Source organism: Leiobunum rupestre, chromosome 1, assembly GCF_980474605.1.
Source record: "Leiobunum rupestre chromosome 1, qqLeiRupe1.1.hap1, whole genome shotgun sequence".
Taxonomy (NCBI): domain Eukaryota; kingdom Metazoa; phylum Arthropoda; class Arachnida; order Opiliones; family Sclerosomatidae; genus Leiobunum; species Leiobunum rupestre.
The window spans coordinates 36,413,279-36,528,980 of record NC_143384.1 but is presented as its reverse complement, the minus strand read 5'-3'; the positions used below and the strand labels follow the sequence as shown (position 1 = coordinate 36,528,980).

The 115,702-nt window shown below is 36.6% G+C and overlaps 9 protein-coding genes across 15 annotated transcripts; 4 read left to right on the top strand and 5 right to left on the bottom strand.

The window, feature by feature from the left end:
* Window positions 1-19,204: 19,204 nt before the first annotated feature.
* Window positions 19,205-40,594, bottom strand: LOC149962244 (monocarboxylate transporter 9-like). 2 transcript variants are annotated; one of them, XM_090167537.1, is made up of 7 exons: window positions 40,466-40,594; window positions 29,081-29,273; window positions 28,881-29,024; window positions 25,851-26,015; window positions 24,858-25,739; window positions 22,565-22,786; window positions 19,205-19,432 (listed from the first exon to the last, which is right to left on the bottom strand). In XM_090167537.1, the coding sequence occupies exons 2-7, from the start codon at window positions 29,271-29,273 to the stop codon at window positions 19,290-19,292; spliced, it is 1,749 nt and encodes a 582-aa protein (XP_090023663.1). In that variant the 5' UTR covers window positions 40,466-40,594; the 3' UTR covers window positions 19,205-19,289. The 2 variants fall into 2 exon arrangements, with proteins under 2 accessions (XP_090023663.1, XP_090023664.1); XM_090167538.1 differs by lacking the exon at window positions 40,466-40,594 and adding an exon at window positions 37,663-37,760.
* A 5,620-nt stretch (window positions 40,595-46,214) lies between these two features.
* Window positions 46,215-54,575, top strand: Ggamma30A (guanine nucleotide-binding protein subunit gamma-e). Its single transcript, XM_090167535.1, has 2 exons — window positions 46,215-46,641; window positions 53,403-54,575. Exons 1-2 carry the CDS (start codon window positions 46,553-46,555, stop codon window positions 53,506-53,508), a joined length of 195 nt encoding a protein of 64 aa, XP_090023661.1. The 5' UTR covers window positions 46,215-46,552; the 3' UTR covers window positions 53,509-54,575.
* Window positions 54,576-59,537: 4,962 nt separating this feature from the next.
* Window positions 59,538-71,296, bottom strand: Ttc30 (tetratricopeptide repeat domain 30). Of its 2 annotated transcripts, XM_090167528.1 has the most exons (11): window positions 71,213-71,296; window positions 71,083-71,148; window positions 70,624-71,026; window positions 70,318-70,551; window positions 70,038-70,240; window positions 69,910-69,975; window positions 69,431-69,838; window positions 69,292-69,363; window positions 66,997-67,100; window positions 62,532-62,740; window positions 59,538-59,712 (listed from the first exon to the last, which is right to left on the bottom strand). In XM_090167528.1, exons 1-11 carry the CDS (start codon window positions 71,273-71,275, stop codon window positions 59,585-59,587), a joined length of 1,956 nt encoding a protein of 651 aa, XP_090023654.1. In that variant the 5' UTR covers window positions 71,276-71,296; the 3' UTR covers window positions 59,538-59,584. The 2 variants fall into 2 exon arrangements, 1 of the variants encoding a protein (XP_090023654.1); XR_016479678.1 differs by lacking the exons at window positions 59,538-59,712; window positions 62,532-62,740 and adding an exon at window positions 66,815-66,853 and having other exon boundaries at window positions 66,931-67,100.
* Window positions 71,297-71,464: 168 nt separating this feature from the next.
* LOC149962241 (meiosis 1 arrest protein-like) lies at window positions 71,465-81,533 on the top strand. Of its 2 annotated transcripts, XM_090179201.1 has the most exons (8): window positions 71,465-71,564; window positions 71,625-71,947; window positions 72,014-72,148; window positions 72,209-72,418; window positions 74,224-74,463; window positions 77,235-77,486; window positions 80,914-81,380; window positions 81,446-81,533. In XM_090179201.1, exons 1-7 carry the CDS (start codon window positions 71,513-71,515, stop codon window positions 81,358-81,360), a joined length of 1,659 nt encoding a protein of 552 aa, XP_090035327.1. In that variant the 5' UTR covers window positions 71,465-71,512; the 3' UTR covers window positions 81,361-81,380; window positions 81,446-81,533. The 2 variants fall into 2 exon arrangements, with proteins under 2 accessions (XP_090035327.1, XP_090035320.1); XM_090179194.1 differs by having other exon boundaries at window positions 80,914-81,469.
* LOC149962240 (intraflagellar transport protein 27 homolog) lies at window positions 81,424-87,122 on the bottom strand. 2 transcript variants are annotated; one of them, XM_090179217.1, is made up of 7 exons: window positions 86,911-87,122; window positions 86,771-86,850; window positions 86,655-86,714; window positions 85,084-85,143; window positions 84,887-85,004; window positions 82,296-82,405; window positions 81,424-81,539 (listed from the first exon to the last, which is right to left on the bottom strand). In XM_090179217.1, exons 1-7 carry the CDS (start codon window positions 86,999-87,001, stop codon window positions 81,441-81,443), a joined length of 618 nt encoding a protein of 205 aa, XP_090035343.1. In that variant the 5' UTR covers window positions 87,002-87,122; the 3' UTR covers window positions 81,424-81,440. The 2 variants fall into 2 exon arrangements, with proteins under 2 accessions (XP_090035343.1, XP_090035348.1); XM_090179222.1 differs by lacking the exons at window positions 86,655-86,714; window positions 86,771-86,850; window positions 86,911-87,122 and adding an exon at window positions 86,196-86,461.
* A 41-nt stretch (window positions 87,123-87,163) lies between these two features.
* Window positions 87,164-96,361, top strand: CNPYb (FGF signaling regulator protein canopy b). Of its 2 annotated transcripts, XR_016481366.1 has the most exons (7): window positions 87,164-87,378; window positions 87,466-87,589; window positions 87,656-87,790; window positions 87,871-87,955; window positions 91,009-91,129; window positions 91,189-91,594; window positions 96,131-96,361. XR_016481366.1 is itself a non-coding variant. In XM_090179209.1 (6 exons), exons 1-6 carry the CDS (start codon window positions 87,192-87,194, stop codon window positions 91,290-91,292), a joined length of 756 nt encoding a protein of 251 aa, XP_090035335.1. In that variant the 5' UTR covers window positions 87,164-87,191; the 3' UTR covers window positions 91,293-92,122. The 2 variants fall into 2 exon arrangements, 1 of the variants encoding a protein (XP_090035335.1); XM_090179209.1 differs by lacking the exon at window positions 96,131-96,361 and having other exon boundaries at window positions 91,189-92,122.
* Window positions 94,060-98,355, bottom strand: LOC149962238 (protein singed wings 2-like). Of its 2 annotated transcripts, none has more exons than XM_090179180.1 (8): window positions 98,208-98,355; window positions 97,424-98,135; window positions 97,022-97,346; window positions 96,789-96,962; window positions 96,458-96,641; window positions 96,073-96,392; window positions 95,453-95,732; window positions 94,060-94,470 (listed from the first exon to the last, which is right to left on the bottom strand). In XM_090179180.1, exons 2-8 carry the CDS (start codon window positions 97,627-97,629, stop codon window positions 94,202-94,204), a joined length of 1,758 nt encoding a protein of 585 aa, XP_090035306.1. In that variant the 5' UTR covers window positions 97,630-98,135; window positions 98,208-98,355; the 3' UTR covers window positions 94,060-94,201. The 2 variants fall into 2 exon arrangements, with proteins under 2 accessions (XP_090035306.1, XP_090035313.1); XM_090179187.1 differs by having other exon boundaries at window positions 97,424-97,679.
* Window positions 98,356-98,811: 456 nt separating this feature from the next.
* Window positions 98,812-99,678, top strand: Rpp21 (ribonuclease P protein subunit Rpp21). Its single transcript, XM_090179230.1, has 4 exons — window positions 98,812-98,949; window positions 99,035-99,135; window positions 99,203-99,285; window positions 99,349-99,678. The coding sequence occupies exons 1-4, from the start codon at window positions 98,896-98,898 to the stop codon at window positions 99,513-99,515; spliced, it is 405 nt and encodes a 134-aa protein (XP_090035356.1). The 5' UTR covers window positions 98,812-98,895; the 3' UTR covers window positions 99,516-99,678.
* A 729-nt stretch (window positions 99,679-100,407) lies between these two features.
* LOC149962236 (methionine-R-sulfoxide reductase B1-like) lies at window positions 100,408-108,727 on the bottom strand. The gene is made up of 4 exons (XM_090167516.1): window positions 108,511-108,727; window positions 105,094-105,254; window positions 103,146-103,257; window positions 100,408-101,022 (listed from the first exon to the last, which is right to left on the bottom strand). The coding sequence occupies exons 1-3, from the start codon at window positions 108,560-108,562 to the stop codon at window positions 103,180-103,182; spliced, it is 291 nt and encodes a 96-aa protein (XP_090023642.1). The 5' UTR covers window positions 108,563-108,727; the 3' UTR covers window positions 100,408-101,022; window positions 103,146-103,179.
* Between the last annotated feature and the right edge of the window lie 6,975 nt (window positions 108,728-115,702).

Here is a 115,702-nt window from a genome sequence, read left to right as displayed (position 1 = left end):
TGCTTATAAGCTTTTCAGACGATGTTTATTTGGTATTACTCCGCCTGACGGCATGAAATGATGCTTATAAGCTTTTCAGACGATGTTTATTTGGTATTACTCCGCCTGACGATATGAAACGATGCTTATAAGCTTTTCAGACGATGTTTATTTGGTATTACTCCGCCTGACGGCATGAAATGATGCTTATAAGCTTTTCAGACGATGTTTATTTGGTATTACTCCGCCTGACGATTTGAAATGATGTTTATAAACTTTTCAGACGATGTTTATTTGGTTTTACTCCGCCTGACGATTTGAAATGATGCTTATAACCTTTTCAGACGATGTTTATTTGGTATTACTCCGCCTGACGATTTGAAATGATGTTTATAAACTTTTCAGACGATGTTTATTTGGTTTTACTCCGCCTGACGATTTGAAATGATGCTTATAACCTTTTCAGACGATGTTTATTTGGTATTACTCCGCCTGACGATTTGAAATGATGTTTATAAACTTTTCAGACGATGTTTATTTGGTATTACTCCGCCTGAAGATTTGAAATGATGCTTATAACTATTTCATACGGTGCTTATTAAAACCGGGTTTAGTAAACTAAAGTTTACCCAGTTTTTAAGCATCGTCTGAAAAGAGTATTAGGGATATTTAATCGTTTATGTGACGTATTTCGCCCTGAACTATTTATTCTTCCTAAAAAGTGTTTTGAAAAATCAGCGAGAACCTGCGAAGGCACATGTTTCGAGGAAAAACATTAGGTGGATACTTCTCATCATGAAGAATATCATATACTTATGGTTGCAGGAAAATGCGGAAATGTAGATGTTTACCGCACATGTTTACAATGTGTTTGGAGCAACGCGAAACGCTGAGTTGTAGGAGACTAAATACTGGTTTGATCTAGCCAAAAAGTGTACAGTTTCATGTGGATACTTTTCGGAACTTGTACATTTATTATTTTATTTGCATATTTTTCGTATCGTGTTTCTAGCATTTAACATTGAGTGGATTAGAAGTACTGTTGGTGGCGTTCTTCTAATCAAGACGTATTTTTTGACCTTCGTCAAGTCTCGTTTATCTCGCAAGGTTAAAATTAATAATTTTACTTTTCGCGGAAGTGAAAATTCTTTTTGACGCGTTCTTACGAACGTTGTTTAACCAGTATTTTGACTTTTACCAATATTTCTGAATAATTGCTTTGATTTTACCGAGTATAGGAATAGATTTAAATTCGTTATCTTTCAAACGTGATTTTCAACTAGTTTAAATAAAGTTTAAATAATTATGTTGTTTTGCCCCTGGGAAATGCGATCAAATATAATTAATCGGATTCCTATTAGATTTAACGCTTTGGGCCCATTCGACCGAAATCCCATTCGTTCGAAAACGATTTAACATTGAGTCCCAATCGATCGAAAATAGCCCAATTGTGCGGTTTACAGCCCAATTTTGCACCTAACCCAGTGGCGTAGCTGATGGTCCGCAGGGCCCGCGGTACGGGGGGGCCTCAAGCTTCAAGGGAGGCCTTGAGATTCGGGGGGGGGGGGGCGCTAACCATAAAAAAATTAAAAAGGGGGGCCTCATAGAGATTTTTGCGGGGGGGGGGGGGGGCCTCTGACCTAACCTAACCTAACCTAACCTAGCCTTTAACTACCTCCAAGTGACATCGTGGAACCCCAGGCAGAAGTAAAAAACCAAAATAAAAAGTCCCAATGAACCGAATCCGCTTTTTGGGATATATTTCGGAAACATATTGAATTCTGTCGAATGGGAATATACCGATTTAACAAAACGCTGTAATAAAAACAAATACTATTAAATATTCGTAAATATATGAACATTAAAATTATTAAGTTAATTTCAAAAGTAAATTAATTCGTCTTACCTAGTTTTAAATAAGCGAGTTTCAATAGGCTCTGTCGGTTTCAAACGAAAATGACACGCAGCGCCTCTCGTGGCGAGATCACCCATAACTTGGTTAAAAGTTTTTTCCCCGCCCCCATTGAAATTAATGTAAAGTTGGCGATAATTAAACGTTAATTAACTTACCAAAGGATATAAGAAATATTCCACTGACAGTTTTTCCCGTTTATATGAACTTAAATGTAATATTAAATCGTTTTGAATAATCGTTTATCGCTTTATAACAATCAAAAATAATATTTTTAACTCGCCATGTAGATAATCGAACAGCTGCTCGTCTAGGTAAAGTTTGCGTTGTCAACGCGCGTATTAGAAAGCAAAATGAGATTTTAGAAAGTAGGTTGTAATTCGGAACGATATTAATACTTTTCGCGAATTTTGTCGTCAGTGAATTATAAATATGACTTGAAATAAGTTTCAAGGTTTATTTAAAAGCTAGTTTCATAACTTTTCATCCATTGGTTCGTTCACAATGTATCTTTAAAGTAGACGAAAATTTTAAGGCGGTGAATCTTGCCCAGTCTTAAGCCTCGGTTTAATCTACCGCGTATTTTGAAACGGAAAAACCCGATTACTATCTTTAACTGATGGCGAACGCTAATTGTAATACAAACAAATAACAAAATACGTGGAATTTTTGGTGTTAAATGGACTTAGAACGTATTTCGTTATTTGTTTCTTATTACAGGGACCGTTCGGGTTTTTCCGTTTGAAAATACGCGGCACATTAAACCGAGGCTTAGTACTGGGCAAGATTCACTGCCTTAATACGCGCGTTGACAACGCAAACTTTACCTAGACGAGCAGATGTTCGATTCTCTACATGGCGCGGGAAAAATATTAATTTTGAATGTTATAAAGCGATAAACGATTTTTCAAGACGATTGTATATTGCATTTAAGTTCATATAAACGGGAAAAATTGTCAGTGGAATATTTCTTATATCATTTGGTAGGTTAATTAACGTTTAATTATCGCCAACTTTACATTAATTTCAATGGGAGTGGGTAAAAACTTTTAACCAAGTTACGCGTGAGCTCGCCCCTAGAGGCGCTGCACGTCAATCGCTCGTACTCTATAAGCGTGATCCATTTTTAGCCCGAGGCCCGAACGAGGTCCAGGGGGGCTATTCTCTAATTTATCTCGATCTCACTCTCGATGTCGACTCGAAGTCGATCTCGAAGGCGATCACTTCGATCGAGAAGTCATTTCTCGATAAACGCTATTCTATACTTCGAAGTGATACATCTCGACTCTCGACAAGCGAGTAGACCACGTGGGTTCTACATATTTCCGGTTGTAACGCTAATTGTAATACGAAACAAATAACGAAATACGTGGGATTTTTGGCGTTAAATGGACTTAGAAAATATTTTAGAGAATCTACGTATAGAAAAGGTCAAGCTCTTTTGGTATATTTAACGTTAGGGAAACAGTTAACGAACACAGCTCAATAGTTCAAGGGAAATTAATGTAAGTAATTTAATATTAAAAGTCATATAATTTCTATAATATATTACTCTAGGTTGTGCAAGATAGAAGTATTTAAATTCGCCCTCTCCGTTGATGTATATCAAGGCATACGCATGAACTTTGAGCCCGTCTATTTCGAAAATAAAACGATAAAATATATCTTAAAAGCTTTTTTGGGTTTATTTTTAATTCATTAATTATTGAAAAATTATAATCAAATATTGTTTCAAAAAACGATTTGTTTATTTACTTTAAATCATCGCTACATTTACATTAGCGTCAACTGGAATTGTTGTTTATTTTTAACCAAGTTACGCGCGAGCTCGCCCCTAGAGGCGCTGTGCGTCAATCGCTCGTACTCTATAGTATCTGACACACGCGCAGTCAGACGAAAAAGCAGACGAGGAATCGAGGATGGTACTTTGACGTCAGAGCTCAGCGTGACCTCGATGACCTATGACGTCAGTTCCGGCTTCTCTTTTATATGAAAAAGTACGATCCGAATAGTGTTTTTAAAGCCCACTTACTGTATTACGTCATTTGTGTAAATTTAAACGTTTTAAAAGTAAAAATGATATTTATTATAGAAAAAATGATTATTATTGAATTATTTTGATCCTATTTCTCGGCGTCAAACCAACTATTTCCTTGAACACGGTTGAAGAGGTAAAAAAAACCAACAACGTTAATATGTTAATTACTTTCTTGTTTTGTAACTTAATAATAATCAGTTTCACCCAGTGCCACAAACTGGGGCTGTTCACAAATTACGTAACGCAGAAAAACCACTTTTTAGACTCCCCCCCTCCCCCTCGTAACAAATGGAAAGACCCCTCTTCTTAAATTACGTAACAAATATCGACCCCCCCCCCTTATATTATTATAGTACGAAACAACTAATATGCTGGTAATAAAGTACAATAAGACCAGGTACTAAATTTTACTAATCGTTCTCGCACCTTTGTCCATCCCGAGCGTGGGAAAATAGGCGAAACTGTAGATCAAGGTCATTTGAAATTCTTTTAAACGTGGGTAAACCAATGCAAATGCTTATGTTTTTAACAATAGACCGATGATGAAAGTTGGAGGGCCGAAAATTAACATTTTTACCTGGCCATTCAGCTTTTGGGCGGACCATCCGTTTCCTTACTTCCGCCTGTATATTTCAATGGCGGTCACTGGGTTTAAAACGTCACAAACAGGATGTTCCGTCCAGAGGTCTCACTTAAGCCTCGTCTGCGGCCCCTCTTTTGTTATGGGCCTATTGCGACTTTTTCTGAAAGTGATGAAAATTTTACTCTACGATATGAAAAATAAGATGTGTTACGTAACATTTTAGTGAACCCTCCCTCCCCCCCACGTAACATTTTAGTGAACCCTCCCTCCCCCCCCACGTAACATTTTAGTGAACCCTCCCTCCCCCCCCACGTAACATTTTAGTGAACCCTCCCTCCCCCCCCACGTAACATTTTAGTTAACCCTCCCTCCCCCCCACGTAACATTTTAGTGAACCCTCCCTCCCCCCCACGTAACATTTTAGTGAACCCTCCCTCCCCCCCACGTAACATTTTAGTGAACTCTCCCTCCCCCCACGTAACATTTTAGTGAACCCTCCCTCCCCCCCCACGTAACATTTTAGTGAACCCTCCCTCCCCCCCACGTAACATTTTAGTGAACCCTCCCTCCCCCCACGTAACATTTTAGTTAACCCTCCCTCCCCCCCACGTAACATTTTAGTGAACCCTCCCTCCCCCCCACGTAACATTTTAGTGAACCCTCCCTCCCCCCCACGTAACATTTTAGTGAACCCTCCCTCCCCCCCACGTAACATTTTAGTGAACCCTCCCTCCCCCCACGTAACATTTTAGTGAACCCTCCCTCCCCCCCACGTAACATTTTAGTGAACCCTCCCTCCCCCCACGTAACATTTTAGTGAACCCTCCCTCCCCCCACGTAACATTTTAGTGAACCCTCCCTCCCCCCCACGTAACATTTTAGTGAACCCTCCCTCCCCCCACGTAACATTTTAGTTAACCCTCCCTCCCCCACGTAACATTTTAGTGAACCCTCCCTCCCCCCCACGTAACATTTTAGTGAACCCTCCCTCCCCCCACGTAACATTTTAGTTAACCCTCCCTCCCCCCCACGTAACATTTTAGTGAACCCTCCCTCCCCCCACGTAACATTTTAGTGAACCCTCCCTCCCCCCACGTAACATTTTAGTGAACCCTCCCTCCCCCCCACGTAACATTTTAGTGAACCCTCCCTCCCCCCCACGTAACATTTTAGTGAACCCTCCCTCCCCCCCCACGTAACATTTTAGTGAACCCTCCCTCCCCCCCACGTAACATTTTAGTGAACCCTCCCTCCCCCCCACGTAACATTTTAGTTAACCCTCCCTCCCCCCACGTAACATTTTAGTGAACCCTCCCTCCCCCCACGTAACATTTTAGTTAACCCTCCCTCCCCCCCACGTAACATTTTAGTGAACCCTCCCTCCCCCCCACGTAACATTTTAGTGAACCCTCCCTCCCCCCACGTAACATTTTAGTAAACCCTCCCTCCCCCCACGTAACATTTTAGTTAACCCTCCCTCCCCCCACGTAACATTTTAGTGAACCCTCCCTCCCCCCACGTAACATTTTAATGAGCCCTCCCTCCCCCCACGTAACATTTTAGTGAACCCTCCCTCCCCCCCACGTAACATTTTAGTGAACCCTCCCTCCCCCCACGTAACATTTTAGTTAACCCTCCCTCCCCCCCACGTAACATTTTAGTTAACCCTCCCTCCCCCCCACGTAACATTTTAGTTAACCCTCCCTCCCCCCCCCACGTAACATTTTAGTGAACCCTCCCTCCCCCCCACGTAACATTTTAGTTAACCCTCCCTCCCCCCCACGTAACATTTTAGTGAACCCTCCCTCCCCCCCACGTAACATTTTAGTGAACCCTCCCTCCCCCCCACGTAACATTTTAGTGAACCCTCCCTCCCCCCACGTAACATTTTAGTGAACCCTCCCTCCCCCCCCACGTAACATTTTAGTGAACCCTCCCTCCCCCACGTAACATTTTAGTTAACCCTCCCTCCCCCCCACGTAACATTTTAGTGAACCCTCCCTCCCCCCACGTAACATTTTAGTGAACCCTCCCTCCCCCACGTAACATTTTAGTTAACCCTCCCTCCCCCCACGTAACATTTTAGTGAACCCTCCCTCCCCCCCACGTAACATTTTAGTTAACCCTCCCCCCCCACGTAACATTTTAGTTAACCCTCCCTCCCCCCCACGTAACATTTTAGTTAACCCTCCCTCCCCCCCACGTAACATTTTAGTGAACCCTCCCTCCCCCCCACGTAACATTTTAGTGAACCCTCCCTCCCCCCACGTAACATTTTAGTGAACCCTCCCTCCCCCCACGTAACATTTTAGTGAACCCTCCCTCCCCCCACGTAACATTTTAGTGAACCCCCCCTCCCCCTCCCCACGTAACATTTTAGTGAACCCTCCCTCCCCCCCACGTTACATTTTAGTGAACCCTCCCTCCCCCCACGTAACATTTTAGTTAACCCTCCCTCCCCCCACGTAACATTTTAGTGAACCCTCCCTCCCCCCACGTAACATTTTAGTGAACCCTCCCTCCCCCCACGTAACATTTTAGTGAACCCTCCCTCCCCCCCACGTAACATTTTAGTGAACCCTCCCTCCCCCCCACGTAACATTTTAGTGAACCCTCCCTCCCCCCCACGTAACATTTTAGTGAACCCTCCCTCCCCCCACGTAACATTTTAGTGAACCCTCCCTCCCCCCACGTAACATTTTAATGAGCCCTCCCTCCCCCCACGTAACATTTTAGTGAACCCTCCCTCCCCCCACGTAACATTTTAGTGAACCCTCCCTCCCCCCCACGTAACATTTTAGTGAACCCTCCCTCCCCCCACGTAACATTTTAGTTAACCCTCCCTCCCCCCCACGTAACATTTTAGTTAACCCTCCCTCCCCCCACGTAACATTTTAGTTAACCCTCCCTCCCCCCACGTAACATTTTAGTGAACCCTCCCTCCCCCCCACGTAACATTTTAGTTAACCCTCCCTCCCCCCCACGTAACATTTTAGTGAACCCTCCCTCCCCCCCACGTAACATTTTAGTGAACCCTCCCTCCCCCCACGTAACATTTTAGTGAACCCTCCCTCCCCCCACGTAACATTTTAGTGAACCCTCCCTCCCCCCCACGTAACATTTTAGTGAACCCTCCCTCCCCCACGTAACATTTTAGTTAACCCTCCCTCCCCCCCACGTAACATTTTAGTGAACCCTCCCTCCCCCCCACGTAACATTTTAGTGAACCCTCCCTCCCCCACGTAACATTTTAGTTAACCCTCCCTCCCCCCACGTAACATTTTAGTGAACCCTCCCTCCCCCCCACGTAACATTTTAGTTAACCCTCCCTCCCCCCACGTAACATTTTAGTGAACCCTCCCTCCCCCCCACGTAACATTTTAGTTAACCCTCCCTCCCCCCACGTAACATTTTAGTGAACCCTCCCTCCCCCCCACGTAACATTTTAGTGAACCCTCCCTCCCCCCCACGTAACATTTTAGTGAACCCTCCCTCCCCCCACGTAACATTTTAGTGAACCCTCCCTCCCCCACGTAACATTTTAGTGAACCCTCCCTCCCCCCACGTAACATTTTAGTGAACCCTCCCTCCCCCCCACGTAACATTTTAGTGAACCCTCCCTCCCCCCCACGTAACATTTTAGTGAACCCTCCCTCCCCCCCACGTAACATTTTAGTGAACCCTCCCCCCCCACGTAACATTTTAGTGAACCCCCCCTCCCCCTCCCCACGTAACATTTTAGTGAACCCTCTCTCTCCCCCCCCCACGTAACATTTTAGTGAACCCTCCCTCCCCCCCACGTAACATTTTAGTGAACCCTCCCTCCCCCCCACGTAACATTTTAGTGAACCCTCCCTCCCCCCCCACGGAACATTTTAGTGAACCCTCCCTCCCCCCCCCCACGTAACATTTTAGTGAACCCTCCCTCCCCCCCACGTAACAATTCGTAACGCTTGCAGCAACCCCTCCTCCCCCCCTACCGCGTTACGTAATTTGTGAACAGCCCCTTATTTTAAAAACACTTATAATATTTTTTAAAACACATTGCGAGATTTCGGGCAGCAGCAAAGTGTTTTTAAAACTCCTTAAATCAGTGAGGAGAGAACTTGCAAACTCAACGTGGAAGGAGTTGTTATAAGTTTTCATACAGTGCCAAAAAGATAAAATAAAATTACTAACATGGAGGACAAAAGGGGTTCCTGGAGGGGAAAATATAATACCGAGAGCATAGGCGATAGGTACCCAAGCGCGGGACAGGGGGAAGGCAGGGGGCGGTAATTTTTGGTCGGACTTAGGACTTTAGTAGCATCTAGCGGTGGATAAATTTATTAAAAAATTCGAATTAGTTATCTGCACATTTGGTAGACGTTTTTAGATCACACAAGGCTTAGGAATGCCCAACGGTCTTTTAACGCGTTAGGTTAAATATTAATACTGTTACAATTAATTCATTTTTATGGGAAAGTACTATTGTTATATAGATTGTAGAAGTGATTCAAGATTTCACAAGTAAATAACTTTTTATCCAGTACCTAAACCCGGAAAGAGAAATGCTAAGTTAGAACTCACCCAAAAAGGGATTTCTAGTATTAACCGAAACTTCATTACTGCATTAATTTTAAAAAAAATCATTATGTTTGAAATTTGCAAAAGAAAAATAATAATATAGTTCCAAATTCCCCTCAATGGTGGCAGCATTTAACGAGAGTCCGACCAAAAAAAAACGTCCCGAGCAATGGTTTTCATATTTTCCCCTCTAGGAACCCCTTCTCTGCTCCAAGGTTGTAAAGTTTTTTTTATTTTAAATCAATAAAAACCATGGTAAATAAATTAAACATATACGATCATTAACGGAAGTCTTTCAGTGTCATACTTAAAATTATTATGTTACTTATGATCATAGCGTATAATGACAGTGTTTGTTTATCACTGACCACCAATGGCACTGTTGTGCTCCCTAGATTTATGATCATCCTGACCCTTTAATATTCTAATCAAGATGATTCAGTTCCAATTCGTAACCTCGTTTTCGGAAGATTATGCCCGATTTCATTCTTATTTTGAAGCGAAGTTGTCTTTCGTTCGAATTCAATCAACCTTTCTAGCTTACGCAGAGCTACGTAGCGGCCAACGAGAGAAGCTCACAAACAGCTGTATTTTCGTCTGCTAAGCGGACTCTTTGTATTTTATAATAATAAGTCGTCTTCTTAGCAGAAGAAAATCCAGCTGTGTGCGAGCTTCTCTCGTTGGCCGCTACGTGGTTCTGCTTAAACTGGAAAGGCTAATTGAGAAAACAAACTAAACGCAAATCGATTTCAATGAATATTTAAACGTGAAAACTAAATAAAATAAAAATATATTTCATTTTTACGTGCCAGTAATATGAGGTATATTATATACTTTTGATATTATTGATTTAAACATTAATTAATACATTAATTTGTTTATTTATAACTTTGGAACGTAGTTATTGGGATTAGTACAAAGTACAACCGTAATTCGGCCAAATTCGAAATTCCCAAAGATAGTTTACCGGAAATGAGTGATAAAAGGAAATTATATATCATAAGTAACAAAATAACGATAAGTATGCCAATTAGGAAAAATTATTAATGAACAGGGATTTGGCAGCATGACGTCACGTCGTAGCTTTGGCTATGGCCGCCATTCTGGTAGTCTATGTATTTAGATGGCCGTAAAAGATCAAATGAGGTAAGTGACCCTAGAAATATGAATAACCCGTATCCTGGAATGTAAAACTGTGTTGTTAGGCGCAAAGTTTTCCGGAAAATGACCAAGGCCTAATTTCCGTAAAAGTTTCAGTATTTTTCCGAAAAAAATAAAAAAAAGTATTCCATGATTAGTCTAATATTGTTTGCAAATTTAAATAAAGCGGCATTTTCGCCTCATTTCTTCAAATCTAAAAGTAAAACTAAACCTCTAGACTAGCTTTAAACTACTCACATTAGACATTTTATATCGATAAAAAGTTAAAAGAAATTAAAAACCCTTAAAAAGTTGTTTATGTTTAAATTTTTTATTTTTCCGATTTGCGGAACATTTTCTGGAAATTTTTCGGGAAAATTAACAACACTAGTATTCCCCCAATACCGGCCCCCCGTCGCACCTACGGTAACGTAGCTCGAGCTAAAACTTTAACTTGAGCTTGTAGCGCCATCTTACGGCAGGCAGTGTTACTAGATTAACGTATATGCGTGTACATATAATTTCGTCTGCCAAAACGTTCGAAATAAGAAGTAGTAATAGGTTTCTTTCTTGAGTTTAGTAGTGGAAACTGATTTTAATTAGTGGAGGAAGGTTTTAGTAACGAAATATTGTAAATATTAAACAATATATTTTTACCATTATTTGTCTATTTCTTATTTTTGTAAAAAACAGTATTTGTGTTCTTGGAAAATTAAATTTAACGATTTTCCTCGATTCATTGTGAAAACTATAAAAAACAAGTTGCGTGCCAACAACTAGCAGACGAAAATATTTTCTTAAGTTCAAACAATTTCCGCTAGATGTCTATATTGTATTAAGTTCAATGGTTTAACGTTGCCAAGCCCATGTGCCTACCCAGTCTACTCCATAATTTCCATCCTCCTAGAGTGACCTAGATCTTTTCGAGCCAAGGTTTAATCGTCGTCACGTGTAAACCACGCCCGTTTCTTTGATAATTATGTGGGCCATCACAATCATACTTACACGTTCCAAGTATATCCATATATAATTTCCTGGTGATGATAGGTTAAGCTAGCACCAAAAAACGTGTAGAGATAACTTGTGGGGGGTGCAAGCTGTACACGCAAAGATACATCTATACTCTTAAAAGTTCCTCGTTCACGTTTTCAATATAGTTCATCTTTCTGAACTGGAATGTATACCCTTCTAAGGTTGCAACCGACTATAGTAAAGATTATATCAAATGTCGCGGGGAAAGTTAAATGGACTGTTTTTTAAGTAGGCCTTGCTACGATTTACATACTTTCTAGACGAGTTGGATTACTAGGTCTGATAAAGATGTTCAAGCACAAATTATCTCCATTAATCGCAATTCCGTGGCTTTTTTTGGATATTATCTTGATATTATGTTATTTCCTATATAATTAAATAATTTAGCAATTTTGTTATTTCCTAAATAATTTCCCAGGTTTGTTATTTCCTTAATAATTTCGCAGTTTTGTTATTTCTTAAATAATTTCCTAATTTTTATTTCCTAAATAATTTCCCAATTTTGTTATTTCCTAAATAATATCCCAATTTTGTTATTTCCTAAATAATTTCCCAGGTTTGTTATTTCCTTAATAATTTCCCAGTTTTGTTATTTCCTAAATAATTTCCCAGGTTTGTTATTTACTAAATAATTTTTTAATTTTTTATTTCCTAAATAATTTCCTAATTTTGTTATTTCCTAAATAATTTCCCAGTTTTGTTATTTCCTAAATCATATCCTAATTTGGTTATTTCCTAAATAATATCCTAAATTTGTTATTTCCTAAATAATTTTCCAGGTTTGTTATTTCCTAAATAATATCCCAATTTTGTTATTTCCTAAATAATTTCCCAATTTTGTTATTTCCTTAATAATTTCCCAGTTTTGTTATTTCTTAAATAATTTCCTAATTTTGTTGTTTCCTAAATAATTTCCTAATTTTGTTATTTCCTAAATAATTTCCCAATTTTGTTATTTCCTAAATAATTTCCCAGTTTTGTTATTTCTTAAATAATTTCCCATTTTTGTTATTTCCCAAATAATTTCCCAATTTTGTTATTTCCCCAATCAAAGGAAAGTTCCACCTTATATATATATTAACTTATAAATAAGCTTATCTTAATATGTTAAATCGAAAAAGTTTCATATCGACAAGGTCTTTCGTGAAAGTCCCTTTAATTTTAATAAAGTAAAAACGTTCAGACATCGCGGTTGAACCATGGTTGAACCTATGTGCAGCGCCAAAAGAATGAAGCGGCAAAAATTTGAGAAAGGGTGGCGTGAAAGGCATTTTAAAAACACGATAAACTACAATCTACGAATATAACCATTGAGTTGGGAATATTAATCTAGAGATCCAATCAAATCTGCTCCCCGCGAAACAAGTTTTTGAAAATAACGAATGTGCCGTCTCCTCTAAAATGACGAGAAAACGTTATCATATGACCCGTGGCGCCATCCATTATTTTTGAAAAAAAATATTTTTGCCGGAAAACGCGTCTTATTTGAACGAACCATTGAGAGATAGACGGCGCCACGGGTAGAATGATAAAGTTTTCTCGTCAATTGGGAGCAGACGGCAGTATTCTTATTTTTTAAAAACTTGTTTCGCGAAATACTGAAATCCGACTTTTTGATTGGACCTCTAGATTAATATTCCCAACTCAATGAATATAACTCGGTTAAAACTTGGAATTAGCGGGAGTCTTGGGGCCAATGGCTCTTAATAAAAATCAGTGGGCTCTTAAAATAAATCATTCGAACGGGGGTTGCGGGCCACCGGGGCTCTCAATTTAATTAAAAAATATTTATTAAACATTTTACGGAAATTTCTGGAACATGATTTCATGGAAGAAGAAAGCTAAGGAATAGAATTGAGGCGCGCGATTCACACCCCATGCGAGAACTCCGCCACCCCAGGGGGGCGATTCTGTAAGAAATCGAATGGGAATTCAATCTCGATACCCTATACCATGTCGAGATCGACTTCGACAATTTGCATTGATTTATGCTTATTTGAAATCTTTTCCTTGCGACTGTAGCGCGCGCTCGTAGGCTTGTCAAAGTAAGAGACTGTGACGTAAGAGCAACATTTCAACAAGAAGGTCACGTTAGTTTATAAAAAGAACTATTCTATTCCTTAGCTTTCTTCTTCCATGATGATTTGTACGCCGTTTTTGAAACTATGTTTTCCTACCCTATACGAGAGCGGGATCTAGCGTTACAAATGATTAGGTGTGATATTATAATACACTTGCTTGTTTTAAAGTTAATAAATGTTATTTCCTATTTTCCCTACCTAATTTTAAACCCCCCCCCCCCAATTCCCTCCCCCCGCTTGGGCCAGTGGCTCTTAATAAAAATAAATTTAAGGGGGTCGGGGGCCCGCAGGGACCCCGTAAAAAATATCACTATTTCCAAGTCTGGCCAAGGAGAATGTCGTAGCAGACGACAGATCCGACTGAATAACGATAAAACGGGGGAAAATAATATTTCGTTCACGAGATGGCGCTGCAGGTAGGTTCAACCAATTGGTTCTGAGATCTAGGAGAACGCAGCTAGCCTTTAAACACGCTAACGAAGGGTTGTGTACAAATTTCATCGGACGAGTGTCACGAGTCTTTACGCTGAACGTTTTACGGGCGGGGGGAAGACAATTTCTGAATTTTCCCCTTCTGACGGCAGCAGGCGCTAAAGCGTCTAACCATTGAAAACTGTACACAAGAAAATGCACGACTTTTGACGGGTTGCGTTCTCCTTGTGTGTGGTGCTGTGTTTGTTGCTCCTATAGCTGAGATTCTCGAGTCGGGGGATAAAACACGAAATTTGGTTGCTTAAAATAAATCAAATACTGGAAATATTAACATGAAATTTTTAGTAATATAACCATTTTCGGACGTCCTCTATCCATTTAAATGGTTTTTAACCCATTTTAGGGTAGTGACAATTCCCCTTTAAGTAACTCGTGTACTATACAGGTGTTGTAGTTATGGATTTTTATGGGAATATTCTGAGATTCTAAATTGTAAACAAAAGTAAATGAAATTTTGATGAAATAGATGGTTCTACTAAAGGTATGTAGCTATTGTCCTTGAAATAAAATGAGCTTTGACAATTTAAGTCTGATGGCTTGACCCTTCATTTCTAGATTTTTGTCCTTCGCAATATAAATTAATAACTTTCTTAATCAAACTGATGCGGTGATGTTCGATTCCAACTTCAGCATCAAACAAATGTTCGTGGAGTTCTGGGAAGATGTCCATGCCAACAATATTTCGTAATACAGCAAGTTCTAGTTCTTAGACTATATTTCTTTTATAGAGAGAGGAATATCTCTTCATAACAACTTAACAAAGTTGGCTAAAAACCTAGGAGATCTCACTCAAATTATAATAACATAATTAAACCTACACGAAATGATCCTTGGTCAAAATTTAAAGGTGAGAAGTTAGCATCACCTGTTTTTTCTATTTTACTTTCAAGTGGATGTAATTTCTATACATTAAATTAAAAAAAATTATTTAGACTATTTTTACTTGTTTTAATTCTATGGAAACAAAACCGGAGTTGGAATGGCTTTTGGCGTGAGCCACCTTTTGCCATTTACAATTTGTATATCCCGTTCTAAAAAGTGATTATTACAAATTAAATTATGATTTGAAGGTGTCCAGTTGTCGCGATTTACAGCAATTATCCATTGAGAAAGTATTGTAGGTTTAGATAAGGGAAACCTTTAGTTATATAAAGATTTTAAATAAGAATGAATATTTATCTAAATAATATTAAATTTAATCCTACTTATGGAATGAAACCTTTTCCGGTATTGTTTTACTTGTTAAAAAGCACAAATATTAACCATTTTTACCAAATAAAAACAGATTTTCAGTAGAAAACACTTTTACTACTACTATTTTAATAAACAAACCACAAATTAATTTAATTATAAAACATGTTAGCTAACATAAACGTACTACCCGTTTTTCAAATTCACCGCTAAAGTTTTTGCGTCTCATTTTAACCCTAGGCCAAGCGCTCACTGCTCTTCGTAACGTCTACGTACTACCTTCCACAAGCCTTTGCTTCGTAACGGAGACAGGGCCGGATTAACCAATAGGCCGAATAGGCCTGGGCCTGGGGCACCAAGCCCATAAGGGGCACCAAGAGGTTTCGAAAAAAAAAGTACAAAACTTTAATCATTTGCTTTTCATAAAATATTTTCCGAAGTAATTTTAGTAAATGCGTCCACCCCTATGAACCAAAAACGTTTGATTGTCACATTCTCTGTCGGACTGCCGTCTAGCCCCTGACGACATACTAAATCTGGCAGCAAAATGAATTTTCCTTCCATTTCTCAATTATAAATTGAGGAAGCGCCTAGCTCGCTATTGAAAGGGGGCGCCAAAATTAACTTGGGCCTAGGGCCCCATAAAGTCTTAATCCGGCCCTGAACGGAGACAATGCCTTGTGGAAGGCAGGACGGATACGAAACGGAGAGCTAGCACACGTAGTAACCCAGGAATACGGAACAACTGCCGGTTGTCTGCTAGTTATCGCTCCCGTATTTTTTTTGTCAAATCAAACTCCGCTTAAGGTAGAAGAATACAGTAAAAGCCTCTTTTTCGTTCAAGCTGAACGTTTCTGTTTTAACAATTACATAATTGAATTATATTTTTCTTATTAGGCTGAACCTTCCTCTAGTGCTTAAAATAATTTTGATAATTATAATATTAATAGTTAACGAGATAGAAGGTCCTAACTAAAGGGTAGTTTGGGCGCTTGCCCAACTTGTTTAGCTCCGGGGGTCCGAATTCAAACGTGATAACTTAATTAATTTTAAATTTAAAATTGTAAAAATTATTATAGTCACTAAACCAGAGGCTGTTCTACACTTAAATATTAATTTTATAAGTTAAAATACAAAATTAAAAAAGTTCAGCTTGAAATAGCGCTAAATTAGACAATGGCCACTGTAGTCTTCCTCCTTAAAGGGAAAGTTTTAATGTTCACAAACACGTACCTGTATCAGTTTTCTTCCTTTGTGCCTTTGGTCGCTTTTTGAAATTGTTTGTTTTACAATAAGTGTGGTCCATCGTGTCACGCGAAAAAATCGACGCAAAACGCTTTTGGAATTACCTGGACAAATATTGTGGAGATAATCCGAGAGATGGCGCCAGCAACCACAACAGTGTAATTTGTATTTTAATCGTATATGTTGAATTTATTTACCATGGTTTTTAATTGATTTGAAATAATAACACTTTAAGACGCGACGGATACCTTTGGTTTGGGGTTATTTCACGGGTTGTACATTTATAGGGGAATGTTAACCGGTTTCTAGATTTTGCTAACAAGGAGAGTACCCGGTACCAGTCTACCCGAGGTGTTTATGGCCGATTTGGTTGAAAGTCGGGCGTCATGTAGACCAGAAGTAAATGAACCGAAGTTATCGAAATAGTGCTCAGAATCGGAGGGCGTTTTCCTTATGAAAATGATGATAAAATCGAATCAAATAAAAGCTAATTTCCCCGTCTTTTGACGCCATACATTGCACTTGGGAATTGTGGGTATAGCTATTTCTATGTATAAAAAACAGTTTCATAAAAACCAAAACGTTTTTTCTTCGGCCTAGGATGGCGCAAAATTTCCAATTCGAGGTCAAAATGTAACTTCATAAGGAAAACGCGCCCAACAATAGCAATCTGATAACTTCGGTTCATTTAATTCTGATGTAGATCAATATGAGATATGAAATTTCCCAAAAGGAGACTTTGCACTACCCATTCGATTTGCCATGGCAACCTGAAATGTTTTTGACCACTTAAAACCAAAAAATCTGTCGTCCTAAAGTGTTATTATTTTAAATCAATTTGTATTATAATTTAATGAATTCCAAGTAAATTTACAGCTAAACAAACATTTTGTCAAGCTTTTATTTCAGAAATACAACGGTCAGTTTACTTAGATGGCGCCACGTGCTCCACGAGGAACAATAATTTATTTATTTGTCACTGGAAGACCGTCAAAAATCGGTCTCTGTGCATGCTCAAATATCAACCAATCCGGTGTTGCAATGATGGTCAAAAATACCACCCCCTTTATTTTACTGTCTGGGTCAACTTTGATCATCAAAGTTCCAATAAAAAATCCCACACACACACGCAATAGTATTGTCAGATATGAGACACGGGTTAAGCTATTTCCACCAATGGGAAAGTGGGTGAAAGGTCACATTTTTTCATTGCCAATAGAAAAAAAGGGAAATAACCTTTCACCCGCTCTCCCATTGGTGGAAATACTTTAACCCCCTTGTATTTAGTGGCGCCATCTAATCGGTGGCTGCTCTAAATAATAAATTAATAAATAATAAATTAATAAATAATATGCACCAATATATTTTCTTTGAAAAAAAATCCCTCATTGCTGGTTTTGCTTCGGATATTTTGAGAAATTTAGAATAATGTTTTTCAGGTAGTACACTTTTACCCTGAAACATACAAGTTAAAGATATTGTTACTTAACCCCGAGGCTAAAAGTGACCTTCACATTTCCCAACTTACAAACGTTATGTTTTTACCAGAATTTATTAACGCGAACGAAGATTAATTATAGATTAGAATTATTTTTGCTCTCGTGTAGGCAGTAACGGTTTTTTTGGGGGGTTTTGTGAAGCACTAGCCAATCTGACAAGTTCTAAAATGAGAGGCCCTATTTTAAAGTATTTTCATAATATCTTGGACTGTAGCTACCAGCTTATAGTTTCGGTGATAATATCCCATTGACCCATAAGATATTTTTCTAGGAACCTTGATAATGACCCGCCCTATTTTAGGGTCCCTATTGATTTTAGGTCTTGAACGGAACACGATACATTTTTCATAAGTATTATTTATTAATTATATTATTTTTTATAAATATTTTATATTTGGTAATATTTGCATATCGCGAGTAAAATTACATAATAAAATATCGTATACAAAAATAAATAAATATAAATTAAATTATGAAATTTAATTTACATTAACGTTTCCAGCTCTGGCCGCTCTTGCCTTTGGCTTAAGAAATGTTTGGCGCCACTGTACAGGGTAATATGAAAAATTGAAGGGGTCTTCCCTAAAGATTGCTTTGCAGGTTATATTAAATTACGGTAATTTCTAACTAAATACGGAAATTTCAAATTAACTAATCACGGAAATTGTTAAATAACTAATTCAGGGAAATGTTAATTAACTTATTAAGGGAAATGTTAATTAACTAATTAAGGGAAATGTTAATTAACTAATTAAGGGAAATTCTAATTTATTAATTACGGAAATTACTGAGTAAATATATAATGCAATTGATAATTTACCAATTAAGGATATTTAGAATTTACTAGTTAAGGAAGTTGCTACTTTAGTAATTAAGGAATTTACTTATTTACTGATTACACGAAAGGTTTATTAACTAATTACAGAAATTGCTAATTTTCTATTTTACTATATAAGGAAATTGCTCAATTACTAATTATGAAAACTACTGAGTTTCTGTGTAATAAAATTTGATAAATTGTTAATTAACAAGTACTGTGGTAGAACGCTCACCTGTCGTGCAGGAGGGCTCGGGTTCGAATCCCGCCCGATACTAACGCAAATTGATAACAATTTATACTACACCCAATGACAAAAAGACACAGAACGCATGGATTAGTGAATACACTCTGCCCCGAAAATGCATACGCGTTCGCAGCCCAGACAGACAGACACGGTGATTGTAAAACCCCTCCTCGGAGAGGTAATAAAAAGTTACTTATTGCTCAAAAAGGAAATTGATAATTATGTAATTACTAGTTGTATATTTAAAATAATTACTTTAGTAAGTACTTTTATGTGGCAGCTTGCAGAAATTCTTTATATTCTAAATAAGACGCATAGATGGCAGCAGGCGCTCCATCAACCAATTTCATCCAACATTTCTACGAGTATTTAGTTAAGAAAGTAATTTGAAGCTTTTTTATTAATTGTATAAAATATTTACAAATATAATCGTTTTGAGAGTAAAAATATTTAATGTTCTCTAAATTTTAATTGCAGTCGCTGTTATTTTTATTCGTATTCTTGCTCTTCAACAATGGTTCTAAAAACCAAACCGCTCCTGCCAATACTGAAATTATTCCTAAAGCTTGAAATAGACTGTCGTAGGAACAGACTTGGTCGCGAAAAACACCTGAAAAGAAATCACTTTTAGCACTTTGTTTCAACAATTCATCGCTAAGTGCGGGGCATTCTCGGAAATATAGTCAAAAACCACATTATTAATTGGTTGGACCACTTTATTTATTAAAATAGTTTAATTAATTATTTAATTTAATTATTAAAAATTAAATTTGTGGCGAAAACCGCATCGAAAAAATTTAAGTGGTTATTTTTAATAAAATAAAGAAATTTCGGGAAATCCAAAAGCGCGCGACAGCTGCGACACCTGGTGAGAAACCAGTGAGACTCTCCCTGCTTGATTAAAATTGAAAAAAAAATATAAAAGCGCGCGCTGCTGGAAACGTGAAAGATTTTAAGTTTTATTTTTATTTGGCACGCGCGGCGCGTTGCAGTTATACGAGACCTAAGCCTAAATTGGGCGATTTCAAAAGTTAGGCTAGTTCGCAAATCGCTCACTGTTGTCGGGCTGGCACTGGTGATACACCCTAAGATGGCGGGGAAAATTCAAACCAAAATACAAAATAAGGTACGTGTTAGTATATTGAACCGCCTTAGGCCCAAGTCATCAAGCGACTTTTAAAGCCATTATTTCAAGTGACCGGGCTACAATGTGTAGGAGGGTGGAGGCAAGCCCTTCATGCCACGCGAACCAACAGCTCCCTACACTCACTATTAGCGTTAACTTCTAAAAGTATTTATGGGAAGGGGAAACCGAAGTGCCCGCTGGAAACCCCTTTAACCACCACCCTCCTACGCATTGTAACCCGGCCACCTGAACTAAAGTCTTCAAAAGTCGCTTGACGACTTAGGCCTAAGGTGGTGCCTTGGGTATTAGCCTAGCTGATTATTATTATTACTATTACCGTTAACCTCTACACGTTTTTAAGGAAAGGGGAAACCGAAGAGCACGGGGGAAAACCACTTAAACCAGTGGGGAAAGAACTTGGAAGCTCAGCGCGGAAGGAGTGGTTCCGAGTTTTTACCCAGTGCCACAAGCTGGTATCGAACCCGGCTCCTCTTGCTGCGATGCGAAAGTGCTAACCACTCCGCCACCCCACAATATGATAAAAGTTTTTGTTTTTTCCAAGTGGCGGAATTTGGAAGCTAATGATAATAAAATTGGGGCAGCAGACGATATTTTAACAGCGTTTCCATTAATGTTTTTATCTTTTTCTTTCGGTCATTGAAGAACAGTTTTTCCAAGACGTTGGCTTGGTTTAATAACTCTAACTTAGTCGTAACTCTAATGAGGTCATTTTCTAATGTAAAAACAGACGATCTTTCCCCTAATTCAGTTAAAAATTAAATATAATTTATAGTTATAGAGATATTACAATTTTAAAATGTCGTATCTTGGTTACGATATTATTAGTCCAGAAAAATGTTTAAAATTAATTTAGTAACTTCAACTGGGTTTAAAAATGTATTAACTTCAAGTCACCCCACCCCCCAAATTCAAACGATTCTGTCACCCCACCCCCCAAATTCAAGCGATTCTGTCACCCCACCCCCCAAATTCAAACGATTCTGTCACCCCACCCCCCCCCAAATTCAAACGATTCTGTCACCCCACCCCCCAAATTCAAACGATTCTGTCACCCCACCCCCCCAAATTCAAACGATTCTGTCACCCCACCCCCCAAATTCAAACGATTCTGTCACCCCACCCCCCCAAATTCAAACGATTCTGTCACCCCACCCCCCAAATTCAAGCGATTCTGTCACCCCACCCCCCAAATTCAAGCGATTCTGTCACCCCACCCCCCAAATTCAAACGATTCTGTCACCCCACCCCCCCAAATTCAAACGATTCTGTCACCCCACCCCCCAAATTCAAGCGATTGTGTCACCCCACCCCCCAAATTCAAACGATTCTGTCACCCCACCCCCCCCCCAAATTCAAACGATTCTGTCACCCCACCCCCCAAATTCAAGCGATTCTGTCACCCCACCCCCCAAATTCAAACGATTCTGTCACCCCACCCCCCCCCAAATTCAAACGATTCTGTCACCCCACCCCCCAAATTCAAACGATTCTGTCACCCCACCCCCCCAAATTCAAACGATTCTGTCACCCCACCCCCCAAATTCAAACGATTCTGTCACCCCACCCCCCAAATTCAAACGATTCTGTCACCCCACCCCCCAAATTCAAGCGATTCTGTCACCCCACCCCCCAAATTCAAACGATTCTGTCACCCCACCCCCCAAATTCAAACGATTCTGTCACCCCACCCCCCCAAATTCAAACGATTCTGTCACCCCACCCCCCAAATTCAAGCGATTGTGTCACCCCACCCCCCAAATTCAAACGATTCTGTCACCCCACCCCCCCAAATTCAAACGATTCTGTCACCCCACCCCCCAAATTCAAACGATTCTGTCACCCCACCCCCCAAATTCAAACGATTCTGTCACCCCACCTCCCCCAAATTCAAACGATTCTGTCACCCCACCCCCCAAATTCAAACGATACTGTCACCCCACCCCCCAAATTCAAACGATTCTGTCACCCACCCCCCAAATTCAAACGATTCTGTCACCCCACCCCCCAAATTCAAACGATTCTGTCACCCCACCCCCCAAATTCAAACGATTCTGTCACCCCACCCCCCAAATTCAAACGATTCTGTCACCCCACCCCCCAAATTCAAACGATTCTGTCACCCCACCCCCCAAATTCAAACGATTCTGTCATCACCCCCCAAATTCAAGCGATTCTGTCACCCCACCCCCCAAATTCAAACGATTCTGTCACCCCACCCCCCAAATTCAAACGATTCTGTCACCCACCCCCCAAATTCGAACGATTCTGTCACCCCACCCCCCAAATTCAAGCGATTCTGTCACCCCACCCCCCAAATTCAAACGATTCTGTCACCCACCCCCCAAATTCAAACGATTCTGTCACCCCACCCCCCAAATTCAAACGATTCTGTCACCCACCCCCCAAATTCAAACGATTCTGTCACCCACCCCCCAAATTCAAACGATTCTGTCACCCCACCCCCCAAATTCAAGCGATTCTGTCACCCCACCCCCCAAATTCAAACGATTATGTCACCCCCCCCCCCAAATTCAAGCGATTCTGTCACCCTACTCTCAAACGATAAGAGGGTTATGATATTACTTCGGTTGTTACCTATGAGCCAAGGTCTCGTGAGCGAGGCCAGACCAGTAAAGAGATTCTTGAGCCCCAAAGCGATGGGCAGCCGGTCCAAGCCCAGGTACTCCAAGTAGAAGACGTTGACCAATATGAACGCCCCTCCGTTGGCCAGCGCGAACAATGCGCAGAGGGTGAATATGAGAAAGGGTGAGTGGACGATGGTCAGCAGAACTAAGCAGACGCCGGACAACGCTTCGGCTGCAGAATAATCATAAATAATTATTACATTTTTTGTGAGATAATCTAGCGTGGGAGCACAATAATTGTCCCTTTTTGTGAGATAACTGGCGTTTGAGTGCGGTAATTTTCATGTTTGTGAGATAATCTAGCGTGGGAGCGCGGTAATTTTCCCTGTTTGTGAGATAACTGGCCTGGAAGCCAGGTAATTCCCCCGGTTTGTGAGATAACTGGCGTGGAAGCCCGGTTATTTGCCTGTTGTTGAGATAATCTAGCGTGGGAGTGCGGTAATTTTTCTTGTTTGTGAGATAATCTAGCGTGGGAGCACGGTAATTTTACCTGTTTGCGAGATAATCTAGAGTGGGAGCTCGGTAATTTTCCCTGTTTGCGAGATAATCTAGCGTGGGAGCACGGTAATTTTCCCTGTTTGCGAGATAATCTAGCGTGGGAGCTCGGTAATTTTCCCTGTTTGCGAGATAAGCTAGCGTGGGAGCTCGGTAATTTTCCCTGTTTGCGAGATAATCTAGCGTGGGAGCTCGGTAATATTCCCTGTTTGCGAGATAATCTAGCGTGGGAGCTCGGTAATTTTCCCTGTTTGCGAGATAATCTAGAGTGGGAGCTCGGTAATTTTCCCTGTTTGCGAGATAATCTAGCGTGGGAGCTCAGTAATTTCCCCTGTTTGCGAGATAATCTAGCGTGGGAGCTCGGTAATTTTCCCTGTTTACGAGATAAGCTAGCGTGGGAGCTCGGTAATTTTCCCTGTTTGCGAGATAATCTAGCGTGGGAGCTCGGTAATTTTCCCTGTTTGCGAGATAATCTAGCGTGGGAGCTCGGTAATTTTCCCTGTTTGCGAGATAATCTAGCGTGGGAGCTCGGTAATTTTCCCTGTTTGCGAGATAATCTAGCGTGGGAGCTCGGTAATTTTCCCTGTTTGCGAGATAATCTAGCGTGGGAGCTCGGTAATTTTCCCTGTTTGTGAGATAATCTAGCGTGGGAGCGCGGTATTTTTCCCTGTTTGTGAGATAACTGGCCTGGAAGCCAGGTAATTCCCCCGGTTTGTGAGATAACTGGCGTGGAAGCCCGGTTATTTGCCTGTTGTTGAGATAATCTAGCGTGGGAGCTCGGTAATTTTCCCTGTTTGCGAGATAATCTAGCGTGGGAACACGGTAATTTTCCCTGTTTGCGAGATAATCTAGCGTGGGAGCTCAGTAATTTTCCCTGTTTGCGAGATAATCTAGCGTGGGAGCTCGGTAATTTTCCCTGTTTGCGAGATAAGCTAGCGTGGGAGCTCGGTAATTTTCCCTGTTTGCGAGATAATTTAGCGTGGGAGCTCGGTAATTTTCCCTGTTTGCGAGATAATCTAGCGTGGGAGCATGATAATTTTCCCTGTTTGCGAGATAATCTAGCGTGGGAGCACGGTAATTTTCCCTGTTTGCGAGATAATCTAGCGTGGGAGCGCGGTAATTTTCCCTGTTTGTGAGATAACTGGCCTGGAAGCCAGGTAATTCCCCCGGTTTGTGAGATAATCTAGCGTGGGAGCCCGGTTATTTGCCTGTTTTTGAGATAATCTAGCGTGGGAGCACGGTAATTTTCCCTGTTTGCGAGATAATCTAGCGTGGGAGCACGGTAATTTTCCCTGTTTGCGAGATAATCTAGCGTGGGAGCTCGGTAATTTTCCCTGTTTGCGAGATAATCTAGCGTGGGAGCACGGTAAATTTCCCTGTTTGCGAGATAATCTAGCGTGGGAGCACGGTAATTTTCCCTGTTTGCGAGATAATCTAGCGTGGGAGCACGGTAATTTTCCCTGTTTGGGAGATAATCTAGCGTGGGAGCACGGTAATTTTCCCTGTTTGCGAGATAATCTAGCATGGGAGCACGGTAATTTTCCCTGTTTGCGAGATAATCTAGCGTGGGAGCACGGTAATTTTCCCGGGTTGTGATATAATCTAGCGTGGGAGCACAATAATTGTCCCTTTTTGTCTGATAACTGGCGTTTGAGTGCGGTAAATTTCCATGTTTGTGAGATAATCTAGCGTGGGAGCGCAGTCAGTATGTGGTTCTTGACAACCTGGTTTTATGACAGCGTACTTACAAATGAGGAAAACGTGTTTTCGTTTCAAAAATTTGTGGTCTGAGATCCAACCGGAGCCGAGTCTGCCGACCAGTTCGGGAATGGCTACGACGGACACCAGAATGACGCCCTCGATTTCCGTTTCCCCTTTGTCCATCACGTAGTCCACCAGAATCAGCGACACCGTGACGATCACCGTCCGTGTGGTCACCGAACTAAACGTTATTAGAATGAACATGGGATTGACCAATGTCCGGCCGCACTTGACCATCGTGTCGCACCAGTTCTCTCGACCGCAACGCGGTTGTTCTTTCCGTTCTTTAATTTGAAAGTATTTGTTGTTGTCACTAGATAAGCCCGAATTTTCCGACATTTTCTCGTACCGGTATTTACAATTCGTCACTTCTGGTTTTTCAAGTTGATGCGTCTCCATTTCCGGTTTATTGTACGTTAAATGTGGCACTTCCGGATTTGTAAATTTAGAAATTTGTACGTCCGGTCTATAGGTAGGTAAATTTTCCATTTCTGATTCATTGATTTTGAAGAATTCTATTTCCGCTTTTTCCACTTCCGGTTTCTTAATTTGAAAATCTTCATTTTCTGTTTTTTCATTAAAGTATCCCGTTTTTAGTTTATCATATTGATATTTTTCACCCATACCGAAGTTAACCTCCATTTTCAACCTGACTTGTTCCCCATAATCAATTTCCAATTTATTATTTACGGGTAATTGCAATTTTATTTCCGGAAATGTGTAAATAACTTTCGTTTCTTTTTCTCGTTGGGCCGTTTCTTCCGCGACTTCCTGTTTCTTGAAAAGCGTTTTTTCTTTTTTCGGGATTTTCAGGAACATGGCACCCACCAACACGTTTAGTACCAATCCGGACAATAGTAGGAAAGTTCCTGAAATTAGTTGGAAAAATTCCAAATTAGTTTTTTGGATAAACGGCGTGACAAAGAGTTACTTGGAAGCGTGGGCGATGCTAACTTTCATAAGAATGATATGAATTTTACCTTTGAGAGCGTAGAGATTTACCAACCATTCTGTTAAGGACGGTAGGACCAATAAACTAATGGTTGATCCTGATAGAAATATTCCGTTTGCTGTGGCTCGATTGCTCTGGAAGTTGGCATTGATTACGACTGGTAATAACGTCATTATTAATCCACTTCCAAAACCTGATTTGTAAAGGAAATAATCAAGTAGAAATTAAATAAATAAATATTGCATTATACCAAATTTTTAATGACATTAAATAAATATTATATTATATTATACAAAATATTTAGTGATATTAAATAAATATTGTATTATACCAAATTTTTAATGACATTAAATAAATATTATATTATACAAAATTTTTAGTGATATTAAATAAATATTGTATTATACCAATTTTTGTGATATTAAATAAATATTGTATTATACCAATTTTTAGTGATATTAAATAAATATTGTATTATACCAATTTTTAGTGATATTAAATAAATATTGTATTATACCAATTTTTAGTGATATTAAATAAATATTGTATTATACCATTTTTTGTGATATTAAATAAATATTGGATTATACCAAATTTTAAGTGATATTAAATAAATATTTTACTATACTAAATTTTTTGTGATATTAAATTAATATTGTATTATACCACATTTTGTATATTAAATTAATATTGTATTATACCAAATTTTTGTGATCTTAAATTAAAATTGTATTATACCAAATTTTTGTGATCTTAAATTAAAATTGTATTATACCAAATTTTTGAGATCTTAAATTAATATTGTATTATACCAAATTTTTGTGATATTAAATTAATATTGTATTATACCAAATTTTTGTGATATTTAATTAATATTGTATTATACCAAATTTTTGTGATATTAAATTAATATTGTATTATACCAAATTTTTGTGATATTAAATTAATGTTGTACTATACCAAATTTTGGTGATATTAAATTAATATTGTATTATACCAAATTTTTGTGATATTAAATTAATGTTGTACTATACCAAATTTTTGTGATATTAAATTAATATTGTATTATACCAAATTTTTGTGATATTATTGTATGAAATTCATATTATTTTATGAAATTAATATTATTATATAAAATAAATATTATTATGGGAAATTCATATTTTTATCATATCAAATTAATATTTTTACCGTATTAATATTTTTATCGTAAGAAATTAATATTTTTACCGTATGAAATTAATATTTTTATCGTATGAAATTAAAATTATTGTATGAAATTAATATTTTTATCGTATGAAATTAATATTATTGTATGAAATAAATATTATTATAAGAAATAAATATTATTGTATGAAATTAATATTTTTATCGTATGAAATTAATATTTTTATCGTATGAAATTAATATTATTGTATGAAATAAATATTATTATATGAAATAAATATTATTGTATGGAATTAATATTATTGTATGAAATTAATATTATTATATAAAATAAATATTATTATGGTAAATTACTATTTTTATCATAGGGAATAAATATTATTATGGGAAATTTATATTTTTATCATAGGCATATCATAGGGAATAAATATTATTAAGGGAAATTTATATTTTTATCATAGGGAATAAATATTAAATATTATGGGAAATAAATATTTTTATCATATAAAATTAATATTATTACCGTATGAAATTAATATTTTTACCGTATGAAATTAATATTTTTACCGTATGAAATTAATATTTATATATCATATAAATATTTTTAAATAAATAAATAAATTTTTGATAACATGAAGATAAATACATTTTTGATCACATGAAGATAAATACATTTTTGATCACACTAAGATAAATAAATTTTTGATTACATGAAGATAAATATTTTTTATCACATGAAGATAAATAAATTTTTTATCACATGAAGATAAATATTTTTGGATCACATGAAGATGAAAATTTATTTTATCATATGAAATTAATATTTTTATGATATGAAATTAATATTTTTATGATATGAAATTAATATTTTTAGCATATGAAATTAATATTTTTAGCATATGAAATTAATATTTTTATCATATGAAATTAATATTTTTATCATATGAAATTAATATTTTTATCATATGAAGATAATTTTAATGTGTAAAAAATAATTTAAAGACGTCATGAGAGACGAGCTCAAAGTGACGTCTACCTAAAACATGCCGTCCATGACGTCACTAACGTCGCCTGCTAAAGTTTAGTTAACAAAGCTAGGTTCAATTTAAGCCTATGCCAATAAGTAATAATTAGGAACATTAAAAGAATAATAGATAAATAAGAATGTGTATAAAGAGTAAAGAGATTGTTCTGGTCTCATACGATATAGGAATGTCAAGCGGTCAATGGTAAGGAACAATAAGAAACTTTCCCATTTGCTTAGGCCTAGGCTGATGGAAACTAGGGTGAAACTCCCGGCGGCTACAAGATAATTTTATCTTCATGTGGTAAAAATAATTTTTTATCTCGTGAAGATAAAAATTTATTTTTACCACGTGAAGATGAAAAAATTATTTTTATCACATGAAGATAGTATTTTTTATTTTTATCACATGAAAATATTATTTTTTAATTTATCACATGAAAATATTATTTTTTATTTTACCACATGAAGATAATATTTTTTATTTTTATCACACGAAAATATAATTTTTTTATTTTTATCACATGAAGATAATATTTTTTTATTTTTATCACATTAAAATATTATTTTTTATTTTTATAACATGAAGATAATATTTTATATTTTTTTCTTAGGAAATTAATATTAAATGATAAAACAATGTTCGTAACTGCCATACTTATTATGCTATGTTTATTTATGGTAATAACATATTATTCCAAACCACACCAATCGCATTAAAATAATGTGTTCTATTTTTGACCTAGAAACGCCTGTAGAAGTGTTCCGCACGCGCTACACCGCTGTCCCGGGAAAAGTCGACATTTAGGCGAAAATATCGCCACGTTTCTAGAACGCTGTTAGTCTTAGACGCGTGGTATAGCTTACCCGCAACTACTCCAAAAGCCACCGTAATCCAAGCAACATCTTTCGCTAAAGAGCAAGCTAAGACGCCTAGAGTAGACAGCAAAGCCCCGATGGTGACAAAATGTTTAACTTCCAATTTTCCGCTCAACAACCCTGGCAGTATTCCTAAATAGAGTGGTGATTAATGCGCAATTAGGTTTATTAAAAGTGACCAAACTGACCAGTGAAACTGGACACGGCTCCGAAGAGACTGAAAGGCCACGAAGCTGCTTCCCGGCTTAAACCAAGTGTCTTGATCATCTCCACGTACAGTACCGAGGACGACCTGTAGATGCCAGTGTTGCAAAAGGCGATCCACGAACAGGCTATGGCGATAATCCACGATCTTTTGCTATCCGCTGCTACGCTAACCATCTGAAAAATAGTTTCAAAACAAGATGTTACGGACATTTAACAGGGTTCGTACGAAAATTTCTGATACAAAATCCCTGACTTTTCCAGGTTATCCCTGAACAATTTTTACCAATATCCCTGACCTTTTTGGTTACATTTTGGGACATTTTTTTATTAATTTAGGTCAAAAGTTCTTTGATGCTGGGTTCGGTTGACTTTCTACAATTTTTTTTAAATCCCTTATCCCTGACATTATACCTCCATTTTACAGATCCCTGACTTATCCAGGTTTTCCAGGATATCCAGGTTCTGTACGAACCCTGTTTAAGTACACACGCTCCCCCTCTGATGTATTAACTATATTTTGTGCGGTGGCAGAGTGGTTAGCACTTTCGCCTCGCAGCGAGAGGAGCCGGGTTCGATTCCAGCTTGTGGCAGTGGGTGAAAACGCGGAACTACTACTTCCGCGTAGAGTTTGCAAGTTCTCTCTAAACTGGTTAAAGGGGTTTTCCCCCGAGCTCTTCAGTTTCCCCTTCCATAAAAACTTGAGGTTAACGGTAATAGTGAGTGTAGGGAGCTGTTGGCTCGCGTGGCATGAAGGGCTTGCCACCACCCTCCTACGCATTGTAACCCGGCCACCTGTTTAAGGCATTAGAAGTCGCTAGATGACTTGGGCCTAAAATGGTGCCTTGGGTATTAGCCCAGCTGATTATTATTATTATTATTTATTTTAATGAATACACGTATCTTCGTATTGTACTCGTTTGTTGGCCTTCGTAGGGGGGGGGGGGGAGTGCGCGTGCATCAAGCGTCAGCGCTAATTATTCAAAATTGGATTACATCCCCGGGTTCTCTACCCCTGCGCGTTGCTTTCCCCTTGGAGCTTATTCTGTCTGCGAAAGTGTACGGTTCATGAAAACCATTGTTATTTAATCGCGTATTTTCTCCCAAATCCGTATTCGTATTGTACATATACATGTGGCTTTATGCACTTACTTTTTGGTTTGTGGTTTGCAGTAGTTTTTGTCTACTATATATTTATATACCTAAAGCCTGTACTACTTACTTCCTAGATAAACCGTAAACGATATTCTACAATATTTCTATAGCATTTTTCTACAGCTTTTTTATCTAGAATTTAGGGCTGTGCTCGAACTCGACCTCGAATAAGTTATTAACACGGCCTTTTGTTTAAAGGCATTATAAGTCGCTAAATGACTTGGGCTTAAGGTGGTGCCAAGGGTATTATTATTATTATAATTATTATTATTATTAATTGGAGAATACTCGTTGATTACCGAGTACCAGAAAATTGCATATTCGGGTACCCGATTACTCGAATAAGTTGCTCTTTAAAACTCGTCGAGTATTTGTTTTTTCTATACTCGTTGCTTCAAAGTTGCAAGAGGGTTTTACAACTTTTGGGGGTCAATAAACGGTACCTACAATGAAATTCGTACACAACCCTTCGTTAGCGTGTTTAAAGGCTAGCTGCTTTCTCCTGGTGTTTGTTGCTCCTAGGTTTAAGTTAGGGTGGCCTTATGATTTATATTTTTAAGTTGTATAAAGCAAATAAAAAATATAGGCTTTCTCAATAATTAATGTTGGTTTCTACCTAACCTTTGACGTTTTAAGTATTAAAACAGGAGTGTCCAAACTGCGAATCTTTAGCATTTGGCGATCTCGACCTTCAAACGTTTTATCTCGAAAATATAGCCACATTCACACGTACCCTCGGAAACGTTTTGCCTCGTTTCGATCTCGCTGCGGTTCTTAGCGTTTGGAAAATTGTTTGTTTACACGTTCGATTTCCAGTGAGTTTTGAAGAAAATTCGGCACGCGCAGTAAAGTCGTACAATTAGGAGTTCGTCTGCTCACGCATTTGAGTCACGTTTTAAAAATTAAAAATACACGCACACGGAAGAAATTTGTATTTTTTAAACAAATAGACCAAAAGTTGAAAGACTATTTCTTCTAAAAAATTTATAAAAATTTCTTCTGACACAAAAAAATCCGCGGTTGTTGATTTTCTTTAAAAAAGCTCATGGTTTACAAAAACAGACTGGATGACGTCACGAAAAGCTCATGGTTTACAAAAACAGTCTGGATGACGTCACGAAAAGCTCATGGTTTACAAAAACAGACTGGATGACGTCACGAAAAGCTCATGGTTTACAAAAACAGTCTGGATGACGTCACGAAAAGCTCATGGTTTACAAAAACAGACTGGATGACGTCACGAAAAGCTCATGGTTTACAAAAACAGTCTGGATGACGTCACGAAAAGCTCATGGTTTACAAAAACAGACTGGATGACGTCACGAAAAGCTCATGGTTTACAAAAACAGACTGGATGACGTCACGAAAAGCTCATGGTTTACAAAAACAGACTGGATGACGTCAGGAAAAGCTCATGGTTTACAAAAACAGACTGGATGACGTCACGAAAAGCTCATGGTTTACAAAAACAGTCTGGATGACGTCACGAAAAGCTCATGGTTTACAAAAACAGACTGGATGACGTCACGAAAAGCTCATGGTTTACAAAAACAGACTGGATGACGTCACGAAAAGCTCATGGTTTACAAAAACAGACTGGATGACGTCAGGAAAAGCTCATGGTTTACAAAAACAGACTGGATGACGTCACGAAAAGCTCATGGTTTACAAAAACAGTCTGGATGACGTCACGAAAAGCTCATGGTTTACAAAAACAGACTGGATGACGTCACGAAAAGCTCATGGTTTACAAAAACAGCCTGGATGACGTCACGAAAAGCTCATGGTTTACAAAAACAGACTGGATGACGTCAGGAAAAGATCATGGTTTACAAAAACAGACTGGATGACGTCAGGAAAAGCTCATGGTTTACAAAAACAGCCTGGATGACGTCACGAAAAGCTCATGGTTTACAAAAACAGACTGGATGACGTCACGAAAAGCTCATGGTTTACAAAAACAGCCTGGATGACGTCACGAAAAGCTCATGGTTTACAAAAACAGACTGGATGACGTCAGGAAAAGCTCATGGTTTACAAAAACAGACTGGATGACGTCACGAAAAGCTCATGGTTTACAAAACCAGCCTGGATGACGTCACGAAAAGCTCATGGTTTACAAAAACAGCCTGGATGACGTCACGAAAAGCTCATGGTTTACAAAAACAGACTGGATGACGTCACGAAAAGCTCATGGTTTACAAAAACAGACTGGATGACGTCACGAAAAGCTCATGGTTTACAAAAACAGCCTGGATGACGTCACGAAAAGCTCATGGTTTACAAAAACAGCCTGGATGACGTCACGAAAAGCTCATGGTTTACAAAAACAGCCTGGATGACTTCACGAAAAGCTCATGGTTTACAAAAACAGACTGGATGACGTCAGGAAAAGCTCATGGTTTACAAAAACAGACTGGATGACGTCACGAAAAGCTCATGGTTTACAAAAACAGCCTGGATGACGTCACGAAAAGCTCATGGTTTACAAAAACAGACTGGATGACGTCACGAAAAGCTCATGGTTTACAAAAACAGCCTGGATGACGTCACGAAAAGCTCATGGTTTACAAAAACAGACTGGATGACGTCACGAAAAGCTCATGGTTTACAAAAACAGCCTGGATGACGTCACGAAAAGCTCATGGTTTACAAAAACAGACTGGATGACGTCAGGAAAAGCTCATGGTTTACAAAAACAGACTGGATGACGTCACGAAAAGCTCATGGTTTACAAAAACAGCCTGGATGACGTCACGAAAAGCTCATGGTTTACAAAAACAGACTGGATGACGTCCCGAAAAGCTCATGGTTTACAAAAACAGCCTGGATGACGTCACGAAAAGTTCATGGTTTACAAAAACAGACTGGATGACGTCACGAAAAGCTCATGGTTTACAAAAACAGCCTGGATGACGTCACGAAAAGCTCATGGTTTACAAAAACAGACTGGATGACGTCAGGAAAAGCTCATGGTTTACAAAAACAGACTGGATGTCATCACGAAAAGCTCATGGTTTACAAAAACAGCCTGGATGACGTCACGAAAAGCTCATGGTTTACAAAAACAGACTGGATGACGTCAGGAAAAGCTCATGGTTTACAAAAACAGACTGGATGACGTCACGAAAAGCTCATGGTTTACAAAACCAGCCTGGATGACGTCACGAAAAGCTCATGGTTTACAAAAACAGACTGGATGACGTCACGAAAAGCTCATGGTTTACAAAACCAGCCTGGATGACGTCACGAAAAGCTCATGGTTTACAAAAACAGCCTGGATGACGTCACGAAAAGCTCATGGTTTACAAAAACAGACTGGATGACGTCACGAAAAGCTCATGGTTTACAAAAACAGCCTGGATGACGTCACGAAAAGCTCATGGTTTACAAAAACAGACTGGATGACGTCACGAAAAGCTCATGGTTTACAAAAACAGCCTGGATGACGTCACGAAAAGCTCATGGTTTACAAAAACAGCCTGGATGACGTCACGAAAAGCTCATGGTTTACAAAACCAGCCTGGATGACGTCACGAAAAGCTCATGGTTTACAAAAACAGCCTGGATGACGTCACGAAAAGCTCATGGTTTACAAAAACAGCCTGGATGACGTCACGAAAAGCTCATGGTTTACAAAAACAGCCTGGATGACGTCACGAAAAGCTCATGGTTTACAAAAACAGCCTGGATGACGTCACGAAAAGCTCGTGGTTTACAAAAACAGACTGGATGACGTCACGAAAAGCTCATGGTTTACAAAAACAGACTGGATGACGTCACGAAAAGCTCATGGTTTACAAAAACAGACTGGATGACGTCACGAAAAGCTCATGGTTTACAAAAACAGACTGGATGACGTCAGGAAAAGCTCCTGTAATCCCAAGCGTCTGGGAGGCAGAGTTTGTTGATGGCCGTTTGAGGAAGACCACCAATCCTTAAAGTGTGGTCGGAATACTTCCGCCACGGGTGTTCCCAGACCCCACCCCTCTCCCCACGTATCCCCCCGTTGGCGTGGCCGTTACACTTATCTCGCCCTGATTAATCAGTTATTGTGTGCTGGTGTCTAAGGCCTTGGGTCGACACCGATTTGTGTGTATCAAAAAAAAAGACTCGATGACGTCACGAATCGCTGCCAAACTGGTCGACGGAGCGGTTCAGCCGAAGCGATCTGAAACGCTGGGACGCGAAACGGTCACTGTTCACGCGACGCCATCCAAACGTTGCGGGAGTGCTCGCGTCGTTTCAGAGGGTGAACGTGGCTTATCCCTTATACATGTAGATAAGCAATAGTTGAAAAACCTTTGGTGATTCAGACCTTCAGAATGGTGATTTTTAAAATTAAACAGTTGGGCACCCCTGTTTTAAAAAATAATTGTAGCTAGCGTTAATAACATTTTACACGGCATCCTACTTACTTCGATAAATTCAACACTCTTTCTCCCACGTAGTAGCGAAACCCTAAAACTTTAATCAATATTTTTTTGGATTTGCAATTAATGAAAGAAATGTTTGGACTACGCCTTTGATTAAATTGGTTGGGATTGAAAATAGGTTTGGTTACGTTAATTAAAAACAAACTAGCTAATTCTCTATCGATCGAGCTCTAAAACAACATTGTACGATAGTTAGATCAAATTATATGATCCAAACCGTGTAATAGTCATATTTTACCGAAGGGGCGGAAAGAGGGGAAAATCACTCGGACCCTGGAGGGCTTTTAGAATTTTGATTAAGTTCTTAGACACTAGGTTTGAGCCAAAATTCACCCTTTTTTCTATTAAATTCAATATTTCAATGTTAATTTTTGATATTGATTCTGCGTCCGGGGCCTAACTTAAAAAATTAATTACTCGCTTTCTAATTAGTCGATTTTAAAGTTCTATGACTTAAAATTACACTTAGACCAAAGAAAATGTAGAACAATAATTATTAATTTTTTTAATTTATTCTATGATGCACTTTTTTAATAACATTGAACTTTTTATTTATGATTTTTTTCTTCAAACTCGAATATTTTCATTTTGCAATGCATTATGGGTAATAAATGTATAAATGGAAGAAATCTATCGTTTCACGTAAAGTTTATCAAAATCGCCCAAGTAGATCACGCGCAAATAACGGATAAACAAACCTCCGATTTACCGCCCACCTTTGCCCACCCTCGCCCACTGAACCACGATAGAAATGCGGAAAACGCTGTTTCTGACTTATAATTATACTCGTACTACTTGGCTAAACTGAGAAATCTTTGTATAAACCTATAAGATGAAGTGAACGATAAGTAGCCAGTAAAAATAATACAGTAAGAAAAGTACAATTTTAAATTAGTATTTTACAAATCGTCGCCGTTAAAACAAAACCACGTATCTTTTCGGTGGCCTTTTTGAGAAAAATTGATTTTTTAATTTTGCAGGGACTTGTGAAATCGCGTGTTAGGTTTTTACATGTGAGTTAATTTTATAGTTAAATAATTTCGTTTCAATATTGACTCTTTATGAGGATTCTAATTCAAAAATATTTTGCTAAAGGGGAATTTTTAGAGATACGTGGTTTCGCGTCATGAAGTGAGATAGGAGCTGAAAATAAGCAAGATACGTGCTTTTGCGCGAAATACGTTGTGAATATCAAAGATACGTTTAAATTTTTTCTCGATTTTAAAAAATAAATCCAATTGCCACCTATTAATGTTTATAATGTTATATACGTAAATTAGGGTGTAGAATCTAAATGTGGCAATTTTGACAAAACCACGTATCTCAAGTTACGTGGTTTTGTTTTAACGGCGACGAAATTGGTAAGTCGTTTTTTTTAATATAGCTAAGGTGACCTACGTTAATAGAATATTTTAAAAATATATTACATTTATAAAAGTTATAATAACACAACATATCGTTATTATTATTATCATTATCATTAATTTAATGAATTTAAACTAATAGCGTACAAATAGTTCTTTTTATAAACTAACGTGTCATTTTTGTTTTTATGTGGGTCTGACGTCACAGTCTCTAACTTATACAAGACTACTAGCGCGCGCTGCCCTCGCCAGAGGAATATAGATTTGTGTAGCTCGAGTGCAAATTGCGCGTGCGAAGAATATACTAATACAACTTGTGACGTAAGAGCAACATAATTTTTTACTTTTTATTTTATTTTATGGAAACAACTATTAATCTCCATAATACAACAAATAATAAATTAAATGAATAATTTCACCCAAAACTTTGATACAATCTAACGCATATATTACAACTTAAAATTCATTAAAGACTTTAGTAGTTAATATAAATTTTAGAATAAGGACATCAAAGAATTTACAAATAATTATAATAATCTAAAAAATAGCCTTAGCAAAAATAGTTAGTATAGTCACTAACAAAACGTCACTAAACCTAACGATAAAAGGAACCACCTATGGACTGCAATGCAAAAGATGATAAAATTGGCGAGTTGCGTATATACTAATCTCCACCACTCTCCCCCTATTCGGCTTTCCGTTGCTACGCTACTCGTTTTGAAAATTTTAATGCTTAGGCTTAGTTTCTCTTTTCGGTGTTATAGTCGCGAGCCAGATTTCCCGCACGGTACTGACGAGTCCCAAATAAGACGAAACCGGTCTACCGTTGGAATTTCTGGCTATTTTATTTAATTTAGTTTTTCACTCGAAGATCTATTTGGTCCGAGTTTCGCGTCGTTTTGTTTGCTCGAAGAGCTATCGGTAGGAGCTATTAGTAAGTTTTGAAATTTGTTTAGGGTTTAGCTTTTTTATCCCTTTTCATAATTGACTAATCTACTTATTCGTCACTAAACCTGACACTAAGAATACAGTAAAAGCCTCTTTTTCGTTCAAGCTGAACGTTCCTGTTTTAACAATTACATAATTGAATTATATTTTTCTTATTAGGCTGAACATTCCTCTAGTGCTTAAAATAATTTTGATTATTATAATATTAATAGTTAACGAGATATAAGGTCCTAAATAAAGGGTTGTTTGGGCGCTTGCCCAACTTGTTTAGCTCCGGGGGTCCGAATTAAAACGTAATAACTTAATTATTTTTAAATTAAAAATTGTCAAAATTATTTTAAGCACTAAACAAGAGGCTGTTCTACAATTAAATATTAATTTTATAAGTTAAAATACAAGATTAAAAGAGTTCAGCTTGAAATAGCGCGAAAGTAAACAATGGCCACTGTAGTCTTCCCCCTTAAGAACGAGTCAGAAAACCCACTAGGCAACCGTGTATAGGGGCAAATAGTCTGTACACTATTAAGCTACGTCTACACGTTTCCGTACGCGTTTTCTAGCGCTGGCTTAACTGTCAAACATTTGACACGGTATCAATCGAAAGAAAAAATATCTTTATTTAGTATAAATATTTTAACTTATAAACATAAAATAACGACTTACTTTTACAACTTATTCTTAGTGTAATTTTCCCATCGTTTCTGAAATTGCCAGTCACTTTTTAAAGTGATAAATAATTTTGACAAAGAAATGCGTTTATAGTGTAGAAAATGCACTAACATCTTAATTCCGACCTCATAAAGAGCTTGAGATATTTCTTATTATCTATTTATAAGACTTTTATTTCCCGGCCTATCTAATCGGGTTACATTTCTGTTTACCAATGATAATGGAAAACGACTAGCCAAGGCTTAGCACTTTTTCCTTTTTACAAAGCCGACAGCGGACATGGTCTGTTGTCCATTGACCTCGCGTACCGTAGCGCCTCAACCCAAGCTTGGCTAAAGTGTCGAGCGACAATTGTATTATATAAATATAATAGATAGGGATTATGTAGCTGAGTGTTTATTAATATATCTGGGATTTACGGCTGCACTTTTGGCAATCGGAGGGTTTCGCGATAATAACGCCGCTACCAGAGCTACGAAATTCTATCCCTCAAGTAGGCGGACCTACGGTGTTGCCGGACGACCAAAATAAATATTGATAATTGAGACCAAAGTGGGTACTGACGTTGAAAAGAAAAGATATTTTTTGAATAAGAGAAAATTCGTTCTAATAATGGTTTTATAAATATTTTATAGAGAAAATAAATAAGTAAATATTCCTATGGAGTCTTTTTTACATTTCACAATTTAACGCGGAGTAATACATGCTTCTGCACCCATTGAAAAGTGCCTCGAACCTCCGAAGGTACGTGTTTCATTTTTACAATCAAAATGGACACTTATATTATCTTATATACTTCTGATAATTCGTAATCAGTTCCACTTTCTTGGAACGGAAATCGATTTGGCAGGGCTTTGACATAAAGATTGCTTGAGAGCAGTGTACCGGTGTTATTATGCTGGGTACCTAGGACTTGGTGAACTGAAAAACCCTTTTGAAGCCTTGTTTTTCTCTATAGGATCTGAACTTAGGAAATATAGCGCCATCTGCCTTAATATCTGTCAACTAAATATGTTAAGAAATAGCAGACGACTTTTGAATGTTTTTCGGTTGAACTTTCAGCTGTTGTGCAGAGATAAATTTGAACGAGCAGACAGCTTTCATTTATTCAATTTAAAACTCGGTCGGTAGGCGGCGATACTTGTGATGAAAATTTAAACTACGCACGAAGCCTATAGGCCGATAGATAGCTTTCGCATATGACATCATCATCTCTTCAATGATAGGCTAGTTTCATAATCTTTGCGTTCTACCTATGTGGCATGGCCGCCATCTTGACCAAATCCCTAAACTAGACCTTCAGTATTTTATTTTAATTCATTTTATCTCATTTGAACTATAATTTTATTTTACTCTTATTTTAATTTATTTTTTATCTTTAAGCAGCTGGTTATTCTCTGAACTTCAATTGAACTGATCTCGTGTAAAACATAATACACCATGCGAGGGGTCGGACATTTGCCTGTTTTGTGTACGGGATTTTGGATTTTTTGAAAATCAAGGATGTTTTATTGTGGATTTGTCATACAAAGTCTATAGGAGCAAAATTCTTGGATTTTGGATTTGTTGATTTTTTCCAAATTTTGTACGGGATTTGGCCAAATGACCGACCCCTCGACACCATGTCCATGAATAACTCAGCACTGCTCGCACTGTTTCAAAAAAGTGTCTCTCCGACGCAGTGATGCCAGAATAAAAAAATTAAAATTTCCTAAAATTTTCTTTTTCAGACTAAAACTTGCCTATTTTTCAAATTATCCCTATATGCCCCAAATATAGAAAATATAGCGCCATCAATTTACTCAATATCGAACAATATACTCCATATTGTTAATATTTTCTAACCGAGCCTTGCTATCGGTTACTAATTTCATTATATTTAATTTTCAAATTTAATCAATTTGGCCACATACTGTGATTTTTTTTAATAATAATCAGCTAGGCTAATAACCAAGGCATCACCTTAGGCCCAAGCATCGACAAATGCCCAAGTCATCTAGTGATTTCTAATGCCTGTAAATCAGGTGGCCGGGTTACAATCAGGGTTGGACATAAGGCACTAGTCACGGCATAAGCCTACAAAAATAAATGCTCTGACTACTAAAATTAATCGAAATCTGGGGGCTCACTAGTCAATTTGACTAGGGAAAAATTTACCTAAATATTCATAAGTAATGGCGAATATGACGTATCATAAATTCGTCATTCATCAATCCCATTTTAGTTTAGAAAATTGTGATCGGCCAAAGTGATGTAATTCACGTGATAATATGTTACTAATTCAATTTTGACGGGTAAAGCAAAATGTTGTCTGTCCTTGTTTTTATACCCCCATTTTTACAACCACTAGTCAGGCTGACTACTAAAAAATATCCTTATATCCAACCCTGGTTACAATGCGTAGGAGGGTGGTGGAAAGCCCTTCATGCCACTCGAGCCAACAGCTCCCTACACTTACTATTACCGTTAACCTCTACAAGTTTTTACGGCAAAAATCATCTCGAATTTTCCTAAAATTCACTAATTTTCGAGGTCCAAATTTCCCTAGATGTTGGAAATTTCCCTAGATCTGGCAACACAGCTCTGACGACAATAATAAAACCTTAAAACCTAACACGGTAAAACACTCTCCATTTAAAAAACGGCGGGTTTTTGGTCCGCGTCACTGACGTAACGCACTACGTAACTCCTTCACCAATCTAATTGGTCAATATCGCGTCAGTAACCCCAACCGTTTCGGTTCATAATTTGTTTAAAAAAATTCGATTACGAATTAAAAGGCAAGTAAAACCCCTACCTTCGCTGGGGAACTTGACGCTGCAAATTTGCGAATACAGGCTAACTCACGAAGCCCAAAAAAGCAGACATGGTCTGAGGCAACTAGGCAAGGCTTCCACCAAAATCCGATACTTTAGAAGCAGCGGCGCCAACGGTTTTTTCTATTTAAAGAAGTTGTCCCAGAGTTCCGCCAGAGGGCCTCCTTGTCGCTTCCTTATTATAATTTATAGCGTGAGTGATAACTAAAGTGTCAACGCTACTGGAAATTTCTATCTACCAACTCGAGAGCCCAACCTTTTTTTCCAGGATATAGTGAAACGTAGCCAATTTTAACCCGTTATCAGTTCATTTTCTAAGCCTCAAAATATTTCCAAATATTATAACCGTAAAATTTATTATTCATAATAATGTATATTATGAATAATTTTACATAATCTGTAATATTTTAGCTTATAGTCTCTATTATTTTAGCTTATAGTCTCTATTATTTTAGCTTATAGTCTCTATGATTTTAGCTTATAGTCTAGGATTATAGCTTATAGTCTCTATGATTTTAGCTTATAATCTGCATTAATTTGGCTTATAATCTGTACTTTTTCCGCCTAAACCTGTAATATTTTAGCATATAATCTGCATTATTTCAGCTTAAATCTGCAATATTTTAGCTTATAGTCTCTATGATTTTAGCTTAAATCTGCAATATTTTAGCTTATAGTCTCTATGATTTTAGCTTAAATCTGCAATATTTTAGCTTATAGTCTCTATGATTTAGCTTAAATCTGCAATATTTTAGCTTATAGTCTCTATGATTTTAGCTTAAATCTGCAATATTTTAGCTTATAGTCTCTATGATTTAGCTTAAATCTGCAATATTTTAGCTTATAGTCTCTATGATTTTAGCTTAAATCTGCAATATTTTAGCTTATAGTCTATGATTTTAGCTTATAGTCTAGGATTTTAGCTTATAGTCTCTATGATTTTAGCTTATAATCTGCATTAATTTGGCTTATAATCTGCATTAATTTGGCTAATAATCTGTACTTTTTCCGCTTAAACCAGTAATATTTTAGCTTATAATCTGCATTATTACAGCTTAAATCTGCAATATTTTAGCTTATAGTATATAGGTAATATTTTAGCTTATAGTATATAGGTAATATTTTAGCATATGATATGTAATATTTCAGCTTATGATAGGTAATATTTTAGCTTATAGTATATAGGTAATATTTTAGATTATAGTATATAGGTAATATTTTAGCATATGATATGTAATATTTCAGCTTATGATAGGTAATATTTTAGCTTATAATAGATAATATAATAGCCTGTAATATATATTAGCCTATAATATCTATGATTTTAGCTTATAATAGATAATATAATAACCTGTAATGTATATTAGCTTATAATCTCTATGATTTTAGCTTACAATCTGCATTAATTTAGCTTATAATCTGTATTACTTCAGCTTAAACCTGTAATATTTCAGCTTATAATAGGTAATATTTTAGCTTATAATTTGTAAATATTTTAGCTTATAATTGGCAATATGTTTCTTCACATTTTGGTTAAGATTTTTTATAATTTGTAACCATTTTACTTGAGAATTTACCTTACTGTAATATAAAATAGTTCGCTTAGATTCACGTAACATATAGTTTCAAATAGAAAAATTAAATGTTTTAAAAATAGACTAGAAAACGTGAACGGTGGAATTCTATATTGAACACAGCAAAGCTAATACAAGTTCCCCGTAAACGTTTTTCCAGTGTGGCTCGGAACAACTCTTTCGGCGTTGAATTTGCAAGTTCTCTCCCCACTGATTTAAGGGGTTTTCTCCCGAGATGTTCGGTTTCCCCTTCCATAAAAACTTGTTGAGGTTAACGGTAATAGCGAGTGTAGGGAGCTGTTGGCTCGCGTGGCATGCAGGGCTTGCCACCACCCTCCTACTCATTGTAACCACTAACCCGGCCACCTGAATTAAAGGCTTTAAAAGTCGCTCGATGACTTAGGCCTAGGGTGGTGCCTTGGGTGTTAGCCTAGCTGATTATTATTATTATTATTATTATAAAATTAAGATAGTACATATCAATATATCCAAATTTTATTACAACTATTTACTTAAAAACATTGTGTAAACTTAAAAAAAATGAAATAAAGTTATACCAGAACAAATACATAGTTTTTTACTCAATAACTTTAAAATGTGTACAAATTATTTTTTTTGCAAAACAAAAATAGACCAAAAAGAGTAATTTTTTGTAAAATAAAAATAGGTGAAAAATTAATTCATTCCGTTAAAAATCAAAAATGTTAACTTCTTTTTTTATAAAATGAAAGTTTTGAACAAATTTTTTATTAACAGAACAAAAAACTAACTTTTTGGTAAAATTGAAAAAGGTGAAAAAAATATCAACTGCATGTAGATTATTTTCTTTCAAAGGCCAAGATATTAATTGCTTTTTTATAAACTAACAAAATAAAACTAACTTTTTTGGAAAATAAAAATAGGCGACAAATTGATAATCTGCCTCTAAATTCGTTTCTTTAAAAACTATAAATATTAATTATTATTTTTATAAAATAAATTATTTTTCATATAAATTAATTTATGAAAGGATAAAAACTTCGTTAGTTTTGCATATTTAATAAAAACAATGATGATATTTACTCATTGTAAATATCATCATTGTTTTTATTAAATATGCAAATCTAACGAAGTTTTTATCCTTTCATAAATTATCAATCGCATATTGTACGTGAAAACATACTAAGCCATTATAAATTAAAAGAATTAAAATTTAAACTTCCTTTTTATAAAATAAAAATAGTCTTAAAATAGATCCACTGCCTGTAAAAGTGTTCGACACGTCGCGCACCGAAGCGCGTCGCGTAAGCCCACATTTAGGGGTAAATCTTTGCTATGAAAAAAGTATTTGATTTGTTTTAATCAATTCTGTCCTATATTTTTATCGCTCGACGAGGGATGTTGTTGGTATTTTTATCGGGGCCTAGTTCCGTTTAATTAACCTCCCCCCCCCCGCAGCCCCGCCAGACCTGGAAAGTAAAGCGCTCCGTCATTTACATATAAACGAGGTTTTTGGTTTAAAGGTTCCTGGCGTTTCGGAAACTTTGTTCCTAACGGAAGCGCAGCGACGTGCTTGTGTCGTTATTTAAAATGTTCTCATTTTTCTTTCTTTTTTTAATTGGACGTCCGCGGTTATTATTTTTTATTTTTTATTTGCGGTTTAATATTATTAAGGTCGGTGTTTTTGTGTAAATTTTTTATAAGCTAAAATATGGCAAATTATTAATTAAAATATGGCAAATTGTTAATTAAAATATGGCAAATTATTAACTAAAATATGGCAAATTGTTAATTAAAATATGGTAAATTATTAACTAAAATATGGCAAATTGTTAATTAAAATATGGCAAATTATTTATTAAAATATGGCAAATTATTCTCTAATTACTCCTGAATAATTCACTAATATTATGCAAATTATCCCCGAATAATTTTACAAATAATTCACTAATACTATGGCAAATTATCCCCTAATAATATTACAAATTATCCCCTAATAATATTACAAATTATCCCCTAATAATATTACAAATTATCCCCTAATAATATTACAAATAATTCACTAATACTATGGCAAATTATCCCCTAATAATATTACAAATAATTCACTAATACTATGGCAAATTATCCCCTAATAATATTACAAATAATTCACTAATACTATGGCAAATTATCCCCTAATAATATTACAAATAATTCACTAATACTATGGCAAATTATCCGTTAGTAATATTACAAATAATTCACTAATACTATGGCAAATTATCCCCTAATAATATTTCAAATTATTCACTAACAATATTGTAAATTATTCACTAACAATATTGTAAATTATTCACTAACAATATTGCAAATTATTAACTAAAATATGGTAAATTGTTAATTAAAATATGGCAAATTATTTAATAAAATAAGGCAAATTATTCTCTAATTATTTCCGAATAATTCACTAATATTATGCAAATTATCCCCGAATAATTTTACAAATAATTCACTAATACTATGGCAAATTATTCTCTAATTATTCCCGAATAATTCACTAATATTATGCAAATTATCCCAGAATAATTTTACAAATAATTCACTAATACTATGGCAAATTATCCGCTAATAATATTACAAATAATTCACTAATACTATGGCAAATTATCCCCTAACAATATTACAAATAATTCACTAATACTATGGCAAATTATCCGTTAATAATATTACAAATAATTCACTAATACTATGGCAAATTATCCACTAATAATATTACAAATAATTCACTAATACTATGGAAAATTATTCACTAATAATACTGCAAATTATTCTCTAACAATATGGCAAATTATTTACTAATAATATTGCAAGTTATTCACTAATAATATTGCAAATTATTCTCTAACAATATGGCAAATTATTTACTAATAATATTGCAAGTTATTCACTAATAATATTGCAAATTATTCTCTAACAATATTGCAAATTATTCACTAATAATATTGCAAATTATTCACTAATAATATTCCAATCTATTCACTTATAATATTGCAAATTATTCACTAACAATATTGCAAATTTTTCACTAATAATATTGAAAATTATTCACTATTAATATTGCAAATTTATCCCTAACAATATTTGAAATTATTCCCTAACAATATTGTAAATTATTCCCTAATAATATTGCAAATTATTCACTAATAAAATTGCAAATTATTCACTAATAAGATTGCAAATTATTTACTAATAAGATTGCAAATTATTCACTAATAATATTGCAAATTATTCACTAATAAGATTGCAAATTATTCACTAATAATATTGCAAATTATTCACTAATAAGATTGCAAATTATTCACTAATAAGATTGCAAATTATTCACTAATAAGATTGTAAATTATTAACTAATAATATTGCAAATTATTATTATATTATTATAATTATTTTATTACAAATAGTGAAAGTTGTTAAATAAAAATAGTGAAAAATGTTAAATAAAAATAGTGAAAATTAATAAATAAAAGTAGTGAAAATTGTGAAATAAAAATAGTTAAAAAATGTTAAATAAAATAGTGAAAATATTTAGATAAAAATAGTGAAAATATTTAGATAAAAATAGTTAAAATTTTAAACTAAAAACATTGTAAATTATTAACTAAAGGTTTTTCAAAATATTAGCTAAACAAAAGTTTAAAACGATTCAAATTCCATAAAGTCCAATTTAATTTATTTAAATAAACCTTTTAAAATATTGTACGCTCTTTTTCGTAACGGTAAACAAAACTATTTCAAAACAACATTGAAAAACTGTCCCGAATTTCCCCAAAAAAAGGAATGTCATTTCGCAACCTTGCCAATTTGCAAATTCGTACCAAAAAAAACACAAAATTAAACTCACCTACATAAAATAGTTATCATATTTACCCCACCGTCAGCCATTTCCTTTAAAAAAGGCATTCGAAATTTCGTTCTAAAACGTTTAAAAAAAGTTATTAAAAACAATAGCGTTCGCTTTTGTCAGCGAATTGAAACAACGCGCAATGGTGTAAGCGTATAAACGGGTAAAATCTACGCCCGTCACTCTAAGCGTTAAGCGCGAGGTAAAAACGTCGCTATGGAAACTCGTAGATGGCAGGGGCGGGGTGCAAAGGAGAGGGGGGCAGGCGAAATGACTGTAAAACGCAGAACCAAGGAGACGCGATTACACACAGAGAGAGAGACTGTGAGTCGAGCGCCATTTCTCCTCCTCGCCGTCTCGGAGAGAATTCGCGAAACTCTTTTTCGTCGAAGCCACTCGCCCGCTAAGCCTTGTTCGCCGAGGACGCAAAAATTTTCCCATTAAACGTAACTTTGTTTAAACAAAGAATTCTCTATTTGGATTACGCTTTAAAAAGCCATCGGCGAAAGGCGCTTACTTACTACAACTCGTTTAGTCGGCTAAAACGTTAGGGTGGTTTTTTGCGAACGGTCTCGCCTGAGAGTTAGGCTTAGCTACTAGCTTCGGGAGAAAAATCCGCCGAATTTTAAACAATGGATAAGGATACGTTGAAGAAACAAATCGAGAATATGCGATACCAGGCCCAAATGGAAAGATGGCCTTTGTCGAAGTCCATCCAAGCGTGAGTATTACGTTTATATTTACCCAATTTTACCTAATTCAACGTTTATGGAGAAAGTAACGTCTTAAGCCTCGGCTATCGCTTTTAGGCGGTATATACGCGAGGAGAGATATATTTGGAGGCGTTGCTATGGCAACCCCCATTTTCTCCGCTTTTCCTTACGCGTTTATTTTTAGTCCTCGTTTTGGTGCGAAATATTTTGGATTTTGACGGGTTTGTGTGTGGTGTACATTTTTTCTAGTGTTGATTGCTTTTCGAGTGTATTTTTTTTTTACTAGCGGCCGGGGGGTAATTAAGGGTGTATGACCTTGTGGGAAATGTACTCGTACGCGTAAGTGGAGAATTAGGCTTTTCTATTGTGTAGTTTCTGGCGTTATTAAGGATTATTTAGTGGCTTAATTGAAATTTGTCATGGTTCGTAACTGTTGTATACACTGTAGATGCGTGTCGTTTGTTTTGCGTTAACAAAGGGCGGCTTTTGTCAAAAGAAATGTTTTGTTATTAGTCTTAGCGCAGTTTTATTTAGTCGGAAGATTGTGAATAAGATTTTCGTTCGTGCAAACTCTTTCGGAATTAAACGAGTGCAATATGTTAGAATCACACGGAATTTCTGTTAGAATCAAACGGGTACCAAATATATTGGAATAATACTGGTGCAGTTTATTTTAGAACTAAAAGGGTATACCATACTGGTGCAGTTTATTTTAGAACCAAACGGGTGCAAATAATATGGAAATAATACTGGTGCAGTTTATTTTAGAACCAAACTATTGAAATTTATATTGGATTAATACTGGTGCAGTTTATTTTAGAACCAAACGGGTGCAATGTTTATTGGAATAATACTGGTGCAATTACTGTTAGAATCAAATGGATGAAATTCCCGTTAGAATAAAATTTGTATTAGAATCGAACGAATGCAATTATAATATTGTAATGGAACGAAAGCGCATAACATTGGAAAACAATGGCCAAAATGAATTCTATAGGAAACCGTACTAAATGTTATGTCCAAAATGAATAAGATCGAGTATTCGAGTCGAGTAATATTGAAGTCGAGTCGAGTAATCGAGTATCAAATTGTTTTTCATCGAGTATTCGGGTCGAGTAATATTGAAGTCGAGTCGAGTAATCGAGTATCAAATTGTTTTTCATCGAGTATTCGGGTCGAGTAATATTGAAGTCGAGTCGAGTAATCGAGTATCAAATTGTTTTTCATCGAGAAATCGAGTCGGGTAATATTGAAGTCGAGTCGAGTAATCGAGGACTTGATTAAGGGGAAACTTTCGATTCGAGTAACTAAAAAAATGACTCGAGTAATATTTGTAACGAGTCGGGTTAGCGAGTACTTGATTAGGATCTGGTTTTTTTTAAGTAATTATGTATTATAATAAAAAATAATATAAATTAAATTTAAAACGAGTACAAAGTAACTTTCAATGCTGAAAAATATTCCTTTAATTTAAATGAACCACAGTTTCCACAACTTTGTAGGTACCGTTTATTGCCCTCCAAGCAGTTGTAAAAACCCCTCTTTGAACTTTGAAGCAACGAGGATAGAAAAAAAAACAAATACTAGACGAGTTTTAAAGAGCAACTTATTCGAGTAATCGGGTACCCGAATATGCAATTTTTTGGTACTCGGTAATCGACGAGTATTCTCCAATTAATAATAATAATAATTATAATAATAATAATACCCTTGGCACCACCTTAAGCCCAAGTCATTTAGCGACTTATAATGCCTTTAAGCAAGTGGCCGTGTTAATAACCTATTCGAGGTCGAGTTTGAGTACTAGACCTCAAAAAAGGTCGAGTTCGAGTACTCGACCTCAAAAAAGGTCGAGTACTCGCACAGCCCTAAATTCTAGATAAAAAAGCTGTAGAAAAATGCTATAGAAATATTGTAGAATATCGTTTAAGGTTTATCTAGGAAGTAAGTAGTACAGGCTTTAGGTATATAAATATATGGTAGACAACAAAATACAAACCACAAACCGAAAAGTAAGTGCATAAAGACACATGTATATGTACAATACGAATACGGATTTGGGAGAAAATACGCGATTAAATAACAATGGTTTTCATGAACTGTACACTTTCGCAGACAGAATAAGCTCCAAGGGGAAAGCAACGCGCAGGGGTAGAGACCCGGGTATGTAATCCAATTTTGAATAATTACCGCTGACGCTTGATGCACGCGCACCCCCCCCCCCCCCCCCGCCTCGGAAGGCCAACAAACGAGTACAATACGAGGATACGTGTATGAATTAAACTCTCGGGGCCTCGCCATGGAAGCCTTAAAGATGAAAATCACAGTCGCTAGGCAACGCCGAGGCTTAGTGAGGGATGAGAATCAAAAATTATCGATAGCTGTGGCGTTTTTCGAGAGGGAATAATTGCAGGTGTTATATTGTTGGGGGAAACCGGGATTAGTTATTTCGGACTTTAATGTAAAATTACCAAGGCTTAGATTTAAGAAACTAACTTTAATGTAAAATTACCAAGGCTTAGATTTAAGAAACTAACTTTAATGTAAAATTGCCAAGGCTTAGATTTAATAAACTAACTTTTATACCTATATGTAAATTGTTTTCTAGTTGTACAATCAGTACGCGGGCCCGGTAAAATTGTAATTCCGGGCCCCAAGAAAGCCGTTATTACTATGCATAACTATAGGTGTTGGGGCCTGACCGTGAAACTGGTTTTGGGCCCCAATCTTATCGTTGATTCTATTATCTTTTAGGGGCCCCTAATATTTTGGAGGCCCGTCCGTGATGCAGGTCATTCGGGGTAATTACTTCCGCCATTGTTTGGAGGAGAAACTTGGCAGAAGGGTCCAAACACGGGGCATTCCAAGCTGCACGGGCAGTTGGACATTTTAACCGTCTCCCCCCTGCCCTCATGGACCAAGAATCTCAGGGGACTCGCGGTTCAGACTTTTTAAAGCACTCGTGAATACTGGGAATAGGAAAATCACGGTTAATTTTAGTTCAATGTGGACAAACTCGGCGTCACTGTAGTCGATTTCCGGCGTAGTTTCGTAGAGAAGTCAGAGTAATTTGGCTACACTTTTTACTCCTAAAATACAAGGAGTAAAGATAGTTAACTGATAAAATCGTCTGCTTATCCAAAATTTACCTAGTAAAATGGCCGCCTGTGGCCATTTTACTTGAAATATTTGCCAGCATGGAATTGGATTTAAATGACGTCATAGGGTTACTCTTCTTACCTTACTACGAAATCCAAAAACCAACGAAAAGTATCCACTTACATTGCCGTACGTTTCAGCAACGCATTATCGACCGTTTTTGATTGACTTTTGAGTTTGAATACTCCTCATACTAATTTTAGAGCGCTGATTCTAAATTTAAAGTTTTATCTGGTCTAGTTCAGGGTTGCCACTCGTCAGGGAGCAAAGGAAAATCAGGGAAAAGTCAGGGAATTTAAAAATGGGCCTAAAACGTTAGGGAAATGTCAGGGAATTTTAAGAATTGGTAAAAATTCGGGGAAAAGTCAGGGATTTCAATTTTATATTGCCACTTTTTGAAGGTAATTAAACTCTAGATCTATGACAAATTCCACGATTATCATTTATTTCCTTGAATATTTGGCTAATTTTTTCAACATTGCAAAACCTTTTTACTGAAATATAAGTTCAACTAAATTTATTAACTTCTGATAAAAGTAAAATATAAAAGAAAAATTTTGGCCTTAATAAGTCAGGGAAAATCTGTTAAAATGGTCAGGGAAATCAGGGAATAGTCAGGGACTTTGAATCTGAAAATTTTGTGGCAACCCTGTAGTTTCCGAGATGTGAAAATGCAAAAACGCATTAAAAAAGAAAAGTTTCGAAAATACTCCTCAGAAACGCATTAACGACCGTCGGAAATTTGCAGAAACGCGTTATGTCGTTATTAACCAATAATTAAGAGTCTTCGTTTCGTATAATTGCGTCTGCTCTAATTTCTTCAGCCGCATTCCCAGGGTAACAGTCACATTGGCCGTTACTCAATATTATTACACCCAGGGGCGTAGAAACCAGGGGGGGGGGCAAGGGGGGGCAATTCCCCTACCTAGAATTTTGCTAATGTTATTGCCCCCTCCAACTTTTTGGTCAGTTGAAACTTGAAATCTTCAAAAGGCTCAAATTCTCATTTTAAAAGCATATAAATCTTGTAGAACCTCAACTGTGTTTAAATTTCAGTCTTTTCCCGCCAATTTACATAGTAGTAGGCCTAAAAGGTACACATGCATTCGGAGAAGCTACACTCCATTAAAAATTCAAAACCATTCTCCAGACCCCTTTGGTTTCACTTTGCCCCCTCCAACATCTAGAACGTTCCTACGCCCCTGATTACACCACATAATGCGTTTCTGCCAAGAGTTGTAACCAAATTATAAACGTACAAAAACGCATTATGTCAAATTATTCTGCTATTTACTTAATTTTGGCGATAGTCGTTGTCATATTTAGATTGCGGACTAAACGAAACCCCGAACAACTAGTTTTCAGTTACCTAAATACTGTAGTATTGTTATTTTTCATAAGAATTACCAAAATCGATTTATCTCGAAATGCCATTTTTGGAGATAATGCGTTTTTGAAACGTAGGGCAGTACACTGCCGTACAAAGCACAAAAGCATTAACGACCCAATTTTGATTTACAGATTTTGGTTTAATTTCACCTTATTTTATTCGTTAAATATAAAATTTTTGTTCTTAGAGAAATAACTTGTTGCAAAACGCATTATTTTAATTTTAACTAATTTTTGGGAGAGCTATGTTGCTAATTGCTGATCGACTGAAAAATCAGTAATTAGGTGAACTAAAATAATTTCTATACTGACTAAACTACTAACTACTCTTCTACTAAACGAATTGAAATAACTTCGACTATTTAAAGATATTGAAATAGTTTATTATTGTTGAGGTCTAAATATTTTAACCCTTTTACTTGGGCGACTAAAAGAATTCTGTCCGTTTTTCGGACACACAAAACCGTTGAAAAGTCGGGAGAAATTTTCCTTCCCTTTTGCAAGCGCTGAAATACAATACACAGGAGTTGATACGCGATTGAGAGAGAGCGAGCTGGCGCCTTCGGGGGCGACGGGGGTTAAGGAAAATTTCTAGTCATTCTTCGCTCCAAGGAGTGTCCAAATAAAAAATAAAGAAAACCCAGCTCCTCTCTCCCAAACTAGTTTCACAATTTTTAGAAACGGTAAAATATATAAACATGGAAAAACACAAATTATGACAAATTTCAAAATATACAAAAAATTACGACAAATATTAAATACACTAAATTTGAGCATTAACACAAAATTTAGATATGGTTAATTAATATTAAAAAAAATTAAATCAGTTATTTTACAGGCCGATCGCAATTTTTTCACGTCTTATGCTTGTTTTCCACTAGCGCGCGTCATAATGTTATTTTCTTTACGCGCGTAAAAACGTTTGAACGTTTCAAAGCTGAGAAACGCGTCGTTGCGCGCGCTAGTGGAAAACAAGCTTTAGAGTCTTTGACTAGTTTAAAATATTTTCGTTGATAATATCATCAAATGACGCATTAATTAGAGATAAAGATTCTGAATCGGAACTTCTATGAGGTGCAGTGGACTCTTGATATTCTACACCCACCCGGTCCCCTGTTTAAAGGCTTTAGTCCCATTCGACCGAACGCTTTTATGTGTCCCATTCGACCGAACGCTGCTATATAAATTGGCTTTTGCTATGTTTTCAATTTATTTACTGAAATCGTTTGCAATGGAGCGGAAAATAAAATGGAATGAGCATGAATTATATTTTTATCTTCACCTAGTCAAGAAAAGTAACTGAACCAAAACTGAAATAGTAAACTTAACCAACTCTAACCTAACCTAACCTAACCTAACCTAAACATGGATCTTCGATAGTACATACCTTATAAATAAAATACCAAATCACCCCGCCAATTGGGCTACATTTTAAAATTCTTTCGGTCGAATGGGATTTCGGTCGAATGGGAATAAACGGTTTAAAGACATTATAAGTCGCTAGATGACTTGAGCCTCAGGTGGTGCCTTGGGTATTAGACTAGCTGATTATTACAAACATGTTGTGATTTTTTTTTAAAATAAAATGGTATTGATGAATGATGAATTTATGATACGCCATATTCGCCATTATGAATATTTAGTTAAATTTTTCACTAGTCAAATTGACTAGTGAGCCCCCAGATTTCTATTAATTTTAGTAATCAGAGCATTTATTTTAGTAGTCAAATGCCGTGACTAGTGACCTTATGTCTAACCCTGATTGGGGGCCCTGTGTAAAGTAGAATTTGGGGTCCCTAACAAAATTTAGAACCTACTTATTGACTTGATATAGTATTATTTAAAAAAATGTGAAAGCTAATTCTATAGTGCCATCTAGGAGCAACAAACACAGCACCCCACACAAGGAGAACGCAACCCGTCAAAAGTCATGCATTTTCTTGCGTACATTTTTTCATTGGTTAGACGCTTTAGCGCCTGTTGCCGTCGGAAGGGGAAAATTCGGAAATTGTCTCCCCCCTTTCCGTAAAACGTTCAGCGTAAAGGTTCGTCGAATGAAATTTGTACACAACACTGTGTTATCGTGTTCAAAGGCTAGCTGCGTTCTCCTTGTGTTTGTTGCTCCTAGGTGCCATATTCTTAAGTACCCGAATGTATTCTTGGTAAAAGCTATTTGTTTTTTGTAGTTAACGATTGAATAATAACACTGTGAATATTTCAGTTTAAGAGAGTACATAGAAGAGAACGAACGATCAGACCCGCTAATTCACGCCCCTGACAAGAAGAACAACCCTTGGGCGGAGAAAGGCAAGTGTCTGATCATGTGACTCTACAAAATCACCACTCTCTTTGGCCTGCGCGATCTGCTGTTGCCCTAACAAATTGTTAAAAAGCAAAATAAAATGGGTTAAAAAAGCAATTTAACCATTCAAAAGACTTTTATAAGAACATTTTCGAACTAACGAAAAAATGACCGACTTATAACAAACAGCAAGAATATATTATAATTTATTTCGCATAATTTCGATCCCATTTTAATTTATGTTAATTTACATTTTGTGGCGTTGTGTTGTTTAAGCGATGTGTATCTTATTTAACATGTTTTCGGTAAGCAGTTTGTTTTAAACATACCGTAAGTCAGCCACGACGTAATGGTTTCATTTTCAGTAATTTTAAATATAAATGTTAGCGCAAAACGCCAATTTCTACTTAAATTAAAGCTTAAAACCCTTAAATATATCAAATTTTCTAATAAAAAATTTAATTAAAATTTAAAGCTAAACATTTTGCAAATGGAATATAGAGCTCACGAGGTTGGTGGTTGAAACGGTGTACATTTTAGGTGTTACTTCATATGCATTTTGACCATTGGAATATCTATACCCCTCATCATATTAAATTATCTCATGTAATTAAAATAATTAAAAACTTGTAATTTAAAAAACTGTCATTTAGTTATATATATTTTGAAATATTATTCTTAAAAAATGTAAAAGAAAATATATCAAAAAATATATAATATATAACTTAAAATAGCTTTAAAAAGTCACGTAAACCCACTGTACTTATAATTTTTAATATATATCGTAGTTGTTTTTATAATTTAAAATATTTAGTGTTTAATTTTTAAATATTTTTTTAATTTAATGTGAAATCGCATCATAATTATATTAAGTTAAATCATAAAATTGTGATGTTTAAAACAAACAAAGGTGTGTATGTGATGATAATATATACGTAAAAATCACTTTAAAATACCTTTCTAGGTGATATTATTAAAATAAATGGAAATAAATTTAAATTCCAAACAAAAAGTTGTATCAATAAATATTGGAAATGGAATTGTAGCTATCATAATTAGAATGGTTATTGGGTGTTATTTTATTTGTTTTTCCAAAAAACATTTTCGTACATTTATTAAAAATCCATAGTTCAACTTGTGTCTGTGTGTCTTAATATACTAATAATATATTTGACGAGGGATAAGATCTTTTTACAGAGGTAATACCATTTTTAAATACCCGAAAGTCTTGCCAAATGGTGCTTGCAGTATGAAACGCAATCTCAGAGTTGCCACACGTCAGGGAAAAGTCAAGGAATTTAAAAGTGCGCCTAAAAAGTCAGGGAACTCTCAGGGAATTTTAAGAATTTGTAAAAATTCAGTGAATTAAATTTTATCTGGGCACTTTTTGGAGGTAATTTTACACTAGATCATAAGCCTATAAACCCTAAGTTTGAATCGAAAGGCAATGTTGGTTCAGGCAAATGACTGGCGAAAGTACAGCGCTAAATCCACCCGGTGGCGGAAAAGAGAAACGAAACGCGTCCCGCAATGCATGATGCCAGCTGCTTTGGTAAGAGAGAGGTGCGTAGAGAGAGAAAGGGGGAAGGAAGAAGCTTCAATTTATCTCTACCAGGTGTCGATACTATCGCCTGATTTCTTCTTTTTCGCCCGTCCAGTGGTGGTACAAAGGGCGCTATGCGCGTTTCAAACTTAGAGGTTATAGGCTTATGACTAGATCTATGACAAATAATAATCATTTATTTCCTTGAAAGTTGGGCTAATTTTTTCAACATTACAATAACATTTTTACTGGAATATGAGATTACTTAAATTTATTAGCTTCTTTTAAAAGTAAAGTATAAAATAAAAAAAATTTGCCTCTAAAAGACGATAAAAAAATTCTTAAAATGGTCAGGGAAAACGATGAATAGTCAGGGAACTTGAATCAAAATTTTGTGGCAACCCTGAAACGTAAATTAAATAATTAAGATCTTTCCACCGACTATGATGAAGATGGCGCTACGCTTCCAGTTAATAACGGTGATTCCTTAAAAGAAGCGGGAAAAAGCCTCCTAGTGGTGTGTAGCGCCATCTACATCATTGTCGGAATAACAATGTTCTTTATCATCTAAAAACCGTTAAAAATTGTAATTTTTTTATTTAACTTTGTCCAGAATGTTATACAGGGTGTCCACTAAATAACTAAAAATGATAAATAACTGTTTTTTTTTAATTTAAAATTTTATAGAACATTCCTCGTGCAGGGGGACATTTACTAGTGTAAAATCTAATGACCTTGACCATGTCTTCAAGGTCATTCAAAAACTCGAGAACCGTTGCGTATACGGATTTGGTTCCAATTAAAAAGTTGAAACTCGCCATATTATTAGTTCCAATAACTTTGATTTGACCAATCAGAAGCCGATAAATTGATGTTGTGCGAGAAAGAATAGTTAATGCTTGGCGTGACATTTCAATTGAAATGTTGAACAGCATTATGAACTCCGTCGTTAAACGAGCTCAAGCATGTATCGTAACCGACAGTGGCATTATAGAACCGTTGTAAACTATTCAGTATTTATTTGATTTATTCACATTAAAACTAATCAGATAATTTTATTATCAAACACTGAGTTCATTAACCCTCAATATATCGGCTTCTTATTGGTCAAATTTGGTCAAATCAAGGGTATTTGAAATAATAATATGGCGACCAACAACCTTCTATCGACATTGTTTTTGAAATACCTTGAAGACATGGTTCAAGGTCATTCAATTTTACGCTAGTAAATGTCAACCTGCACGAGGAATGTTCCAAAGAAATTTGACATTTAAAAAAAAAACGTTTTTCAGTTATTTATCATTTTTCGTTTTCTAGTTGACGCCCTACATAAAGCCTTGCTTAAAGGTCAACAGAATCGTTTGAGAAATTCGAGTAGAGTTTCAGATAGCTCCTCCCCTTGCATCACGTGACTCTGGTATACTTTCCCGCTTCCCAAAACCAGCTATTCTAAAGCCACACTCAAATTTCAAACGATTCTTTGGCCCTTTAAAATAATGTTAGTATAATGTTTTCCTTCGCGCCAAAAGGTTTAAATTGGCGCCATCTAGTAGCTAGCCGATAAATATAATTCCTATTTTATCTTTCAGTGACCGCTAAAATGCAGTGAAATTGCTGGTTCACTGGCTAAAAATCAATGGCCGTTATTCCTATGTCCCTCAAGTGGCGGGTTTTGGAAACTTTCATGTGGAACATGGTAAAGCAGACGCTAGATTAACATGGTTGGCATGTAGTTTTCGTTCTAAATTATTTATTTAACATCGAAAATGTATGGCAACCCTGTTTTCCAGCGACTTAGTAACAGGTTGGAAATCAGGGAAATTTATGAGGGTTCGGAAAGTTTACCCTAATTAATTCAAATTTACAAGATTTAACTTAAATGACAATCATAAGTTACTCTGAAAATCTTAGTTTTTTTATCTTGCTAATCAGAGAAATATCAGGGAACCCACAGACCATCTACCCCAACAAGGACTTGCATCAACCTTGAAAAAAGATGTATCATAAGTGATGTGGTTTTTTTTACAGCCAGCAGAAAATAGTGCGTGAAAATAATTTATTTTTCGAAATAGAAAAAGTCGTGGGCGAGCCAGCGTCTACTTGTAATACCCGAAGTAAATGAACCGAAGTTATTGAAGAGGGTAAAAATTTTCAAGTGCATTTTCCTTAACGTGGGAGAAGAAAATCCATCGGAGTTCCACCCCCTTTAGTTCCCGCCAAAAATTGCACTAGGGAATTGCGGGTATCCATATTCGATATACACGTCATCACCTACTATAGTGAGTTGCAGGCTAAGAAAGACAAAATATATAGTACAATCGGCGCAAGGATGCCTCAGATCGTTTCCGGTCATTCCACCGCGCGAAATTTGAATTTGGCCATTTTACGGTCAAATTCGAATTTTGCTCTTTTTGTCGTCTTTTAGCGCCATCTAGAGACCGAAATTGGAATCTTTATTTTTTAATTTCATAATTGTGGTGGCGAGCAAATTTAAAAGATAAGGCATTCCTATCATTCTTAAATATAAAATAGTATGTATAATTATTTATTTTTGTAAATTTATTTCTACGTCTTACCAGTTAAATCGGCAGTTTCTTTTAAAATAGTTACCACGCTTTCTTGGTGGTAACGTTGTCTTAATGAGCTATAGACGTTTAAAATTATATTTTTATCTTTACTTGTTAACAATAAACCTTTATCATGCTTTTTATAGTAACCTCTTGGGCTATTTAAAATATTTGGAGCTTCAATTATCGAACCTTCTTTAGCTGCATTCAGTAATTAAACTTATGACAACATGAAATTAAAAAATAGATTCCAATTTCGGTTCCTAGATGGCGTGAAAAAACGATGAAACTCACGAAATTTGAAATTGACTGTAAAGTGGTCAAATTTAAATTACGCGCGGTCGACTGGCCGGAAATGGTCTGAGGTATCCTTGCGCCTACTGTACTATATATTTTGTCTTTCTTAGCCTGCAACTCACTATAGTCGATAGATGGCGATAGTGGAGCTATAAAGGCGCGAAATTTGAAAACGTCGATTAAAGGGAGATCTCATATGGAAAATGAGCTTAGTATGAGAGATGTAGCGGTCTGATAACTTCGTTCATTTACTTCTGGTAATACATTTTTTATTGTCGCGCGTGCTCGCCTTTGTACCTTTAAAACTGCCTCTACTTTCCGTGAGATGGCACGCTGTCTAAAAAGCCGCATCACATTCGAGACATAAAAAAAATTAAATTACTACCAGCGATACATGTCCCTCTTGGGGTAGGTGGTCTGTCCTTTAATGAATAATTTGTATTAGTTTTAAAACTATTTTATTTCATCAATAATCGGTTTTAATTTTTACAGTAACAAAAATATTGAATTCAGTTGTAAACACTTTTTAAAACTTCGAAATGCGTGGAATCATGTATGTAACAAAATGTAATAAGTATGACTACCGTTTTAAAGCTAATTTCCTAAGCAAACCGGTTTTCGATACTGACACTTTCGAACTGAAAAGTATGCTATCGTCCTTGGGAGTAATATATTTAGCATATTTAGAGACTAGAGGGCTCTGTGTCGAACTAATCGTTGATTGCCCAATAATAAATTCGACGATATTTTTCTTAATTGACAAACTTTTTGTTATGTTACTTATGGTGGAACGTTTTTAAATATTGACTAGAGTATAATGACGTGAAGATCATATTAAATTAGTAATTTATATTAGTTTTAAAACAACATTTAATTTCTTCAATATTTGGATTTTGATTTGTACAGCAATAAATAAAAATATTTCATTCGGTCATAAGGTGGATTCTTTTCGCTTGTTCTGGAACATATTGTGTACCCAATTTAGGGTAATTTAAACTATTCGCTCGTCCTGGTGGAGGGAATTACTGAACACTGAACAATTTGTCAACGTCAGAGTATTGGGAGCCTTACACTTTTTACTCCTCATCAAAAGGAGGTGTAAAGAGAGTAAACTGATAAAATCGTGTGCTTAGGAAAAATGGCCACAGTCATTTAGGGAAAACCTTTTTACCCAGGGCCGGACTTAGAGATCCTGGGCCCATAGGCAGATAAGGAGTCTGTGCCCCCTTTTCACGCGCTGCATTTACTCTTATCCCTGGAACTAGACTGTGCCTGAATTTCCCCGATTCAGCGTAGAAGTCTGAGCTCTACGGTTATATTACTAAATAAAAGCTCTTAACAATCGTCGACTAAATATGCGATAATTATGCAACATTGCGATTTAAGGCTGCGTCCGTAAACTGCCAGGCAGAAAGTTTGGTAATTTTAAAACAAAATCTTCTACCTAGGAATTTCTCCAATATATATTACGATTGATATTATAGATTTATGACTTCGAATACAGTAATTAGGGTCACTGGAGGGCCTCTTCCAAGGATGGGCCCCTAGGCCACGGCCTAAGTTGGCCTAGGCGGAAATACGGCACTGTTTTTACCCCAACTCGAACTATTCGTCAGTACAGAACAGCCGAAAAGAATATTCACTTAAAAATTGACTCGAGTGACGTCAAGATCATATTTTAGTAACAACAAAATTTATGACATTAAGTCTAAAAGTAACGCTTTGACTAATCGCGCTTCATAAGTAACTGTATTTTTGCCAGGATGTAAGTGGGACTCTTCCAACGGTTGTTCCACGATAACATTGACGTTGCGACCATATGCTGAAATTAAAGAAACCAACATATTGAAAAAAGTGTTATCATCTCCTTACACAGGGTTGCCACAAAATTTTCAGATTCAAATTCCCTGAATATTCCCTGTTTTCCCTGACCATTTTAAGAGATTTTCCCTGACTTATTAAGGCCAAAATTTTTCTATTATATTTCACTTTTATCAGAAGTTAATAAATTTAGATGGACTTATATTTCAGTAAAAAGGTTATTGCAATGTTGAAAAAATTAGCCAAACATTCAAGGAAATAAATGATAATCGTGGAATTTGTCATAGATCTGGAGTTAAATTACCTTCAAAAAGTGCCAAGATAAAATTGAATTCCCTGACTTTTCCCTGAATTTTTACCAATTCTTAAAATTCTCTGACTTTATAGGCCCATTTTTAAATTCCCTGACTTTTCCCTGACGTGTGGCAACCCTGTTACACTGCTACAGGGTGTTTCAAAAGGTTATGCAAAAATGTTAAGGAGTTGTAGGGGGGGAGTTGAGAAGTATGCCTGTTTTTCCCCATTTTCCTACGATGAGTGAAAAGAGCGCCAGAGAACTTCGAAGTGTGGCCTACTAGCCCCTGGAAGTAGGCTGCTACAAGCGCAAAACCAGGCAGCAGGGACTTAAAATACTGTTTAAGTTTACTTTTTTACGCGGTCTACCTCGATTGGTTTACAAAGTCCTTTTTTTACCTATCACACGAACCCAAACCTTAATGTTCCAGGGCCAGTAGTAGGCCACACTTTGAATCTCTCTGGTGCTCGTTTAACTCATCGTAGGAAAATGAAAAAAAAAAACAGGCATACTTCTCAACTCACCCCCTACAACTCCTTAAAAATTTGGCATCACCTTTTGGAACACCCTGTATAGGGAGCCAACAGTTCTATGTCACACGACATCACCCATGCTTTTTCCTATTAAAAAACCATTCAACCCAACATGGCGGCCCTAGCCAAAGCTACGGAGTGTTTTTTCCCTATTGCGCCTAGATACGGTGTATTGTACACATCAGAGGTTTGCTGGGAAGATCGAGGCTACGTGTTCCATATTAATCATCTAGATCAGAAGTGCCCGAAAGGGGATATCGACGTTGAACATGGTAATCTCGGCCTTCAAAATGTTTACCTCGCAATTCGTGGCCAGTTCCTGGAACTCAATTTATCGTACCAGAGCCATAAAATTATCGATTCCAGAAATAATTAGAATTTTGTGTGAAATACTGCCGTTAAAATTGTGAAATCAAAACTTTTAGTAACACTTAAAGTTTGATCGATTGAGAACTGCTTAAAAGTCAGTTTTTAACTGGCTATCAGCAAATTAAAAAAATATATATTGTACATTATCGTACACGCCAGCTGAATTATCGAAAAATGCATAATAGTACGTTATTGAAAATATCGTATGTCAAGAAAATAAGCTAGAAATTATCGACGTGTACGATAATTATCGTACGTCTGGCAACGCTACTCGAAAAAAACTAAAAAAAAATAAATAAAAAGAAATACTAAACAGGGTTGCCACAATATTATCAGATTCAAATTCCCTAACTTTTCCGGGCCATTTTTCGAAATTTTCCCAGACTTTTTTGAAGGCCAATATAAGACAATTTTTAATTTTGCTTTAATCAGAAATTAATAAATTTAATTTAGCTTAATTTTTAGTATAAAGGTTTTAACCAAAAAACCGACTTACTGCAACGTTTAAAAAATGACCGAAACTTTTAAAAAACTAAATAATAATCGCAGAATTGGTCACAGTATTATAGTATATACGCAATGTTAAGTTAAAAGGAACCACCTATGGACTGCATTATAAAGGATGATATAATTAGCGAATAAGTAAAAGACGCGAAACTTAATTTAATTTTTCACTCGTAGATCTACTTGGTCCGAGTTTCACGTCTTTTTGTTTGCTCGAAGACCTATCGGTACGAGCTATTTGTAAGTTTTTTTAAATTTCTTCAAATTTGTTTAGGGTTTAGCTTTTTTATCCCTTTTCATAATTGACTAATCTACTTATTCGCTAATTATATCACAGTATTATAGTAACATTTTAAAGATACAATTGAATTCACTGACTTTTCAGAAATTCTTAAAATAGTTCTTTTTATAAAATAACCTTGTCTATCTTGTTGAAATGTTGCCTCCCCGCTTCAGCTGTGGATCCGTTTTCTCTTCCACTAACGAGTTTATGAACTCATTCTTAGGCATTGGCTGAACTATTCCAGGGCAACATTTCAACAAGTTGGGCAAGCGTAAAGACATTTTATAAAATAAACTATTTGCTGACTTTTCAGAAATTCTTAAAATTCGCGGACTTTCCAGCAATTCTTAAAATTCCCAAATCTTTCCTTGTCCTATGGCAACCCTGAACAAATCGATTACGACCTTGGAAATGGCCATCTTTTAAATTTTTGGGCATTACAGAATACCTTTATCCAGAAGAAAATAGGGGGAAGTACGCTTCTAGTCAGCTTTGGAAAGGCGTCACTTTTCACGAATTTTCGCGCCAAAACGGTTTGGCGGGAAATCGCGGATGAATACATCGTTTAAAAAATCAATTTTTCTTAAATAGAACAATTGTAACATAATGTCCTTCTCATTCTCTGCTAATTGAGCTAAGGCGTATTTGCTTTCGTCGTTTATAGCCGAGTTGAATCAAAACAAAAGTGGAACTACTTTTTCAGTTTGGTTTATTATGCGTAAAAAGGCATTTTCGTGGGTCACACGACGACTTCTATGGCTCAAAGCTACAGATACGTACTTCCCCTATTTTCTTCTGCTTTATCGTAAGAAACATATAATGAACCGTTTCAATACCTTCGCAATGTGTGAGGAATTGCAAGCAGTCGGTTAACACCGTGTCCCGAACCATGACGACTTGCTTGGCCATGTTTTCCAGCAGGGACAGAAAGCAGCGTTTGGCGTAGAACCAGGTGTCGGTGCCCAGTTTCTTGTTGTAGGGTTCCAGGCTCTTGATGACGCGAGAGACGCCGAAGTCGTAGTTGCCTTTAGCGCAGTACAGAGTTCTGCAATTATACTTTTACTGAGCGTTGATAATCATTTAATTACGAAGAACTTTATGCAATAACACTAACAGGGAAGGTCAAACTTCCGTCAACACTCACTAGTGGCGTGACAGTCTAGAACGTAACAGAAAATTCCTGTTTCCAATGCGGCCACCGGGTGTATCGAATAGACGCTTCAAGAAATCATCCTCCCAAGAAATCGCCCAGAAGTTCAAGCTCATGCCTCAAAAATCCCATTTACTTTACAACATTTTAATCGAACTGACAGACTCGCTGCTCTTTCATGGATGCCTTTATTGTGCCGAAGACTCTATTTGGATTTAGTCCTATTATATAAACTTTCGGGCGCCCCTAAACAAAACTATTTTTCATATACAATTTCTTCACTTTCCACCCGTGGAAACAGTCGCAAACTTCATCTTCCTCACTCCAAACGCGATTCTACTGAATTCTCGTTCTTTCGTCGCACAATTATTCCATGGAACAACCTACCTGAAGAGATTGTGTCTGTGGGCTCAGTTTCCATGTTTAAACAAAAACTTTTATCTTACATGACTAGTCATGACTACACTGAATATACTATTTTGATTATTTTGGGCTGTATGGCTGAATAGCCCTAGCCCCTACCCCAAAAATTGAGCAAAAAAAAAGAAAAGTAATATTTCAGAGAGCCAAGACCTGCAAGTCACTGTAGTGCTTGTTAAAATAATGGAAATATTTCACCTTTACGGCAGCTAGGAGTAACAAACACAAGGAGAACGCAGCTAGCCTTTAAACAACCTAACGCAGGGTTGTGTACAAATTTCATTGGACGAACCTTTACGCTGAACGTTTTACGGAGAGGGGGGAAGACAATTTCCGAATTTTCCCCTTCCGACGGCAGCAGGCACTAAAGCGTCTAACCAATGAAAAATGTACGCGAGAAAATCCACAACTTTTGACGGGTTGCGTTCTCCTTGTGTGGTGGGGTGCTGTGTTTGTTGCTCCTAGACGGCAGCAACAAGCGATCCGTTTTAACCAGGTAGCTTTTGTGACATATTAAGGCTTGGCAAAAACATGATGAAAAGTGTTCATTATTTTCACAAGCACTATAAAAACAATACCTTGCGGGTCCTGGCTCTCGCAAATATTACATATTGGCGATTTCCTGGGATGATTTTTTTAAACGCCTATTATGACAGGATTTTCTATAACGTTCTAGATATTAGTGCCACGATTGGGTAATGATAGAAGCTTGACCAGGGTTGCCACAATATTCTCAGATTTAAATCGCCTGTTTTCCCTGACCATTTTAAGTTATTTTCCCTGACTTTTAGAGTCCAAAATTGGACAGTTTTTAACTTTTACATTCATCAGAAGTTAATAAATTCAATCAACTTCTATTTCAGTACAAAAGTTATTTCAACTTTACAAAACCTTTCAAGGATCTAAATAATAATAACAGAATTTGTCATAGATCTAGAGTAAAATTACCTTGAAAAAATGTCAAGATAAAACTAAACAGAGCATTCTATAAAATCGGCCAATTTTTTAATGCAGACTATAGATCTAGTTCAGCAGGACTAATAATATTTGTTATTCTTTTGTTTAAGATAATTCGGCTTATGTCCTGTCTTTATATCAATATTTTAGAGACGTACCTTTTAGGAGTTGTAGGAGGGACCCTAGGTGTTGAAGTATGTTTGGGGTTAAGGATATTTTCATGATCTAAGTTTCTTTTTAAACCCGTGGATTTGGGACTAGTATTTTGCTTATTTGCCATCATACATTTATTACAAAAATAATTTAAAATAAGAAAAACGGCGCGGAAAGCCGGAAATTAGTGCAGCCTAGGCTAGCAACTACGCTACTCCTAAAAATCGACTGCTCTCAATTTCTTACGGGTTTGCCAGATAAATATTTTTCTCTCACACGAAAATACGGCCAAGCCTTCACCTCCTTCGAACTCAAAAGGGGGAAAGCACACCACACCGATTTTATGGAACGCTCTATTCCCTGACTATTTACAAATTCTTAAAATTTTCTGACCTTTCCCGACTTTTTAGGCCCATTTTTAATATCCTTAACGTGTGGCAACACTGTTGACATACCCCGCTAGGGTTACACTCCCTTTAAGCCTCGGTCACACTACCGGCTAAATCGGTTCAACACTCTAGTTTCAAACTAGATTTTGAAAACGGTTTCCAAGTAAGTTTTATTCGAAACCGTTCATACGAGCCTAATGAACTTGAAAGTTCGATGTTGGATCCAGGAATTTCCGGTTTTTTGCCGTTACGAACGTTGTTGATTGGCTTTTAGGGTGAAAGATATGTAGGAACTTCTATTCCTACTGCCTTATGCAAAATTCGGTCGCGTGCGCCTTTCCAGTTAAGTGGATCAGATGATCCGTATGAAGAGGATTATACTAAACATCTCACTGCGTAAACTTGGGGCAAACTCCTATCGTATTTTACAGAAGTTCAGATTTGACCGAGTATGAAATTAAGTCATTGCCTCCACAATTCATATTCCAAATTTTCAGTACCCCAATAGGCTTTTCTATAAAGTAACATTGACTTTATTGTTTTGATGTTGCTGTTGCGTCACTGATGACGTATCGATGACGTTCCACTACGAAAAGCCCTGGACATAAGAGTAAATTCGACGAGGCACCCTGTTTTGAAGCGTAAACTGAACTGAACTTCTACGTATTTCGTGACGAACGATCTACATAAAACAAGTTCAGCAAGCGTAGCTTATTTTATAGAAAGGCCTATTACAATTTATTACACTTTCTTTCTACGTCCATGAAATAGTATGTATGGACTGCGGTAATAATGGCTTTTTACCATTGCTGTAGTATATAGTCTAATAACTTTGGTGTTCTTCGTGTATCCTGGTTTATCAGAAAAGCTAATACGTTGACAGAAGTCAGTTAAAGCCAGTTACTGCTCTACCAAAAACGTTTAAAAAAATCCAAAATACTGTGCTTCCAGCAACTCTAGGCGGACAGCTACTCGTTCGCCATCTATTGCTGGTAATGCGTACTAGAATACATAATACCATAAGTAACATAATTAAAATAAGTATGACACTTCCTATGGCTTTAATGCTAATTTTCTAACCGAACCTTTTTTCGGCACTGATACTTTCTTCAAGCTCTGACTTGGACTCGCGTCTTACCGTTTTGGATGACTACTTTTTGATAAAAATTTAAGCCTAATATCGGAGAGCACGTTCTGGAGTCGCGAGGGGCTTTATCTTTGTTTTGAAGTCCACGTGTGAATCACGCGTTATAAAAAAAACATGAGCTCGTGGCGCCAAGAAAAACTTTTTTTATTTTTATCATTTTAGCCTAATATTCCGCCTATCTATCGGAAACCAGATATTTCGGCTTAGCGGAAGTCTCGCATATTTTACACACTAGAGGGCTCTGTGGTGAGAAAACATCTTGATTACGCAATAACTAGGAAAATCAGTTTGGTTGTAAATCTCGTAAAATGTCATACTAATTGTTATTATGTTACTTATGATAATATATATATATATATATATATAATATACAAATAATGAAAACCATAAAAATATGCGTGATAGATGTTTTTTCCAGGTTTACGCAGCGAGTTATTTAGCAGCATTTTTTAATAGGCAGGGTTGCCAATTCCTGAAACTCAAATTATCGTACCAGAGAGAAAAAAATTATCAATTTCAGAAATTAATTATCGTACGCCTGAAAACTGGCGGAAAATTTGAATTTTGTGTGAAATACTAACGTTAAACTTGTTAAATCAAATTTTTTAATAACACTTAAAGTTCTTTCTTGGTTCAACGGATTGAAATCTTATGTTTAAAAGTCGCAATTTTTCAGAAAATTTAAAAATTATCGTACGTTATCGTATGCGCAAGCTGAATAATCGAAAAATGCGTACTATATAGAACGCCATTGAAAATATCGTACGTCCCAAAAATTAGCTCGAAATTATCGTATGCACAAACTGAATTATCAAAAAATGCGTACTATATAGTACGCCATTGAAAATACCGTACGTCCCGAAATTATCGACTTGAACGATAATTATCGTACGTCTGGCAACGCTGCTTCTTACGATTAAAGATCACCCGTCCAAATTTTGCCTAACGCGGTAGGAATAAAAGAACCTGTAAATTTCAATCTACAGCGCTCCTATCGACAAAAATATGAAACGCCCTACTTTAAAGAACTTGTTAGTTGGTGGGTTTAAGCTGACTTGTGCCGTGGCTTTAGTCGTGGTTCCTACCCAATGACTAAATTGACGATGGAAAGGTGAAATATTTTCCTGTCCGGGTCTTCATACGCCAACTGCTCCTCTTCTTTCTCAATTTTGCGCATTAGTTCTTCAGCCTTTAACATGTTGAAGTAAAATTTTACAAAATTTTTTAATTTCTCCTTGGGTTTTTAATTAAAGCACACCCATCAAAGGATGTTTTTAATTAAGTCACACCCATCAAAGGATGTTTTTAATTAAGTCACGCCCATCAAAGGACGTTTTTAATTAAGTCACGCCCATTAAACGACGTTTTTAATTAAGTCACTCCGATAAAAGGACGTTTTTAATTAAGTCACGCCCATCAAAGGACATTTTTAATTAAGTCACGCCCATCAAAGGACGTTTATAGTTAAGTCACACCCATCAAAGCACTTTTTTAATTTAGTCACGCCCATCAAATGACGTTTTTAATTAAGGCAAGCTAATTAAAGGACGTTTTTAATTAAGGCAAGCCCATTAAAGGACGTTTTTAATTAAGACACGCCCATCAAAGGACGTTTTTAGTTAAGTCACACCCATCAAAATGTTTTAAATTAAGTCACGCCCATCAAACGCGGTTATGAACTAAACCCCACCCTTTGAAGTAGTTCATACAATAATAGCAGTCTTCGAATGCTTTCTCTATGTTTAAAATTTGGCAATACTAGTGACGTACAGAGTCGAAATATTTAACAAGCGTCTTATTACGATTATATGAATGAAGGTGGTGCTCTATTTTCTACTTGGGGTCTATAGTTTGTAACGAGGGTAGGATAACATGCGTAAAAAACCCGTTATGTTGAGACAATTTTTAGCGTTGTTCCAAAACCGTATTACCTTCTGCAAGTATGCTTCTAAGTTAAAACTCCAAACACAGACCACCTACCGCAAGAAGGACTTGGGTCAACCTCGAAAACATTTGCGGCTTTTTTACAACAAACATAAAATAGCGCGTGAAAATCCTTTATTTTACGAAATAACAATAAAAAAAGTTGTGCGCAAGTCAGATTCTACAAAAATTTTATTGTCGCGCGTACTCGTCTTTCTAACTTTAAAACTGCCTCTACCTGTCGTGAGATGGCGCGCTTTTAAAACAGTCGCATCAAATTCGAGATAGAAAAAGTTTATACCAGCGATACTTGTCCCTCTTGGGATAGATGGTCAGTGCTCCAATCAAATCATACCGGTATGCCATTGGTTCCCTAAAACTGGCGCAGTGTTGCCAATGTGTGGGATAAATCCCACATTGTGGGATTTTTGGCGATTTTTTGGGCTGTGTGGGATAAAGGGATTTTTAAGCGAAAATCGTTGATTTGGTGGGATTTTTGGCCTGCATTTTTGAAAAAGCCCTATTTCCAGAAATTCATAAACCGAAAATATCAGACTTCTATAATCACAATAACCATAATATTAAATCTCTTGCAATTTTAAAAATACTGCTCATTTAAGCGTACGTTTCAATCAAAGAAGATGGTAAAATGACTTAACAAAACATTTCCTAAATTTATAAAAATTATTAGTAATTTTTATTTAATTTTTTTCCCGCGCTGGCCTACGAAACTTGAAAATATTTGGCATGTTTTCCGCAGAGTTTTGGGAGGGGGCGTGGCTAAAAACGTGTAGGGGGTTTGGCTGGAAATTTTGGAACTGGACTGTGGGATTTTCGCTCGTCAAACATTGGCAACACTGAACTGGCGTTTTGCAACACAAATACACAATAGACGCTTCAATAAAACGTCTTCAAGGAAATTGCCAAAAAGTACTATTTCCGAAAGCCAGGACCTGCAAGTCACTGTTTAAATAGTGCTTGTTAAAATACACCGTCACAAACAACATTACCACGCAAAAATTTACTGGTGACCGCCGTCACCGTCCGCCCCTCCTTGGGTTTTTGTGGTTCTGAATAGAAGAGGAATAGCAACTGCAGCTTTGAGGCCTTTGACACGTCCCCCTCCAGGGGGCCGTGCCTTTGACAGCGGTTTAAAAGTATGTCGAGGTTCCAAAAACGGTTTTTGCGCCTGGTACTTCCGGTTAATATATTTAAATAGGTAAAGGCTTAAGCCACAACTTTCACAGAAGTTAATTGGGGTATTTAAAAGTACTCCTAGACGACCATTGGCGGAGTTGCTACTTCCCTTTCATATTTTCTATGACCTGCATCAACTCGATGCTCTGGCTCAAATGACAAGTGGGCAAAAATCTAATTTCCCAAGGCCCCTCACGCCTAGCTGATTATTATTATTATTCATTTTCTTTGAAAAGTATAATACTAAAATCTTTATTGACCTCTTCGTTTTGACTTGTCATAATGTACGAAACACAAAGATTGGCTAGCACAATGGCGCTCACATTCAAGATCTAAAAGTAAAATATGGGATCAAAATTATATTAACAATATAAGAATTATCAGTAGCTAATGACTTACATTATCGTAATTTTTCTTCACAATTGGTTCGTAAAAACCAGTGGCTTCTTTGAATTTATTTTCTTGCATAAACAATACATGAGCCACGTTCAATTTCCAAACATCGTGGTCATTGCAAAACTCCACGGATTTGCGGAAAATTTTCTCAACTTGTCCGTAATTTTCTAAATCCCAGAATATTTTTGCCTGCGCCATTAGAACAGGTATGAAGCGTTCCAATGCTTCCTCATATTCCGCTACATTCTTTTTCACAGCTTCGTCCTCATGATTTTGTCTCGCTTCTTGAACCTGTTTCGTGAGCTTACGTAAAAGTTCCGTGTGTTTCGCTGCCATTTCATCAAACTTTTGGTACGCCTCTTCAGGTGAAGTTTGTTGGGTGATTAAAGCTTCCAAAAAGTCGTATAAATACTGGATAAAAAAATATTTTTTACTGTAAATAATAAAAAATATAACTAATTAAAAATAGAAAATGAAATTACCGGAGTTAAATATTTATAAGTCAAATGTGCATTTTCAGCCAAAACATCAGCAGCTAAATCATAATACTACCCAAAATATTTATATTAATGTAATTGAAATGGTTATAATTAAATTTAAATTATCTGACTTCATATTTGCAGTACAATAAAAGTAAATTTCCAAAGGTTTCTGGTGGAAATGGATTTTGTTGTATTAAGAACTGCAATTTTTCAAAACCATCTGTAGGTTGCGTTTCCATGTTCATCAGAGCTTGATTATGCAGCGTAACTGCATCTAATTCTTCTTCAGAACGAGGGGGCATGTCCGTTAGGGCTTCCCTAGCGGCATCATCTTTAAAATAAAAATTTCCATTAAAATTATAATTTTTAATTTATGTAAATCTAAAGTAATATTAATGTAATACATACAATTCTTTAGTTGATATTCTATGGCAGATTTCAAATTGAAAGCTTCAATTAAGGCTGTTTCATGAAGGGTTATTGTATTCCCAACACTACGGACTTCAATACCCTCTGTAGTCATGCCTACACTTAGTTCAGGGTGTTCCCGAATACCACGCTCAATGATATCCGCAATGTGTTTCAACGCAGGTGCAAATTGCTTTAAGCGATAGTAACATAAAGCAATATTGTACGATAAATCTATAAATTTGTATATAAATTTAGCACCAAGTTAATTAACTTATTAAGTTATTTTTAAAATGAAAACCCAACCTGGTCGATAACCTTCGACTTGCATTGCAGTTGCAAATTTAACGCATGCTTCTTCATATCGTCCCTCTTTGTATAGTAGACAACCGAGATTAACTTCAGTGTCAGGGTCATCGGATGGGCATTGATCGACCAAACTTTTAGCAGAATTTAAGTCCTCCTCTCCATATTTGATAGCAGCTTGCAGTTTCGTAACTTTGCCTTGGTAGTTTGGGTTTTCAATCTGACAAGTTACCTTCATGGCTTCTTGGTATAAACTAGCATGATACAAAGATTGAGCATAGTATAAGTGATATTCTTCAATGTCGGGGCACAGAATTGTCAACTGTTCGTAGCAATTAGCAGCATTCACAAAATCTTGCATAAAGAAATAGCAGTATGCCAATAACGAGTAGGCTGCTCTTGACTGAAACAGGGTTAAAATTACAGACTGCACATTTTATCTTATTTTTGACAACATACATTGGGATTGCTTTGAAGCTGAGAGTTCAAAATATTAGTTGCATCTTTGAACTGTCCTTCTCTTATCTGAAAAATGTAAACTAATTCAATATAAACGTATTGATATTTGAATATTAAATTGTATAATTACCAAAGTATAAATAGTTTTCGTAAATTCACCATCTTTCACTAACCCGTTTGCTTTAATTATCATGATTTTAATGCTTATTTTAAGTTTCACCAGGAAGATAACTTGCCGGTCAAAAACCACGTGTTGGTTTTGTTTACCTATCCGTTTCCATAGTTACGAACAAGCTACGCTTCCTTTTTAGTTTGAGGTTATATATCTAGATGTCACTACTTCACCGGCCACTTTTGAAATTTTCGCGTTTGTTGGGGAATTTTAAAAGGCCTATAATTTCTGTGTTTCTTTTCCCCGCTAAACTTAAATATGACAAGGATAGAGAAATTAGACTGGCGTTCTGTATTTAACAAACAACCAAGTAAATTAACGCTTGTTTAATTAATACAAAGAATTGTTTAAATATAAATGTTTTTTGCAGATCACTATATAATTCTGGACGCTACTCCAAATATGAATGAAAATACGGTTTCGAAAATATGCAAAGTTCTGAAAGACATCCTAAGTCTTTGCTACGCCATGAAAGGCTCCTGTCGCGTATCAGCCTTGGGTTTCGCGTTGATCGGTTCTCACAGCCAATGCGTGATACCATTGTCTTTTTTCAAATCAAACTACCAAATTATAATAACGAAACTTTCGAATATAGTAGAAAGTTTCCGACAGGTTTTCCAAAATGGTCCAACCGCTAAAAGCAGTTTTTCTGCCGCTTTGGGTGATGTTTATTCGCAGTTTAAAGAGTTCAAAGTAATTTATTTTATAATTTTTATTAATTTAAATCGTGTAAACATTTTGAGAATAATTTTTTTGAAGGATTTTAAACCTCAGGAGGATGTGCTAGACCAACTGCAGATCACAGTGTTCACCTTTCAACCTGGTAAAAAAGTGATTCAATTGATTGAAGTCATAATTAAAGAACTGAAGGTCACTTTTGCGTCTAAGATAGAAGTAAAACTTTCTACATCATACTTAAACAATCAATTTTATCAACTTATGACAACATTTTAGGTCATCACCATTAACCATCGCTACTCCGTCGAAGCCATCCTCAAAAATTTTTCGTCCAAAGAACCCGTTGAATCTTCCATTTCACCCAAATTAGAATGCGAGGAGCTGAATTTCGCTTCAGACCCGTTGTTAGATTCTCTTAGTTGCATCACCGACATCGAATTTTCGAGTCTCGATTTGGACGTGTATCAACTGGAAGGCTTTTTCAAGGTCAAGGTTTTTCTTACTTTAAGCAAAATTACCACAGAAGTAAATTAAATTTGAAAATAAATTATCCTATACCGATAACAGCGATTAAATTTAATTTTCCGACGTGTAGTTTAAATATTAAGATTAATTTTTAGCGCCGTTACATATTGTAGAAGGATCAGATCCATTCACGGGGGTAACGCCATTAGAGGTATATTTGTAACTACCCGAAGTGTCAACAGATGGCGCCAACAGTCTGAAACTGTTAAAAAAGTTTGTTCTTCTTAAAAATTACCTAAAATAGTGTTAGAAGTTTCTTTGAAAACAAATGAGCTAGTATTTTTTCTCTATTTCCTAGTGGCGCCATCTAGTATAAATAGAAACATTAAAATTGAACCTCTAAGGGCTTTTCTCGAAATGTTTCTTTCCCTGTAAACTATTTGTTAAAAGAGAAACAAAGGTGGCGTGGTGAAAAGAAAGTGGCAGAATTTGCACCAAACTGCACTATGACCCTGGTGAAAGGGTGAAATTTAAGGTGGTACGATCTAGTTCGAAGAAAGTCCGCCTGTGGCTCTGCCGTAAACCTCCAAAGCTACTGGCTTCAGTGTCACGCTGCAGTGTTGTTCCGATTTCTGGAACGTTTTGTCCCAAATCACAAAACGTACTTTTTAAAGATTTCAACGTACTTTTCCGTAATACGCCTAGTTCGCCATCTAGGGTGAAACTTTCATCGTTATTTAAAAAGGCGCGAAATTTGAATTTAATTAACTGTCGCGTTAACAATATAATAGCGTTTTCCAATAGATTGCTCGAGATTTGCTCCGAATCTGTCTCTGACGTCATAGACCTGGCCTCAATCAATTAGAGTAAAACAGCAAATGGAACATCCCATTAACATATTCCAGCGCTTTGTTGTTTTTCGTCTGCTAGTAATTTGAATTTTCGCGTCTTGGTCTGACATTTTGCCAAAAAATCTTAAAGGAACACGCCAAAATTTGTTCCGATTTCGATCTCGATCCGTTGATCGGTTTTAGGCGATCTAGGAGCACCCGAGAGCGGGAAATGGAACACGCGAACCTTGATCGAAGAAGATCCGAGCACGCTAATGGAACATAACATCTTGATCAGAGCGATCTAGAGCGCTCGAGAGCAGTCAAATGGAAAACGTTATAAATCAAGGGTTAAAAGAATGGAAAACCATGTCGCCAAGCATACGTCACAGTAAAAATTAACATTTTAGAGTTTTTTAGTGTCTGATATACAACGGAAATGTAGAATGGACTGAGAAAATATTTCAATTTATTTTTAAAAACAAGCAAAAAACCACTATAAAATTATTTCAATTTCTATTGATAAATTGAAAACGTGCTAAATACGTGTAAAATATTTGGAAACACATTTTCGTACTACGAAATCCGAAACGTATTAAAAAAGTACAATTGTACCGCCCGGAACACTACTGTCACTGTGCAATTTGCAATTTGCAATGTTCTGCCACCTAGGAGCAACAAACACAGCACCCCACACAAGGAGAACGCAACCCGTCAAAAGTCGTGGATTTTCTTGCGTACATTTTTCATTGTCTAGACGCTTTAGCGCCTGCTGCCGTCGGAAGGGGAAAATTCGGAAATTGTGTTCCCCCCGCCCGTAAAACGTTCAGCGTAAAGGTTCGTCCAATGAAATTCGTACACAACCCTTCGTTAGCGTGTTTAAAGGCTAGCTGCGTTCTCCTTGTGTTTGTTGCTCCTAGCTGCCACGTAGTTTTCCCTCACGTCACTTAAGTTTTATTAATTATCTCCATAACGTTTGGCATTTTTTCTGAGCAGAATTGGCTGCACGATGCCGGAAGTGACTTGGAACATTTGCGTCTGTACTTTCCCAAAAACAGCTTCTTCCGAGAAAATGACTTTGGCGATATCGAGGACAAGGTGGTGATTAAGTGTGACGTCAGAGACGCTTTGATTAACCCACAAATCTTGCCAAATGGAAGTCAGTTCTTCATCGCTAGTGACTTTGGATGCTTGCAGTTTATGACGCCTGGAAACTCCAAATCTAACGTCAATAAGGTACGGATATAAGCTATAGCTAATAGCCAGTGCCGTATTTCCGCCTAGGCCAACCTAGGCCGCGGCCTAGGGGCCCATCCTTGGAAGGGGCCCTCCAGTGACCGTAATTACGGTATTCGAAGTCATAAATCTATAATATCAATCGTAATTTATATTGGAGAAATTCCTAGGTAGAAGATTTTGTTTTAAAATTACCAAACTTTCTGCCGGGCAGTTTACGGACGCAGCCTTAAATCGAAATGTTGCAAAATTATCGCATATTTAGTCGACGATTGTTAAGATCTTTTATTTAGTAATATAACCGTAGGCCGGGAGTAGTGGCTCACTCCTGTAATCCCAGGCGTCCGGGAGGCAGAGTTTGTGGATGGCCGTGTGAGGACGACCACAAATCACCCAACGGGTGGTCGGAATACTTCCGCCACGGGTGTCCCCACGTATCCCCCCGTTGGCGTGGCCGTTACACATATCTCGCCCTGATTAATCAGATGGACGAGAGGACTGAATTGTCCCACACGTTACAATTTTTGCTGAATCAGGGAAATTCAGGCACACCCTAGTTCCAGGGATAAGAGTAAATTCAGCGCGTGAAAAGGGGGCCCAGACTCCTTATCTGCCTATAGAGTAATGGCACTGTGACGTCCTAGTACGTCACCCATGGCCAAAGCTACGGAGTGCCCTGCTAATAGCTACGCCATATTTTGGTTGCCGTAGAAAACTAGATAGGTAGCGTATTAGAAGACAGTATTTGCGTGTCGAAAGCCATTTAAGAACTATTAATACAGTAGTACGAAATAACGCGGTTACGATGGCTGAAATAGAAGCTTTTAAAGGTTAATATTTGTTCAAACTTTGTTATAATTTTACATTGTGTTTCCTCCTTGGTAACACGATAAAATATAAATTATGGACCCCAAAGAGAGTAGTTAATTCGAGCGATTTCATTCTAGAGTTGAAAATAAACACGCGAAAAAATTGCTCCGAGCAGATCTGTCAAAATTGGCAACTCAGTTTCAAGCGATCTGAGCTAGTGTTCGAGATCATTAAAGGGAATTTACCCTCAGGTATTTTATGTGGAACACCAACGTTTGCAGCTGTGACCGCTTTTGCCTTTGGCTTTCGAAATGTTTGGCGCCACTGTTCAGGGAAATTTGAAAAATTGAAGGGGTCTTCCATAAAGGTTGCTTTGCAGGTTATATTCCCTTTAAATGGAACACGCATTTATTGATCCGAGCACACAAATGGCACATAAAAGGTTGGTCGGGGCGATTTTTAGCGCTCGCGAGCAGTCAAATGGAAAACGCTATCGTAAATAATCAGCTAGGCTAATACCCAAGGCACCACCTTAGGCCTAAGTCATCGACCGACTTTTAAAGCCTTTAATACAGGTGGCCGGGTTACAATGCGTAGGAGGGTGGTGGCATGCCCTTCATGCCACGCGTGCCAACAGCTCCCTACACTAACTATTGCCGTTAACCTCTACAAGTTTTTATGGAAGGGGAAACCGAAGAGCTCGGGGAAAACCCCTTAAACCAGCGGGGAGAGAACTTGCGAAATCAACGCAGAAGGAGTAGTTCCGAGTTTTCACCCAGTGCCACAAGCTGGGATCGAACCCAGCTCCTCTTGCTGCGAGGCGAAAGTGCTAACCACTCCGCCACCCCACGTATAGCGTGAATATACTGTAGAACGTATATGGATCGCTTTTCTACGATCTGGCTATCGTACAGGGAAGATTAAATGATACATTTCTATAACGCTCTTCAATCGCGTCGTGAGATGCCAGTTTTAGGGAAATATTGGGTCAGAAATTTATATACTGGTGCTCCAAGCTAATCAAAACGCCTACTACACCGGTGGTCTCATCATTCTGCCCTACGCCAGCGTCCACAAGCCCGGACAGGTGACAAATCCAGAATGGGTAGCAGAACCCTACTACTGATGGTCTCACCCTCGACACAAGCCACTCAACCCAGCAGAAGGTGCAGCAATGGGGCGGCCAGCTCCCACTTCGCGTACAGCTGTGGGACAGAGAGTTGATGGTATAGCAACTCCAGCCAACACCCTACCTACCTTCAGAAAGAGCTCCTAAAGGGGAACGACGAGCACACAGCAGTCCAAGTAACCCGGCACAGCTGGCACCGGAGATCCCGGTGTGCTCCAAAAGGCCGGGGAAAATAACCACTGCGCCTCATACGGAGACCCGACGCCCCACAGCATGCTACCCAATCCTCCAATTTGCCTGGACCCTCTCCGTTAGCCTGAGCCGAAACCCAGTTTCCAGCCCATACCTGACCGAAGTCGGAGGTGAAGATAGGACCATTTGATCAGAGCTAACATCTCCCAGTACGCCACCACCCTTATGGGTTACAAGAGCCGGACCCCAACTCCCCGGTAAAGCCACTAGTTATTGCACACTGCGACCCATTAGGGGCAATTTTAGGGAACCAATGAGATATAGCAAAAGTTGATCAATTAAAAGTAATTAAGGACCCATAGAGCAACGCTAAAATTTGATCAACTTTTGGATATAGCTAAGTTGAAATAAATACATTTTGGGCTCTGTAAGTGGCCGGAGAATAGGCAATACAAATCGGTTTAGCTGCGGCATCATCGACACTCTCCAAACAGAGTTTAGAGCCAGTTGGAAAAACGCTCTTCCCGTACACGCTGTTTAATCCCCGCTTTTGCAAAAGTATTAGTGCCCTGGGTCTAACACCGAGAAGGGTATAGCCAGATCTATATGAATAAATTAACGAACAAGGTATATATTGTAGGTTCCAATGTACAATCTAGAGATCGTGAAGGCCTTGAAGATATCTGGTATTTGTGAGTCAGTGTTATTCGGTACTCCCATGATCCTGTCGCCAACCCAGTGCTGGAAAATGGAGTGGGAGCAACACGAACGCAACCAGGAACTGTTCCTGGCAGTGAACGACATTTTACACAGCAAGGGTTTGTCCCTATTGGTCAAGAAATGCAATGACCAGCTCGTCGGACTGACCGGTGCTGGATCTCACATGACCCAGGTAATAATAGTGTCAGAAATAGTTGGGCCTTCGACTATTTAAAACGATCCTACAATACGAAATAATAGGGTTATACAGGGTGTCTCAATTTGCTCGATCAGGCCATTTTTCTCAAAATGTATTTATGCTAGTGTTCTGAAATTTTCAGGGTTTATTTGGTAGGTATGGAAGGCTTTGGTTATTAAATTTTAGAAAAATCGAACGATTTTGTGCCGTTTTGGAAAATTTATTTTTTCACCGGTAGGTGTCACGCAAAATGTTTCAATAGAAAAGTTGTAGGGCATAGTCGCAAGTGTAAAAATAATTTTGGTTCGGTTGAAAAAGACCTATTTTTCACTGAGTTTGGAGGTCGGGGGAAAAACCAAGTTGTACTAGCAGGCAATAGCCTTTAACGAATTGTAGATAACATGCATTTCAGTTATGAGATTTCGAAAAATAAATAAATAATAATTAGCCCAAGTCACAAATGTTTTTTAATGACTTCTACAAAATGTTTTCAAAAATGCCACCTTCTGATGCAATGCACAAATATGCACGATGTTGCATATTGCGAAATGCTCCCCGAACCATTTCTGGAGTCACCCGGCGACATGCTTCGATGATTCTTGGTCGTAAATCTTCAACGCTCGTCCCAGGTGTTTGGTATACGTAGTCCTTTACGAATCCCCAAGGAAAAAAGTCGAGTGGTGTTAGATCAGGGGATCTTGCAGGCCAACGAACAGGACCAGTTCTTCCGATCCATCTTCCAGGAAACTCGTCGTTTAGATATGCAACCACGTCACGATATTGGTGAGGTGGCGCCCCATCTTGCTGGAAACAGATGCGTCTGTACTCGGCCAGAGGAATGTCGTCCAACACGTTGGATATTTCATTTGGAAGGAACTCCAAGTAGTTTTGACCGTTCAGACGATTTGGCAGGAAGAACGGGCCCATAATTCTGTCACCTAACAGACCAGCCCACACATTTAAGCGAAACTGCACTTGGTGGCGGTGAGGAAATCCCCAGTGTGGATTCTCGTAGTGTTGGTTTTGACGGTTGAAAGGCCCATCTCTTCCGAATGAACATTCGTCGGACATCAGTAGTTGATCGTGAAAATCCTGGTGTGCGTCAGCCATGAGGCAAAACCAATTGCAGAAGTCGAGTCGGCGCTGTCTATCACCGGCATGCAGTCCTTGGTGAAGTGTCGCTCGATAAGGATGAAAATGGTGTCTTTTGAGTGTTCTCCAAACGTAGTTTCGATCCAACCCTAAGTCAAAGCTGGCAGTCCTGACGCTCGCTCGAGGATAGGCGACGAAGTAGGCAAGTATGGTGTTTTCCATGTCGATGTCCTGGAGACCACGACCACGAAACCTCGGATTGATATTACCCCAGTTGTCGAAGTCGCGGACCACTCTAAGAACCGTCGTATGACTTGGTCTGCAATTGGGAAATCTTCATCTAAATAACTGACTTACTAGAGTAGCATTACGACGACCTTCTCCGTAAAATAATTCTAGCATATGAGCGCGCTGATATCGAGTGTAAAGAGGGCGGCATACTGGACAACAATCGGCCAAGCTGAGATAATGTTTTAACTTTGAAATGTAAACGCTTTAAATACTACTCGGACAATTGATATTTCACGTTAAAAAACAACAAAAGAAAAATAAGCGTAATTTTTGGTCTACAAATCTTTGTTTGATGATCTTACTCGTAACCACGTCGAAATGGAAGACGCGGTCTTTGTCTACTTTGTCTAATTAGGTGTTGAACGTAATAATTTTCTTTAACAATAACTTTTTGCAGATCTGATTATTAACTACATAGCTGAAAGCATAAGTTTCCCAAAATAAATGTACATGTGTGTTGTGATTATGTACGATTGTTTACGTTAAAGGCTATTGCCTGCTAGTACAACTTGTTTTCCCCCCGACCTCCAAACTCAGTGAAAAATAGGTCTTTTTCAACCGAACCAAAATTATTTTTACACTTTCGACTATGCCCTACAACTTTTCTGTTGAAACATTTTGCGTGACACCTACCGGTGAAAAAAAAATTCCAAAACGACACAAAATCATTCGATTTTTCTGAAATTTAGTAACCAAAGCCTTCCATACCTAACAAATAAACCCGGAAAATTTCAGAACCCTAGCATAAATACATTTTGAGTAAAATGGCCTGATCGAGCAAATTGAGACACCCTGTATAAAATCATAATGATATGAAATTATAAGGCACTCTAGAGGATACTAGGCCCACAGAATGAAGTCCTACAATGATATATAATTTGTAAATTTACAGGATACTAGGCCCACCCAATGAGGTCCCATAATGAGATATCATATGGGAATTTACAGGATAATAGGTCACTCTACAGAATACTTGGTCCACCCAATGAGATCCTAAAATTCAAAATATTTTATGTTCAAAGTTCTGGCCACAGACCATAGAGCTCATTTGCGCCCAACTTTATATAAATGCGACGTCCCTCGAATATTCAAACAAATTAGTTGGAAGAGCCAAAATAAAACGTTTTAAAGCAATATCAAGGCGGTAATTTAAAAGCACGGACTTTTTAAATGTTTTAAAAATTGAGCCAGTTACTTAATTTCAAATCGCCATTCGACACTCGCATTTAGCTGCTTAGCGGAATATACGTTGATCGAACCATCTCGGTTACTAAGCTCGGATGCACGCGCTCGAAATGTTGCAAAAGACAGTAGAAATAGAGGCTCCTACAGACTTTTCACTCTATAAGTCAATCAACAACGCTCTTCAGGGGCGTAGGAACCAGGGGGGCAATGCCCCTCCCTAGAATTTTGCTGGGAGGGGCAACTAATGTTATTGCCCCCTCCAACTTTTTGGTCAGTAGAAATCTTCGCAAGTCTCAAATTCTCATTTTAAAAGCATAAAAACCTTACACAACCTCAACTGTGTTTAAATTTCAGTCTTTTCCCGCCAATTTACATAGTAGTAGGGCAAAGTGACCTAATTTGGACCACGACCAATTCTGAACCACCTTTTTAAAACTCATATGAAAAATCATAGGTTAGCCTATAGCTCGAACATTTATTTTGAGTTTTAAATAATCCGCCAAACCTCTTCGTTCTTCAAGTTCTTGTAATAAATAATGTTTCCAAATAGATGGCAGTAAATATGTAGAAAACTCAATATTATTCAACTAACCGAATTTGTTAAAAGCCGTCATGCGCACCTTGGTAATTAAAAACCAGTGTAGTAAAAGGTACACACGCATTCGAAGAAGCTACACTCGATTAAAAATTCAAAACCATTCTCCAGACCCCTTTTGGTTTCTCTTTGCCCCCTCCAACTTCTAGAACGTTCCTACGCCCCTGACGCTCTTAGTGGCAAAAAATATGAAACTAGTCGATGCACTATCTTTAACAGAAAGCCGCGATTCTGAGCATAATTTACGTTCAATTCCAGAACCACTTTCTGATAATGGCATCGACGAAGCAATGTATGCTGATTAAGCCGATCGCCAGCAGAGAACTAGTGCTTCCCAACATCTTGGAGGACGTTTTCACTTGCGAGTTCCAAAAGCCATCGGATTCCATTATGGACGCCGTTACCAAGTGCTTCTCGACCTTGGACACGGAGGAGGAGTTCAACCCTCTCAGCGTATCTTCGGGTCTTTACCACCAACTTTGCAAGACCACCGGGGAGAGGGTTAAACCTCAGAAAAGGAACCAACCAACGTCATCCTCGTTAACGGCGGCGTCTGCTAGAGCTTCTGTCCCGAAAACTGCCAAGGTCGGTCCCAGTTTTAAATGGAGCCAAGTCCGGAATCAGATTATACATTTCGAAGACAGAACTCCTCCTCAGTTTCAACCTGCGGCTAAACTTTTAGCCGATAAAGTACCCTTGAAGTAACGTATTTTGTGTGGTCACTGGTGTGCTATTTTCAATTATATTTAACCCAGTTGTTGTGTTTTAAATATATTTTATATGATTTAAGTTAACAAGTGGTAAGCTGAGTTCTTTTTATCGTAAAGTTTGTGCCATTCTTGAGCCAAATGACGAAAAGCCTCGTTTACGTTAGTGGCGTCTTTCTGTGGGAAATAAAAATTTATATTTTGTTCGATTAATCGACTTTTCAATGTCAGAAAGCGTCATTAGTCTCAATACGAATATTCTTTATATTAATGGTTTTCGATTAATAAGCCCAACCCATTCTATCATGGCGAATAGCGCACAACAGACGATTTCTCCAAACTATAAAAACTGTCGTCTGCTAAATACTGGTTCAGTAATTAATCTATAGATGGCGGTGGTGTAATTGGAATCTCTAGTGTATTCATACCAACTTAAGGTGGGATAGGCTTGTTGTTTCCGATAATATGACTCCATATTCAACGATAATACGACTCCATATTCAACGATAATAAGAATCCATATTCAACGATAATATGACTCCATATTCAACGATAATATGACTCGATATTCAAAGATAATATGACTCGATATTCAAAGATAATATGACTCGATATTCAAAGATAATATGACTCGATATTCAAAGATAATATGACTCGATATTCAAAGATAATATGACTCGATATTCAAAGATAATATGACTTGATGTTCAACGATAATATGACTTTTTGAAGCAGATTAATCGATGATTTCGATTAATCGTGGTTTCGCGGGTTTAGAACGATTAAACACGACTAGCATAAGATTGAAACTTTTCTGTGATATTATTTAGATTTCTAATCGTACCGGGCAGTTTGTTTTTCAGTTCGATCAAACATTTTAATTGATTTTTGATTAATTTTAAGCATATTCAAGTATATAAAAATATTCCTTACTGCCGAACATTCGTAGTAAAGTAGGTTGTTTTTCTGAGCGAAATTGGCCGCAGCATTCTTGTGCACTTTACGTCTGACGTCCAAATCAGATTTATTTCCGATTAACAAACCTGTTGAAACAATAAATAAAATATGAGTTAATTAAATAATCGACACTGGAGCGGAATTGAAGTGAACGATAATGGTCTCTCAGATTCTTAGATCTGCCATCAGATCTACGATTATGAGGAAACCCAAATTCGTTCAAACGCGTAAAGGTAATCTATAACTAAAGTCTTAAAGTTTGTCCTTTTATTTATTTATTTATTTATTTGTATGTCATGTTCATTATTTGAAATTTTTACTCAATGTTCAGGGCCTGATTTCGAACTAAACGCGCCTAATTCCAAATACCTGACATGGTTATTAATCTAATTCAATTTTACTCATAATTCAATTTTACTTTACTCGACTTTCGCATCTTTGCTTCCCTTATCTATTTTCGGCTGGTCTCGACTTTCAATTTTTTTCTCGACTTCAACCCCTTTGCTTCCCATATCTCCTCTCTTGAGTTCCTCGCGCCCGTCCCGACCTTTCAGCTTTTTTAACGGGTTAGTGTGAAATTCGTAGAAGGAGAGGTTTAGTTGGGATTTTTAAGTAGTTGAGGACTTTTTGCTACGTGTGTTACGTTTTTGCTACCGTTTTGCTACAGCGTTTACCTTTCTTACGTACAAATCAGATCTAATTCATTAAAACTAAGACCCCGGGCGCACGGCCGCCTTATCCATAAAGCAGACTAGGCAAAGTGCCTAGGGCCTACGAACATTTAAGGATACTTTAGGGCCTACGATTCCATATAATAGGGCCTACGAAGGTCCGAAAAGTCGGTAAATCAGAGATTTTTGCCTTAGGCCTACGGAAAGGTTAAAACGGCCCTGCCCATAGATAAAATAACTTCGTATATAGATAGGAAACTTCATGTTGTAGAAGGGACGCCAGAATTTTGGCCGACATTATTCTGGTGGCGGCACCCGAATAATATTATTTGGTGAAGTTCGCACTACTCGAAGTACGTACTAGAACCTTGGTGTAACGCAATCCCAATTGCAAAGGCTTAACTTCAACTTAAGCGAGCTATATGTATTAAAAGTACTTTTTCTTGAACTGAGAGCAAAATTAAAAAATAGCACTAAAGAAATAGCATTCAGTAAAGATTTCAAGTTTGTTTTAAACGGTATTTCTGGTATATTTGAAGACATTTACCTTGCAAAATACGTTTATTCCCAAAACTCCGACCTCAAATTCCTCAATACGTTCTACCTTGTCTACGCTCTTGAGAACACAGCCAACTGGCGCAGTCACTAGATGTCAGGGCAATCTCGTGAAAGTCAGTTTGCCCCATTGAAGTTTCCTATCTATATACGAAGTTATTTTACCTATGGCCTTTATCTATGGTTCTGCCCGGGCGAAGCCGGGTATTAAAGCTAGTTAGTTATAAAATAAAAGTTTTAGAAATTGAAAAATATTTAAAATTATTCTTTTTAATCATCTACTCTAATAATTTAAGTTTGAATTCAAAATGAAAACATTTAAAGGGAATATAACCTCAGGTATTTGGTGTGGAACACCAACGTTTGCAGCTCTGGCCGCTTTTGCCTTTGGCTTTCGAAATGTTTGGCGCCACTGTACAGGGTAATTTGAAAAGTTGAAGGGGTCTTCCATAAAGATTGCTTTGCTGGTTATACATGTATTCCCTTTAAATTGATATTTTTTAAATTCTGTATCACTGAAGAGTTTAGTATCCATTTAAGATTTTTTATTTAACCCTATATTTATCAGTTATCCATCTTATAAGTTCACTTTTCCCTTAAAGGGAATATAGCCTCTGGTATTTCTGTCGCCCTCCGCGGGTTCCAATATTTTCCGCTGCCTCCCATGGCTTTTCACACTTGCGGCGCTGATAATCGTTGATTGTGAAGGGAATAAAGGAAATTGATGGGGTCTTCCATAAAGAACGCGTTGGAGGTTCTATTCCCTTTAAGAAATCCATTTCAGAAGTTATGGCCTGGGGACAAAATAATGGGGTAACTATCCATTGCGATCGGGATTTTGAAAATAACGGCGGTTAGGCGTAACGATTTGGATCTTTCCACATTATCACTACAAGTCAGTTTACTCAATTAAAAAGAAGAAGTTTAATATTAAACGATCAATTAACTGTATGTAAAAGAAAACCAATCCAAGATTGAAGTTGCAATTGGCGCTTGAATAAAAAAGCGTTTTTAGGCCTAATATTAAAAACACGAGGTTTCCTGTTTGTTATACTCTTTACAGACGAGGCTTATAAACCCGGGTTTGGATCCCGTTTTTGAAACCAGAGCTTATCTAGCTATACTGAAATGTGCTATAAAAATTTATCTTTGGTTTACTGAACCCAGTTTTATTAGCCTCGTCTGAATAGGGTATTACGGGAGTTTCAAGAATTTCCCGCTACGCGGTGCGCGGGTCGTATCCATTTGTCATCTACAATCTGTAGTACAATAGTTTATTTTTTTCGACGGACCTTCCAAAATGGCATCCATGGCCCAAGATAGGGAGTTTTTTTTTCTAACCTGATAAACTGATCCCTTTATTCAAGAATTTCGCCTTTTCTAACCACATAACGCAGTTGTTGAAGGAGGTTTCCGATGTAACGTCAAAAACTATGATAATCATGCTAAGATTGTTCCACTGAAACGGAAAGTATACTTTAATTAGACCAATTACATGGTTAATCCCATCGGTCCATGTTATGAAAAATACGTTTTACCAATTTCTGAATCATTTCCCCGTAGATATCTTTGCCAGAAGAATCATAAATGTACATTTCCTAAGCATTTACATAAAATTCTTTAAAGTTACTTAATCCACTTTATTCGTGATACACTTGGCAAGGCTTAAGGAGTTGAAATAGGAATTAATGGATCTTAAAATTCATTTTGCGCATGAAATGATGAAAATGCGCTACGATCTTAGGTCACGGCCCCCAAGTACAGGGGGGCCGTTGGTAGGGTATCTATTTCAAGCGGGTAAAACAATGAGCTTAGGGTGCGTCAAAATTATACGAATTCTTCCCTTGATAGTGAGAATTCTCACTTCTCAAAATTTTGACGGTCCTTCTCACAGGAGGTGACGTAATCTATTCTCACGAGTTCTCTTGAGAAGAGTGAGAATGCCTCTGAGAATTGCTCAGAATTCTCACTTCTCAAAATTTTGACGGTCCTTCTCACAGGAGGTGACGTAATCTATTCTCACGAGTTCTCTTGAGAAGAGTGAGAATGCCTCTGAGAATTCTCACTTCTCAAAATTTTGACGGTCCTTCTCACAGGAGGTGACGTAATCTATTCTCACGAGTTCTCTTGAGAAGAGTGAGAATGCCTCTGAGAATTCTCACTTGGTCAAAAAGGGGGATATTATAAATAAAAATGGCAGCTAATATTCTAATCAGTTTACTTGATGCTGAAGAAAATAATCATGATATTTTTGTGGACGAAAATGAATTTCAGAGAAAACCTAATGTTAAGTTAATTTCCGATGAAATATTTTCTTTTAAAATATAAATAAAATGTTTTCTTTCTTCATATATGGTTGTGAAATCGTGTAAAAATAATATTTATTGTCAAAGGCTTAGTTCGTGGCATTCTCGTAAGCCGCCATCTTTAGAAGAATCTTTTTACATTTGACGCTTTTTAGCGAGTTCTCACGGGGATAAAAATTATCACGAAGAACTCTTCTCAAGAGAAGAATTCCTTCTTAGAATTTTCACGCACCCCTGATGTACCTCATGTCACGCGCCGAAAATAAAATTTGAAAATCGGTCAATTTCCGGTTAAAATATTCAGTCGTCTGCTATGATTTCTGTTGGGTAATGTACAACTATACCTTTTTGTAGATTCTGTTGCGATGATACGATATTCCATTCGTGTCTGGGAGGCGGAGAATGTGGGTGGCCTTGAGGAGTGAGGATGACCACCATTTCCCCCTCCCCCGGATGCTTGTTATACTTCCGCCACGGGTGTTCCGTCCCAATCCCCAAATATCTCCCCGTTGGCGTGGCCTTAACACATAATCCCAACCATAATTAATCATCTACGATTTGGGCCAAAGGATCCTTTGGCCCAAATCGTAGATGATTCCGACTGTCGGACCCAACTGTTGGCCGACTCCGTCGGGGCCGACGTCATCGTGCTGATCGGGGAGGAAACCATAATATGCCGGCCTGTATAAACAAAAAAATAAATGAAAGTCTTCTCCATATTTTAACTCAATAAACCTTGTCTGTTGTATCACGGGAATAAGGTCCATAATAATTGTAAATATCGTTAATGAATAATTTTATACCACTTGATCAGGTGGGTCTTCCAAGGTAACCGATTTCACCACAATATTAATGCCCAAAGTCTGAAAATTTATAAGCCATTGGTGACAATAACTGAAATATCAGATTAAAATCTTACCATCGAATAATTTTCTGGGAATCTTGATTTATCCCGATTCAAAACTTCTATAAGAGCAGTTTTTCCAACTCCGGAATCTCCTAAAAATATTGCGTTTAAGCTGGCTTAACTATATTTTCAGTGTTGAAAGTTGCTTTTACCTGAAACAGCGCATTTAACCCTTAAAATGTTGGGAATTTCGTTCTTATTAGCGAAATGGTGCGGTTTTCCACCAAGTGAATCCTGTTTCATAATTATTTTTGTTTAAAATTAATGAAAACCTAAACATTTAACTTAGAAACGCAAAAATGGTTGAGGTCTTCACTATTTGCTTTGAATTTTCCCGTCTCGTTACCCATGGTAACGGGAAATATTATCGTTTTCCATTGGACGAAAATCAACGAAACGGAGATCTACAAATCACTGACAGACACGTTTTTTTATGGCCGTGGTCGGCAAAGCTGTCGGGTTTTACCTGTTTAAAATGTGCCTTAATTTTAAATTAAATATCACTATTATAGTAATTTTTATGCTATATTCAAGCCATATTTTTTGTTCCAAAGAAACGGAGGTTAAAAAGACAGTGGAGGAAGAAGACTATGGCGTAAAATATGCTAATGAATGTGAAGGTATAATCATAATGGTGACAGATTGCCAAGGCTTAGTGAAAATGCGCCGACGACGTTGTTTTTTTCATGTGATGTTTTCATTTTTAGTTTGTAAATATTTTACTCTGGAACTTGAAGATCGCTTAAAAGAAACAGGGAAAAGTCACGATGTTATTGAAACAGGTTATGCATTGGATGCGCAGCCGAAAAAGAGGAAAAAATATTCAAAATCGTAAGCGTCTATGCAATACCAATTTTATATATAGGTGCTTTATATTGAATTAATATTATTTACTAGTGAGCTACGACTAGTTGAATCATTGGAAGGTATCTGTGATAGGTTGCTAACTTATAATATTCATAAAGAAAGATCGGATAGTACTCGTTTTGCTAAAGGGCAGAGTACGACGTTCAAGGTTTTAAATGATTTAGTGTAAGATTTTTATTTTGCTTTTAACTTTATCTATATTTTAATGAAGTGATGTTTATGATCTGTTACTAATTTACTTATAGTGATAAAGGTGTTAAAGTTGAGTTAGGCATTCCACATGAATTATGGGATAAACCTTCAGCCGAAGTTACAAATTTGAAAACTCAGGTATACCTTTTTTTTTCTGCATGAAATTAATGATTGGGGATAGTTTTTAAGCTGTGACCCATCCTGCTGATTTTTTGCTTTTAAATTGGTATGTTTGATTTAGTAATTGGTTTTCCAAACATGATGAACAAAGTTTGTGATTTGTATTTAGTACAAGGTGACTTTACCCAATGTTACTTTCGTAGAAAATGCTTGCCTCGTGGTGTGGTTACAGTATGCAGTCTTGTATGCTAATATTGCTTTCATATCGTGTCTCCCAAAAACTCGATCTTCATTTTTAAAAGAGTATTGTGCTGGACAAATACTATGATCATTGCCCCGTTTTTTTAAACCTACAAACGTAATCTACTATTTAATTCTTGAATACATGAAAAGTATAATGTAATATGTTTCTTTTATTATTTTTTTTTATATTAGTACTAGGCTGTGTTCAGTAACTCAACGAAGTATCTGAACAATTATTTTCGTTGAGGCTGTTGCTAAACGTGACGTAGGATCTTGTATGTTGAGGCGTCTGCAGTTATCCTTACTCCAAGCTGTTACTTCACGTGACCATTGAGCAATGGTAAAACCTGCTCTTACAGCCGATGACTTTGTTGCTCAACGGACGGGCAACGTGATGTCAAAAAAACCCGTTCAGTAAAAAATCCCTGACCGTTGAGGTCAGCGCCGAGCTTTTTGAGTTACTGAACACAGCCCATCAACTTAAGACTAAATAAAATTATTCTAAATAAGTTAACCAATTCAATTGTTAAAATATCTTTTTAATTAAAACCATCTTTTGTTTAAAATTAAATTCAGTGTTAGTGGAAAAAATTAGCTAATAATGGTGAGTTGGAAATGTGGTTAGTGTTTCACCTCGCAGCAAGAGAAGCAGTTTGATACCAGGTTGTGGCACTGAGTTAAAACATGGACCAACTCCTTCTGCATTGAATTTGCCAGTTCTCTCCCCATTGCTTAAAGGGGTTTTCCCTCAGAGTTCTTCGGTTTCCCTTTTCCATAACAATTTGTTGAGGTTAACGGTAAATAGTGAGTGTTGGCTCGCATGGCATGAAGGACTTTCGACCACCCTCTTACACATGATAACCTGGCCACCTAATTTAAAGGCACTAAAGGTCACCAGCCTATGTGGGCTTAAGGTGGTGTTTTGGGTATTAGCCTGTCTGATAATTATTATAATGCAATAATGTTCATAAATTTTAAACTATTCAACTTTAACTGCCATGAATAAGTTTTAAAAGTACTAGGTGGAATGCTAAGTTTTACTTAATTCTAGGGCTGTGTGAGTACTTCGTCTTGAGTCCGAGTCGGTTACTCGGACTTGAGACTTAAATCGTTTTTCTAGGACTCGATCGGGTACCAGGGTCCTTTGCCAAGGCTTAAAATTTACTTGAAGTAGACTTGAGTTTTTTAAATAAAATGAAAAATTCTGGCGAGTCCATTATTTCCCGGCGATTCTTTTTTGGCTTGGTTTCCAAATATTCTGCAAAATTTCTTTATTTAGTAGTCAATATTTATCACAAAAGCGATAAATCCCTAATAAAAGTGATAATAAAATTTAGTTTTTGCGAATGTTTGTAATTTTTTAATACCAATTCAAAATTTCAAATTAGTTACCCAAATTGGGTGAAGTGTACTACAGCGGCCTCATCGAATTTGATATTAATTTTGGTTGCGCCTGATAGACCTTGTCACGTAGATGTCGAGGGTATTTTTTATTTTGGCCGCAAATGATTATTTAATTGTTCAACTTAATTTTTTTAATTTTAAAAATTTCTCATTTTCATTGAATTTTATATTAATTTTGGTTGCGCCTGATAGACCTTGTCACGTAGATGCCGAGGGTATTTTTTATTTTGGCCGCAAATTATTATTTAATTTTTTAATGTAATTTTAAATTTCTAATTTTTGGGCATTTTCACGTGTTTCGTTGTACTTATTTCCGTCGTGTGTTCGCCGACACCACAGTTTCGGTGTCCTAATGAATTCCACGTGATATTCCCTTTTTGTATAAAATCAATTACAGTTGTTCATTTTCTCGATGTTTTGTATTTTTGGGCCACAAAGTGATATTCCCGTACCTTATCAAATCTTTTACAGTTTTTGTTCATTTTCTAGGTGTTTTCTATTTTTGGGCCACTTTGTTTCTGGTTGAGATTAAAAGTATATACTTGATGCGTAAGGCTTGGTACTGTCCTCTAGGTCGCGTTATAGATGGCCCATCGCTTTTTTTAGTATGGGGTTGGGGAGGCGCTGCGCGCCCCCAGCGCTTGAGCGAAGTGAGTGCGCGGCGCCGTCAGGCGCCAATACGGGGATTTTAGTAACGTCTTTTACGTGTTTTGGAAGTTATCACACGGAAATTCCCTAAAATTTCTAAATTTTAAAAATTAAGTTAATTAAATTATCATTTGCGGCGCGAAAAAAAATAGTAACGTAATCTACTGTAACATTCTCCGCCACAAAAAAATACAAAAACACGGTAATTCCCTAAAATTACTAAACTTTTAAAATTAAGTTAATTAATTTAATTATCATTTGCGGCCCAAAAAAAAATAGTTTCGTAATCTATGCGTCAAGTGCTACATTCTCCACCAAAAAAAAACACGAAATTACATGAGGCCGCTGTAGTGCAATTTTGCCCATAAATTTAATTAGTTAAGTACATAATGAATAATTAGTTAAAATATTTTTTCTGATTTTAAATGGTTAGGATAAAATTTAGGGCACGAATAGGAGTTGATTAGAAAATTTGGCCTCGAAGGAGTTAAAATCCATTTCTTATGGACTTGAATGAGTATTGCAAAATTGGACTCGAAGAATCGCAACTCGACTTGAAACCTAAAAAACCGAAATCGCACACCCATACTTATTTGGGGAGAAAATATATTGTCCACTATTTGCCACATTGCCAGTAAACCAATTATTGTACAGGCTGGATAGTTAAACTATTTTTTGAAAACATACTCTTTAAAAATGAAGATCTTATTCTAAACTGTAAACACGATAAACAGTTTCAGTGGTTTGATGCACTAAAAATCCCCTAAATTTTCTAGTGTGAAACGCTGCTTGAAAGGCACGAAAGTGATATTGAAGACTGGTACTTTAACCACCAAGAGAGTGTGTCTCTGCAGAAATATCTTTGCGTTGATAAAGCCCTCCAAAAAGGAGATACTGGTAATGTGAGGATATTAATTTATCAGTTGATTTTACGTTAATCGGAAAAATTCTTTCAGGGTGCTTGTTTGAAACGGCATCTGCTTCGGAAAAGCCAACGACTAAACCAAAAACAAAAAAGAAATCCAAAAAGAGTGAAAAATCAGATAAAACGGAACTATAGTTTTTGATGCTCGTTGTGTATATGAAATTGCAGACTTTTTCTAGATGCTTACAATTTTTTTACCAAATGTTTATTTTTTAATTTAGTTTTCATACTTGTAGGCCTATAGTAACTAAAAATTTATTTCTGGGGTAAGATCAGTGCTTGAAATGGACCTGAATGCCATTCCGTTGAAGTTTTCCTCATACCATTTTGGTTTGTAAAGATTAGTTTTTAATGCACAGCTCCCGTTTTCCAGAATAATCGGGAGCTTTGAAAGGAAACACGTTCCGGTCCGTGAATAACTCCATTTGGAGCACTGGGTAAGATGCATATTATGAAAGATGTTCTAGACCATACTTACATAATATTAATTTGGGAGACACACTACCTGACCACTTTTCTGAGGAGTATGAAAATGGTGTGACTTTTGACATTAGTATAATTATTCTTATAGTCAAGGCCAGAATTTATTAGTGATGATTCAACTATATGTAAGCATTTTTCCTATTGAAAAAGGTCACGAAATTAAGCTATTATAACCGTTAATTGTGATACCTAAGTACCATTTTTATTAGTCAGCAGCATTTACTTTTAAAACCAAACCCTGACTGTGTGACAGTTTCGTCTTAAACTCTAATTTGGATTGTTTACTTGTCCCATTCAAATGCTAAAAATGTTGTAGTCTATGGTCTGGAATTGGTCTCACTCTCTTGTTGATAGTGGGTATTTGCAAAAACTATATTGGATGGTAAATTTCAAAAGAACAAAATCCTCTTCACCAGCCTTGGGCAAATAAACCTACAATGCAGATTTAATTCCTCCGCCCTGAAACTTCCCTATCAAAATAATTAATGTAAACACAGCTGGCCTCGAGGTACTTTCTAAAGAAAAGATTTTATACTGTACAAGGCAGACTGGGAATAATTATAATGTGAAACCAAATGGTTCAATATAAGGGACATTCACCTTGTACATTGTTTGATTTCATTTTGTAACAAGAAAAATGACCCTGAAAAATTGTCATTTACATAAATATTAATTTCTGAGAAGTAGGCCTCTCCGAGATTTATGACTCTTCTTTCTAGGAAATGTCTAGTCATTTTGTAATAAACCGGGAATTTTATTTAAGAAATCTAATGGATTCTTAAGAACAATCTTTGCCAAAAAAAATTAAATGACTTTTGACAAAAAAATTATATTGTTTCATCATAATTGTAACAGTTTTTATTATTCCATCTCTATACACAGAATTTAAAAATACCCTGCATTTTTGGTTATTTCTTATCAGTAAAGTTTGGACATAAACCTTTAAGCTTCTCCGGGACTTCAGTGATAGTTTGAAATATATACACTTATCCAACTTGATTTTTTTTGGGGGTAATTGGTTTGCTGCAAATATAACCCTACCTTAATTTATATTCATAATTACCACGGGTCGAGTTTTTTTAACTAACAATCTTTTTTAAAACAACAAAATGGGGGGTAAACTTACAATATTAATTACAAAAACACAAACTAGGACTTTATTACTTGACTAGAACTACGTTGTAAGAAACGTTTTCTATATAATTGAATTTTTATCTCTTTAAGTAGCGTGACACGAATTATAATCATTAAAACTTGGCCCCTTTTAGATTCAACTCTTTGATAACATATTTGATATATTTTCTGTACAAATATAAGACGCTTAATTTACGCTATATTTTTAACATTTTAAATATTTTGTACAACTATTTAGTTTTAACATTTACGAATATAACATTTATACAGTGGTTCACAAGTAATGCTTTGTTAGCATCATAACAATGAATTACTAGAGCGACTAAACTTCGATATTATATTTCATTGGGTTAAGTATCACAAGACAAAGTTTCCAAAAGTTAGCTGTCTCAAATAAGTTTCTTAAATTGTTATTTAACTGATATAAGTTGAAAGCTACAATAAGCTTCAGCTTTCGACAACAATCATCTTAAGGAACAAGTATTTCGAAAATAAAATTTAGTTTTAATAAATCTTAATTCGGGTGTAGGGTTAATATAATTTTAAAACTATAATATAATCTTAATACAAATTTAAATTTAATGTTTTAATATAAATTTTTAAATGCACTCCAAGAATGTTTTAATAAAAATATAAATTGGTTATTAAATTTTGATTGGCCAAAAATTAATAATTTCCAAAAATAATATTTGATCCTATGATCATAATAGGAGTCGGACATTAAAATTTTTTGTTTTGAGTCTCAGTGATTTATGAAATCAAAAACTAATTTGAGTAGTTGTCATGCTATTTGAGGTTTTACAACCAATTGTTAGCACTTTCAAAATGATTTCCAATTTTTTGAAATTGTTTTCTATACAGTGTATGCGAATTTTACGCATAGCCAACTCCTGCGCATAACGATATTTTCACGCGGTGACCAATAATTTCAAACAGGTATTTGTGATATGTTTGTATAAAAATTTGATAAACCTTAAAAAAATCAATAAGATATGGCCATTTCAGAGAAAGAAAATCTAGCAGATATGGCCATTTGAGATATTAAACGAAAAACATTCGTACAAAACAAAACGAGAACCTATTTACGATGTAAATATGTTCTTTACACATCATTTTGAAAATATGCAAATTTATAGTAACTTCGGGGCACGAGCATAATTTTTTATGTTGTACCAGTTATAATTACCAGCTAGGTTTACTAGTAAAAACTATTTTAGTTGAATTTTAAAAAACTGGGGGAATTTACCGGTTCTTTTCCGGTACCAGTAGTCAAGCCCCAACAAAACAAAACGAGAACCTATTTACGATGTAAATATGTTCTTTACACATCATTTTGAAAATATGCAAATTTGTAGTAACTTCGGGGCACAAGCATAATTTTTTATGTTGTACCAGTTATAATTACCAGCTAGGTTTACTAGTAAAAACTATTTTAGTTGAATTTTAAAAAACCGTGGGAATTTACCGGTTCTTTTCCGGTGCCAGTAGTCAAGCCCCAACTTCGCTGTAATTATGAGGATTAGTACAGCCATAAAAACATTTAAGATATCTAAGTAGTTAATATAAACGTCACTTTGGGGACATAGTTCTTGGTTTTCAACCATTATTATAGGCCGTCCAATTACATTTTCATTGCCAGATTTGCAAATCATATCCTTGATATCAGGTATCTCTTTGCTGTACCGAAATAACAAAGCTATGGGAGAAAATTAAACATTTGTAAAAAACTTTGTCACTTAAATTAATATATAATAATTACGAGCTACGCTGAAAGGCCTAAGTCAGTGAGCTACTTTCAATTCCATTACTCTATTTGGTTGGTTTACAATTAGCAGGAGGGTGGTGGAAAGCCCTTAATGCCATGCTCCCTTGGCACCCTTTAAAAATAGTGGGAAGAGTTTCCACCAAAGCTGGGAGCGAATCCAGAATTTATTTTCCAAGTTATATATTCATTACAAAAGCTAAAAATACATTGAAACTTTGACTGCACTAAATCTTACAACCCACCTTGATCTTCATAGTTTGATAACCCCCCCCCCCCCCAATAACTTATCTGCCAAAGCCACTGATAGTCATTCACTAAAAAACTATATTATCATACAACTATTATTGAGGGGTTGTGACCAGGGGCAGCCTGTCATTATGCTACATTCAACTACATACTGGAAACCTTAATCATTTACAAAGGACCCATATATTTTCCAATATTTGAATTATTATTTATGCATTTGCTATCCATTATTTCCCATTGCATGTGTGACAGGTGTTATTTTTCACACCGAATTCCTATATTCTACATGTAACTGTAAATCGCTAAATGTTTTAACGCTGCTGCTGCAGCAATAAATTGTCTGTTTGCAATGCAATGAAATAAATCTTTTTAAAAATAATTGTATTTAAAGTAATATTAGTTTAACTAATATTTAATTGAGCCCCTCATATTTAATTATCATTAATGAATAAAAATGACTGTCAACGTAATGTTTTGCCATAAGGCATCCAGAAATAATTAATATTTGACCTACAATGGATTTAATTACTGATTGTGACATCTATAGTCTTGTCAGACTAGTTTTTTAATTACTAGTGTTATTTTAGTTAATTGAATATTATTCATAAGGGCAGAGCCTTATACTCAAGATCTTCAAAGTAACAATCAGAAAATTATAATTACTCACCTCTAAACCTGACTGTGTTGCAATTGCACACCCATGGATTCTTCGATAATCTCAATTCCGATATTTGTCCCAAAAATTTGTCCAATGAGTGAGTTGGAATTTCCCGTAATTGATTACGAGTTAAGGTCAGTACCGCCGTGGTTTTCAACTTAGTTTGACTTTCAAGTGACCATAGTGATTTAATGTTGTTACCGTCGAGGTACAAATGACTAACAGTTTCCCAGTTGGAGCTGTTCAAATGGAGTTTCAAGGAATCTATGTAGTTATCTTGCAAATCAACCTAAAAATATTAATATTATTATATTTCAAGTATGCACTATAAAGGGGTAGTTAGATACTGGGTCTCTGATAAAAGTAAAACCAAATTTTGAAAAATAATTCTTAAATTGAATTAAACCGCGTCCAACTTTGAAATTGACCTACACCGCGTCCAACTTTGAAATTGACCTACACCGCGTCCAACTTTGAAATTGACCTACACCGCGTCCAACTTTGAAATTGACCTACACCGCGTCCAACTTTCAAATTGAAGATTCAAGCTCAATGTTTTGTGCAGCCAGTAGTTATTCAACTAATTATATCTATAATTATCTTTATAAACATTAAAAAAATATTCTTACCTTCACAGTATAATAGGGTATATCAATTGGTAATTCTGTCAAATTTCTATTATTGCAGTAAAGAAGTGCTCCAATCCTGGATCTATCACTGACACACTTGCAAATATTGCACACTGGAGTCTTGGCAAAACTGTTTTCTATGGCCATTGTTTTCATCCATTTAGTCAGAGTCTTGTCAGTCATGTTTGATGGGCCACCTTGACAAATTATAGTGTTGTTATCAAACTTCCAAGAGCTCATTTTTGATGTGATTTCAAGAGCACCAGCTTCCACCCTCAGGTAAATCCATTTAAAATCTTCATCACAATACCAAGGGTTTCCTAGTCGAGTAAAAGTGATAGTTTCATCATTCAGTTTCCTTGGTATTAAATAAATTTAAAATTACCTAGTATCAATAATTTATTCAGCTTTAAATTGTTCTGGAAGGTGCTTTCTTTAATTCTAGAGAAGTTGTTTCGTGATATGTCTATTCCAACCAACATGGTTAATTCGTAAAATAAAGAGTCATCAAATTCCATTTCGTTCAAGTTGTTAGTTGATAAGTCTAGTAGACGTAGATTTAATAGACCCTGAAAATGACCAAAAAATGCGGCTTTTGATTTTTTATATTTCGTTTAATTTTTAATGTAGTAGGGACTACCACTTTTTTGTAAATTTCAGTTACAAATGAGAATTTTTTTTAATTTTTTTAATTTAAGAAATTGAGTAAAACTTACTTTGAATGAGTCAGGATACAAAACTTTAAGATCATTATCAGACAAATTTAAATTTTGTAGTTTGTTATTGTTGAGAAAACAGTCCCTTTCGAGGGTTGTAAGTTGATTTTGGGATAAATCCAGTGTGTGTAAATTTGTCAAATGGATAAAAGCATTGGAGTTGATCTTGTGCACCTAATTTTAACCAGTATTAAAAACTAATAATTAAAATTATAGTAAAAAAAGAAACGAACCTTATTTCGTGATAAATTTAATTCAGTTAAATTTGACTCCGCTTTAAAATAATTCTCTAGAACTGTGAGATGGTTGCTAGATAAATCCAGATATACTAATGATTCTGATAATGATTTGAGACAACCAGGTTGAAGTTCTTCCAAGGAGTTTTGCGTTAAATTAAGAGTTTTCAACAAGCCCACATTGGAAATGTCATGTTCGTAAATTTTTAGTAGTGTGCCCTTGACTATGTGTAGACTAGTTACGTTTTTAAGGGTATCCCCTCCAGTTTTAAGGTGAGCATTGATGACGTTATTATGCCTTTCACGCATAACCTGCCCAATTCTGCTCAAACATGACAAAAAAATTTAAAATTTAACCTTGTTTAAACATTTATTGTTAGATACTAGTATCTTGCATACCTTGAAAATTCATCGTATGAAAGATTTCCAACGCACCTCACGGATATTTCCAAGTCAATAAAGCATTTACAAATGGTTGGCATGCTTTTTAAATAATTGTCACAACTATAGCCCTTTTCTCTCCACAATGACGACACACACTGAATGTGGAGAAACCACAAAACCAATACCGCAAACACTTGCTGCTTTTCCATTTTTAACAGCATTCTCGTGGTAACTTTATATTAAAGCTCGTGACAGTTTGATGACCATATTCCTGTACAAATTCGCTTAATTTTCCCAAAATGAACACGTTTTATATCACTCACACCACTACACTCATAACGGTAAATTCCACCGAGATCCGTAATTCCAAGCAACAGTCGACAAATGAGGGTTTTTGATTAAATTACGTGACAACTTACGGAGATATAATCTGCGGAAAATGGTGTCATTCTGTGTTGCACATGTTTGATTGAATTATTTGGAAAAATATGGAGCAACAGCTTAATTAAAAGTTTAAACAAGCGTTACCCTGCCCTTACAATTATTTAGTACTTAATATTTCATAAATGTTGAAATTATATAGCCGGAAGTAGCATAACGTGTTTTTTCTTTTTCAATTTAACCTAACTTTAGTCAATTAACAAAGTCGTTGGATCAGTTCTTCTATATGGGGACAGTGGAATAACCTATGGCCTGTGGCAATTTCCAAGTTAATATTCTACCCCAGCTGTTACGGAAACATAAATTATATCACTTCCCTAAAGGCCTTTAATCATACACGCGCAAAAAAAAGCAATACCTTTATGTAAAGAACACTTGGCTTCAATATCTTGACAAATTGAGGTTTAAAAGCGCTCAAAACTTGTTTTTCCAAAATGTATTCATTGTTCAATAACTTTCGATCATTCTACCAGTACGAACGTCATGCTACTCTGGCATGAAAACTCTTCTAGACTTAAAATGGTTTCACAGTTCACTTCAAAATTATCTCCGTTCATGTCAACAACAGCTGGCATATTGCCAATTCTTCAGAAAACGACCGACCTTCGTACACGTGATAGTATTTATATGAAGGGTTTGTGGATATTTATAGCAAGGTGTCGCTTTTTTCGTTACAAAAGAGCGCTTTTATTTGAATTTTTTATCACTTTTTGCGTCCTTAACAAAATTTGCTCTCTTTTTTTTATAGTGTTATATTTAAAGCGTTTGTAAAATACGCTTGTTTTTAATATTTAATTTAATTAAATACGCTTTTTCTTTTTATAATTATAATAACGTTATTATGGCTTTGTTTTAATTTTCAAATTTCCCTCCATCTTTGCGTGTAAAAATGTCCGTAAGATGGAGCCAGGAAATCTAGGTCATTTTCTGTTCGTTGGCGCGAAATGATTGTCGTCTGCTAGTTTTCGGTGTCAGTTGCATCTCGCACTTTTATTTATTTATTTAGAAAATATATTCACAAGTTTTAGTAGAAATTATTGCCAAACATGGGTAAAAATAAAGGTCCCGACACATTTGTTCGAATGAATTTTTTATATCAAGTTCGTTAATTTTGTCAGTCTTTTAACTTGCATTTGTGACCGTTGGGGCTTGGCTTAATTAAATTGCCGAATTTTGATTTTACAGGCTAGCCAACAGCTATTGAGAACCCAACATGGCGCTAAAAACGTGGCAGCATTTTATATAAAAACTATGAAGACAATATCAACTAGAACTCAGTCCAAAATGTAAACATAAGGAATCTACATAAAATTTAACAAATTAAAACTTAACTAACTAAATTTTTCTGTTTAGGAATCCAAGTATTAAACGGACCATTTGCAAACATTGCAATATGCTTTTAGTGCCTGGAGTTACTTCAACTAACAGACTGAAAAGTTAAATTTGTAAACTTTGCAAATTTTTTACTATATCTCAAATTTCTTTCTGTTTACCTGTAGAAGGAGGCTCGAAACACTTGGTTGTGAAATGTAACAGCTGTAATAATGTTAAACGTTTTGTAACGAAAGGTTATAGGGATCCAATGAGAGATACAAAGATTGAATTGATTGTAACTAAAGAAAACCCTAAACCAGATGATACAAAGATTAAATCTATTGAAACGTAAAATAATACTTACTATTGCCTACCAAGTTACCTGCATGTTAAGTTCAAGGCAACAGTTACATTCGCTTATCTTTGAGCTCCGAGTATATTTCACATACTGGGAATATTACATATAGGGTGTATCGTAAATGGTGGTAGGAGCGGAGTTCCACGCGTTGTAGAGATCATGAAAATGTTCTAATTTTCCTTACAGGCTACCGTTTCGGAGTTGTTAATTAATTGCTGTAGGTATGACCCTCAGATAAAGTAACGTACCCGTCAAATCACGTTCCTTTTTTTCATTCATAGCGATGTGCATGCAGCAATAAACATCGCTTTTAATAAAGAAGAAATTAAAGCTCAATTATTTTACTATAGTTTTTTTTAGTGTTCTAGTTACCATGAAAGCAAAAGCGATAATTTTATTAGGTTTAATAAAGACAAATTTTTCCAGAACGGTCGAGCCTCAAGCACGCTGAAAAAACTGTACTAAATCAATTGTGCGTGAATTTTTTCTTTATTTAATGCGACGTTCATTAGCGCATGCACATCACTATGAATGAAAAAGGGAACAGCAATTTTATGGTACGTTACTTTAATTGAGGGTTATACCTACAGCCATTAATTCATAACTTCGAAACGGTAGCGTTGGGAAAAATGTCATAAAACATTTTAAATTCCAAATGACCTCTACAACTCGTGGAACTCCGCTCCTAGACAAAATTGAACTACAGCGGCCTCATGTAATTTTGCTTTTTTTTGGTGGAGAATGTAGCACTTGACGCGTAGATTACGAAACTATTTTTTTGGGCCGCAATTCAATGAGGCCGCTGTAGTTCACTTCACCCCGCTCCTACCACCATTTACCATCCACCCTGTATAAAATTAGACTAGATGCATTTAGTCATGAAACAAAAATTGAAAAAACACTACTTTATTACTTTTATATATATAAAAATACAAATATAAACCGAACTATAGATGGACTGGTTTTCTGCGAGCAATTTACTATACCAATACCTAAGTTATATAATTGCACTAGCAATGAGTTTAATGAGTTGAATCCATTAACAACCAAATAATTTATTATCGTTACAATATAAAATACAATACATCCATCATTGATGAATTACGTATAATTTTTACTCTCAATGATATCATTAAATTTTATAGTTAATAAGGATTATTATTTGGTTATGTTAACTTAATTTATTCAAAAAAATATCTTCAAATTTTTTCATATTAATACTAATGTCTCAAATATAATATTGACTGTATAAAATTCACTATAAGAAAATAATTATTTTATGCTAATGAGCAATAGGAATATTTGCACGTAGTTGGGGAGTTTAAATTATCATTGTTATCGCTTGAGGTGTCATTCTTTTTATCAGTTGGTTCTTCCATTTTATCAGTCTTCATACCCAATTCATTTTCTTTTATACATTCAGTTTCACCTTTATCCATCTCCTCATTCTGATTTTTTAAATCTTCGAGTCCTTCGTTTGTTTCCTCATTTTCAATTTCTTCTATAATGATTGTATTTTAGTTACTAAACAATTATCTTAAATCCTAATTAATAAGAGACAGGGTTGGCTGGAACCACCAAAAAATCCATGGTTAAAACCACTTTTTATTATTAAAAAAATGTTGAGAAATGAATAAGAAATATTGAAAATTTTAAATTAAATCTAAATTTATATATTAAAAAAAACGTGACTAGAATCTATTTACAAAATCCTTGCTAGAATCCACCAAAAACGAGAATAAAACATAAATGACAAGAACAACCAGCGTTGCCAGATCGAAAATCTGAAATTATCGTAAACTACTCCAAAAATTATCGTTTTCCTTGGAAAATTATAGAGTAGTTTCCGAGGGTATTTTCAGTTCGTAGCTTTGGCTATGGTCGCCATTTAATGCGGGATGTTTTCTCTATGGGAAAAAGCATAGGTGACGTCGTGTCACGTGATACTGAAATCACTGTATAGCTCATTTCTTTTTGGCGCTAAATTTGAATTCATACATAAATGCGTTGAATTTAGATGATTTTTTTGAAAGCACTACAGGAGTTTTAATTCAGGGATATAAACAAAAGGCCTATTATCATTATTAACTGAACTTAATATGTTAAAAAATGTTTGAAGATTTTAACAGCTAGGAGTAATAAACTCACAATTAGGATTACGCAGCACGTTCGGCAGAAAATGTATATCATTCATTTTTAAGTAGAAGTTATATAAATTAATAATACAATTTAAATCGTTCGTAGGTTTTTCAAAAAACCTAAAAATTATCGTACGTTGATACAGAATTATCGAAATAATGGTACCATATCGTACGTCATGAAAATTATAGTACGCCCTAAAAATTTCAACGAAATTATCGCACTGTGGGATAATTATCTGGCAGCTGAGAGCTAATTCAAAACGAAACTAATAGCGTTTTCCATTTGATTGCTCAAGATTCGCTCTGAATCTGTCTCTGACGTCATAGATCTCGCCCCAATCGACTAGAGTAAAAAAGCAAATGGAACATTCCATGAACATATTCCCGCGCTTTGTTGTTTTTCGTCTACTTGTAATTTGAATTTGCGCGTCTTGGTCCTCCATTTTGCCAAAAAATCTAAAAGGAACACGCGAAAATTTGCTCCGATCTTGATCTCGATCCGTTGATCTGTCGAAATCGGCAGATCGGTTTTGGGCGATCTCGGAGCACCCGAGAGCGTGAATTTTTTTTTTTTTGAGATACACAAACATCGGTGGCGACCCGAGGCCTTAGACACCAGAACACACACAATAACTGATTAATCAGGGTGAGATATGTGTAACGGCCACGCCAACGGGGGGATACGTGGGGACAGGGGTGGGGACACCCGTGGCGGAAGTATCCCGACCACCCGTTGGGGGATTGGTAGTCGGCCTCACATGGCCTTCCACAAACTCTGCCTCCCGGACGCCTGGGATTACAGGAGTGAGCCACTACTCCCGGCCGAGAGCGTGAAATGGAACACGCGAAACTCAATCCGAGCACGCTAATGGAACATAATGTTGATCAGAGCTTGGAGGAATAAAACAAGTATACAGGAGTTGCGGAGAGCTGCGAAATCGGTTACGTCAGTGACCGTGAACTCGCGTGAGACGGAGGGGTTCAAACGCGACTAGCGCCAACTGCATACGGAATTTTGCAACTATTAGCATTTTACAGCATTGTTTTCACGTCGTCTGGTTTGTTTTGAAACATTTCTAAATTCTTTGCGCTTTTTTCCAAAATGACTCGTATTTGTTTGGAGGAATAAAACAAACCAGACGACGCGAAAACAATGATATAAAACGATAGTAGTTGCAAAATTCCGTATGCAGTTGGCGCTAGTCGCGTTTGAACCCCTCCGTCTCGCACGAGTTCACGGTCACTGACGAAACCGATTTCGCAGCTCTCCGCAACTACTGTATACTTGTTTTATTCCTCCAAGATCAGAGCAGTCAAAAACTTAACCTTCACTTTTGTCGTCTGCTACGTCGTCTTACGAAGTAATGAGGGCTAGATATAAGCAATTTGAGCATTTTTTTATTAGTGGTTTTAACCATACTGGATTTTTGAATTTTTAAAAAAGCCGTTTTTTCCAACCCTGATAAGAGATGTTTTATAATACCTTGGGAAATAAATCGAAGTGACTCTGAGTATATTCAGAACCGTGATTTTCCATCAGGACCGTCTCCCAAAAATTCGTGGCCCAGATTACCCCCGCATTTTCCACACGAGACCTGTTAATATTTAAAAGTATTGAATTAACACATCAAATATCACTGTAAAATATTTGGAGGATAGCCCCTCAGTCCCTTTAATTGAGTTAATTGATTTGTAATTAAAAGAACCCTGTATGCTTCGGAAAGGGCCTGTTGCATTGCAGGTTTCAAAAAGAGGTTATTTATAAAATCAAAGCCCAAAATTAAAATATAAAATCTCGAAAAACAGTTTTAAAATTGGAGAATGCAAGCTAAATCAGATTTTTTAATTTTATCTATCTATAATTTGTATTTAATATACAGGGTGTCCACTAAAAAACGATCCAGGGCGAATATCTCAGAAACCATTTCCACTAGGAATTTAAATTTTTTATGTTACGAAGCACGTGGATGGGGCCAAAGAAGAATGATAACATCGATGACCTTGAACCATGTCTTCAAGGTCATCCAAAAACTATCTCGAGAACCGTAAGTGTTAGAAAGTTGGTTCCAATTAGAAAAGTGTTCCCCGTCACGTTTTATGGTTACATAGCGTGAACACGATCGAATTCGACCAATAGTAAGTCGAGAAAATGTTTACCAAAATCACAAAGGTCGTAAAAGGGAAAATTGCAAGACAGCGCTAATAACTCCAAAACAAGTCGTGCTACGTTATCGAAATTTGCTAGACAATCGCATCATGGTAGGAGATCTTAATATTTGGAAAATTGTATGACCTTGAACCATGTCTTCAAGGTCATACTAAAATTATCTCGAGAAAGATTAGTTTAATATCAAAATATCCAATTAGAAATTATAATTTAAAGTTATAAATACATAAAATGTGACGAAGAACAACTTTCTAATTGGAATTTTTGCTCTAAACGTAATGGTTCTCGAGATAATTTTAGTATGACCTTGAAGACAATGGTTCAAGGTCATTCAATTTTCCAAATATTAAAATCTCCTACCATGATACGATTGTCTAGCAAATTTCGATAATGTAGCACGACTTGTTTTGGAGTAATGATGCAAAGTGGAGAATCGCATTGTCACACTTCTATTTACAGGGCCGGATTAATCAATAGGCCGAATAGGCCTGGGCCTAGGGCACCAAGCCTACAAGGGGCACCAAGTGGGTTCGAAAAAAATAAAAGTACAAAACATAAATCATTTGCTTTTCACAAAATATTTTCCGGAGTAATTTTGGTAAATGCGTCCACCCTTATTAACCAAAAACGTTTGATTGTCACATTATCTGACGGACTGCCGTCTAGCCCTTGACGTCTGACGACCTACTAAATCTCGCAGAAAAATGAATTTCCCTTCCATTTCTCAATTATAAATTGAGGAAGCGCCTAGCTCCAGGGCCGGATTAAGACTTTATGGGGCCCTAGGCCCAAGTTAATTTTGGTGCCCCCTTTCAATTTATAATTGAGAAATGGAAGGAAAATTCATTTTGCTGCCAGATTTAGTATGTCGTCAGACGTCAAGGGCTAGACGGCAGTCCGTCAGATAATGTGACAATCAAACTTTTTGGTTTATAGGGGTGGACGCATTTACTAAAATAACCCAGGAAAATATTTTGTGAAAAGCAAATGATTAAAGTTTTGTACTTTTATTTTTTTCGAGCACTCTTGGTGCCCCTTGTAGGCCTGGTGCCCTAGGCCAAGGCCTATTTAGCCTATTGGTTAATCCGGCCCTGCCTAGCTCGCTTCGCTCGCTATTGAAAGGGGGCACCAAAATTGACTTGGGCCTAGGGCCCCATAAAGTCTTAATCCGGCCCTGTCTATGGAGGCCCAGTTTTTACGTAGTTTACAAAAATAGGAGGTTTGTTTCCTAGCCACTGAAAAAGAGCATGATTTGTGTTTATACCTTTAAAGCATTCCTGCCAATATAGAGAACTCCCGTTTCAGCGACTTTGCTGACGCTGTTCTCGTGTATAGTATCTGTGAAGGCTGGCCAGGCAGAACTGTGTGTGAACTTGGTTCGGCTGGAAAACAGGTCGTTGCTGCATTTCACGCATACATATTTACCTACGATAAAAACAAAATTACTTGACTTTTTGAGTTTTCTATTGATTTGGATATAAAAAGAGATGAACTGAAAATCTTAACACACTTTGATTTTCAAGTGCGTGTAATTATCCACGCATGAATAATTTTAAATAGCCCACAGAGTGCTTTTTACATAAATCATAAGTAACATAATATTTTTAAGTATGAAATGTTCTTTTCACGATTAGCGAATTATTTAATGACTATATAAATCATTTAGTACTCTTAAATTTTATGAAAATAAATCATAACTTAATTATGGATTGAAAACTTTTATATGTAACAGCTAAGGCCAGTTGAAAATTGTCATTTTTTCATAAGCAAATATAACAACTTTGGCAAATTAATAACGTATTTTTATTATTTATTTATTTTTAATTGGAAGAAAATTAATTATATTAAAGGGAATATAACCTCGGATATTTCTGTCAACGTGGCCAAAATGATACAAAATTGATCAATATTTCCTATGTTAAACTCGTTTTAATTTGTAATTATAGCTATCAAACTAACATGGCAACAAATCTCAGATTACGAAATCAATCTGCGATAGATTATAAGGTAAGAGCACCAAACACAAGGAGAACGCAGCTAGCCTTTAAACACGCTATCGCAGTGTTGTGTACAAATTTCATTGGACGAGCCTTTACGCTGCACGTTTTACGGGCAGGGGGGAAGACAATTTCCGGATTTTCCGCTTCCGACGTCAGCAGGTGCTAAAGCGTCTAACCAATGAAAAATGTACACAAGAAAATGCATGACTTTCGACGGGTTGCGTGGTATTGTTACTTATGATAAATATATATATAACTATATAAGTCTCTTTTTAAACTTCAATCGACCTCTAAAAATATACGAAAAGCAGAATAGGTAGAATGCAACCTTTTAAAATGCACCGTCACTTTTGACAATAGAGCTTAAGCGCTCCACATTATGAAAGGTAACGTGTAGGCTTTCATTGTGCTTTTACAGACTATAAACATTTTTATTCGCCACCGTTACGTAATTACAAAAATATTTCGAGTATTAAACAAACCAGTCCTAAAAATAAAATAACCGGTAAGAAAAAAGTTTGTTTTTGGTTATTTATTAACGTTGTGCTCATTCGATATTCCTACTTTTTCCGCATTGGCGAATTTCATTGCGGGAATATTTCACTCATAACTATTTTCCGCACAGAGCTGCCAGACGTACGATAATTATCGTACACGTCGATAATTTAAATTCAAAGGTAAAACCGTAACAGGCCTTTCTATAAAATAAGCTACGCTTGCAGAACTTGTTTTTATGAAGCTCGTTCGTCACGAAATACGTAGAAGTTCAGTTCAGTTTGTGCTTAAAAACAGGGTGTCGCGTTGAATTTACTCTTATGTCCCGTCTTTTCGTAGTAAAACGTCATCGATACGTCACCCGTGACGCAGCAGCAGCAAGATCAAAACATGTAGGCCAATGTTACTTTATAGAAAGGCCTAAATTCTCGATGTACGATAATTTTCGAATGAATTGAATATTGGTTTTAATCACAACTTTTGATTTATCATATAATTGTTTCATATTAGTCAAAAATTTTAAATGTGCCCTACTCGATATAAAAATTATTACCATTTTTGATTTATCATAAATACACATTCGACCATGTTTACCGCCAATATTCAGACAAAAAAGTAGAATTTATCGCCAATTTTCAAGCGTACGATAATATTTTTCTGAAATCGATAATTTTCAGGACCTGGCAAAGCTGTTTATGCGGCTCTCTGCATTTGCTTCCGTAAAGGAATGTTGTTGGCGAAAACGTTTAAGTGGGTGTGTAGTTTTAAATGTGTTCGACGCGACCTTCGTCAAACCGCTGAAAGGGGGGGGGGGTGGAAAACATCTGGCTCCTCAGTCATTTTCGTCAGGGACATTTCGTTAACCTTTAATGTAGGGGATAAACTGAATTTTGGGTAGTTCCACGTCGTGACGTTATGCACATTCAACATTCCATTTGGTTTTCCGCTGCGGAATTTTGGCAGTTCTTGCATAAAATAAATAATTAAGCGAAACCACATTTAAAGGGAGTATATTCTAAATCGAAAAATCGTCTGCTAACACGCTCTACGAATGGTTTTTAACCAAAAGTAACATAATATCAGAAGTATGACAATTGATTTTCAGAGTTTTTGTTCAATAGATGTTTAGTTCCAGAGCAGAGCCCCGAAGTGTACAAATCGGAGTTATTACTCAATTAAGAACTACCTAGTGTTCAAATCAGTTATTACCTAATCAAGCCCCCCCCCCCCCCCTAGTGTTAAAATCAGAGTTATTACTCAATCAAAAGCCACCTATGGCCGAGACGAAAACACTACTACCAAGGACTATATACGAGTTCAAGTTGGAGCTGGCGAAAATATCCGAAAGAAAATTAGCATTAACACAATTGGAATACTTATGTTTTATCGTAATGAGTGCCAGTCACCCTAGCTTCTAATAAGTCTTGTGACAAAAAATGTTAAAATTATGTCGTTTAACTCGTAATGTCATCATTTACACTATTCAGGGCTGTCACAGTATCTGAAAAAGTCAGGGAATTTAAATAGGCGTCTAAAGGTTAGAATTTTTCAAAAATTAGTTTTAAAGTCAGAATTTTTTATAAATTAATTTTAAAGCCAGTGAAAGGTCAGAAAATTTTAAAAATTAGTCTAAAAGTCAGGTAATTGTCAGAAAATTTTAAAAATTAGTTCTAAAAGTCAGGTAAATGTCAGATAATTTTAAAAATTAGTCTACAAAGCAGGGAAATGTCAAGGAATTTAATTTCAGTTGCAAATAGGAATCCTTTACTAAAATATAAGTAAAAAATACAAAATTTTGGCACAAATTAAATCAGGTAAAATTTAATAAATTAGTCTAAAAAGCAGGGAAATGTCAGAGAATAACATTTCGGTTGCAAATAGGAAACATTTACTAAAATATAAGTGAAAAAAATACAACAATTTGGCACAAATTAAGTCAGGTAAAATTTAAAAAAAAACTGTGGCAACCCTGACTATTATTTTTACGAGCAACATTTGGGGGAAATTTTGGGCTGAAATTTGTAAAACCGGCATAGTAAAAATTGTATAATATTTCCCTGACAAAAGCCAAATGGAACAAACATCTACTTTCGGAGCAGCCAAAAGAAAACGCCATTTGTGATCTACCTTATTTAGAGTCCCTTTAAGGGCATTCCCGATGGACAAACTAATAAAACGTAACTTACCTGATTTGAAACAATTTTTGTATTTTTCTGGACCCGTCCACATGCAATACATGACGAACTGCGCTGTTGTTTTTAAGCCTTTAATCGAGCAAATTTTACTACACGTAATACAATCTTAAACGCGTGCTGAGACTATGGATGAGTAATCAGAATTCTGGGCAACTAGGTTAAACTCTCTCCTCCGCGAATCCTCCGCCGTCTGGCTCGTCTCGCGCCTGAGTTTGTTCTGACGGCTCCAGCTACTGTTTTAACGATTTTCTCCCCCACACCCGCCTAGACACGCTATTTGCAGCCCCGTCTGCCTTATAACATAAGTCTATAATTACCCCCGTAAGTGGGTCAATTGGTCGAGGATGGTTCAGGGTTCGTACACGTCATGGATTGATGATTCCAAAATGTCAGGGAATTTGAAAATGATTCGAAAAGGTCAGGGAATTTGAAAATGATTCCAAAGTGTCAGGGAAAAGTCAGGGAATCTGAAAATAATTCTTAAAGGTCAGGGCATTTGAAAATTATTCCAAAGTAGTGTTGTTAATTTTCCGGGAAAATCAAATTCGGAAAACTTTCCAGAAAATTGTCCGGAAAATTATCCGAACTCGGAAAAATAAAAAATTGAAACATAAATTACTTTTTAAGAGTTTTTTATGTTCTTAACTTTTTATCGATATAAAATGTCTAATATCAGTAAACCTACCACAAAACATTAATAGTGTTACATTGTTAATCATTTTAAACTAGTCTAGGGGTTTAGTTTTACTTTCAGATTCGAAAAAATTAGGTGAAAATGCCGCTTTATTTAAATATGCAAACAATGTATTAGACTAATCATGGAATGAAAACTTTTTTTTATTTTTTTCGGAAAAATACGGAAAATTTCCGGAAAAAAAGGCCTCGGTCATTTTCCGGAAAATTTTCCGACTTACAACACTATTCCAAAATGTCGGGGAAAAATCAAGGATTTTGAAAATGATCGCCAAAAAAAACCGGATTGTCAATAAAATTGAACTTGAACTTGAACCATTCTTTTATTCTACAAAAATGATCAGATATTTTGTACGAACCCTGTTGTTTTACGGTTAATACAGGGATACTTCTCAACTAACCCCCTACAACTCCTTAACATTTTTGCATATCCCTTGGCAACACCCTGTATATTTGTAAAAATATAAAAGTATTGTATTTTATGATTGTCAGATTAAATTATCTGTTTAAATGTCATCTTATTTTACTTTTAACTGAAACCGAAACTTACCTTTGACAAATGTAGTGTTAAAGTGTGCACCCTCCTAGGCAACATTTTAAGGCTGGTGATGGCGCTGGTTGTATACACACAATCGGCGTGACGTATGTTGACGTCACCCATACATTTTCTTATAGATAAAAAACTGCCCTCAAAATGGTGGCCATAGCCCAAAGCTACAGAGCGATTCTACTCTATTGTTTTATTTTTACCGAAATCTTTGCTGCGTTACTCTAAGAAGGGTCCCCAAAACGGCATTTCCGGGCGGGCCCGAGACCATAGTGACGCCACTGAGTAAGAGGGGCCCTAGAAAATATTGGTTTCCCTTTTTTCCTAATACTAGCAAAATGTTGATTCATAAATTTCCATGCGTCATGTAATAAATTTCAACTGAATTTTACAGAATGTAAATAGATTTTAAATCAATTGTTTTTTTTATTATTTAAAATTTCAAGATAGGGTATTACGTAACGGGCCTACCGCATGGCGCCACCACGGTATCCAGGCCCAATGAAAGGGGGGAAAAACGATGCAACTACTTCTATCACATTTTCAAAATTTAATTTAATTTTCGTAGAAACGGTGGCAAATCAATTTTAATTTCTCTTTTCTGATGGTAGATGTCGCGTTAATCACTGCACTTTGTTTTTGCTGAAGTGGTGTATATTTTTAATCGAGCCATGAGGTATCTCCATTGAATTGGGAATAGTACCACTAGAATGGTATTGGCGCATTCGGGAGTCATGGTTTCGCGAAACAAATTCAGGAAATTTGGAGTCGGCACACACAGCCGTCAACTCTATTATTATACGGTGGCGCCACCTATCACTTTCAAATTACTTTAGTACATTACAATTGGGAAACAAAATTGTATAAAATATAGTTCCCGCCGCTAACAACGGATGGCGCCACCGACAAAGGATAGAGTTCTCAATTTTGAAAAAATTGTTTCGTGGAAGGCAGATTGAAACTGTAATTCTAGAGGTACTATTCCCAATTCAATGGCTATCTCCAAGAAATAATGATTTTCATGTGGCTCAAAATCATTGTTTTAGTGTGCAGTGACGTAGAATAAACGTTACACTCAAAAATTCGAACGTATCTAGAGATAAAAATACGCATAAACGAGAGGTCTAACATTTGCACATTTTGCGCATGGGATTTAGAATCTTAAAGTTATTTCAAAAATCAGAAACTTATTTTAGGATTTCAGAGAATGATTTTCGTCTGTTTTCTGGTTTTAAGACTGATTTTGAGATGTTGGAAATGACTTTTGCCCAGATTTTAGCATTTTCTAGTGTACCGGTTTTAAACGAATGTTTGGCCCCTCGATTTTTAACTTTATTTTCTTGGATACTTTCATTTTTAGAATTATAATAATAAAAATTAGATTTAATGCATTTTATTTTAGTTCACTATAATTATTATTGCAGATTTTAAATACAAAAATATCTTTTTCTCAAATAGGGTTTTTGGACTTGTTTGAGTTTGGCTTTAAGATAGCGTAATGTGAAGTCCAGTAAAAATGCATGGACAGACTAGAAATGGCTCGTGAAGAAAATTTACTTACGCGAATGCTTTTACGAAATCGCCATTTCGTCTGCGAGCAGTCATTAATTTTAGGTCTACTGCATCTGAGTTGGAATTCGGTTTTAGGGTGAATATTAGAGAGGTTAAGCGTTTGAACGACAAAATCAGTAAGAAAACATGTACAATTTCAATATTTGATAAACCCGAGTACATGACGAAAATAAATTTTTCTATAATGCATGAGCTCGACTTAAATATGTCGTCGTCTTCAAGTTCCTTCGGAACCATTGAATTGGGAATAATACTGCTAGAATTACAATTACTATTTCGGTTGCCATGGTTACGCGGGATCTGTTCTGATGCTGTACGAAATTCATCTTTATAATTAGGCGGTAGCGCTATCTATATGATTAAGACGCACCCAAAATGGAAGTGACCTGCCTCTCGGTCGGAACGGTTCCAAATCCGAAGTATAAACGTAAAATAATTACGTCGTCATTGTCGTTCAAACTTCTAGAGCGCTCCGTTTAACCTCCCTACTTATTATTCTTGTCAGCTAAATATTTCCCGTAGACCATGAAAGATTGTATTGTAGATCTTTTGTAGGCTTCGATTGTTCTGAAATGATGAATGATGCTAAAATCGGGTTATGCTCGTCACGGTGGACGTTGACGGGTTAGTCTGCTACGGTCTTGATGCGAGCCACTCAACCCAGCAGAAGGTGCAGCAATGGGTGGACCAATTCCCACTTCGCGCACAGCAGTGGGATTAAGAGTGGATGCTGTAGCAACTGCAGCCGACACCCTACCTACGTAGGTAAAGAGTCAAACCCTTTCTAGAGAGCTCCTAAAGGGGAACGACGAGCACACAGCAGTCCAAGTAACCCGGCACAGCTGGCACCGGAGATCCCAGTGTGACTCCAAAAGGCCGGGAAACAGGACCGCCGTCCAGGCAGCTGCCATAGACGTACTGCACGTAGCTCTACCGTGGAAAGTTCTTTCCCCCAAGTGTGTAGCACGGTAATGGCGACTCACATGAAATACGCGCGTAAAAGAATCTATACATTTTTAAATAAGCCGGCGCGTACGAAATTCCCGCTAGACATAGTAACAGGACGACAAAATTACGCCAAAGCCCGTTCGCGGGGCGATAATTCGAAATCAAGGCTATCCTTGATGAAATTAATAAAAACAACTACGGTACTTAGTAGACGGAATGTTTAAATGATTAAACCAAGAATGTATTTATTTATACCCAGGGAGAATGAATATGTCAAGATTATTTTTAGCGTTTCTCCAATTCCACGCGTTGGGGCCCCCGGTATGCTCCTCCGCTGTAATAAAATCAAATAATACTTCAATCTCATTGGTTCTTAAAAATTACGTTGTTCGACGTGATTAACGATGCTGCGAGGACGCAAAAAATAAGACCGCCTCCTTTTTTCCTCCCCCCCCCCCCTTCGCGTGACGGGGTTAGGGCCTCAACGTGTCCGTCGATAGTCTCGACATATTCATTCTCCCTGAGTATAAATAAATACATTCTTGGTGGTACCTTGGGTATTAGCCTAGCTGATTATTATTATATAAATGTTTGTTTCCCTCTGAGCAATTCGCGAATCTGTCTAAATCGTATACTTTCATTTGACCCCTTGCAACTAAATTTCGCGATACGATCGGCCCTTGGCCCCTTATTAACATTTGTAAAGTTACTTCAACGAAACGTAGTGTCACGTTGGCTGAACTTCCTCTGCTTTTTTGCGCGCCATTATATTCTCTCCACGCTTCCCTCGATGTGATTTTGGTGTCAACAACCATATAGCGCCACTTAGCGTAACGGAGACTTGATACGAATTATTAGCCCATATTACCCACCTCTCTGTTGCTTCTACCGGCAATATAAATCTTCTGGTCAGATATCAATTCCTTTGTTTGGGGACCATTGCTTTGGAACCAGAGTTGAACTTTAAAAGTTCCCCTAGTTGGCAAGGCACACAAAAAATATGCAAACTTGAAAAATAAAGTTTCGACAATAGGTGTTTCCATAAAATAAAACCATAAAAGATAAAAAGTATAAAAATGTTTTTATCCGCGTCACGAGCTTTTTAGTATTTTATTGGCACGCGCGTTTCGCACGTGGTCTTCGAATTCCAAAATCTTTATCGACTCAAGCGCGCGCTCTTTATCTTCAATAACTATAGCTAGTGACGTAGAAAAAACATTTACACGTGACCTCCCGTAATTAATTATAGAAACACCTATTGTTTTTAAATAATCTACTTCAGGAAGTAAGAAAGATTTCATCGTGGAACTATATAACCTAGGAGCAACAAACACAGCACTCCACGCAAGGAGAACGCAACCCGTCAAAAGTCGTGGATTTTCTTGCGTACATTTTTCATTGTCTAGACGCTTTAGCGCCTGCTGCCGTCGGAAGGGGAAAATTCGGAAATTGTCTCCCCATCCCCGCCCGTAAAACGTTCAGCGTAAAAGTACGTCCAATGAAATTCGTACACAACCCTTCGTTAGCGTGTTTAAAGGCTAGCTGCGTTCTCCTTGTGTTTGTTGCTCCTAGATATAACTATGGCGGATGCAGGGAGTACAGAACGGGAGATGCAAAGAGGGGAGTTTTTTGGTTTTTCTGCAATGAGCTACACTTCAGCAGGCGCCTCTGCAAAATACGGGACACCTCGACAATTTAACGCCATCTATTATCAGCGGCCATGCGGTTTTTGTTGAGAAATTCAAATTTTACACACGTGGTGAAAATAATCATGGACCTTTGTTACATAAATCGACTTTCAAAGGTCAAAATAAAATAAAATTGTAATTATTTTAACAGATCTTATAATTATTTTATATCATTTTATACAATTTATTTTTCTATTTTAGGGAATGTGTTTAAAAAGGCCATGTTATAAATCGGAAATATATTAGCCAATCATTGCAAACGCTTAAGGTTTGAAATATGATACAAAATTATATTTACATTGATTTAGTATTATGATTTCAGTTGTATTATATCCTAAAAATTATACGCTTTAAGCCCCATTTTCATGCTCGCTGGTAGCGGGTAAAAGTCGTCAAAATCCGCTTCAGCTATACACTTTTTCACTTTCCGCGTCGATCTGTTTCAAACAGATATTTTAGCTTTATTTTCACGCCTGCGAGTGGCGGAAGCGAATTTTGGCGATTTTTATCCGCTACCAGCGAGCATGAAAATGGGGCTTAACTCAAGAAACTTGGAATATTGCCAGTCGTAAGATAATTTAAATATTTACAATTAGGATTCTACGTTATCTCATGAAAGACGGCAGCATCCACTTCCTCCATAAATTTTTTTCAAAATAAGAAAGATATTTATTTGGTGCCTATGACAGCGGGGTCTTCGCACCACACACTCCAAAATTACATAAAAGGACTTAGCACCAGAACAAAGAAGAGGAAAAATTAAAAAACAAAAACGAAAATAGAAAAAACTGACAACAGACGAAATCTAATGACAGCCAATTAAAAAACTAGGCAAAACAAAGGTAGGAACTTAACATTAATTGATTTTCGCCACTTTAAAAATGTCACAAAGATCGTTAATAATCGCCAGGTCTCCATGCTGAACTGATTTTTTTACACCATTTCTATTTGTATCATATTTGCCGGTGACTAGAGAACCCAGAAGCCTAGGTCGAATTTTTTTACCACTCTCACAAGTGAAAAGAAGATGATCCACAGACTGCACCTTATCATAAGAACAGCTTGAGCATATGTTGGAAGATCGCAAATTTATATTATATAGTCTTTCATTTGTAGGTAAACGATCGCATATGAACCTGGCAATGAGGGAGTCCTTCCAACGTGGAAGTCTCAAAGCAGAAATGACGTCACTGGTGGGATCAGATTTATAAAAACCCTGAGCACGACTTTGCACAAATTTTTTCCATTCAGAAGTCCATATGTCATTAAACAATTTAGTACAACGCAATTTCAGACAAGATTTAGAATTTGGGAGAAACACTGAAATTAGAGGGGGACAAGAGATGTTAGAAATGTCGGCACAGCGGTCCGCAGCAACATTACCCGGCACTCCTATATGTGAAGGACACCATAACAATGAGATTTTGCCCTTGTATGTAGCACTCAAGGCCCGAAAAGTTAAAACAAAAATTAGGTAGATGGCGCAAAAAGCCGTATCTTGTCCCGTATTTTGCCAACCTTTCCACCCACTTTCCACCCACCCCACCTCGATTCTCTGACTTCTTGATTGAAAACCCTAAGAGATCTGTCAAAACGACTCCCGTTCTGTACTCCCTGGCGGATGAATACTGATTTTTTCCTTTTTTATGTCTATTCGTAACGTACTCTTTTATCAGATTTTTTTAAGTTTTATTTCTGATTATGTTTTTCTTTTTATGGGTGCGGGGTAGTGTTT

What these genes read in the sequence shown, in the direction of transcription:
- Ggamma30A (XM_090167535.1), top strand. Translation starts at nt 46,553, where the DNA reads ATGGATAAGGATACGTTGAAGAAACAAATCGAGAATATGCGATACCAG. An exon ending in TTGTCGAAGTCCATCCAAGC is followed by an intron (nt 46,642 to 53,402) that starts GTGAGTATTACG and finishes TGAATATTTCAG; the next exon opens with TTTAAGAGAGTACATAGAAG.
- LOC149962236 (XM_090167516.1), bottom strand. Translation starts at nt 108,562, where the DNA reads ATGTATTGCATGTGGACGGGTCCAGAAAAATACAAAAATTGTTTCAAA. An exon ending in CAAAAATTGTTTCAAATCAG is followed by an intron (nt 105,255 to 108,510) that starts GTAAGTTACGTT and finishes TTTTTATCGTAG; the next exon opens with GTAAATATGTATGCGTGAAA. An exon ending in TTGGCAGGAATGCTTTAAAG is followed by an intron (nt 103,258 to 105,093) that starts GTATAAACACAA and finishes AAATATTAACAG; the next exon opens with GTCTCGTGTGGAAAATGCGG.
- LOC149962241 (XM_090179201.1), top strand. Translation starts at nt 71,513, where the DNA reads ATGACAAGGATAGAGAAATTAGACTGGCGTTCTGTATTTAACAAACAA. An exon ending in CTTTTGCGTCTAAGATAGAA is followed by an intron (nt 72,149 to 72,208) that starts GTAAAACTTTCT and finishes ACAACATTTTAG; the next exon opens with GTCATCACCATTAACCATCG. An exon ending in CCAAATCTAACGTCAATAAG is followed by an intron (nt 74,464 to 77,234) that starts GTACGGATATAA and finishes TATATATTGTAG; the next exon opens with GTTCCAATGTACAATCTAGA.
- Ttc30 (XM_090167528.1), bottom strand. Translation starts at nt 71,275, where the DNA reads ATGATAATTAAAGCAAACGGGTTAGTGAAAGATGGTGAATTTACGAAA. An exon ending in CGAAAACTATTTATACTTTG is followed by an intron (nt 71,149 to 71,212) that starts GTAATTATACAA and finishes TACATTTTTCAG; the next exon opens with ATAAGAGAAGGACAGTTCAA. An exon ending in CTTATAAATATTTAACTCCG is followed by an intron (nt 69,839 to 69,909) that starts GTAATTTCATTT and finishes TTTTTTATCCAG; the next exon opens with TATTTATACGACTTTTTGGA.
- LOC149962238 (XM_090179180.1), bottom strand. Translation starts at nt 97,629, where the DNA reads ATGCTGTTAAAAATGGAAAAGCAGCAAGTGTTTGCGGTATTGGTTTTG. An exon ending in TGTATCCTGACTCATTCAAA is followed by an intron (nt 96,642 to 96,788) that starts GTAAGTTTTACT and finishes GGTCATTTTCAG; the next exon opens with GGTCTATTAAATCTACGTCT. An exon ending in TACCCTATTATACTGTGAAG is followed by an intron (nt 95,733 to 96,072) that starts GTAAGAATATTT and finishes TAATATTTTTAG; the next exon opens with GTTGATTTGCAAGATAACTA.
- Rpp21 (XM_090179230.1), top strand. Translation starts at nt 98,896, where the DNA reads ATGGGTAAAAATAAAGGTCCCGACACATTTGTTCGAATGAATTTTTTA. An exon ending in GAATGAATTTTTTATATCAA is followed by an intron (nt 98,950 to 99,034) that starts GTTCGTTAATTT and finishes TTGATTTTACAG; the next exon opens with GCTAGCCAACAGCTATTGAG. An exon ending in TTCAACTAACAGACTGAAAA is followed by an intron (nt 99,286 to 99,348) that starts GTTAAATTTGTA and finishes GTTTACCTGTAG; the next exon opens with AAGGAGGCTCGAAACACTTG.
- LOC149962240 (XM_090179217.1), bottom strand. Translation starts at nt 87,001, where the DNA reads ATGAAACAGGATTCACTTGGTGGAAAACCGCACCATTTCGCTAATAAG. An exon ending in TCCCAGAAAATTATTCGATG is followed by an intron (nt 86,715 to 86,770) that starts GTAAGATTTTAA and finishes ATAAATTTTCAG; the next exon opens with ACTTTGGGCATTAATATTGT. An exon ending in TTTACTACGAATGTTCGGCA is followed by an intron (nt 81,540 to 82,295) that starts GTAAGGAATATT and finishes TATTTCCCACAG; the next exon opens with AAAGACGCCACTAACGTAAA.
- CNPYb (XM_090179209.1), top strand. Translation starts at nt 87,192, where the DNA reads ATGGCCGTGGTCGGCAAAGCTGTCGGGTTTTACCTGTTTAAAATGTGC. An exon ending in ATATGCTAATGAATGTGAAG is followed by an intron (nt 87,379 to 87,465) that starts GTATAATCATAA and finishes TTTCATTTTTAG; the next exon opens with TTTGTAAATATTTTACTCTG. An exon ending in AGGAAAAAATATTCAAAATC is followed by an intron (nt 87,590 to 87,655) that starts GTAAGCGTCTAT and finishes ATTATTTACTAG; the next exon opens with TGAGCTACGACTAGTTGAAT.
- LOC149962244 (XM_090167537.1), bottom strand. Translation starts at nt 29,273, where the DNA reads ATGGTTAGCGTAGCAGCGGATAGCAAAAGATCGTGGATTATCGCCATA. An exon ending in AGCCGTGTCCAGTTTCACTG is followed by an intron (nt 29,025 to 29,080) that starts GTCAGTTTGGTC and finishes CACTCTATTTAG; the next exon opens with GAATACTGCCAGGGTTGTTG. An exon ending in AAATCTCTACGCTCTCAAAG is followed by an intron (nt 25,740 to 25,850) that starts GTAAAATTCATA and finishes AACTAATTTCAG; the next exon opens with GAACTTTCCTACTATTGTCC.